A 139640-nucleotide genomic window follows, 5' to 3' on the forward strand; every position below is an offset into this window, starting at 1 on the left:
ATAAATGAAGTCAAACTCAAGACTCAACAATTAGTTAGTGTGTGAACTTCAAACTTGAAGAGCCAAACTCAAGTGGATCAAGTGCACTTAAAATGTATGTAGACGTGTAAATTTTTTTTTTTGGTATCTGAGGTTCATCCGGGCCAGCTTGTGCGTACCTTTATTACATCCTCAGGGGGATGCTTGTCATCCACAAGGATCGAACCCATGACCTCTCCACTGTAGATGTGTAAAATTTCATACACTCATGTATCATGTTCATTCTACCATTAGATAGACTTATGACATTTTAAATAGGGTCAAATTTTGACTTAGGGTTGGCTAGGAAGACAAATATCCCTAAGAAAAATCAAGCCCCTACTAGTTGTACAAAACAGGTTCCCATTTGGTAATTGACAAGTCGTTTAAGCAATGCTAGCTAAAAGAAAAGGCAAGTCATTTCTCACATAAAAAAAGCAAGCCATCTTTAAAAGGCCAATCGTCTGGTACAAATGGCAAGCCATTTGAGTCCAAAGACTATATTCCAATGGTTGTATTGCTCAAAACGCAAGCCATTTGTCATAAAAGACAAATTGTTTAAGCAAAAATATTGACTGTTATATATAGATCCATCAGGACATAAACCTTGGTTATAACTCCCATTATATATAAACCCTCACTTTAAGAGTTAGAACCCCTCCTTTGGCCTACATTGTACATCAATACAAGTGATTAAAAAGTTCAAAATTCTTACCTATAAATACATTCATGTTTCTCATTTTCTTCCAATGAATCAACCCTCCTGTCAAGATTTATTAAGGCTATTGGGAGCCTAGTCAATCTCAAAGTGGTGCAATCATTTCATTTGTACATTCAACTCTATATTACATTACATATCTTGCTCAAGGGGTAAAGTGCCACACCCTTCAATAGGAAGCATTTGTCATTGTATTTATTTTGTTTTAATTATAGTTCGATGTTGAATTAGAATTGTGAACGGTACGCTTGCCCCATGAAACAAAGATTTGCAAGTTATTTGATTATCTACTTATTGTATTGAAAAAGCATCAATAGTGGCATACTCTCTTAAGGCTAAGAGAGAATAACGTAACTTGCATTGCGAACACTAAAAATTATGTGTTGTGAATGTTTTAAATTTGCTCAACTTGTCCAATCAATTTTTAAATTGCAATTATTGTTAGTTTTGGACAAATTCATTTGTGGTGACTTATTCACTCCCCCTCTAGGCTACATTTACATTTGCCTTGCAATAATTATCTTTGTGCCCCTCGACAACCTTCATATTCACGAACTACCAATGTATGGTTATAATGATTCATTGTCCTCCTCTACCGGTAAACATTGGAGTTTTGTAATGAAAATAAGATAATGAACTCTGATTTAGGTTGTTTTGAACCAAAAGGGAGACGAGATGGAGAGGTGAAAATGAGAAAGCAACCGGTGGTGGTAATGGTGAGCCTGATGTTGCTAGAGTGGAAGAGGGAAAAAGTGGAGGGAACTAGGATTACATGGAAGAGAGCAAAAACACTTTAGTTAAGAGTTTGGGAGATGGATGATCTTGCATTTAAAAGCTAATGTCATGATCCAAGTTAATTGATAAATAAATTGTTGAATTCAAGAAAGTTTCGATCAATCATGTCTATAGAGAATGCCAATACTGTAGCCTATTGGATGTCAATGGGATCTTTGGTGTTCTTTGTTGATCCTCCTCTAGTGTTGGAGGAGATTCTCCAAACAAATTCCTCTGGCTATTCCTTGGGGGGGGGTGGGGTTTCCCCTTTTGGGGGGGTTGTTGTTGTGGGGGGTGTAGGAGAAAAAGGGTAATATTTTTGTATTTTTTTTTTTTTTTTTTTTAAGGTGTGGGTTTTTTTTTTATTTTTGTGGGGGTGGGGGGGGGGGGGGGGGGGGGGGGGGGGGGGGGGGGGTGTTGTTTTTTTTTTTTTTTTTTTTTTTTTTTGTTTGGGGGGGGGGGTTTGTGGTTTGGTTTTTTTTTTATACAAAGGGTTTATTTTTTATTTTTTTTTTTTTTTTTTTTTTTTTTTTTTTTTTTTGTTTTTTTTTTGTTTGGTGGGATAGGGGTGGGGTTTGTTTTTTGTTTGTTTTTGGTTGGTTTTTTTTTGTTTTTTTTTTTTTTTTTTTTTTTTTTTTTTTTTTTTTTTTTTGGTAAATAGTACTTTATTCAGAAACCTGAAGAGTGGCCGAGCAGAGCTCTAATAACCACTGACTGGAAATAGGCCATTCAACCCGGTTTGTAAGGTTAAATGCCTTCCTGGATAGGAGATCCGCAATTACATTGGATTTCCTAGGAATGTGTCTTGCACTGAATTGCAAAAATTTGGAAGCTATATACTGTATATCTTGGACAACAGGGAGAATATATGGGGGGGGAGTAGATCCATTCACAACGAACTTGAGTAGCTCCTTGCAATCTGAATGAACTTCCACATAATCATGACCATCTCCCAATGCTTCCAATAATCCAGCTCGCATAGCCAAAGCTTCTCCTTCTAAGGGAGACCCAAATTTCTGAGGAGAGGAGACTGCTAGACATGGCTGCCCATCATTTCTCCTAATTAGGATTCCTAGACCACCTACGCCTTCTTTTGGTCTCCAAGAAGCATCCGTATTGAGCACTATAGAAAGTGGATGCATAGGAAGCCTTTGAACTCCAGTTGCAGCTGTAGCAATACCATCTTCTCTGCTGAAAATGGTTTTGTTCTTATGTGTCCAAAATTCTCCATGGGCACTTAAAGCTTGTTGAATAACTTGCTCTGCTGACCATGATTGACCTCCAGCCACCCTTGCATTTCTTGCCTTCCAGACATGCCACACCATGAAAGCACTAAGACTTTTTAGTTTCCTAGCCTCCTGCTTACCCAGTACTTCAAATCTCTTCCATGCTTTGATCCAATGCTCCATGGATGATCCTCCTTCCTCCTCAATGCGCCATGTTAGAGGGCAACCATACCATACTTGACGAGCTAAGTGACAGTGGAATAAAACATGATCAATTGATTCTTCTCCCTCTCCACATGCCCCACATAAAGTATCTAGTTGCATACCTCTTTCTTGGAGACCTTGGGCTGTTGCGAGTCCTTCATTTGCTGCTCTCCACATAAAGTTTTTCACCTTTGGTAGAGTATCACAGGTCCATATTTCTTGCCAAATAGATTCATCAAGGTTTTCCCATTTTTTGAGGCTAGACGAAGAAGGTGCTGCTGCTCCTTCTAATTCTAACTCTTGTTCTTGTAATCTATATGCCGCCTTAACAGAGAATGTCCCATCCTTGCTGCCTCCCCAGATTAATGAATCTGCTGTAGGGAAGAGGGATAGTTTCATCTTCAAAATCGCTGCTGCCTCGGTGGGAGAGAACCATTGTTGAATTAGCCCTTCTTTCCATTCTCTTGACTCTTCATCAATGATATCTGCAACCCAATATAGAGGACACTGCTGTTCTCTGTTTGAGGAAACCTTGAAGTTGTGAATCCCAAAAATCCATGGATCTTCCCACACTTTAATGTTCTTGCCATCTCCAATCTTCCATATCAGCCCTTTTTTCAGCACCTCTCTACCTTCCAATATACTTCTCCAAGCCCAAGATGGATTAGCCCCCTTCTTTGCGTCAAGGAATGTACTCTTTGGATAGTAGATTTGTTTTAAAAATTTTGCCCAATCAGCCTCTGGATTCGAGTATAATTTCCAAGCCACTTTACATAACATTGCTTTGTTATGTAATAGTGGTTCCTTAATGCCTAGGCCACCTTTACTCTTGTGCTTCACCAACCGTTTCCAGGATAGCCAATGAATGGGTGCTTTCCCGTCCTTACCTCCCCAAAAAAACTTAGCAGCTTTTGATCTTATTTGTTGATGGATCGTTTTTGGTATCTTGAAGTGAGCAGCAATGTAGTTTGAATTCTGTAAAGCCACTGATTTCAGCATCACCTCTCTACCGGCATGGTTCAACAGCCTACTTGCCCACCCCTCACATTTTGTTGCTAGTTTTTCGCTGATTGAGTGGAAGATATCGACCTTAGACACCCCAAAATCCGTTGGCAGTCCCAAATATTGAGTTGGACCATCACTACATTTGACTTTCATAATCTTTGAAAACCACCTTCTGATTCTTGGAATTGTATTAGGGCTGAAGCTGATTGTTGACTTCTTTTCATTTATTGCTTGGCCAGATACTTTGCAATATTCTACCATACAATCCTTGAGCCCATATATACTTCGAAGGCGAACTGCAGAGAAAAGTAGGATGTCATCTGCAAACATGAGACTAGTAAGAGGTTGAGTTCTTCCTTTGATGCTGATTCCCTGAATTGTTCCTTCCCTCTCCCTTTTTGCAATTAAGTGAGATAAGCCTTGCACACAGATCACAAATAAAGCCGGTGATAGTGGATCTCCCTGCCTGATACCTCTTTCCGGTACTATGGAAAATCTCTCTGCTCCATTAATTAGAAATGAATATCTAACTGAAGATAATACATTCATAATTAAATCCACTAACCTCACATTGAAACCCAGTTTTGACATTATAGCAGCAATGTATTTCCATTCAAGCCGATCATAAGCCCGCTTCATGTCCACTTTCATAGCTAGAATAGCTTTCTTACCTTTCTTCTTTTTCTTCAGGTAATGGAAAGCCTCATGTGCCTTAAAGATGTTGTCTGAAATTTCTCTGCCCTTCACAAAGGCTGATTGCTCCTGAGGTATGAGTGATGGAAGCAGCTGGTGCAGTCTTGTGGCCAATACCTTGGTAGCTACCTTAATTGCCACGGGACATAAGCTGATTGGTCGAAAGTCTTCAACATGTTCGGGACTTTCCTTCTTTGGTATGAGACACACCAATGTATCATTAGAACCTTCTGGGAAAAAACCTGTTTCAAAAAAATTTACAACAAAGCGATGCAAATCCTCATGAGTCAAGTCCCAAAAGCGTTGATAAAATAATGGTGGGAAGCCATCAATACCAGGGCTTTTTAATGGTCTCATCTCAAAAAGTGCAGCCTTAACTTCCTCCTTGGTGGGAATTGTCAGCAGTGCTTCATTGTCAACAGGGGTAACTTTCAAAATTAAACCATGTAAAGCTTCCTCCAGCTCTGTATCATTGATCTCCATTGATGAAAATAGCTCCTCATAATATGCAAAAAATAGGTTGTAAATGGTACCTTCTTGTGAACACCACATCCCTGCTGAGTTTTTCAGTTTTAGAATACGGCTTCTTCTTCTACGAACCAACGTTGCGGCATGGAAGAAAGCTGTATTTTGATCTCCTTCATTAAGCCACTGCACACGGGATTTTTGTTTCCAGAAGACTTCCTCAGCCTCAAGCAAAGAGCCCAGTTCTGTTGCAATTACATTTTCTCTGTGTTGAGATTGATCTTGAACAGGTAGTCCTTGTAACTCTGTTAATTCCTTCTGAAGCATAGAAATTTGGTATTGCAGATTCCCAAAACATTCTTTGTTCCAGATAGTTAAACTTGTTTGAACATTGGATAACTTTTTAAAGAGAGGTAATGGTGCATTACAAACAGTTACTTGCTTCCAGGCTTTTGTTATCACATCTGCACAACCTGAGTTTTGTAACCACATTGCCTCAAATCGAAAGGGTCGATGTCCAGTAGTTGGCATACCTTCTGTATTCAGGGTAATTGGAGCATGATCAGACATTAAGGCTGTATCTACGAATACCACCGATTCAGGAAAGGAATGGATCCACCCAATTGTTGCCAACGCCCGATCCAAACGTTGTTTCACATTATTTCTTCCCAACCGTTTGTTGCTCCATGTAAAGGCTGCACCCTGATTTCCCAGGTCAGTAAAGCCACATACCTCCACCATGTTTTGAAAGCCTCTGACCTGTTTCCCTCCTTTTCTATTACCTCCACTTTTTTCTTGCCAAGATAATATGGAATTGAAATCCCCAATTGCCAGCCAATTCCCTGTTCTACCTGCTCCTAATTGTTCCAATGCATCCCAGACAGCTTGCCTTTGTGCTTTAACAGGATCTCCATAGACCAGAGTCACATAAGCATCATGTGTGTTTTCAAACCTGAATTTAGCATCAATGAACCTGGAACACGATTGCAACACTTCAATTTGTATGCTGTCCTTCCATAACAGAGCCAAACCTCCCGCTAGACCTTCTGGATTAACTACAAAAGAATTATCCATCTTTAATTGGCGTAAGATCTTCTCAACCTTCTTCTGAGAAATTTTAGTTTCCATTAAAAAGACCACATCCGAATGCCTCATTTTGACGAGATTCTTTAGGCTTCGGAATGTAGAGGGGCTCGCAAGACCTCTACAATTCCAACTTGTGATGATCATTGCTGCCCGTGGGGCTGGATTTCCCCAGCCTCCACGGGGTTCTGCATTAAAAAATGCATCTGTGAATCGACCTCCTTGCTCACTTCATCTGAGTCCCTGGCAGCTTCCGAGCTTCTGCGTTTTTTTGAGTTTTTTTTCCCTCCCTGTTCAACCGTTTCATGGTGGGACTCACTTGTTTCAGGTGATTGGGTGTATAAGGTCATTTGAGAGGATGGGTTCAGGCGGACTGGGCTTGGTAAGGTGGTTTGTGATGATGGTAGGATTAATGTTTCAGAGGGTAACTGGGAATGGGCTTGATGTATAATAGGAGAATGGGCCTGGGTAGGTGAGGTTAAGTGGTGTAATGGTATTGGGCTTGGGCTTTGAGGATCCATGGGATTAACCACGGTTGGGTTATTGGTTAAGGGAGGTTGAACCATGGTTGTGGTTTGGTTTAACAGATTAGGGTTTAATAAAGAGAAGTTCTCAAGGCTTGGTAGGAGAGAGAAAAGGAGGCGTTGAATATCTGCAGATGGAGAAGGCGATGGGGAGGTGGTGGCCTGAAGATGCGGGTAATGTTGCAGAAGAGTTGTCAGATGGGAAGAGGAGTTGAAGGGTGTCGTATTCAAACTGTGAGTGAGCAGCTCGGCCTGCAACGACTGATCTGACAGAGGATTTCCCTGAAAAAGGTGATTTCCTGACAAAAGGTTCGGTGAGGTGGGTTGGGTCGCAGGTACAGTTGAGGCGGGCTGAAGCTGTTGGTGCAGGTGCTGGAAGACATGGGAGGTCGGAATCATAGAGTTCGTCGGAATTCCTTCAGTTGCCGGGATTTCTCCTTCCTGAGTTCGGACGGTTGCAGGTTCTTGCAGGTTGCGCCGCTTCTTGAAGTGATCGGAGTCGCTATAGTGCAGATTGGGGGCATTATAAAGCAATCGAGCATCTGGGAGTCCTCCTCTGATCTGCGGTCCCAGTCGGATTCGTCTCCCTTGGCGAACAGCTTCAGCGAAGAGATTGGGGCAGCGTTGTTCTTCGTGCCCTAAAATCCCACACGTATAACAGAATATTGGTAATTTTTCGAACTTTATGATGGCTTCAGATTGGGCACCGGATCGTCGCCGCAAGTTTACCCTATGTTTCAGTGGTTTACGGCAATCCATGGTAATCCTGCAACGAAAATAATTAACTCTTTCTCCCATTTGCATACCTCTCACAATCATTCCTCTTCCAGGTTCGCCCAGCAAGGTTGCGAGTTGAAAGCCAAATTCCATATTCAGAAGTTCCATCGGAATTCCATGAAACTGGCACCAGAAATCCGCATGGGTAAACGCCCAGTTTCCTTCCTCTTTCCAGGGCTCCAACAACAGCATGTTACCAGACATCGACCAAGGTGACTCTTCGATCACATTAAACATATCCTGTGGATGGCTAAATTGAAACATGTAGTGATCGATCTCCATTTCTGTGATTTCCACTGGTTGTACAAGATTCCAAGCTCTCGGAAGTGCCTCATATATGACCTGTTTCCGGTATGGTTTCCCATTTAGAACCTTACCCACCAGCGTATTAAGCTTGGTAATAGCAGCCCTATCTTCTATTACATCATCGACATCAATGCCTTCATCATCAGAGAGAATCACTCCAGAACTCTCTGCATTGTAGTCGTCTCTCCAAGTTTCCCGTTGGGGAGGATGCCTACCTCTGCCTCTACCCATCATCGGAGGTCGTAAGGGAGCCATCAAGAGGTTAGCAAACGAATTCCGGCAATCTTAGGAAGAACACTCACTAGGAGGAAGAAGAACACTCACTGAGGAGGAAAGATAGCTAGGAGGAGGAAGAACACTCACTTAAACCCCAAAACGTAGAGGTTGTACATTCGGTGAGATGCAAAACAGATCACAAATCCGATCGCCACAAAAGCACAAGAAAATCCGAGCAGATGCAGTTGAATCACCAGAAAAGATTGACCAAAAACCAATAATCAGAATTTCAGAAAATTCAAGAACCACAAGACGAAAAACAGAGCTGGAAGAGAGACGCCGCACAAATTAGGCAAGGAACCACCAACGAATGACAAAGACGAGCAGAAGCATAGAAACAGGCCACTGATTTGCAGGAGAAGCATACAGTTTGATGTAGCTGAATGATGCTAATTGTAGGACAAGGCTAGTTAGTTCAAAGTTTGAAACTTGAAGGGAATTGGACAAGATAAACAAGTGGAAAAATTTTCAAACTGCTAATAATTCACTTTTTTTAAAATTCCAAATTACACACGGCTAACTTTCTTGTTAACTTTGAGATTAAAATGGCCATTTTGCCCATGAGGTGGAGGGAAATATAAGTTTGTATTTGTAAAAGTTCATTTAATTTTTTTTCAAATTTACAAGAAAATTCCCTAGTTCACTCGGTTTGCCACCACCCCACTTCCCCTACCAACAATGAACAAATGAGCTTGATTTTCATTTCCATAGTTTTTGGGCTCGCCATTCATTCATCTATTGACCATTCATCTCATGTATCCCTACCATAAAAAACTGTAGGGATTTTTCGATGCTGGTGGAAACAGAGTGAAATTGCTTGTGAGGTTAAAGCTCCCAATAAGCGTTGGAGGAACAATCAACACTAAACCACCATCACTTGAGAATTTGCTTAGTTGTTCGATAGCCTTGCACAAGGCATGGTGTTTGACGTTTTCCCATCTCCATGCCTCCAAATCTATGATAGATGCGATGTGTTTTCTGCAAGTCATGGCTTCGTCGCTGAAGCCGGAATTCGTATGCAAAACTTTGTTGCATTCGGCTTCCCTTAAACCCACCAATCAAAGCAATACTATTGTTATAAACATTATGGTTTAAACCCTTGGACTTGAATAGATCACGTGAACTAGTACGTTTGGCTTAGTCCCGATTCACTCCAGGGTTCATAAGGCACTTCTATGCAGGACACTTCTCGATAGAACACTTGTTGAGAAGAGTGCTTCATGGTGACAGCCAACTGTAATGATGGACTTCTTGAATGACTTTTCATTAAGCGCCTGACAAGTTATATTACGGCTAAAGTAACAGTTGCAAGAGGATTCTGAGTATCTTCCTCCACATGTCAATCAACGCATTAATTTAAGCATTGAATGCACTCAGATTCATTAAATTCTCAATGCCTGAAAGAAAGCTTCTCATTCGCTTAGCACTTCCTCGAGTGTTGCACTCTTACGTTTTGTCTGTCAAAGTGAGGGATTCTGTTACATCCACATCAACGTGAACTTGACCACCTGATCTTGAGGGATTATGTACAAGCTGTCTTGAAGCGTCTTCAAGAAGTTTGGGCTCTTGGCTTGCTGATCAAGCCACCCATCAAAAGTAACCTCAACCCTTCATTTGGAACAAAGGATCTAAGGGCTACGATGTTTCTTAGCCACCTCAGAGGTATGAACTCAATATATATCCCGATACTCTACATGAGTTAGGGTAAGTCCAAGAACATCTACTCTGATCATTTACTCTCCTACAACTATCCAAAAAGACATTCATTCTTTGTATTCTTTGAGCATTTATTCTTCTCTACAAGGAATTGTGTTTTCCAGATTCTAACTTAATTACTGGAGGTGGTTTCCTATCCTCAGAGGAGGCCTACCTCACTTTCTTTGTTTTTGAAGAATCAGGCTTGGTCTTATAACTCACCAGTTAGCCCACACTCAGATTTTGGGGGCAACAATTATCACAACAGTTGTCTCAGTTATCTGTGAAGAAGCATGAATCGTAAGATATTACACCCAAATCAAATTCAACAGAAAAACAAAATACCAAAAACAGAAAATAATGAGCTGATGATCGTCTTGCTTTTGCTCACATCCTACCGTTTAAACAAATCGTAAGGCCAATGACCAGATAGAATGGTTAATCTCATTGGCTCACGTGTCAGGCATGAAATCAACCGAGCCGTTCCTTCTTGGTTCCCCATGCCTAAGAGAAGTTTGGAGAAATATGTTAGCCACGAAGCTCGAGAATTGAGAGTGACAGGTAGGAAGAGCAGAGGATTCGACGAAAATGGGAGACGAGAAGGTGAAAGATGAAGCGCTGAAGATCCTTGGTGTCTTCCAAGTTCTTCCTCGTTTAGTCGTCTTTGATCTCGATTACACCTTATGGCCGTTCTACTGGTAAGTTTTCTCTTCAATAGCTTTTCCGGTTAGTCTGAACTTGTAATTTCATACCTTTGTGACAACAGAGAAGAATTACGAAATTTTGCAAACATTCTGGAAGCAAAATTTTTAAGCTATCTCTGATTTTGCCTCCGTTTGTTCGATGTAAAGTTTCACCTCGCTAGTCCGTTGTCTTAAATTGGATTGAATTTCAAATGGGATTAGGGTTTCATTTATCCGTTGGTTAACTTATGGGAGGTTTTTTCATGTTGATTTTGTCTTCTTCTTCTATTTATTCTGTTGGTTTATTACCTATGAATGGCTCTCTTTTAGGTGAGTTCCTGGAAATCAATCGAAAATAGATGCCTATTCGTTTCCTCATCTTCAAATGAGGTCCTGATGTTGAAATAATTTGGATTTTCAATTATTGGAATGTTTTGGTCAATTCAGCTCAACTCTACTAAGGGCAATTGCAACAATTTGTTTTCAGCTACCATAATCAATGTAGGATCATGTTTTCCGTCCAAATCAGAAGCAATAATTCTTTCACTGTCTGTCTTCCTCATCTTCATTTGACACCTTCAGGATCGGTTTTTACTGAACAACACACCATTGGGCTGCGGCCCTTTGCTTAATCATTACTAGAACTTATAGAACTTTGATTCTAGTCACTTGTCTTATATCTGAGTTAGCCATCAAAGTCCAGTTGCTTGCATCTTTTCACATATTGACTTCGTTCTATCAAAACCATTTTATTGTTTTCATCACAACGGTTGTAATTTTCATGTCTCATGGTGTTCGTCCATTAGGATATCTACTTCTACGTCACACCTACTTTATATGGGTCTTTATTTCCTGATTGCCTACATTTTTCTCCATTGAACATTACTTGTCTTTCAGCTGTTAAAATGGAAGCGTTCTTCAAAAAACTGTTATCTGACAATGTCGCTGTACTCCAAAGGCACATATCAGCTTCATTTATCATTCTCTAATCCCCTTATGCAAAACCCTCTCCAATGAATGATCAGTTGTCAGACCAACAGAATACTTGTTAACTGGCTGTGGTACCTCTTGTTCATCCACCTTGCTCTGCTTTTCTTTTTCCTTGAAAATAAATGGCATCTCCTATGATGTACTAGTTTTACTCTCAACTATGTCCAAAAGAAGAGGGTTTTACTCTCAAGTCCCCTCACTGACTGTATCCAAGTATTTGTAGGCCTTTGCAAATCAAATTCTGCCATCTCACGTTAGTGGGGGCAATATTAGCTATTGGCTTTTTTGATCTAATCTGTTGTCAATTTATTTAAAGTGTTTTAGTTCTAGAGAATCCCTACATAATTCTAACCTTGCATTTATCTCCCTCTGATATCATGAATTGGGATTAATTTTTCTGTTCACTGTCAACTATTTCATAGCAAATGCAAATATATACTAAATCAGCATCAACTCCTGTGCAGCGTTACACTCACTGATCTCTTTCACAGTTTCTGAATGTGTTATATGAGATGCTATCTAGGTTAGAGTACTTCTTGAGACACTTATATTTTATTGGGGGCACAATACTGAATTCCTTTTTTGCTTTATAATTTTATGGGTGAAGGTTTTTCTTTTCATTTTGATCTAATAATTTATGATTAGAAATAAATGCCAATGAAACATTCTGACTGTAAACTATAAACCACTGTGTTGAACTGAAAATTGTGCGCTTCACCACGCAATTTACACCAAGGGTTGAAGTGGAACCAGAAACAGTTTGACCTTCCATGCTACCAATGGGTCTCTTGATATCCAATTTACACTATTCATTCTTTTATCTCTTCTCATTAAATTATGCATTTTTTGGTCAAAACAAGGAAGAGGGCTTCTGATATTGCAAAATTTGGAATACATACGCAAGGCATGTGTTTTAACATAGCAGGCGTTGGTTGTGGCACTTATGTTCCTTCTCTCTCTCTCTGTCTCACCACAGTGTTGCTTCATCTCTGTTCGCTCCAATTAGTCGATTAAAAGAGCATCTTGCTCTATAATCAAACATTTTGGTATTAATGGGACTAGGACAATGCTTGATGTCTTGGGTTTGCTTCCTCTTAATAGCTACCTCAATTCCTTTAGTTTCTTTGTTCAATAGTGATAAAAGATGGTGGTTTCAAGACTTTTGGCTCAACTTTTTTTTTTTTTTTTTTTTTGGGGGGGGCGGGGGGAAGGTTTTGGATGTGGATACTGTTAGATTAAAAAAATGTATTTCAGTTATACCTTTCATATCTGATATGATGCTCTTTCTCAGTGAATGCCGCTCCAAACGCGAGATGCCATCTCTCTATCCACATGCAAAAGGTATAATGTATGCACTCAAGGATAAAGGAGTTGACATTGCGATTGCTTCTAGATCACCAACACCTGATATAGCAAAGACATTTCTTGACAAATTGGGGATACAGTCCATGTTTGTGGCCCAGGTGAGCCAAAGGAACTTAATATTTCCTTTACTAAGATGTGCTTGCTACACTTTTGCAGGATTGGAGCCATTTAGATGCATGCTTATCAACATATATAATTTGAATGGATTCCACTTCCCCCCCCCCCCTCTTTTTGGGGCCATTGTCGTTGTTATGTTGTATCATCATTTACTTATTTTCTTAGTTGTGGACAGGTCTGTCTCACCTGTAGTGTTGAGTAATTGTTTTTTCCATTCCTTCATGTTTCAGGAGATCTTCTCTAGCTGGACCCACAAGACGGAACATTTTCAAAGAATCCATAGGAGGACGGGGGTGCCATTCAACTCAATGGTGTTTTTTGATGATGAGGATAGGAACATTGACACAGTAATAACCACCTTCTGTTTCATTAATTTCCTCAAATTTCCATGCACTTTTCAGATATTAAATTAAATCTGGTGGTGGTGCTTGTAGGTTTCAAAAATGGGAGTTACGAGCATTTTGGTTGGTAATGGAGTAAACCTTGGAGCTTTGAGGCAGGGGCTTACAATGTTCACACAAAATGAATCATCATCTGACAAGAAGAGCCGACAGTGATTCTCATTGAGAGGGAGAAGAATTAAGGTGTGGAGTACTTATTCAATGATGCACCAGTTACTAGCTAAAATACATATGGTAGTAGTAGTAGTAAAACTTAACTAATCATATGAATCATCTATTATCTGGTCAGTAAATCATTGGACATAATATTTTGTCTTAGACAAGTTGGGCTTAATTTTGTTGTGCAAGTGGTTTTTGTGATCTCTTGAATGTGTTGGGTGAGCATAATTTCCTTAGACTCCATTTTACAACCTCCACTCCGGCCCCTTGTGTCTCCACTTTTTCTCTGATGAAATTCTTGAAATCCATCCAAAAGCCTAGGGTAGATATTTTCAAACAAGACAACAAAAAATACATGCAACTGGATTTGTTCCAAAGATTTTTTCTTCTGCATCATACAAACCTAGCACTCTTTTGCTGTTTTTATTGTAGTTGCCATATACTTGCTGCTCCGGATCAATGGCATGATTTTAGTGCCATAGAATGGTAGGTTTTACTACCAATGGTCCCTATGACAGGAAGACTGAACTCATTACTATCCAACTTTTGCAACCTTGTGGGAATGGTTGTGGACCATTCATGGACATGAGGGAATCCATTTAGCTTTTCAAACAAGGGAGAGGTGGTGCCCCCTGTTTTCAATAGAAATGCATGTCATGGCAATCAAACCATCAAGTGTGATCTCTGAGGTCAATTTCAGACAGAAGAAACGGACCCATTGTGAAAAATGTTCACATTGGGATTTTAATTTGCAAATCATAAAGCCATTAACTAGAGATTTTGGTCCGAGATGAATGAAAGAATCATTCAACTAATGGTGTATTCAGGGAAATTTTGTTGGTCGGAAACTCTAGCCTTCAGAAGGGAGTTAGTTGTAGTGATCTCTCTCTGGAATTCCAATAGGAAATGTAAGAGTTTGAAATTCTATAGGCCTATTTAAGAGGGGCAATTCTGCAATCTGAGAAAAAAAACCGTGATAAAGAGGAATGGATGGTGCTCAACATATAAAAAAAGGAAATGTTATTCTTTCGTACTTCCACAGAATGAAGAAGAACGAACGAAAGATGGAAACGTTGTTCTTTCGCACTTTGGCAGAATGAAGAACGAATAAACAGACCCGTTTACTTATCTGCAGTCATCAAACAAACCATTAAGAATCAATAAAACCAACACAGAGCTGTTCTAGTATGAAACCAGACATCTCTTACGGAAAAAAACAACCAAAAAAATCAATAAACATTCCTAATATATTAATAAAAAAAAAAAAGAAGCGCCTTTGTACCCAAAAAAAAAAAATTCAATAAACATCAATCAACAACACAATAAGGATTGGTAAGGATAAGAGGATATCACCTTAAAGTAGTGAACATTATCCAAATCACTATAAGGACTTGCAAAATCAGGGAAAACAAAAATTGATTTTGAACAATACAACTCGATTAAATTAAAATTTTAAAAAGTAAATCATTTCCCTCACATTTATGGAGAAACGAACTAACAGAAGGAAGGCTAATTAAATGGTTGAATTTTGAGATTATGGACACCCAGAAGCCAAGCAGCCATGTTCTCTTTTACCCATCTTCCTTTTCTGTTTCTCTTATTTGAAAATTACAAAAACTTGGAAGATTATAGAGGATAAGGTATAAGACTGAAACCGCTATTTTATTTTTATTTCATTATATCTAATTATCCTAACTAAGAATCCATACATGGTGATAGGGTGGAATTTAGTAAATTCTTCGATTTTTCCCAAAAAGCTGCACCCTAGAATTCTCTAAGTCTTCACCAAAAAAAAAAAAAAAAAATTCTCTAAGTCATCACCACCATCATGAACATCATTTTCTTGATGACGATCATCCTTGGTTGAAAATATTTTTTAATTTAAACCCACATTATCGTAATCATCCTAGTAACTAAAATACTAAATTATCATCAATTAAAATAATTATTAAAATTCAAAATAACATACTTAAAACCAAAATTATCTTTAATTATATTAAAACCCCAACATACCATTTTTTTTTATCAAACAATTAAAAAGAAACACGTAGTGCTTGATATCAAAATGCAATTTCAATTGAGAAGATGAAGCATTGATTCTCTCTCTTTCTTTTCTTTTCTTTTTTTTACATTTAAATTAAAGAATCGAAGTTATTTAAAGGTATTTTGGGTCATAAAAATAACATCTTGAGGGTGTTTTGGGCTAAGATGTCTCAATTTAAATTGCATTTTGATATCATGTAGTACATTTTTTTTTAATGGGATAATTACTATTGCCCCCTTATACTTTGGTTTTATAACTAATCAAACCCCCTTCTTTGTGAAATTACTATTGCCCCCCTCACTTCTAAAAGTGTTAAGTGGCTATTAACATCAAATATGAAATGTCTATTTTGCCCTTAAAATTAAGAAGTAAAAAATATGGCATTACCCTCATTTATAGAAACTATATTGCATATCAATTATATCATTAAAATCTTATATTTTAGAATTAGTTTTGAATTTGGTGGGACCACATACTTATGATTGTTGAAACTTTCACATTCCACTTAAATTTTTCATAATCACCATGATGAAAGTTTTACAAACAAATTAGCATATAAGATCTAATTGATAGAAAATTTGGTAACATACATAATGGTCAACATATATTAGGTGATTTTCAATTTTCAACTTTGAATTAAATTTGATATTTCTTAATATTTTAGTTTCTATTTAATTACATCTTTCCTTTATTTGTTGATTTAATTTTAGAGAAAAACAAAATCACATCTTTCCTTTATTTGGTGGTTTCTTTTTAAAAAGAAAAGTAAAATTAAAGTTAATTTTTTTTTCTATTAAGGGTAGTATTATAACTTGAAGAAAGAGCAAATAAGTAAAAAGATAATTGAAGGGTTATTTTTGGGATTTTGAAACAAAAAAAAGATGCCACATCATCAAGAAACTAACGGAGCTTAACGGTGGGGGGCATTAGTAATTGTTGACAAAGTTAGAGGTTCAAATAGTAATTTTAAAAAGTATAGTAGATAAAGTAATAATAAAATCAAAGTACAAGGGGTAACAGTAATTATCCCTTTTTTAATTGTTTGATAAAATAAAAAAAAAGGTATGTTGGGGTTTTAATAATTAAAGATAATTTGAGTTTTAAATATGGTGTTTTGGTTTTTAACAATTATTTAATTGAATGTAAGTTAGTATTTTAAGGTAATTATGATAATTTAGGGTTTTAATTAAAAATATATTTTTAACCAAGGAATAGTTTGGGGTTTCAGAAAAACATTTAACGGTAAAAATTAAATTTAACCGATAAAGTTAACAGGAAGGGAGGTGTTTGATATATTTGCTAGATAAGAGGGGAGGTAAGTGATATTATCCAACTAAGAGGAGGGTGTAAGTGCTATTTGGCTAGCTAAGATGGAGGTAAGTGATATTTACCCTTTTACTAATTAATAAAAGAATAAATATATCTTAATCCATGATATCAAAACTCATAATTTCTCACAGTTTTTTCATGAAAAATAGTAACAACTATACTCTTAGAAAATGCAAGCTAAGTGTCACTAAAGCAACAATTATAAGACATTTTAATTATGAATAATAGTCATGTATCATGCATTATTGATTAGAATATTATTATAAATACAAAGTGAGTTTAATATAGCCTCCCTAGACATTTTTTTTTTATTCATTTGATTCAAATTCTTATTTTAAATATAAATTTGAGAATGATATGAAAAAGAATTATAGTAATATACTTTCTACTGCAAAGATTGAGATATTGGAGAAAACTAATTTGGTAAGTATATGTTGATAATAAAACTTTTAAATTGGCTTTCATTTTCAAATCAAATTATATTAATCATAGACCCGTTTAGGTTATTTTTTGTTCAAATTGTATAATATTTTTAACTATATTAAGTTTGACAAATGAAAAACATAGATATGTATTTCTCAAAAATGGCATACAATTAAATTTTTTTTAATGCTTCAGATATTTATTGACTAAGGGAATAGATATATCATTAGTTTTCTAGAATCAATTACAATACAAATGCTACTTTACAAGTTAAGTAAACCCACTTAAGGAATTTTGATTGCACATGAAGCAGCCTACTCCATCTCATAATCTACTTCAGAGTAATCATAGGTCTCATACAATCCTTAATCCATCCGAAAACAATCTCGTAATTACAATTACAAGAAGGATATGATACTTTTACATGTAAGAATTTAAGTAGACCCTATTATGTGTAGTGTATATATCATATCATATTATCATATCATATCATACTATCATACTATCATACTACTATTATAAAAGCACGAACTAAGGGAGGATGGCTACATTTCACTTCCCAAAACATCCCTATCTCCTAAAACTATCATACTATCATACTACTATTATAAAAGCACGAACTAAGGGAGGATGGCTACATTTCACTTCCCAAAACATCCCTATCTCCTAAAACTGACTTTTAAGTCATACAAAAAGAATATCCAAAAATGTAATTTGTCAAATAACCTTCTGTATTATATGAATTAAGTTAATAAAGTGCAATTAATACCAACATTAACTAAATCGTGTGCTGATAACCCTAAATCGTGGTGCTAACTGCAGCATCGCTACATTTCTCGTTCCCCAACGGCAAGGGAGGAAGACAACAATTGAGTGACGCAATGGTGTCGTTAAAGTTGCAGAAGAGGCTTTCTACCAATGTTCTCTAGTGTGAAAGACGGAAAATCTGGCTCAATCCTAGTGAAATCATAGAAATCTCCATGGCCAATTCAAGTAGGTTCATCCTTTTGCCTCTGTATCTCACGCCTTTGTTTTTTTCCTTTTTGTTGGTTACCTGCCTAGGCGACTTTGGAACAGATTTTATCTTCAATTTTTCTCTTTGATCTATTCAATTCGTGTTGATAAGTTTCTGATAGATCGAGGCACAGGGATGCTCTTCGATTTTCTTCTCGCTTTTATTTGTTAACAAGTTATGACTAAATCTGCTGCTTTTTTTTTTTTTTTTTTTTTTTGCCAGTTCTATTTCAGGATTTGACATGCGGAGCCGCTTTATTTGCAGTTCTTTTTTGGAGACATGCTATAAGCAAAGTTTGTGGTAGTTGATAAATTCGTACAATTCGATGATGTTGAAACATTTTAATTTCAAGCACTGCTAGAATTGTTTTGATGGTTTTTCTAATTCGGTGACATGCGTACTTCTTTCTTTCGAAGAGGATGATCCTGTTGTAAGGAATTTCTTGTTTGTGTTTCAAGTTGTAGCTTATTATGGTAAATGACCGCTAGAGAGAATATTCACACCCATCTCGTGTCCATGGAAAATAAAATCCTAATGGATAGATCTCAAATCTATTTCCATGGTTCTCCGATTTATTTGGGTTTTCCTCTATTATTCTGATGATCTATTCTTGCATTCTGAGGTTTACCCACTTTGTATATGTGCCTGAGATACAGGCATTTATTGGCGAGGCCTGGGAAAGCCTTTTACTCTCCTCATCATAATATGAGCGATTGATGCTCCTGCCCTTTGCTGCCTCAAAGGAGCAAGCTCACAAGCGAAAATTATGGGCGACAAAATGTCTGGACCTCTCAAGCGTTCCTTGGGCCTGGGAAGAAATTTGATTGGTATATTTATTCTGTTTCTTCTTTTCATTTACTTTGAACCATCTAATCTAATGATGTAATGAGCCTTCTGAAACTAAGAAATGGTTGTGTGCACACTCTTTTTTCCTTTGAAATTGAAAACTGCTTAAATACCATGGTATAAAATGATTAAAATGTAAACTATTGTTTTTATCATTTAGGATTTTAGACTCGCAGAATACGTATAATACATAGTTTTCAGAAATCCTAATGATAGAAAACGCATTCTCCCTGATCTAAATTGGGTTCTACAATATGTTCCTCCTCCTGTTTGAATGGCAGGCATCATTGTTGCTATTCGAGGAAGACTAGGATTGGGTCTCTGAAAAAGAAAGCCTTCCACATGAATAAGACTTGACCAAGAAGAGTTATGATTTCCAATATTTGGTTCCCTTTGCTAGCGTTATGATTCAATCCCTTAGAAAATGTTTGGGATCAAAAGAAATCATGGTTATTTGGGTTTGTTCCTTTCAACTAATAAATTAGAGTAGAAAATCCAACATGGTTCCTTAGGAAATGGTGCTTACCCCAAACATCCCAACTTCCCTCTACAAAGGCTTTCTAATTCTGTTTTGTCTCACCATTTTGATTGTTGACTTTCCTCTTACACAAAAATCCATTTCAACTTTACAGGATTGTGAATTCATGATAAACCAGGAAGAAAGCCCATTGAGTTGCCTGGGAAGAAACACCTTCCTTAGTTGTGAACTCCTATCTTGTTGCTGACATGATATATTGTGTCTATAATGCTGTTAGGTTGTATAGCTATATGCCTTATTCTTTGCTTTTAAAAGGAAACATTCTTCATGTATAGCTGCATTATAAGTTCATTTATTGAATAATTAGATCCTTTCAGGTTTTTATTTGTCTTCTTAAAGTTATGTCCGAACAAAACTTGCTCCTTCAATGATTAATGTAGATTGATTGCTGTAAATAGGTGTTATGTAGTTCCTGCATCCATGATGGGAAACCAACCACTGAATATTATCGCAAATGGCTTTTCATACAGTGTTTAGTTTATCTTAATGTCCAAAGATAAACATTTGGAAGATATTATTATATTAGAGGCATTCCTTTATTCTTCATTAGGACTTAAGGTTTGCACATTGTTATTTTGGGATTGGATTACTTCTGTTTCGGTGTCCAATACATCCTATGGTTACGAATTAGCCTTATAGTCAAGTTTTATTACATTTGCGGTTTACTGTTGTTCTGGTCCTTCTGACTATATGTCTGCATACTTGATCTTTATTTTGCAGTGGTTGTTGTTTTTTACTTTGCATTTTGATTATTAGTGTTTGCTCAAAAAATTTACCACCAGTTGCATTTTTGAAGGATGAGTTGCTTGGGTTGGCTGGCTGGGATCCCAATGCAGATCCAGCCTTCTAAAACTATGGATTCGTGCTGACCGGTTGGAAGGTGACGACATTTTCAACATAATGGAAATAAAGAAGAAGACTATATGGCACAACCAAAAGTCTATGACACTATGGAGAGAACTGATTAGACTGCATAGGAGATATTCCCTTTGGACAAGGAGCTGCATAGGAGGAAGTGACTCAACTTGCAGATGAAGAAGAAAATTTGTTTTTCTTAAGGCTGCATATGAGATATTTCTTTGGACAAGGAGCTGCATACGCATTCCATTTGTAACTTTAGGAATATAATTTTTTATGTTTTTAATAAGAGTTAAAATTGTAAGTGTTACAACGTACTGGCCACCAGATGAATGCTGTCAATGATACAAATATTAGGAAAAGAACAAAATAAATAATCAAAGAAAAGAAGTGCTACTTTACTTGGGGTGGAACATACCAAAGCTATAGAAATAATCTCAAATAATTTCAACAAATTTTAACTAACTTAGTTACCAACAAAATACAGCCAATCCCATTTACAAAAAATCTGCAAGATGGTGATCAACAAAATCTGTGCTAATCCCTATTGCTTCAAATAAGTTCATCTAATTTGGAGAAAAACTCTCGAGCATATGTACTTATAACTACTAGAAGAATGCTTCTATGTGCAAACATTCCCAAATTTCTTCAGACAAGATATTTAATGATGATGAGCTTGCACCATGCTCACACCTTTCAAAATCTAAAGTTGAGACCCATTCATCAACATTTCTAGATGGGATTATTAAAAAATAAACTTAAATAGAAGATTAAAATACAAAGCTATGCATGAACACAATTTTATTAAATAACTACAAAGGCATGCAGCAGAGATTTAACCCATTTTCTAGTGTGAACAGTTTATCATAACTGGTCTATCTTGCCACAAGAGCAAAGAAGAGAAGTCTGAATCCAATAACAAGTAACTCACCTCTTGATCTTCCCAGCATGTCCATCCAAGGAAAATAGTTGTCCCAGTGAGAATTCGATCTGTAGCAGAAAAAAGTTCTAACACTGGCTAACACTAAAATCATTGAAGAACCTGATCAAATTTATTTTATATGGAGTTTGCAAGGAATCCAGGAATTGTTGGTGAACGGCTCTTGTTAATATTTTGGCTTTACAATGGATAATGTCACCGATACTTGAACTCCTAGGTAGAACAAGTGCAAAAGTTTGACTGTACATCCTAGATTTCTTATTCAGGGAACCATTCCGACATCTAAAATATCTAATAGAAGAAAGAATCCATCTGGTGGAATTTCTCCCTTTTCTTTTTTTAATTAAAAACCAGGAGCATTACAAATACATAAAAATAAATTATCATAACTGTTCGCTTCCTGAAATAACTTGATACAGGAATCTCTAGTGCACTACAAACTCAAATGAATAAAATGAATAATTTTCAGTGACCCTGCTTGGATAATATAATTATGCATGCAGGGGTGTATAGTGTACAAGCTAAGATCGATTTTTGTCCTAACACATACGGGTATTGAACTCTTTCAACGGCAACCTTCCATCAGTGCCCACTTCAACTCTTTTTGCTGTAGATGCAAAAGTGGCACCAACATTCTCTTGGTTTGGATCATAGATCTCATCATCCAGAGGCAAATCCTTCCCTACCTCAGTCTGTTGGTCAAAACTTTGTACTATCATTTCTAACCTTCCCATCAGTTCTGCATCTCCTTTAGAGAATTGATTGATCCGGTCCCAAAGCACTCCAATAAGAGCCTTCAATTCTTCTTTCTCAGATGATAATCTCATGATGTCACTAACAAAAAGGCTCTTTTCAGATTTGAGCTCCTCTATCAGGCCCTCTGAAGTTTTGACCTTGAGGAGTTGACCCATCAGTGTCTCTGTTTCTGATTGTTTTTCTTGCAATGCAGCTTCAAGCTGTTCCAAAACTTGCTTTGAATTAGACAAATATTTCTCTTGTGATTCCAGTTTCTGCAGTAGGTTACTAATTTGCCCTTCCAGTTCAACAATCAACAGATTCTTCTCTTGAATCTCTACTTCAACTAGAAGCTTTGAAGCAGTGATCTTCTCCCAAGCTTCACGAAGTATGTCTACCTCAGCTTCTTTCTCTGCAAGTCCTGATACAAAGGAGGCTTCAAGTCTATCAGAATCATTTTTCATTGATGTAATCAATTGTTGGAGATTATCTAAATTCTTCTCTTTCTCTTTTGCAGCATGGAGAAGCGTGTCTCTCTCTTCCTCAAACGCTTTCTCTGCTTCTATGTGGGCAAGAATGGTACCTTCCAGTTCTCTTTCCAGGAACTCTTGTACCAGGCAAGCAATCTCTGTCTTCAGATTGCCTATGCTCTTTTCCTTTTCCTCTACAACTTGAAAAAGGTTCTCTTTCTCCAGCAAGGCTTTCTCTGTCTCTATTCTTGCCATAGTGGAAGTTTCTGCTTCTTTTATCACAACTTGTTCTCTGAGGGAAACAATTTGTTGATCAAGAGCGTCTAGCTTTTTGTCCTTTTCTTCTACAATTCGGAGAAGGTTCTCTTTTTCCAATTTGAGGGCTTGCTCAATTTCTACTTGAGCGAGAAGGGAATGTTCCATTTCTCTGCGGATTTCCTGGTTTTCATCAACACAACTTTTCAGGCGTCCAGCAAGATCTTTCCACCTCTCCAATTCAAACTCAATTTCACTGCTTTGATGGATTTTTTCTGCCAGTTCAGAATTTGTTGTGTCAAAGGCTTCAGAAACTTTTCTTAGGTCCTCTGTTAGAGCATTTTGCATCTGCAAAGCTTCTTCTTTCAAGCGAAGCTGACAGCCAACCGATTCTTCCAACATTTCTTTGCACCTCTGAAGCTCATTCTGCATAACTAATTTCTGCTGCTCAAAAAGATCCAAGGGCTCGATTCCCGTCGCTAATGATGCTTCCTTCTTACTTTCTTTTTCAACTTTGGCATGGGCTTCAACCAACATGTTCTTCTTCTCTGACTGCTCCGTCAGATGGGCATTCAAGGATCCATTTCCCATCATTAAAGATGCTTCTTTCTTGCATTCATTTTCAATCTTGGCATGAGCTTCAACCAACATGTTCTTCTTCTCTGACTGCTCCGTCAGATGCGCAATCTGTTCTGTATTTTCAGGCAATTCCATTTCAACTGTCACATTTCCAAGCTTTATACAAGCCTCTGAAATACCCGAATGTAACAAGGTAACCATCACTGACAATTCTTCATTGTGCAACATTAACTGCAACATTGAAGAATTGCAATCTTCCAGTTCCACGTGGAGTTCCTCTATCCGTGCATTCTTAGAATTTAACTCAGTTCTAATATCATTCATCTCTTTGTTCATTTTGTCCATTTGAGAATTCCATTCAGCTTCCCTGGTTTTGAGATTTTTGGAACACTGTTTGTGCAGTTGCTCCAAATTTTTAAATTTGTTTCGCAGCTTTGTCATTGAAGAGGCAGCACCTGTTTTGATCTGATCTTCCCGCAGTTCTTTGAGATATCTTTGCAACTCCTGATTATCTTGTTCTAGATGACTAGTTTTGAATTCCATTTCTTTGAGGAATGACTCTTTCTTGCCTAGAGCATTTCTCAGGGCTGCAACCTCTTTATCCCTTTGAATTGCCAAGTCTTCAATTTTCGATTTTGCTTCCTGATGTTCCATTAAAACATTGTCATAGCATGTTTTCGACTCAGACAATTGAACTTCCAAAATCTTTCTCCGGCTTTCTTCATGAGCTAAAGCTTGGTTGCACATCTGTAATCGGGATTGAAGGTCTTGGGAGATTCTAGTCTGAGAATCCAAGCTTGTCTGCAATGAGGAGATCTCATCAAGCATCATAGATTTCTCTTGTTCCCACTCCCTTTTACTTTTTCGGTACTCATCTTTCAGCTTCCTGTGAGCTTCTTCAAGATGTTGAAACTGTTCTTTCTTCCACTTAAGCTGTTCTTCAAATCTCCTGCTTTTGTCATCTAGGTCCTGTAAAAGATCATCCCTCTGTCTCAATTCTTTAGACACTTGGGCTTTTTTATCTGCTTCATGATGCTTCTTTTCTGAAACAGACAGAAGTCCCTGCAGACAATCAATCTCCTGCCTGTACACAAGGATCTTTTCCTCATGGTCTTTGCTTTTAATGTTTGCTTCATCTAAAGCAGATAATAGTTCTCTGTTCTCTCCTTCCAACTTATGCAACGTTTCAGCAGAATTTGCTCGAATTTTATCATTTGCCAATTTCAGATGCAAAATAACTGATTCTTTTTCCCTCAAAGAGATATTGAGATCATCATACATTTGCCTTGCCAGAGATATCTCGTCTGCTTTTGCATTTAAAACTTGAGCCTGCTTCTCTATCTCTGATTTTGCTTCTTGTAATTTGATGAGTTGCTCATTGTGGGCTCTCCTCAAGCTGTCACACAGGTCAGTTTTGATTCTGTAATCTTCCTTGATCTTTTCCATTTCAGTTTTCAGTTCATCCAGTTCTTTATGAACATCATCCATTTTCAAATACTTCTCCTGTTGATTTTCAGATCTCTGTTCACAGAAGAGCAAAAGATGGAGAGTTATAAATGTAAAACTTGATGGGAGAAACACAGAAGCACTGAAGAAGTGCTATGCAATTAGCTAAAAGCAAGCACATCTCAAAATGAAATAACACCAATTAGAATACCGGAACCTGCAACTTAATCAATTTAGAAACAGCTTCCTATTATTGGCTGAACAAACTTTACCAGTGCCAGAGAATTACATAGAAAATCATATGAAATCCTTCTTATTAGACTCAATTATTTTGTTAATTTTTTCTTAAGATATCCAGATACAAAAATGTATCCCCAAAAGCAGACAGACGAATGAGGTTTTCCCCTCAAGGCAGCCTCTAATTTGGTAATGTTAAAAAGCGTAGAGAGTGTTGTAGAAAAACCCATATACTACTATCCAAAGTGGGATCCGATCCCATCCATGCAAAGAAAACTACTGCTAGCTAACACGCCTCATGCAACCTAGCATTTTGGGCTGGGGTGTATTCTATTTACTTTAGTGGAAAAATTCAAATAACCTTTCTTCCTGAGATATGACTGAGACACTCATATGGAAGATTATGAATATTAAAAATCTATCCTTCTTATGTTAAAAATAGATTAAGCTCATCAACAGTGAATATTTGATGTTGAAACACAGAGGAGGATCCAAAACATCGATAAAAGTACACATGCACTGGACAGAAATACAGAAAGAAACCCTAAGAACACGAACCCCAGGCCCGTGAAAAAGGGGGGAAATACAGTAGGTATAAGAAAGAACACATTTCGTGGCAACATTGGAAATCTAGGGGATGAATACAGCAGATTATAGCACAAACCACACAAAAATGTAATGCTAGAAACAAATCTGTAACTTCAGTAAGCTTGTAATTGGAGAATCGAAGATCTGTACCTGGAATCTTGGTGAAGAGAGCCCGGAAAGTATCGAAAAACCTGACAGATCAAAGATCTAACCCTGTTGGAAACCGTGAGAGCTTTCCGTTTGATTTTCGTCTGAAAGTGGAAAATGAAAGCGAGTTTGAACTTCGAAAGAGGAGGGAGAAAAAGAACAGGGCGTGCACTTTTTGTTTTTCAAAACCATTAAAAGATCCGTTAAGAGGCAGTTAGCCGTTTAGGTTTAAAATCTATGTGACGGAAGGTTAACGGCTCATTTGTTGCGAAGCTTGTGGCCCGTTAACGGCGTTAACGTTGTTATCCATTGCAACGGGCGCCGCATTGATACTGTGAAGATTCCAATCCAAAGGTTTGAAGTGTCCAACGGCTGCTTCTTAACTAATTTGGAGTTCTTTCGAAAATGTTTTTCCACCATTCAACTATGCTGATCCTGATTCCAGACTCTTCCCTTGTCACGCCATCTTCTCTTTCTTCCCCCCACCGTTCCTCTTCTATCTCCCATGAAATCAAAACTTGTAGAAACATGAGGGATTTAAAACAGCTTCATTCCTTGAAGATCAAAACTGGTCGAATTCACGATCCTTTTGTTGCTGCCGAAATTCTTCGGTTTTGCGCGTTTGCTTATAATGGTAACCTCGAATATGCTCGTCTTGTTTTCGAGCGGATGGAAGAGCCCAATTGTTTTTCTTGGAACACCATCGTTAGAGCTTTTTCCGATAGTGATGACCCATTAGAGGCCTTGATCATTTTCTGTAGAATGCTTCTTGATGAATTTGTTGAACCCAATCGCTTTACCTTCCCTTCTGTGTTAAAAGCATGTACCAAGATGGCCAAAATTGAAGAAGGAATGCAAATACATGGTCAGGTAGTGAAGCGTGGGTTAGAATCTGATGACTTTATTGCTAGTAACCTTGTAAGGTTGTACGTGGTTTGTGGCCTCATGAAGGAGGCTTTTTTATTGTTCAACAAGAGCCTTGAATGTGATGATTCATTAAAAGATTCAAATATTAATGTTGATGGGTTTGGTGGTAATTTTCTTAGCAACTCAATGACGGAAAAGAGGAAGCGAGACGGGATTGTAGTTTTGTATAATGTGATGATCGACGGGTGTATGAGACATGAGGATTTTGAAGCTGCTCGGAAACTGTTTGATGAGATGCCCCAAAGAAGTGTAGTTTCTTTTAATGGAATTTTAGCTGGGTATGCACGAAATGGATTCTTCAAGGAGGCCTTGGAGATCTTCCGGGAGATGCAGCTGACCAATGTAAACCCAAATTATGTTACTCTAGTTAGTGTTCTTCCGGCAATCTCTCGATTGGGGGCTCTTGATATGGGTATATGGGTTCATGTTTACTCAATAAAGAACGAAATCAACATGGATGATGTGCTTGGTTCTGCTTTGATTGATATGTATTCGAAGTGTGGGAGCATAGAGCTAGCACTTGAGGTATTTGAGAGGCTGCCTAGAAGGAGTGCTGTTACTTGGAATGCTATCATTGTGGGACTCGCAATGCATGGTCAGCCTAAAGATGCTCTACATTATTTCTCCAAGATGGAACAATCTGGAATAGTCCCTACTGATATTACTTACATAGGTGTGTTGACTGCATGTAGCCATGCGGGGTTAGTGGATGAGGGTCGATTCTACTTTGATCGCATGGTTGAAATCCACAGAATAACACCCAAGATTGAACATTATGGATGCATTGTTGATCTTTTGGGGCGTGCTGGCTACCTTGATGAAGCTGAGGAATATATACTCAATATGCCAGTCAAACCCGATGATGTCATATGGAAAGCGTTGCTTGGTGCTTGTAGAATTCATTGCAATATTGAGATGGGTGAACGTGCTGCTAAACGTCTCATGGAATTGGCTCCTCATGACAGTGGAAGCTACGTTGCCCTATCAAATATGTATGCCTCTGTGGGAAACTGGGATGCTGTTACTGAGGTGAGACTAATGATGAAGGAGTTTGAAATAAGAAAGGATCCTGGATGCAGTTGGATTGAGCTAGATGGGATGATTCATGAATTTCTTGTTGAAGATGACTCTCATCCAAGAGCTAGAGAGATCCATTTGATGTTAGAAGAGATGGCAGAGAAGTTGAAAGTTGCTGGCTACAAACCAGACACTACCCAAGTGTTGCTTAACATGGAAGAGGAAGAGAGAGAAAGTGCCCTGTATTATCATAGCGAGAAGATTGCTATTGCTTTTGGCTTAATTACCACTTACCCAAGATCCCCATTGCGAATTGTCAAGAACCTTCGTATCTGTGGTGATTGTCACTCCTCAATAAAACTAATATCAAAACTATATAATCGCAGGATAATTGTAAGAGATAGAAACCGTTTCCACCATTTTGAGGATGGATCATGTTCATGCATGGACTTCTGGTGATTTTTGGAATTAGCTGTGCTTCTTCATTTTCAGACCTGTCAAAGGTCTATCAATCTGATTTGCTGCCTAGCAAATGGCTATGGAGTGATGAAGGTCAAGGGTTAGCTACAGCTGCTGCTTCTTTTAGTTTAGCAACTTTTAACAGAGTTGGGTTTTCCATGGTCGTTGACAAAATTTAGGTTTTTAGATTGAAGCATCATTATCTAACCAGGATAACTACCCAAAAAAATCCATTTTTATCTTCACATACTTGCATACTTGCATGTTGATGATAGTCTAAATCGCTTGGCAGTTGTCTTGGAAGCATACAAGAATATAAACAGTCACAGTTACTAGACAATTGGAGTTGAGACTCCTTGTCCTCTTTAGAAAAGATTATCACCATTTCCATAGGCTTGGTACTCTAAATCAAGCAAGGAAAGAGATTTGGAGGTATTCTTCTTCATATACTGTATTGCAGTTACTCCACAGTTGAATGTTTGGCAGTGAAATAGTATTCACCAACCTGATCTAACTCATTGTACTCAAGTTCTAACGATCTATGATTTAATTACACCTAGACACATTACTAAAAGATGACACTGATGGAAGTTGGATGTGGACAGACTCATGATCTCCTCTTTTGAACTTGCGATAGTCTCTCGAGCTCCAGAACTGCTGGCTACTTCTACTGCTTATGCTTACAAGATGATAGAATTTGTGTTGTGATGCCCCTCTCAAATTAATGTGTCTTTAACCCTCTTTTACTGCTTTTGATTAAGAAGTCAATTAATTTTCTGTTCTGGCATGTAAGTTCATGGCCATTTATTGTTGGAGTTACACGAGAACTGATTTCTATTGATGTTTAAATGCAAACTTTGAAGCATTCTTTGCATTTATCTCAAGAGTCGAATCACAGGGAATCCAATGTACCTTTTTATCCAATCCAATTTATGGTTGAAAACATGTTGATGTTGAGCTTCTAGGGGGGAAGGAAAAGGCAGCAGAGGCAATTGATTATTGGTGCAACTGAGGTTTCCTTTGTTTTATTATTATTGTTTTTTCTTTTTTCTTTTTCTGGTTGATCTCTTTTCAAAAGCAGATTCAAATTTTCTATTTACAACTCTTCACTGTTTATCACTTTCAATTTGCTTGGCGGGTATTAATTTTAAATTTTAATATCTTTACCTTTAACTTAAAAAAAAGGCAAATTCAAAGTTCTGAGTCCAACGGATAGTTGCTTACTAAAATGTTAGTAGTTGCTACTGAAAGATCTAAACCGAAGCCATCCTGTGGCTAGCAAGAGCAGGATAAAGAAAACCGGTTTGCAGTTGACTCCAACTAAATTGTGAGTCCTGCAAGTAGAAGACTATGATCTCCTCACACTTGTTTACTATGGATTCAAATCGTATCAGTGCCCAAGAGGGTGCCTATTCATCAACAAACTACCAATGAAGTCTACATGTCCCTTATGGGTTCAAAACCGTTGCATTTGCCAATAAAGTGGCCATCCATTGGCCAGCTACCAATAACTGCTATGTGCCTCTATAAATTTCCAACCTTGGATTATGATATTTTTAAACCGGCGTTGATTCATCAATCAAACCAAATTTTGAATAATCAATGGTTAGGAATTCATAGGGATGGTAGAATTCAATAGTAGTTGATTGATGGATATCCGTTCTCTTGGGCATTGCAGACACTTTGAACCCTTTGTTATGTTGTATTATATGAAAAAATTTTAATATAATAAAATAATATATGTTTAATATTATTGGATTTATAAGTGCAGAAGACTTTCCTTTTGTTTATTTTAGGAAAGTGTCTTTTATATAGTCCCACATTGGAAACCGAGATGTCGGAATCCAAGTTAATTAATAGGTACTGCCTATTAATTTTGATTTATAACAATGAGACACGTCATTGCGTGTGCAATGTACAAGTGAGGATTCACCGTCCGAGCACACGCTCACGCTTGGCGTGGGCAGTGGGCAAATATACAAAAAATCCCGAAGTCTTCTCTGTTCTTGAGTTTTGCGAGTGCTTAGCAAAACTTGAGAGATTCAACTAATCTCGAAGGGCTTCTTTGTATCCTGGGAGACGGTTTGCGGCCTTATAGCCTTGATGTGAAGCGACTTAAGGAAAGCGACGTTGTAACGTGCCTAAAAGTTCCTACTCCATTCTGTGATCTCAGACTTTTTTACATTTACATGTTATACATTTAAAGAAGGGAACCTACTTTTAAGCATTGAGAAAGTGGACTAGATGAGCCTCTTCATAAACATATGATGAAGGGATGTGATGGAGCATTGTTCTCAATCCTTGTGGATAAAGGATCCCAACTATTGTCTACACTATCTATTGGCAAGGTAGATTTGCATTGAAAGTTATAGTTGGTTGTGTAAGGGTATGATTGAAACAAAATTTGAAACATTTAAGGACTTTCATAATAAAAAGAAAAAGTTGAAGAATTTAAATAAAGAAGAAAAAGCAAATGCCCCTGGCTAGGGTCTTGTTTGGGTCTTGCGCATTAAATGCGCAAGACCATCAAGCCACAAATTTTGCAACGTCAGATCGAAATTTTGGTCAAAATTTCGAACTCGACTGTTGAAATTCAATGGCCGAAATCTCTCCTTGACGGTCATGCACATTAAATGCACATAACCCGAGCAATTTTGATCTTACTAGTCCAAAAGAATTTAAGGGCCATTATAAAAGTATGCTGGACCAGGGGATACATGTGTAATTTAAAAGAAAGGCAAAGGCCATTTTGTCTACACACGTGCGAACACAAGAGATCATCACAATCACACGAGTCATCATTTGTTATTCATCTAAATGTTTTTGAATTGGGAACCCGGGCGCCTTTTCTTTATACGAATCAAATTTAGTTCCTCATCTGTCGCTGGCTTTCGTCTCCACACCGTTGGTCTATTATACCTTGTATTCCTCACGGTGTTCCTCACTTTTCTCCGAACTCGGAAGGTCTTTCTGCAACTCTTTGTTCCGTTCGTTCATTCACTACCATCTAGCGAAGGCAATTCAGATATACATTTTACAATTTCTTTTCAATCTGCGAAAGGTATGCATCTTCTATTTTCAACTACCATTTTTGATTTTCCCTTTCTTCTGGTCATCGACATTTCCGTCTTCTCTCTTAATTGCCTATGATCAAAGATTATTAGCGGCCAAATTTCCATTTTTAGGTTGATCTCTTGTTTTCGATTTTCGAAATAGGAATTTTGAACTCATTTCTGCCCTTGAGCTTGTAAGAGGAGCTTGAGATGGAGACTTCAGAGGGGAAGACAGTTGCAGGTGGAACCTCTCATGATAAGGACTCGTCACAGTGCGTTAAAGTAGCTGTTAACATCAGGCCTCTAATTGCATCTGAGCTGATTGTTGGATGTACGGACTGCGTTACTGTTGTACCTGGAGAACCTCAGGTTCGTTTTATATTTCTTGTGCCACTAGATTAGTCAATGGCCTTGGAGCTTGCAATATGTATTCGAGCTCATTATAATACTCACTTTGTGTCGGAGAAAGATACTATAGTGGTGGGGCTAGTAAAAATATTTGCTTGATCTCAATTTTGAAAGGTAAAGGGTTATCAAGATGTTTACTTGATTTTGTCACTATTTATTTGGTGGTTGCTATATCCTATGTACAGCTGCAAATTGGATCTCATGCATTCACGTTCGATCATGTCTATGGGAGCATGTGTTCGTCTTCCTCCGCAATTTTTGATGAATGTGTTGCACCACTGGTAGATGCATTCTTTCATGGCTATAATGCCACGGTTCTTGCCTATGGTCAGGTGCATATTGCCATTGTTTTGCTTTCACACTTATTCCATCCATCTTTATTTTTTCATTGGTTATCTAATTTGATCTTTTTATAATGTCTTTTTCTTTACCGGTCAATGCAGACTGGTTCAGGGAAGACTTACACAATGGGCACCAATTATTCAGGGGAAGCAACTAGTGGTGGGATCATACCAAAAGTAATGGAAACTATATTTGCCAGGGTAGAGGCATTAAAAGAAACTATGGAGTTTCTAATTAGAGTGTCATTTATTGAGGTATTAGATAACATCCACCTTCTGATTAGGTTGGGAGGGTGCCAACATTCTCTCAGACACTTAATTGCAATGATGTTGATATGCAGATTTTCAAAGAAGAAGTATTTGATTTGCTTGATCAAAGTTCACTATTACATTCAAAAGGTGAAGGGGCTTCTCTAGTGAAGCCTGCACCTGCAAGACTCCCCATTCAAATTAGAGAGACTCCAAATGGGGGGATAACACTTTCTGGTGTTATTGAAGCAGAAGTGAGAACGAAAGAAGAAATGGCGTCACATCTTTACCGTGGTTCTCTGTCACGTGCAACAGGAAGTACAAATATGAACAGCCAGTCAAGGTTGGTTTGTATATGCTACTGAATTATATTGGTGACTTACAACTTCTTCTTTTCTATCTATTTTTTTGGGTCATTGTTCATTATCCCCTTTTCATTCCATTTGATCCTTAAAATTTTTCCTTCTAGATTTTGATGCAAATATAGAGCAACTTAGGTATTTTGGAATGCGTTTCTTTTGTAACATATGACATTGATGGGTGCTGGTTTCACAATGTGTTTGACAATCTTGTATTACTGATTTAAGTTAAAAGAACTACCAAATTCATAACCAACAACAACTCATCAGCCTTAATCACAATTAGCTAAAGGAAAATTAAATATGGTATACTCTGATCATACGTATGTGCAATTAACTGTTTACAAGGTTCTGGAAATATTACATTGCATTAAAATTAAACCCAAGAAAGGAAAAAAGGAGTATTGGACACTAGAGTCAACTCTAGAGTACCTATAGAAAAGTTCTGTGGAACAAAGTGAAATTGAGAAAACTGAGACACTACTTGAAGTTCGAAGCTTGCTTGATAGAATTAAAGGTACAGCAGGAAAAAGATAAAGTAATTGATTTCTGTAACTAAACACCATTAGCAGGACAAACAATTTGTTCCCAATAAAAATATTTACTCTCCCGTAATAAGAATAACCTAAAAAGGGGCAGTTTTTCTAACAAATAAAGAAAACTGTAATATTAAAATAAGTACATGATAGAAATTGAAACATCTCAATTACAGGTAATGGAAGATCAAATATTTATGGGTTGCTTGAAGAAGTATGCGTTAATTCAAAATGATTAAATAGAGTTATAAATTTCTTTTCTTACATAAATTGGTATATAAACATAAAAAGTTGCTCCTGAAATTCTTTTATTCTACTAACAGAGATGGAATTATAAGTGGTTTTTTTTTTGGGGTTGGGGGGGTGGGGTGGGGGGACTTCTGAAAAATCTAGGTTTCTGAAAGGAAGCTTCAAACCAATTGGGAAAAGTGAAGACTTGACAAAGAGTTTCCAATGAATGAGGCTGGATTTTGAGGAGTAAAACTAAAGACTCAACAATTAAAAGAAATAAAAAGATATCCCATATCAGGGTTTCAGTTTCCTAAATATCTATAGAACACTTAGCTCCATGCTTCTGTTATGTACTTGTTAGCTTTATGATACTATTCCTATCACAAATAAAGATATATGTTTTAGTTTGACTCCTATGTAATGTCTCATTCTTTTTGGCTTTGGGAATGAAATAAAAGAGGGGGATTGTGGTAGCCAGATGACTATTCATTTCCATTTTGCTTTGTTCTTTCTGTCATTAGCTTGCAACTCATGCTGTTTGTTCACTATTTCCTGATGAACCATTACTTAAGTATTCTTGATATTTCCAGTAAAAATTCATTAATACATGTCATTGCAAACTAATCGGTTTTTTCTTAGTCGTTCACACGCAATATTTACAATAAGCATGGAGCAAAAGAAGAAAACTCAATGCACTGGTACGTCAGTAATTGATAATGATGCTAGTGACGATATCTTATGTGCAAAGCTCCATTTAGTGGATCTTGCTGGGTCTGAGCGTGCAAAACGAACAGGAGCAGATGGGTTGCGTCTCAAAGAAGGTTTTCTTAAATTACAGTAGATCATTTTATAAATCAATATCTTATCTGGTTAATAGTGTTGCTTATGGATAGCACTTGACGTTTGGAATTCAGGGATCCACATTAACAAAGGTTTGTTGTCTCTGGGCAACGTAATAAGTGCACTGGGTGATGAAAAAAAGAGAAAGGAGGGAGGACATGTTCCCTACCGTGATAGCAAGTTAACACGCTTGTTGCAGGTAAGGAAACTCATTCTGTTTGAAAGAAAGAAGAATTTTTTTCTTCATATATTATCTTTGTATTTATCAACTTAGATTAGTTGCATACAGTAACCTTCAGGCTCAAGTTGGTGTCTCTTGGGGTCAAAGTACAGAAGCTTGTTTTGCTTTGCAGTTTCTGTCAGACTGTGATGAGTAAAATGCCAATATGTTGCTCCAAAAGAGTTTTTTCCCCCTTGAGTTATGCTTTGGCCATCTAGGTTTTTTTTTTTTTTTTGGTTGGGGTCGGGGTGGGGGGGTGGGGGGAGGATTGGATGAAATGTGCAAAGATAGTGAAGCATCAAAATAACATAACTGAGATGATTGAAAATTTGACGAAACAGTGCATCTTTTGGATCAAAACACCTGAAATACTATGGAAAATGACTAGCAACAGAGAAATTCTTTCTTTTTTTTTTTTTTTGGGGGGGGGGGGGGGATTCTGTTCCATCTTGGACAATTCGAAACTACCAAAATACTTGAAAGTTTTCCATTCTTTTAGTTTTGGAGGAGATTCAAATTCTTTCCCTAGCTTATTTTTCTTTGGTGGAATTCTTTTCCTAGTTTTTATCATTGTCAATTTGTGACAATTTGACAATGATAAGAAGTTGAAAAATTACTAATTCATTTGAATCAGATTGTTCTAGTAGGAACTAAATTTTCTTTGTAGGAACTAAATTTTCTTTTGGATGAATGTTAGGAAATCATTTGAGTGATGAAGATGGAAACAATTTTTCAACATTGAAGAATGTGGACCTGTTTTTAGTGATTGCTGCATTCAAGATTAGTGGCATGATAGACAATAAATTAGGAACTAATTGTTATGCCAGTCCTCGATCTTTTATTAGATACCAATAAGGAAACAGTTATTCCCCACTATAATCTTCTGATTGGAAGTTCAAATTTAAATAAATTAGGCAGAGCATCAAGCCTTCAAAAACCGTTTTGCTGATTGCTTTATTATTTTCACTGTCTTGAGTGAAGAAACATACCCTGCCAATCTCTATTCATCCCCCCCCCCCCCCCAAAGAAAACGCTGCCAATTAATTTTTAGCAGAAACTTGTTTTCCTTGAGATAAATATACAACTTTGGAAATGAACTAATTGATTGTTCTATAATCTGTGTTTTTTCCTTCTTCTTTTTCTCTGAATTGTTGGAACCTCTAACTTAATGGTTGTGTGGGAACTTGATTGCTATGCTGGTTGTGATTGATGTACTTTGAATTAGTTTGCAATTGATTTTCCATCAGTTATTTGAAATTCATATGTTGAGTATTTCCAATGTGGAATTTGATATGGGAAATTTTAAGGTAATTTGACTTACAGATTTATATTGGAGTAGTTTGGGTATTGACAGATAGCCTTTGATGTTGTAGGACTCTCTTGGTGGAAACAGCAAAACAGTTATGATTGGTTAGTTGCTTCTAATGATAAATACTCTTTATTTTTTTTCTTATAATCATCCTTTTTTGAAAATTTCTCCCAGTTTTCTTAGTTGTTTTCTTTCATTTCAATTATAGCTTGCATCAGTCCTGCTGACACAAATGCTGAGGAAACATTAAACACACTTAAATATGCCAATCGGGCTCGCAATATTCAGAACAAAGCAATTGTGAGTTTGCTTTTCAATTGAAATTTGCTCATCTACTTTATTTACTATGTCGTCCTAATTGCTCTGATTTATGCAGATAAATCGTGATCCAGTGGCAGCTCAGATGCAGAGCATGCGGAGCCAAATTGAACAGTTACAATCTGAGCTTCTTTGTTATCGTGGTGAAGGTGGTGCACCTTTTGAGGAACTTCAGGTACAAAACTTATCGTTGGAAGTTTTGATAAGGAGTATGTATCATTCCATGTATATTAATCATAGTCAGGTGTCACACTCAAACTCTCCTGCTTGTCAGATTCTTAGGCAAAAAATCTCACTACTTGAAGCAAGCAATGCAGATTTACAGAGAGAGCTTCAAGAAAGGCAAGTCACTTGTGATCGTCTTGCACAACGCTCTATTGATGCTCAGGTTGGTTTCTTTATCTCAAGGACTGATCAAATCTTTCTTAAGATTCATGAACAACAAGATTTCATTTAGTTTCCATTATTCAGCATCTCCAGTTTACCTAGGTACCATTAAGGTGGCAAAGGATTAATAATGGTTGGTTGCTTGACAAGAAAGATAAATTTGATTTCTTCTACAAGTGATTTGCCAAGAAAAGACGTGAATCCCAGGTTGACACTGTTTGGGGGGGGGTGAATTAGTGTATTTTAAATTTCTTTTTAACTATGGCAATGCTTCTTTAATTTGAAGGCAGATTGGCTTGGGATCCCGTATTATCAACCAAACACAAACATGTCGACCACACACCACAATATGGCTGGGTCTACTAGGCATTGTCCCACCACTGACCACTCTGCAATCCATCATTTCAATATATGCAATGAAAAGTTAACCAACACAAGGCTTTAAATTTACGTAGTTTAGCCAACCTGCCTACGTCCACTAAGTAGTACCCTACCTAAAATTTCGTATACTACTCAATATGCTACTCAATGTTTTTGACTACAACAATGGTCCGTGAACTCTAATTCCTGCTTCAATTTTGAGATGTCACAGACTAGGGAGACAACCCCCAACTCCCGAGACAAGCCCCAGCTTGCTAGGTTTACAATATAAAAATTAGAAATATTAATCAAATTCCCCCAATCACATCAATGGTCTAGGTTCTTCACCATTAAATACAACCTAGAAAAACAAACTAGGATTTCAAGAATTATATTACCTCTCAATGAGTATTCCTGGAAACCATAGTGCCTCTGGTTAATGGATTCCATGCCTCTCTACACTCTACTGCTCAGACAAAATTCAATCAAGAGTCATCAAGAATCAAAAGCGATTTCATTGACTTCTCGACCTCATATATGGCTTTACAAGTGGTTTTAATGGCTTCCTCTTGCCAAAAAAAAAAAAAAGATACTCAATTTCAAAAGAAAGTTCGTCCAAAAAGCCTTTGAAACGAGTTAGTTATAGCCAATTGAAGTTTGACTATCAAAACCCTCACTGCCGGGGTGTTTCATAAATTTGCTTCGGAAGTTCGGGGGTTTTCCATACTTATGAAATTGTCTGATTTTTTGGACAACAGAAAACCGAAACTTTATATAAAGGAAAGGATCCATGGAGTAAGTTCATGAATACAAGAAACCAGGGGAAATAAGGAAAACAGCAGAAATGGCTTCCTCTTGAAAAAAGAAAAGAAAAAAAAAAAACTCAATTTCAAAAAAAAATTCGTCCAAAAAGCTTTTAAATGAGTTAGTTACAGCAATTGAAGTTTGACTATCCAAACCCTCATTGGGGGATGTTTTATAAATTTGCTGTGGAAGTTTGGGGCCTTTCCATAATTACCGACATTGTCTGATTTTTTGGTTAACAGAAAATTGAAACTTTTATCTCAAGGAAAGCCTCCATGGAGTAACAGGGGAAACAAGGAAATTTGATTGTCTAACCCACCAAACCTTAGACAACGTAAGCTTCAAACAACTTGTAGCAAGAAAGTGTGCATGATGGTTTAAAGACCTATTAATCCATCTGAAACAACTTGAAGAAAAATGATAAAGAGAGGGTTTTGATATCCTCAAGGATATCAAGAATTGCCCAGTTGATGGAGGCTGGAGCACTGTTGAGGGCTGCAATCACAGCTGAACTGTCTGAGAAGATGCACTTATCAAGCTGGAGTCTGATGCCAAGTATGAGAGCATCTCTAATAGTTTCAGCCCCAACAGCAGCTACAGAGAGACCTGAAGCAAACGTACCCTTGGCAACAATGAAGTTTCACCTAGGATCTCATATTATGCGCCCTCTTCTTCTGAAACCAGTCCCACTAGACCTTGCACCATCCGTGAAGATCTTGCAATGGTTGCTGTCCTCTGGGTGCATTATATCAAGAGGGGGTTGGATAGTGGCTGGGTAGAAGCTGTGAAAAGCTTAGATTCAGCAAGTGAAGACTGAAAAGCAGCCATGGTGCTTTCAAATGAGGGAATGGAGCCAACAAAGGATAGTTTTCTGCATTTCCATACATGCCAAAGAAAATTAGAAAGGATGTTACTAATTTCATCACATCTGTCTGAATGTTTATAAATGTCTAACACAAAACAAATAAAGTCTTGAATAGAATGTCCATGAAAAATATATTGCAAAGGTGAAAAAGGTGAAGCTTTCCAGCAAGCTTTTGCATTAGAACATTGAACCGAAGCACAGACAGCAGATTCCACTTCTCCACAGCAAGAGCATAGAGGAGATGGACTCAGATTTTTATGAAACAATGCTTTGTTTGTAGCAAGGATGTCTTGTCAACAACACCAAAGAAATGTCTTTAATTTTGGGAAGATGGCCATACTCCAAAATTTCAAATGAGGTTCCAATACTTGTCTGGAGAAGATGAAGATACCAAATAGGCTAGTTCACCATTGAAGCCTATGCTGGTCTTGTAGGCTTACTTTACAAAGAAAGTACCACTGAAGTCTGGACCCCCTATCTAGCTATCTCTGTTGTAGACATCACGAATGGGCAGATTCAGAAGAGCTTGTGCCACTTCAGGTCTAAAGAGGGACTGTAGAAGCTCAGTATTCCATCTTCTCCATCTGCGGTCAATCAATCCATGGGCTAAAGGGGGAAGGTTTCCAAGATTTAATGAGCTAAACACTCAGTCAGTCGAAAAAGTATACACCCAAGGGTCTTAGAGTCCTTGTATTGAGACCATTACCAACCCTCCTCCTGATTCCTTTCTGTGATAAGGTTCCTCCAGCCTAGGGAAGCATTCCTTGGTGTTCAGGCCTCCAAGAAGGATGAGCTGGGGAAGTACTTTGATTTTAGAAGTTGTGCACACAAGCTGTCTTGATTATATAGCAACCTCCAACCCTCTTTAGCAAGTAAAGCTCTGTTGAAAGGACTTAAGTCCTTAAAGCCAAGCGCATCAAATTTCTTTGGAATGCAAACCTTTGACCATATCATCCAATAGTTGGTGTAGTGACAGTGCACTGAGAACTCACGCACTCGGCCAATACGATCCTTCGATGGAATCTTTTCCTCTCAATCCATTACTTCATTCGTGCTTTCACCAGATCTGTTGAAATGGATTCATTTATCTAGGCCGTCCATTATACCAGATTTTATTCTTCAAGCCAATCAGAACTCCCCAAACATAAGCATTCTCTTAAAACCTTCATTTTATCCCAAATTGACCCAAACAAATCTCATACTAGAACTAGAGCAATTAGAATCAAAAGCATTCTGTAGAGAACAAAAAACATTGCAAAAACACTTAAGCCTCTCCCATTTTGCTAAGTTTTAGTGGAGCCATATGAAATTTTTTAACTACTTTGTCTTGTACCCAAGACATGAACAAGTTGCTTTAGAACCACAAGTCAACCAAGACATGAACAAGTTGCTTTAGAACCACAAGTCAACCAAGACATGAACAAGTTGCTTTAGAACCACAAGTCAACGATCTACAATTTCAGTGCAAGTATTTCACCCAGATCTATCAATAAGGCCTCCGAAAATGGCTTTAGATACATTGCCTGTGCACGAACCTGTCTTTGTCCAAGTTCTGATGCATGAAGCCTGCACCTGCTGCTTCAGCCTCTACCAGACACTGTATAAAGACCTAATAAGGGCCTCAAGTTGAGAACTTGTAACTCTGTAAAATGACCAAACTACCTTTGTCACCCTATAGTTGACTGTTTGACCATTCCAACTCTTCTAACTCATCACAATCCACTGCCACATCCTTGATATAATTAAATGTTGCCAACAATGATAACACAACTTGATAGCGCTGTAAGTGCCCAACAAAGTGATTATTGTGTTTATCTATTGTAATAGCATCTACTTCTCAGTTTTCTGGATTTGTGAGATAGTCATGACCCATTGGAAATGTCTATGTTATTATGTGGTTGTTGCTATTGATTTAGTAATTCTATATCAATTGTTCATTTAGGTTGAAAAAGATGAATTGCTTCTAAAGATTGAATTGGCACGCAATGGAAAATCATGGGACGATATTGAGTCTGGTTATCCAAATAAGGTTTGTTATTTGAAATTGTCCTTTCTTTGTATCCACTTCTGTAACTTCCTGTTTGCAAAGTTGACGATCTTCTTTGCAGGAGCTTGGTTTAGTAAAGACATATGTGTCAAGAATTCAAGAGTTGGAAGGAGAACTTATGCGGTTGCAAAGCCTGAGCAACTCCAATCGCGAGAGCTTCATTGATTCCCTTGATCTGGAGGATGATGCAGTACACTCCAAAAGTCCTTACATTAATGACTTACCGTCTATTTGTAACAGCAAAGCCATTGGCATTTCTGGTAACTGCAGCTTCTGTATTACTTTCATTATGGTTTAAATCTCAGTTTCAGAATGACATGGAACCTTAATGCTCTGCCACTTTTTCCTTGTTTCAATTAGATTTGACAGGTTTCTGTCATATGTCTGTCATATGTCTGTTAGTTTGCAAGTTTTCACCTGTCCATATATATGTATTTATCCCTGTAGATACTTGACAAAACATAGGAGTTTCGACCTGAACCTGGTTAAACCACCATATTTATGCTAAATGTCAATTAAGTAATTGTTTTTCTTTTACCTGAGATATTATGTTTACATATGCAAATATCCCCCTGTTATCTTCACTCAACATAGTTAGACAATCAAATAGATGAAAAGACAACCCAGTTTGAGGTCAAAAAAAGAAAGGAAAAAAAGAAAAAGAAAACAACACTTGATTTCCAGCAGTAGGTGAAAGTTTTAACTTTCTAGTTTTTGGGTTTTTCTCAAATTTCAAAGTTCCATAAAATCTTATTGTGACAAAGCATTACTGGAAAGCAAAAGACAGCTAAAATTATCTTTTTCCTTTATGGGTAAATTCCCCCCCCCTTCATAACGAGTTTGATAGTGTCTACAGGCATCATAAAAGGTTTGACAGAGATATAACTCCAATAATAATCGGTGTAAGAATTTTAGATCATTTGAAAGAAAGATGAAAAATTGAATTACTGCCAAAATGCCAATTTTTATTCTTGAATTGGGGGTTGACTCTTTTTTTTTTTTTTGAATTTGATTTTCCAAGTATTTTTATTGGATTCAAACAAAATTAGGGATGTACCTAGTGCATGAAGATCCCACCTATGCAAGGTCAGGGAAGGGTTATGACTTGTGCAACTTTATTTACATTTTTTTTTGCAAAGAGGTTGTCCAAAATTGAACCAATGATTTAGAAAAACATCTTTGGCCGCGCTTCTCGGGTCGGGCCTTCAGGACGGACTTTTAATAGTCGTAGCTTGACCATTGTCACAATAAAGCAACCTTACCATGGCAACCAAGCCCATCCTTTTTTATTGGATTCAAATGTTAATGAATTGGGAAAACTCGCTGATACCTCCAAAACCTTTGCGTAGTGACAGACACACCATGAACTTCCGATATATCACAGGCACCCTGTGAAACGTATATTACACCTTGACCACTCCATCAAGTATTTTCAGTTAAGTGGTGATGTCAGTGTGTTTAACTCTAAGTCCCAGAGTAACTTATTCTTCATCTTTTTCTTCAACAAAAGCATGGTGGTGTCGCACCTTGCCTGCAACTCCTCCCTCCTCTAACCCATCCCATTGCTTCCCTAATACCCATCTCTCTTCTTCTTCTTCTTCAATGAACACAATGGTGTTCCCATTTAGTCTAAACACTTCTCCCTTTTCCATGATACTAAGTCATGAGTCTTAAGCAAAGTTTCAATTATCCAAAGAAGTTTAGATTCAATTGGTATGCGCTTTCTCTTCTCGCTTGCCCAAATTTTGACTTTGAACAATTTCAGGAGTCTAGAACTTGTTTGAGCTTCCTTATCAAAGATTTCAGTTCATGAGAGCAGAACTGAGTTACAGTACTGGTTCTATTCTGTGATTCATAAAATTGGAATCACTACATGAAGATTAACAATGGAAACAAAATCTCTTCAAACTAAATGTGAATCTTTGCTGGATATTTTCTACTTCTGGGTCTTTTGAAAATCCAAAGGATTCAATTTTTTTTTAATTAAATTTCTTTGGTGGCTATTATTTTTTGTGCCATACTGATCATTTGTGGCTGCAACAACAGACTGGATTTTGAAATTTAGACTCTGTAGGGTTTTGTTTCCATATTCTTTGTCTGAGAGATTTTCTCATTCTAGGACATCTGGCATCTGATCTTTGGGGTGGGGGGCAATGGTGGTTAAGATGATTAAATGGCTGGCCATGGGTGCCTGTATTATTGAAACCAAACCCCTAGGTTGATCATTTTTTTTTCTTCTAGTTTCTTCCAGCAATCATGTTTGGCAGTTCAAGGAAATCTTTATCGTCATATAATAATATGTATTCTGTTTCGCTCCTTCCATTATTCTTTTCTTTGGTTCTATTTTGTGTGATTTTGTAAAGAAGAGTCAGTCTGCATACTCCTGAAATAGAAGATCCGCAACTACTACTGTGGTTGTTGCCAACGGGGATCCCCCATTCCGAAAGGTTACACTTTCATTTCAGTTTCTTTTTGTAGATAGAAAGAATTATTGAGGAGGGTGAGGTAAAATTGATTGTTGGATGTGAGTAATAGATGTTAAAATGGACATTTCAGCTTCTAAATGAACATTGTTAGCAGTCATGAGGAAGGTTGTTAAAGTTGCTGGGATGTCAGCGTTAGGCAAAGACATATATAGACTATGGAATGCCTGAAATTTTCCCTTATGAATACTATCTGAGGTTCTTCAACTACGTTATAAGGGGTGGTTGTGGCTTGATGCCATTTCCAAGAACAATAGACACTATCAAACTTAGTCAAAAACACAAGTACTATTTTTGGTTGTTCTTTATGTGAGACTAATGCATGGACTGGATTCAAATATCATAAATGTGTGACACATCTAGACTCAGCAGAAAACAACTACCTTTAAAGGATGTTTCATTTCCTCAAATGAATGTTTCAATTGCTTGGAGGATTGCCAGATGTAAAATTACCATGTTTTGACCAAGATATGGTTGAAACCTATCATACATTGGTCTCATGGCTGGTCAATACTGGCCTTGAAACCAAGACAGAACATTGCTTCTTTACTTTCCTGGAGAATGATGGACTACATGGATCATAGTAGATCGCCTGTAAATAGGAATATAGAAGTTTGATTTTAGTTTATTTAATCATAGATTAAAAGTTGAAAGTTTTTATGCCCTTTCATGTTTAATGTAATGAATGCAATGTGTGTCTTGGTTTGGTTGTATTATGTAGGTGAGATGGAAGAAGTTGAAAAGGAACTTGAACATTGTTCTCTTCAGGATAAATTGGATAAGGAGCTGAAGGAACTTGACAGACGGCTTGAACAGAAGGAGGTAAATGTTGATATTTACCTTATAACACACTCGTTTATATATATATTCTTTCAAAAAGAAAGTGCTACTTAGGTTGACTTACATGCTTATTTTATTGAAGGGTCCCTTCTTCATTGGGTGTGGCCTGCTGTAAATTGTGATATATTAATGGGGCTACAAGTAAGGGGCTCATTTATCATCCCCATAGGGATGTTGATTTGATAGGGTTCCCTGATGCTGGTTGTGCTGGTGCTGACTGTGATAAATCTAGCACTGATCATTGCACTTTGAGGGTGGTAGTTCGTTAATTGGAGAAGCAAGAAACAAACTATTGTGGCTAGGTCTTAGTGCTGAGGCTAAATATTGAGCTATGGCTCATAAGATAGCTTAGTTAATGTGGTTAAAAACTATTTCTTTAGGGTTGGGATTTTTCCAGTTTACCTGTAAGGTGGTCTTGTGATAATCAAGATGCTATTTATATTGCAAAGGATCCAGTGTTTCATTGGAGGACCAAGCACATCAATGTTAATTATAATTTTGCTAGAAATTCTGCTATAATAAAGTTAATTAATTCTCTGTCGTAATGTTTGCCAAACCACTGTTTGGTCGTACTTCCAGAAGAGGTTATTCCAAACTGGGCAAGGGTGATTTTTGCACACAAACTTAGGAAGTGTTAATTATTGTACTGTGGGCTACAATATCTAGTAACCGGGGGGGGGGGGGGGGAGTTTCCCATCTATCATGAGATGGTGCTTTAGTTTCCTGGTGTGTAATGTGTATAGTATTGTCTAGTTTTAGTCGCAGTCCTTAGGTTATTATAGTATTTTATCTCTGATTCTTTCAAAGGAGTTCTGTATTTTTTAATTACTAATTATAATAAAGCCACTATGTTCTTTTTTTTTGGGGTGGGGGGGGGTTGTTTTTTACAGTAGCTATAAATTGAGGCTTAGAACATGATTTGTTGTATTCATCAGAAAATTACATATCAATGCATAAAAGATTCATTTTACATCTTTATAGAAGAACTTTGAGCTCTAAACAAAATGCTTTAGGATGCAAAATCTAATCACTATCATAATTGCAATTGGAAATTAATTGGCTGTGTAACATGCTTGTAATGTGACTGCTCAGAATATCTAGAGTTTTGGTGGCAGGAAGAATGCTCATTAAGTGCTATTTACTGTATGCATAGATGGATACTTTCTTGAGCTTCTCAACATTGCAGTCTTCATTCAGATCTGATTGTTTCTCGTTACCAAGATATGTGTTAATGACTTTGTTATATACAAAAGGGAGCCTGAGGCCTTGAGCTTTCTCGTCATCATGAGCAGCAGCCAATGTTATTGAAAAGTACCATCAACATATGAACAGAAGCTTGCCTTTTTGTGCAAAATTTTATTTTCTTTAATATATTTAAGCAGTGGAAAAAACAGTTGAATCTAGATGATTTTTGGTTCCCTGCTTACTGTTGGGCGTTTTCTGTCATTAGGGTTCTCTTGCATATGCTAATTTGTTCATTTATTGAAGGCTGAAATGAAACAATTTGGGATGGTTGATACATCAGTGCTTAAGCATCATTATGAGAAGAAAGTTCAGGAGTTAGAGCAAGAAAAGAGAGCTTTGCTGGTAATTTCTTCTGAAGCTTATTGCTGCATTTGAGTCACTCTTGGAAGTTTTTGTTTCCAAACCTTGTTTACTGTTTGCTAGAATGAGATTGAGGAGCTACGGTCCAAATTTGCGAATATATCTTCTGCTTCTGATGATGGAGCTCAAAAGTTGAAGGGAGAATATCTTCAAAAATTAAACATCCTTGAAACTCAGGTTAGTAGCCTATTCTGGTGTTTTTTCTACCTTGCTTCCTATGTGCTAGAAGTGAAGTTTTCCCCCCGTAGGTATCAGCATTGAAGAAGAAGCAAGATGCACAGGCTCAACTTTTGAGGCAAAAGCAGAAAAGTGATGAAGCAGCAAAACGGTTACAGGACGAAATTCAGAGAATTAAGTCCCAAAAAGTATCTTCTCTGTCATATAGTACATGTGCTAATGGAGAAAATATCTATTTCTTTCTTTTAAACACTCCCTATATGCACTATTCAGGTTCAATTGCAGCAAAAAGTAAAGCAGGAATCTGAACAATTTAGGGCATGGAAGGTATCACGGGAAAAGGAAGTTCTTCAGGTATCTTTTGGTCATAAAATTTTTGCGTCCTTTTATGTTTAAATCATGTAATTTAGACTATTTTGTTACATTTAGGAGTTCATTTACCTTTTCATCTTTTGGTGTCCTTGTTATTACTTCAAATCGGATATCATGAGCCATGTTAATCTAGGCATATCTGAGTAATAAAGGCTTCTTCTGTCCCACTGTTTGGGTTTTATTTTATTTTTCATATTTTTCTATGGCTGTACGAACTCACTGTGTAAGTTTCCATGTGGTGGCAAAGGGTGAACATTACTCTGGGTTCACAACAGAACATCTACTCCCTAGAATCAAAAGTGCCAACCTACTACATTTCTTAAAAACTAATGATGATATTACCAAGATAAGTGTATCCATCACTCACCTCCCTACAATCAACTTCACGGAATCTTTCAAGTTACTGCAACTCTTAAATTAAATCAAAATTGCATAACTAAGTGGAAGATTAAAATAACTAAATGACATTGAGGGCATAGTTCTAACTTCATTGATAAAAGAAAAATTATTGTGCTTCATAACAGGCACACTTTTTTGTTTTGGCAAATATGTCTGACTAAACAGGCTTGGGTAAGTCTTATTCTTGAATTAGCTTTAGTTAGGCAAAATAAGTAGTTGCTGTGTATTCCTAAAGGCTTTTGGACATGGCTAGAATTCCAAATTTTCTCGTTGGAGGATCTGGGTGCATGTACATATAAGGACCAGTTAGATTTCTTAATAGAATGGAGCATCCAATCATATTTGAGATGAGAAAGATGAATGAAGATGTGTTATATGTCTCCAAGTTTGTTGTGATTTCAAGTCTGTCTAGATAATTGAAGCCACCATATAGGTCTCTGTATATGGCTAAAGTGCTTAACTACTAAAAGTTTCTCATGATGCTGCTTAGATTAGGCTCTCAAAGACCAGAATACAGATTTCAGAATAAAAATGGTGTGAGTTTTAGATGTTTTGCTGTTATTTATTTATTTATTATTATTATTTTTAATATTTGTTGAAGAGTGGGATTTAATTATTTTTACCTTTTGTTCACTATGATTGTAAAGACTCATTTTCTATTTTCCATTATTCCATTTTCTAATACGTTAGGTTGTCTCCCCCACCCTTTCTTCACATGGTTGGATTATACCTTTGGAAGAATCTCATGTTTACTTCAGTTTGTAATGCACTATTCAAATATTTGTCCTGAGTTTAGTTTTAAGCTTGACTAGCTTTCTTGATCTGAGGTTTGGTGGGTGACGGAAAACGGATTAAAATTTTGCCTATACCAGAAAATAAGTGTTGATGTAACCTAGGTTTTAGGGTTTTGAGAAATGCAATTATCTCCCTAAATCTAGGGTTATTCCAGTAGCAAATAAAGAACTAAGGTTTGGAAATGTGGGTATCATCCAAACCAAGATGAGATAACAATTGGGCATTTAGGGTTTTAACAAATCTAGATGGGATGGTCTAATGGTGAAATTTTGGAAAGTTACGTTTTTGGGAAAGGTTTGGCTAACAAAACCTAGATGGGTTAGAAGAAATTGGGAAAAAGGTAAAATTAGGGTTTTAACAAAGAAATACGGGCTGAGTTAGAGATACACAGACTTACCCTAGGATGGAAAGGGAAGCCTGCGGTTGAGCCTAGGGAGGGTTAGGGTTGGATTGAGAAAAGACTTGGGCTGTTATAGGGTTTTGGGTTGATCTTTGTTAGGTTTCTTTGAGGACCTTGGGCTTTTTCTCAGTTCTTGATCTTTCTTTTTTCTTTTCCATTCTAAAATTTTCAGAACTACACGAAGATCAGGAAAGGGGAAAAATAGGGGTTGAAGGGAGAGAAAAAGATGTGGAGGGTTTTTGGGGATGCCGCAAGGTTTGGGAAGGGTGGGGGAGGGGTCTTGGGAATGCCACAGGATTTTGGAAGGGTGTGGGGAGGGAGCTGTGGGCTAGGGGAAGGGAGAGGAGAGATGGGATGGGGCGGGGAGGGGCCTGGGATTGCTGTAACTTACTTGGAGATGATTGGTTCCTGCTGGACTTGCTGAAATAATGCTGGAAATTGAGAATAAAGGGCTGTACTTGAAGAAGAAGATCTCTCAAATCCGCCGTCCTCCCAAGAAGACCACGACCTTACTTGCCTCCAAGCTCAGAATTTTATTCATCAATGTCAACTAGTTTGATTGCAAAGAGTTGGGGGCTTTAAATAGCCTTACACTTGGAGGGAAATGACTTGGACTTAAACATGGAAACCAAACTACACTCAACTAGGAAATTCTTCATAGACTAGGATCCCCTTTACAACTCAATAAATAAAGAATCACTAAAAAGGATCTTCAAGAAAATAAATTGCAAAGTTAACAACTAATTATACAAAAGTAATTTCACTTTAAAGTTGATTCCACTGGGGACTCCACCTTTGACTAGGACTCTCAATACTATCTCAATTAAAAATAAAATTAGATACGGACTCACAAAAATATAAAGAAAGTTATTGGACTGATTTCATGTCCAAAAGAAGTGTAAAGGCCAAATTACCCCCCGGTAGGGTTCGGCCATCACACTTTGTGCTCCGATGGGCTTGGTTCTTAGGCCTAGTTCGTTGGTTTGGGAAGGGGAGTGGGTAGGCCTGCTTACATCATGTTGCCATCTGTTAAAGCACGTACCACGACACAGGCCCTATGGTTGTTCCATGGAACAATACATCATGGGATAATTGTTTTTGATGGATCAATTTTTAAATTTCAAAATGGAAATGTAGGAGATGGAACCCGAGAACCTCTTGCTATGCGAAACTACCGCTTACCATTCGAGCTATGTCCCCATCTTAGATCATGAGATAATGTTAAATTGTTGAGTTATTACCTTGTATGCTCGTAAGTCACTTCCTATAGTAATTAGTCTTATGTAGTAATTGCTTTCTATATAACTAGATTTATACTCTTAGTAGGTTTTGTTGTAGGGTAATATAAATGTAACTAGTCCACAACATGGTTATTTACTTCATCATATTCTAGCCCACCTAAGCCTTGGTTTCAACTATCTTCTCTTGTTCTTGTTTCTCCTATTTGTCTTCACAGGTTGATGTATCCTAGTTTGGACCCCCCCTGAAAAATGGGCCCAAGCCCAACTGTGAAGCAGGGAGGCTGAATTCATCCCAGGGGTAGAATGGTCAATTCCTACCCCAGGATCGAGCTATAATGAAGACCAAAATCCAGTAATTTAGTTTATTTTGAAGTCTTGAGAGTCAAATCATTTGTTTGAAGTTGCAATTGAAAAGAGTCATAGAGTTGTGTTAATTTAAGAAAGCATTGTTTCCTTTTTTAAGAAGTCCTACCACTTTTTTTTTGGATGAATGAATGATTATATTAAGGATAGGAAAAAGAAAAAAGACAAATACAAGGTCTTTAAGAGGAAGACCGAAAGGAGGAGTTGAGACCCCAGGAGACAACAATGAATCTGTTCCTTGGGGTATCATCAACAGGGGGTGGGGGAGAGCTAACAATCTAGAAGAAATATCAAAATAGATGGCATTCCAAATCATGTCTGTAGAGCAGGATTTGGAAGTCCATCTCCGAAGATTGCGCTCCCACCAAAGATGATGAACGGAGGCACAAAAAACTAACTTACCAATCCGAATGCAAATGGAAGAGCCTGAAAAATTTCGCACAACCCAAGACCAATCACGAGCAAACCCAAAATAACGCCTCGAACGGGGCCAAATGGAAGCTAGGGCTTTTCTCTAGATAGACCTGGAGAAGGGACAAGAGAAGAAGAGGTGCTCAAGGTTCTCTGGGCTGTTCCAGCAAAGGGTGCAGTTGGGATTAATTGGGATATGATGGCTAATAAGGAAGGATTGGGTGGGGAGGGCAAGGTTGAGGGCCCTCCAAAGGGTAAGGGAATGGCACGGGATGAAAACTTTGAACCAGACCAAGGGGACCCAGGGGGGCTTAGGGTTATGGGCTCGAAGGAGGTTCCAGGCTGAGAGGTGGAGAAGGTTTTGGTGGGAGAAGGGAGCCAAATTGGGAGATCATTAGAGGAACTAGCAAGATGGGGGAGGGATTCCCAAACCTGAGTGAGAAGGGGGAGGGGGGAAGGGATCCAGGAACCATTGGAGATGAATGCAGACACGGGGGTGCTTTTAGGAAGACTTATTTCCCTTTTGGGTCCAGTTTGTTTGTAAGTTATCTAATTAGCATTAGGTGACTTAAGTGATATCTCAGATCTAAGAGCTGAGATCGCATAGTAATTAGATACATTTTTCAGAGTTCAAGTTAAGTTGTGATGGGAACCTAACAATCAATCTAGTATGAGTCAAAGTCTTGTTTCAGGCTATAAATAGACTTTCTAGTGCAAGTTATTTTCAGATTGAATTGATTGAATCAAATAGAGTTTGAATACTGACTTGGGAAGTCGTGGGGATCCTTGGAGGAGACCCTACAGCTGGCTTGGTGTTTTGTTTCTTCAATTTTCAAGACATTCACTCACCGTTTACAGCAATCAACTGAAGTTCCTACAGTTCATCATCGACCAAGTAAGTACTAAGCCCCTCCCGTAGCCCTTGCAGTTCTCTCTTCAGTCTGCAGCCTTTGCCAACCCCTCCCTTTAGTTTCAGACCTTAGGTGCAGCCCTAATCCCACAAATACCCTCTCACCCCTCCCCTTTAGTTCTCTGCAAATTCAGCCCTTCCCTAAGCCCTAGAAGCCATCTCCCATCCTCTTCTTCTTCCCCACGTTTACAATCCTAACCCTAATAGGAAAACCATATTCCAGCCACAATTGACCCCCTTTTCATTCCCTTTTGGTTGCCTTTAGCCTAGAACCTAGTCCTAATCTAAAAACCCCCAAGGCAGACCTAAGCCTGGTGTTCAGAATTTCTGCACCTCATCTTCTTCCTTGAGAAGAGTTGCAGAATTTTTTTGAAGTTTTCAAGAAAACCCTAACCTTTCCAAACTTAATCCCCTTTCTCTGAAACAGTTTCTAACTTACAGATCAGTAGTATTACTAATTTTGAATTACAGAAACAGCAACTCTAGCCATTCCCAACCCTAGCCGAAACCCTGAATTTCAAAATTCAAATTTGAAACTTGAAATACACCAAACTTCAGTTCTCTTTGCCCATTCCAGTAGGGTTTTAGACCTCTAGACCCATCAACCGAAGCCTCCAGAGACCTCAGTTAAGCGCCTGAATTTAATTAAAAGATCCTGAAGTTAACCCGAAACCTGGGTGTTACAAGTAGGGTTTTTTTCATCCCTCCAGTCAGATATGTTTTTTTGATCTAGGGATCAGCTCTGGCTGATGCTTGCTGCAAGCGAAACTGATGTGCATGCTGAACGTGATTGCTTACTCAATTTACCACTTAATATGATTAAACGTTGGTCAGAGACAGTTTGAAAGCTAAATATTTTATATCAGCAAGCAGTCAATGATTGTCATATTGGATGAGGTTATAATTCTGAATCAAGATGACATATATAATAAGTTCAGTTGATTATAAAATAGGGGCAGGCCTTGGCACAACCGTTGGTGGACCACAGTTGTAGCCTGAGGAGAAGGTATTGAAACAGCCTCTCAGCAAAAATTGTGGGGGCTGTGTAGGTAAATCCCCCCCCCCCCCAAAAAAAAAAAAAAAAAAAAACCTTTGCTGTCCAGAAGCCTTAGCAGGGTTCGCCCTTCCTTTACCCTAAAATGTCATTTTCCCCAGATTTTCTCAATGTTTGAACTCTGCTAATTTTTTTTATGTGTAGTTAAATCTAATTAACTTTCTGACTGTGTTTTGTTTCTCCAGTTTTCTAACTACACAAGAATACAGAATATATTTAAACTAAATATGCGTAACTTCTACTAGTCCAGTACTGTTCTTTCTTGGCTAGAAGTCTCACTTAAAGCTTTCCTTGTCGGCAGCTGAAGAAGGAGGGGAGAAGAAATGAGTATGAGATGCACAAACTATTGGCTTTGAATCAAAGGCAAAAGATGGTATATGCATATCCTTTTTAGTTGCTTAGTTGGGAAAAAAAGGAAGAAAAGAAGAGAATGGAATTCAATGGACATAGTGATTGCAGTATTATGTAAACTTGCTTTACACTTGTTCATGTTAGGTTGTGCAAAGGAAGACAGAAGAAGCTGCAATGGCTACAAAACGATTAAAAGAGTTATTGGAATCTCGGAAAGCTTCTTCACGTGAAACATCAAGTAAGGTCATCTGTGGTGTGCAATAATAGTCCATTTGTAGTTTTTGTGATTAAAAGCTCAGACGTTCACTATTTTCTTCTAGGTGTTGGAAATGGGAATGGATCTGGAATTCAGGTACAACAACTGAACAGAGATTCCTATAGCATTATATGTTTTAGAGGTTTATTTTGTCTGGCTGCCTATTGGCGGGTTTTTCTTGTGCCTGTCGGTTGCTAGATGGATTCGGGAGTACATTCTGTGGTGTAATGGACATATGTGCTCATTGAATGTGTATCCATACCTTTCTTAGTTCTTACTAACATATATGATGTTTGAATGGAAAGGCACTAATGCAAGCAATTGAACATGAACTTGAAGTAACTGTACGTGTGCATGAAGTTCGTGTGGAATATGAACGTCAAAAAGAAGTGTAAGTCCTCTTTTATTTCAGAAAAGAAATTTTCAAGGTTCTTCTCAAGATAGATATGCTGGTATGCTTTCTCTTGTATTTATAACTTGAGAACAATTTTAAATACTTCTTGAACCAAGGCCTTCTTTGTTTGGTATGTTAACATTATTTGCCAAAAAGATAAAACTCTCAGTTATTTGGTCCTAGGTTGCTAGGTCAACATAATTTATTTGTTAAAAGTTTCTTTGTGGTTAGTGTGAACCTTTATTGTAAACCATGGTTTGAGAACTCGCGGGATCTCAGCAAGATCTTGCGAGATATCTTGCTCTTTTAGCCTAGCAAGATGAGACGAGTGGGGTGATGAAAACATTACCAAATCTCATTGAGATCTCTCTAGTATCTTGAATGTCTGGGCTAGCTTGGATATATGTCAATCAGATCTCGGTGAAATGTCGCCAATGTCTTGGATATCTTTGTGAGATCTTGGTTTATCTCAGATTTATTTATTTATTTATTTTGTTTTGTAATGTTATGCCCATTGTGTCATGTCAACTTTGTGATATGAACATTGCTGACAGACAAGTGATGTATAATATAGTATAGTTTTTGAGTTTTGGACATCAATGTATTCATTAATATTAAGTATATGATGTTCATTCACCCCCCCCCCCCCCCAAAAAAAAAAAGAAGAAGAAGAAGAAGTGTACAATAGGTTTTATAGGTGTGCTTCTTCAGGTTTAAACATGGGGTTGAAAGGGAACTCACACATGCACTTATTTCTTCATCAATTTAAGGCCATACTGTGTTTAAAAGGCCCAAAATAGGCTGAACAAAAAGTCTTAGCCCAAAAAGACCCTTATAATTACCAAGTCTGGCTATCGAGTTGGGAGGAAAAAATTCCCCCAACTGCCAAGATCTTGGTTTTTGGTCCAAAGAGATTGCTGGCAAGAGCAAGTTCTGGAACCATGGCGTAAGTCAGTCATAATAACATACCATGGTTTTCCAGTTTCTCCAAATCTGATTCACCCAAGATGTCTGACTATCCTTAATTTGGCTTTGAAGAGAAAATTAATCGGTATTCAATTACAAAATGTGTACAGGCAGCATATTTTATTTTTCAGTGTTTGCTTCCGAACAATCGAGTGAATGCCCTGTGTATTGTTTTAAGGTCCTGCTTGAAGTGCCAATTATCTGGGTGTTTTGGAAGGGTAAAGCTCTATATAATACCCCTCAAAAGGATTGACATTGATGAGGTTGTAAACATTGTAGTAAGTAGTAGTTCTTTACTTGTGTTTTCAATTAGATCTCAAAATTTTCATGGTGGAGAATGTGAATAAATAGGCATATGCACATCTCATGATTTATCTTCCCCTAAATGTTTGGAAAATAAGTGGTTGGACGTATTCAATTTTTAATAGTAGTCATTTTCAACTCACTAATCACAGGTCTTAACTTCCTACATACATTTTCAAGCTCTTAGCCACATTTTTTAAAAGGTCTCCCCTAAGCCTAACCTTGAATCTTCAGAATGGGTAAGAAGACATGCATTTGCATGATATTTAACGACATTACCCTCACCATGGTTACAAAGGTGCTGTGTAGCTGACTAGCTGTTGCCTTGTCACCTTGACCATATTTTTTTTATCCAGGTAGGTTCCATTTCAGATTTTAGTATGTAAGTATGCTTAAGTAAGGTCAAATTTTGAAAAGCAATTGGAATACAAGGTGGAATTGGAAGAATGAAAATAACTAAGCCCTAAAAATTTTTGTAATTGGAAGAAAATATATTCCTTAATCATTTTTATTGCTTGCTTTGGTGAGTTCATCAATTGCATGAAGCATGATGAATGCTTATTGCGTCCTCATTTGCACCTTTGGCCACTAAGGCGTTGCTAAGCCACCTAGGCTCCTTATCAAGCCATATTCTCTCTCTCTGATACAGAAAGGATTCTTGTATAGTTGGTGCTTAGGTATATACAAGCTAGTAGAAGGTGCCGGTGTTGAGTTGCCTATGGTTGTGGGAACTTGGGATCCTTTGATATCTGGAGTTTTGAAAAGACACTCACACACACAAACACATTCTCGTGCACACACACATAAAGAAAATAATTAGGGAAAAGATGACTTCAAAAATCTTAAAGTGAGAAGTTGAAGCCTCTTTGAATTGTTTTTTGAGATGTTCACTATATATCATACCTTTTATCTTTTAGGATCATCTCATTAGCAGGTTCCCAATTACTTTTGAAGATGCGTTCATTACTTCCTTTAATCTCTGTAAGTTTCAAGATTCTGGAGTGAATCTCCAAAAAAAAAATGTTTTTAGTGAATAAATTATGAATACCAAAAATGCCAAAGGGAAAAGAAAGAATATAGAAGGGCGAAGAGAGGGGGAGGAGCCCTTAAACAAGAGGCTGAAGAGAAGAGGAAAGACCCCAAGTAAAAACAATAAGCCTGTTCCTTGGGGTGTTAGCTACTAGGGGTTGGGGCTATTGTAGTAGAGTAGAGACATTAAAGTAGATGGCATTCTGAATTGCATCTATAGATCTGGAGTTGGAAGTCCATCTCCTAAGGTTGCCCTCCCACCAAATGTGGTGAACTACAATTCGAAAGGCTAACTTACCAGTAGTACACAAATATAGGAGCTAGGAAAGGATCGCAAGATCCACAACCAATCCCGAGCAAAACCATAAGATAGCCGAGGGCTGGCCAAATGGAGGACAAAATATTCCTCCAAAAGGAGCTGGAGAAAGGGCAAGATAAGAAGAAGTGGTCCGCATCTTCAGTACCATTCCAATAAAGGTGCAGTTTTGGTTGGTGGGGATGTGCTGGTGGATAAGGAAAGCCTGAGTCGGGAGATATATCTTAAGGGATCTCTAGAGGGTAAGTAAGCATTGGGGGGATGTGGCCCTTGAACCAAACCAAATGGTCCTATTATGGGGAAGGGGATGGAGGTCGAAAGAGGGAGGGGGGAGAGGACCATATTTGTGTGAGACTTGGGGTGGGGGTGCAGGTGCTATTAGAGATGAAGGTGGAGAGCAGGGTCGACCTAGGGATGTGGGAGTCCTAATCGGGGGCCAAACTGGTTGTAGAGGATTTCCAAAGGATGCCAAGGGTCAAGCAAAAAGGAAACTAAGGAGTTGTTCAAGATGAGAGAAGAGAATGTTGGAAGAGCAAGGGGTTTGAGTTAAAGAAGTTTCCTCCAAACCTAAGAAGGGTTGGAGGGGAGGGAAGCTGTCCAGATGGAGATGATATTAGGAGGTGGGAGTGGACCCAATTCACCCATATAGAATCATGCTTGAAGGCAGTCTTCTGGATGAGCTTCATTAGGCTGGTGGTATTGATGTCCCTGATGTGATGAATCCCCAGACTCCCCTAAGATATAGGTTGGTAGATTGCCGACCAGCTGATTGGGTGGAGAAAGGAGCAGAAGAAGGCCTCAATGGCTCTGGTGGTGCCTTAAGGAATAGAGAATATGCCATACCAGTAGAGGTAGGAGGACTGGAGGACCCCGATTGACAAGTATCACACTGTCCTCAAAGGCTAGGAGTTTACCTGTGAAGAATTTCCATAATCTGTTGGTTTTGCTTCAAACTACTCAACCAACCGTTGAGAGAAGAAAGCATAGACCAACTGACATTCAATTCCCCCACTATTTCATATCATAACTAGTGGGCTGAAAGTGATGAAACCTTAAATGGTTAACAAATCTTACAGTGAAAATGGAAAAAGTACAAATATTTGGAAGACATCACTGATTGACTGTCCAATCAAGTGTTCTTCATGTGAAGGGTTTCCTTTAATCCATTTGGCTGTTAAAGGAATAATCAGAGGCTGCCTTTTCATAAATTACTTGAAATATGATATGACAATAAAAGAGTACAAGCTTGTTGAAATCTTGAGAGAATCCTGAATTATGTACTGTGTGACATAGTAGGGCTTTATTTATAATAATAGTTATGAATGAGCAAGTACAATGTTCCCCGATGTGGGACTAAAAAACATAAACAATAAAGATTCTCTAATAGATCAAACTCCCAACTGGACTCAAACTCCTAACTGAACTCAACTTATGACTTACAACACTCCCCCTCAAGTTGGTGCATATATATCTATCATGCCCAACTTGCTAACAATACTACTAAATAAATAGACATTCAAACTTTTTGTGAATATTTCAGCATGTTGGTTGTCAGAGGTAACAAAAGAAATCTGAACCAGACTAGACTCAACCTTTTCTTTAATAAAGTGTCTATCAACTTCCACATGTTTGGTCCTATCATGCTTATCTAGATTATGGGTGATGCTGGTGGCTGATTTGCTGTCAAAATATAGCCTTATAGGTCCTTTTAGATCTGTTCCAAGTTCTTGAAGAAGACCTGATATGCCCCTGATTACACAAGTGTATAAACGTAAGAAGAGACAGAGAAAAACAGCAGAAGCATTGGCTGGAACAGGGCAGAACATAGATGAAACAGGGGAGATGTGGTAGCTACACCAGCAGCGGGTGTAGAGGGAGGCCAAGTGGCAACCCATTAGTGGGCAAACACCACCATTTCTGTTATGAGCTAAAGGACAGAATTGTCAGGCCAGGTGGCAGCAGGACAGTGGTTAAGAGAGCCAAGTTTGTTAGAGTTGCCAGGGGAATGGAAGAAGGGATATAAGGGGGATAGCAGAGGAAGTAAGGGGGAGGAGAAAAGGGAATAGCCTTCTGGTGTTATTTGCAGCTTTATCTTGTTTTTGTTTTATCATTCCAAGAATTAGTTAGCAGATGAATAGAATCAGTTGTAGTGATTCAAGTTGGATTGTTATCGTAATACATATGCAATGATAACCAGTTCTCCTGCTTTGTTAGTGTTCTTTATTTATTAATCTGAGTAATCTCTGCTGCTGTTTATTAAGTCTGAAAGGAAGATAGGTTAGGCTCGTAAGGGGTCCTAACAAGACCCTTCAATGATAACACTTCACAAATACCTTGAGCTAAGGCTCTAAACTCTGCTTCAACATTTGACTGAACCACTACAACCTGTTTTTTGCTCCTCTAGGACACCAAGTTCCTCCCACATAAGTACAATTCTCAGAGGTAGACCTCCTGTCATCCAGACATCTAGCCCAATTTGCATCAATGTATGCTTCAACTCTAAGATGTCCTTGAGAAGAGATTAAAATACCTTTCCCTGGAGACACCTTTAAATACCTTAAGATACGATATACTGGATTAAGATATGAAGAATAAGGATCATGCATGTACTAACTTACAGAGCTGACTGCAAAGGTGATATCTGGCTTAGTATGTGACAAATAAATCAACTTCCCAACTAATATTTGGTAGCTGGTTTTGTCAATTGGTTCTCCTACATTAGCTTTCAAGTGCTGATTAGGCTCCAGCAGGTCTACACCCTAGCAATCCAGTCTCTTCTAATAGGTTCAAGATGTACTTTCTCTGAGAGAGTGAGACACCATTAGCAGATTAGGCCAACTTTAACCCGAGAAAGTACTTGAGTCTGCCCATATCTTTTATCTCAAACTCTGTCCCTAAGAATGTTTTCAAGGCTGTAATTTCCTCTTCACTGTTTTTGTGATGACAATATTGTCCAAATATACAAGGAGTACTGTAGTATGACATTTATCCCGCTTGATTAACAGGGTATGGTTTGCATTACTTTGCCTGTAGCCATAGGAGGTCATTGCCTTATGAAATCTTCCAAACCATGCCCTAGGAGATTGCTTTAGATCATATAGAGCTCTCTTTAATTTGCACACCTTCCCATGGGTCTCTGAATTGGGATAACTAGGGGGCACATCCATATATACTTCTTCCTTCAGCTCTCCATGTAGGAAAGCATTCTTCACATTTAATTATTGAAGACTCCACCCTTGGTTTACAACACATGAGAGAACAGACCGGACAATATTCATCTTAGCAACAGGAGCAAATGTCGCTTGGTTGTCAAACCATAGGTTTGAGTAAAGCCCTTGGCTACCAGTCTTGCTTTATATCTCTCAATGGTCCCATTTGCTTTGTGTTTTACTACAAACACCCATTTGCATCCAACAGTCTTTTTCCTCGCGGAAAGGATACCAAATGCTATGTCATATTTTTTCCCAGGGTTTGCATTTCCTCATCTATAGCTTTCTTTCAGTTTGAGTGAGATACTGCCTATTGCCATGAATTACGGATAGTGGTGGCAGACAAAGAGGAAATAAAGCTTTGAAATTCTAGGGATAAGGAATGATATGATAAATGATTAGAAATAGGGTGTTTGGTGCAAGTGTGTGGCTGTTTTCTTAATGCAATGGGTGAATCAAGATCAGAGATAGACTCACTAGGAGGAATGGTTGCTTCAGGACTAGGATCTAATGCTTCCAATTGCCGTGGCTCAGAGGAGGGCTTCTGCTTCCTTGGGTAGGTCTTTAAAGGAGGTCTAGGCTCCCCCTGCACATCATCCACCAACTATTCCTGTCCAGTCACTCCATCTTCCAATAGGAAATATGCCAAAGGAGACTTAACAGTAAGAATTTTAGGAGGAATCTCAAGGAACATCGGAGCTTCTTCACTAAGACTCTCCCCCTGAAAAAGAGGAGAAAAAAGGGAGTTTGTTCCTGAAAAACAACATCCATATACACAAAAAATCTACGAGATCGAGGATGATAACATTTATACCTTTTTGCGTAAGGGGATAGCCTAAGAATATACACCGTAACCCTTTGGGATCAAGCTTACCATGACTATAATGGTTGTGAACAAATACAACACATCAAAAAACCACAGGGGGTACAATAAATTTGGTTGTACCTAGGAGAACTTCAAGAGGACAACGCTGATCTAAGATACATGAAGGCATCCTATGAATGAGATAGGTTGCAGTTTGAACCGCATCACCCCAGAATTGAGGTGACATATATATAGTAAACATAAGGGACCATGCCACTTCCAAGAGATGCCTATTTCTGCATTCTACAACCCCATTTTGAGGAGGTGTATCAAGACAACTGGTTTGATGGATAATCCCATGATCAAAATGGTAAGGGGGAAAACTGCCACCCGAATATTCAGTCCTATTATCTGTCCTAAGGATTTTTATTACAGCCCCAAACTGGGTCTTAACCATATTGTGGAAATTTTGGTAATAGGAGAACACATCACTTTTTTTTTTTGTACAGAGATAAACTCAAGTAGTGCAGGTGCAACAATCAATGAATGTAACAAACCAACGATGGCCAAATATAGACAGTCCGAGAAGGACCCCATCCATCTGAGTGAATAACAGAAAAAGTAACTTTACTTCTATTATTTGAAATGAGATAAGTATGTCTTGTTTGCTTGGCCAAAATACAAGCATCACAGCGAAAATCATTCAAATGACACTTTTTAACCAAATCATGAAAGAGTCTAGACAAAACGAATAAAGGAATGTGGCAATACGATTATGCCGTTGTAATAAAGACACTAGTGTAGGAGAGAATGATAGAGAAACTATAGAAAGAGCTGATGGAGAATCAGAACCATTCAATAAGTAGAGCCCCTCCTTCTGTTTACCACTGCCAATCGTACACCCCCGTCTCCGGGTCCTGAAAAACATAGTGAGATGGAAAGAATGTTATTTTGCAATTCATATCACAGGTTAGGTTGCTAATGGATAATAATTTAGCTGAAAATTTAGGAACATGCAAAATATAGAAAAGGGTGAGGTTAGGTGAATAGATGATGGACCCCTTTCCAGAAATAAGGGACAGAGATTCTTCAGTTGTTTGAACGTTTTGAACAGGTGGAATAGAAAAATAAGTGTGGAATAAAGAAGATGAGCCTATCATGTGGTCAGCTGCCCCAAAATCAATTATCCAAGAGGGATTACTAAAATTGACACTGTGACAACCGAAAATACCTATAAGAAGCTCGGAACTAGAGGTAAAGGTAGTGACAGATGCAACACTCACACTGCGAGTCAAACCGGAAGAGGATCCATCAAGACTAGTTATCAGCAGACAAAAAAGATTATAGATCTCGTCTTCGGAAGTAGGTGTTGGAGTACTCTGTATGTTTGGAATAACTTGATTTGCAGATACTTGATTCTGCCCCTACTGCCACTCTTTCCTCCTCTTGAGAATTGGTTGGATGTCCATGTATTTTCCAACATATATTCTTTGTATGGTGTTCCTTCCCACAATACTCACGCTTCACAGGAGGTTGAGAGTTACCAAAACTAGGCTTAGGATTACCAGAACCAGCAGCTAACGCAGACCTATTAGGAGTCTGTGTGTGTACCATAGCCATCCGTTGAATGTCCTCTGTATCTACCATGGCATAGGCTTGAGCCAGAGAAGGGAAAGGCTCTTTAGAAAGGATCTATGTGCAAATTTGATCATATTCTATATTCAATCCTGCTAAAAAATCATAACTTTTCTGTTTGTCTTCCCACTATTGATAGGCAATAGCATCTTCAACATTCTTCGGCGTAAACTTCCCATAGAAATCTAAAGTCTGGTAATATCCCTGACGAGTGTTATGGTAGTGAGAAAGAGTAAGGTCCTTCTGCTGCAATTGATTGATTTTCCTTGCAATCTCATAAAACGTTACTTGAACATACGATGTACCCAGAACCACTCTTAAGAATCTTTGAAGGCTCTAGAGACATTTGGAGGCTTGCCAAGCACTATCAGAGGGCTGAATCTACAAATAGAGGATGGTTTTTCTTTGGGAGTTTATATCATCCTAGGATTTTTTGGAGAGGACAACAATAAGGGATGGCCCTAGAAGAGTCACAAAGATGCAACAACCCTTCTAGGAGCAATCATTGGGTTTAAAGAGGGCTGTGGGAAGTTCGATTGGGGCTGGAGGGCTGTAATAGAGTTAAGTAATGGCCCTAGAAGAGTAAAAAATGCAGTGACTCTTCTAGGCTCTATCGTTGGGATGAAAAGAGGCTTCGATCAGGTCTAGATGTGGACTGGGATGGTGGTTGTGTTTATGATGAAGGTGATGGGGACTGGGATGGTGGCTAGGGTTTAGAATAATAGAGGCGATGGGGACTAGGAGTTTAACCTCGCTTTGATACCATGTTGAAATCTTGAGAGAATCCTGACTTATGTCCTGTGTGACATAGCAGGGCTTTATGTATACTAATAGTTATGAATGAGCAAGTACAATGTTCCCCGAAGTGGGACTAAAAACAGAAACAATAAAGACTCTCGAATAGACCAAACTCTCAACTGGACTCAAACTCCTAACTGAACTCAACTTATGACTTACAACAAAGCTCCATTCTCATCCACAAAGAGAAATTTTTGTCTGTTAAATTATCTGATATGGCTGGGAGCTGGTTCATTGAATTTATTTGCATATCTAGTTTAATAGAGTTGACTATTGTATGGCCTACAAATCTTTATAATTTGTCTTGGTTGTTCTATTAGGAGGGCTGCCATGGCAAATGAGGTGTCAAAATTGAAAGAACAGGCTGAAATGTCTAAAAGGAATAATTCAAGGTCAGTTATTTATTTTCAGTATGCTAGTCTTCTATTTCTACTGCTGTTTCTTTCCTAATGGCACTGGCATCCTTGCTATTTACATTGGTATTAATTTATGAAGTACAATCCACTGCAGTGACTCTCTCCAAACAATGTCTCCTGGTGCAAGAAATTCAAGGATTCTGGCACTGGAAAATATGTTGGCCACTTCATCAAGCACCCTTGTATCTATGGCTTCACAATTGTCGGAAGCGGAGGAGCGTGAACGCATCTTCAGTGGTAGGGGCCGCTGGAATCAAGTCCGGTCCGTTGCTGATGCAAAGAGTGTGATGAATTATTTGTTCAACTTAGCATCCTCATCAAGGTAGCAAAGTTATTTTAAACCATTAGTTCTTTTTGCTAATGCATGGTAACTCTATCCACTTATCACTATGTTACTGTATCAAGAGATCCACAGTTCACTGGGGTATATGGTCCCCTTCCCACCACATGAACTTTCTGTACCTTCACCTAGAGATCAGGTTGAAGTAGAAGCAAATGAAAGCTTGGCTTGAGTGAGCAGAAAGAGTGGATTGTGAAGTTAGCTTGTGCACTAACCATGCAACCTACAGTTTTTGTGTGCATCTTCATGCTCTCTCTTGCTTGGCTTTCTAGTGGGCGAGAAAGCCAGTTTGCTCTGTAGATACTATATTATACCGTAGCCTCAACTTCCTTCATTCAAGATTCCTTATACTAGTTTTAAGCAACTGTTAGTTGACCTCATCATGTATGGCATCCAAGGTGTCATATTTTGTTGGAATTGTTTCACTTCATTTCTGTGATTTACAAAATATTTAAATCTATATATGATGCCTAGAAGGCATCTAATTGTGGGATTGGCCCTGAATGATCCATAATACTTGATTGATGAACATGATATATTTACTGGGGGTACTTGTAAGAAATCAAGAATTTCTGCAAAGTCCCCAACTGTTCCACCCGTTCTCTCAGTCTCAGATGCAAGGGTGACTTCCTTCAAAAGAAATGCACAAAAAAATTAAATGATGAAAGTAGACTTAGTATCTGCAAGCATGTAGATTTTATTGAAAAACATCCTGCATAGATGAAACTTCACAACCAATAATGAAGTAGAGTTCAGTCTAAGAAAAGGAATGTTCTCATTTATTGAAAAGGTGCGAAAAAATTGTCTTAGATCTTCATGACATAAAGATAGTGGAGCTACCAACAAAGAAGCACTGATACTCAACGAAACCTGCCAATTGGGGTGAATTTGTGGAGCTGTATAATTGGTCTGAGTGGAGAATTCTTCCACATCAGTAAATCGGCACCTTAAAGAAAGGGCCAATACACATGGGGTATCTCTGCACGTTGAGCTTAAGTTTTCAATTAGGAAACTAGAACATGGTAGCTCAGCACCATCACTTGGACCTCACATTGCAGTAACTGCATTGCAATTGACCAACAAAAGAGAGAAGAATTAAGAATACATGAGGTGGAGTTTGGAGAATAGTCCCACATTATAAGTTGAGACCTTGGAGTTGGGCTTGTACGCATAGAAGGTATACCCACCAATGAACTTAAGGTTTTAAGAAGGAAGCTTTAACACTCTGTACATGCTAGAACCCAAAACTAGGAAATTGCACATGTTGGAAATACTTAGAGCAGAGCTTTGAAACTGAAAGGATTTTAAGGATGGCATGGCAAATAGTGTAAGAACTGTTGGTTGGGGGGGGGGGTTTCAAGGTAGTGAATTTTCAATTACAATTTGGTTACACCAAGGGTCAACATTAAACCCATTTTTTTGTGCCTATCATGGATGAGTTGACCAGAGACATGCAAGATGAAGTTCCATTGTGCATGCTTTTTGCTGATAATACTATTCTAGTGGATGAGACAAAGGCAAAAAACTAGAGACTAATGCCTAGTTGGAATAATAAATATCTACCTTGGAATCAAAAGGTCTTAAACAGAACCAACATTAAGTAAATGGAGTGTTATTTTAGCATGCTGCCAGTTAATGAGGTGGGAAAAACTGAGTAAGGAGATCCCACAAAGTGATTATTTTAGCTATTTGGGCTAAAAAAATACAGGTTATATAAAGGAGGATCTTTCCCAGGGGATTAAAATAGGACGGGTGAAGGGCAAGATGAATCTTGAGTGCTGTGTAACTAGCATATTCCTTTCAAGCTTAAAGGAATTTTTATAGGGCTCTCATATGACCTGCAATGAATAAATTTAGTCTGTTGTGATAGGATGTTGAGATTGATGTTTGGTGAAACTTTTAAGGGTAAAATAAGGAATGATCATATTTGAGCTGATTTGGGAGTGTTGCCTCAAGTCAAAATAAGCTTTGAGAGTGTAATTTGAGCTGGCAAGGTCACATTAAATGAAGCCCCATCAAATGCTATATTTTGGAGGAGTGATTTAATTTTAGATTAAGGCCTTAAAAGATCTAGGTGAAGGCTTAAAATGACACTGGGAGAAGTGACAAGAAAAGAAATGTTTGGCCTAGGTTTGTCGATCTTGAAAGTGAACAAAGCAAATTGAGGACAAGAATCCATGTAACTGGTAGTCTGGTACTACTTAGGGTTATGCCAAGTTGTGTCACTATTTCTATTACTCTTTCTTTTTACATTTATCAATGTTTTATTGTTGCTAGGATCTGTGAGCCAACCTCATTTGTTTGAGATAAGGCTAAATTGCCTTTGTTGTTTAATCATTTAGGATCCCTGATCAACAGATGTACACTCTGTATCTGAACTTAAACAGAGATCAGGAATGCACAGCTTGGTCTTTTATGATGCTCTCCCACCTTAAAACCAGCACAAGCCTGCAAACTTTTCTGCTTTCCAGATTGCTATGGACTTGTAAATCATTTGCAAATGAAAATCAGATGTGCTAGTAGATGAATGGAGTTCGCTTTTCAGATGCCTAAACTAGTATAGTGTTAAACAGCCATGCATAAAATCAATAGGCAACTATGCTCTAGATACAATGAAACACCCTTCTGCCTCTGGTTTCTCCACCAAAGATTTCTGCAAGCTGCTTGGCTGCAACTGAACTCAAGGTTTGAAAGAAAATTCATTTCACCACTATGAAAATGGAAGCAAAGATTTAACTATAGAAAACTAGTTTGTAGTTTTATGAGGAAGAAATAAACTACGATTTATGCATGAATTCATTAGCATAGCTTCGTTAAGTGCTAAATAGCAAAACACCTTCTAAAATACCACTCATCAACAATCTTTCAATTGAAGAATACAAAATACAAAAGATTTAAAATGCACTAATTGCTTGACCTTATGCAGTTATTGGCTAGTTTAGGACTCCAAGTTGGTCCTTGTTCATAACTTATTAAATACCCTTGGAATAAATTGCCAGAATACCCTCAGGCCTTTCAGTATTTAATGATTTTAACTCATCCAACTGAACATGAGACAGCTTGTGCTCACATCTTATGATCATGGACTGTGAACTGCCTCCCGTACATGTTGAATCCTATTGGGATCTTCACTAGAAGAGAAATGGGCTTGGAAAATTGATAGGGCCCTAGGATCACGATATTATGCTACATTGAGGAGAGAGAGGGAAGCAGAGAGAGAATTAGGGCTGATTAGGGGTTATAAATAGGGGTAAGATGTTAGGAGTAGTTAGGGATTAATTTATGTGAATGTTTGGGCAGCTGTAGGCTGAGGGGCAACAACGTACTGTGGGGGTGACTAGCACTATTGTAACCAAATTATCTTGCTTATTCTTCTTGTTTATTCATTTCAATATGTTATTAGTTTTCATGTTCTATTCACGGGTTTCTAACAAAGACTTGATAACCTTGCATCAAATTTACTTCAATGTGATGGGTTGGTGTAGACTGTGTAGTCTTAAATATTAGCTTCTATTATAGATGAATCTTTAATCAGTTGAAGTGTTAAACAATCACATGTCTTGGACTTGTGGCAAACAACAAATTTTTTTACATTTCTGTGCAAGAACTGGCAATTAAAGTTACATATGTCTTAATATTATGATCTAAATAGTGTTACTAAACCCTTTGTCATGCAAAATGTTTGTGTTGTGTTTTATAGTTTCAAAAGGGCCACAATATACACTTTCAAAAGGAAATTAGAAAAAGAAAAATAGTAGTGGAGCCTCTTTTGGTTGGACTTCTAGTCCAATTTTATAAACTATAGTGATTTTACCCTTGTTTGAAGATTTTCTTTTCAACCATGACATAATCCTAACTTCATAATGTTATGGCCTCCATCCAACCTTTTTTTTGTCGTACTTCTAGTATAGTTTTATAAAACTATAGTGTTTCTAACCCTTGCTCGAAGATTTTCTTTTTAAACCGTGATATAATCCCATAACTCTCTTTCAAATTTCATAGCCTACATCCAATACTTTGAGTCCCTCGTCGGCTTGCTTATCAATCCTCTCAAGGCCAAACCTTTTCTCCCTGGTGTCTCTAACTCTCTATCCCCCTCCCTCTTTTTCCTCACTGGCTTCTTTCTTGGCTTCCTCCTTGTCAAATACCTCGAGCTCCCCTTTATCCCCCTTTGTCTTTGTGCCCATCACTGTACCACTCTCGTTGACCATACTTGTAAGAAGCTTCAGCTTTGGAAGGCAGACTCCTACCTTATGCGGATAGAGTGGTTCTTATCAAATTTGTCCTCCAATCCTCATACATTTGCTAGTGTTTTGCCCTTCCCAAATCCACCATCCATGCGATGGAATCTCTCTTTTGTGGCTTCCTTTGGAAAATGCCAAGAATCTTCCAAATTCCTTCGACGTACTAGTTGGGCATCCATCTGTAGCTTGTAGCCCAAGTTTGGAGGAAGTCTTAGCATCAAGAGAATTAGAGATTACAATCTTGTTGGCCTCCTCAAATTCATCTGCAATATCTCCTTTAAGGAAGACTCCATTTGAGTCATTTGGGTCCACTCCTACTTCCTTAAGGACATCATTTGGACTACCTCAGTTTCCCCCAACTCCTCTGGGACTTGGGGAGCTCTCCTCTCCCTTCGCCAGCTAGCCCTTTCGACCACCCTTTCGGCCATTTCCTTCTCCATTGCCAATGGCTTTAGGATCTCCTTCTAGTTGGATCTCTGACAACCTCTTGGCATTCTCTTCATTGTTGTTGGAGCCTTTTGGAATTCCGAAAGACCCCCACTCTCCTCCTTCGTCTCCAATGGAGTCTAGAGCTTCCCTTCTCCTCACCCCTTGGAGCTTGACCAGATTTGGAACCTCCTTCCTCCTTTCCCTCTTAGGAATACCCCTCTCTGGGTCTCCTCCAAGAAAAGCCTCCTTCTCGACAGCCCCTGCTTGGAATCTCACTCGCTCCTCCCCTCAGATTTCTTGGCATAATTTTGTCTGGTTCAAAGGCCATATCCCCCCCCCCCCCCCCCCAAGCCTTCACCCTCTGAAGAACCTTTTCCTGTTGCCTCCCCATTCAATTTCTCCTTATCAGCCACTCCTTCTAAGATTCCTCTTCCAGTATATTATACCTTGGTTCGGAAGGTCAAGACCACATTTTCTTTGGTTGCTCTATTTGTAAACCATTTGGTATCAAGCCCTTGCTTCCATCTGCCCCATTGCAGACACCCTCACCCTTTTGAGAAGGATTGTAGTTGGCTCACCTCTTCGTTTGGAGGATTGACTCTTGTAGGGAAGCTTATCTTTGGCGCATACACCTCCCATATCTGAATGAAGTGGAAGTTTCGCAGATGGTCTTCCAATTCTATTTGGAAAGCCATCTGTAGGGATTTTAGCTCCAAGACCTCTCTTCTTGTGCATAAACCTCTTTTAGACTCCCCAAGGAACAGGCATATTGTTGTTACCTAGGGACTAGATCCTTCTTTCTTTTGTTCCCCCTCCCCCTGGGTCCTCCCCAAACAAGATCTCTCTACCTTGTGTTTTCTCCATTTTGGGCTTTTCATAATATGTTTCATTTACGCTGCTCATTCAGGAGAAGAATGAATGCAATTCCTTTCTGGTGAATAAATAATTAATTACCAAAAATCTCAAAAGGAAACAGGAAAAAAAGGGTATTTTTGGGGGGGGGGGGGGGAGAGAAGCTACACAAAGACTCCAGCCTCACAAACTCCAAAGGAATGGGGTAGGAGACTGAATGAAAGAAAACATCTAAGCCCCAGGGGAAATGATATGCCTATTCCTGGGGGAGTCTAAGAGGGAACTATGGTGAAGCAACTGATTAGGCAATTGAGCAAACTATGAGGATGAAGCCCTAAGTGACTGTGATATTCTAATATCAAATTCAAGCATCTTTGTTTCAGCAAAATAAATGTACATTTTCTTTACCCCCATACTTTAGTGGTTTCAACCTATTATGATCATGTTTTAATTTAACGATTAGTAGAGGACACCTTTTGTTTCAGAGATTAATGATCTTCTTTCATGTCACTTTGTTTGACTTTAGGATCTCACTTTCTCATACATATAAAGTAATTTATCCTGAATGCTATGTCCCTCTTCCTTTTTTTTTTTTTTGGGGGGGGGGGGGGGGGGTGGGAAGGACAGTATCAAATTGATAAAAAAAATAACACTTCATTGAGGATCATTCTTAGGTAAAACTGTAAACGTTACAGAAATGTGCGGAGTCATTTGTAATTAAGTTTTTGCCAACAGTTCTTCAATCATCTGCCCTTCCTTTATGGCTTCACCAGGTGTCTATTGCAAGACAAAGAAGTGGACTGTAAAGAGAAGGATGCAGTAATACGGGAGCTAAAGGAAAGAGTCGTCAGACTCACCAGTCTGGTCAAACAGATGGAAGCACAAGAGGCAGAACTTCTCCGTCAGCAAGAGTTGCAGGTTTGTAGACTTTATTGTTATGCACAGTTGAGTTGCGAGTTTGCGGACTTTTTTTATTATACCTATTTTGCTTTTTATGATATTTTACATGTATCGGAGTAGCATACTCTTTTACTTTGATACCTACAAAGTGATTTTCCAAGAGAGGAAACAATATTTATGCTATAGAAATATTTGAAACTGTATTTTTACTTTCAATTTATCATTTTCAAGCTTTGGTCTTATCTATTTGAACTTCGTTCATAATTTGTCTGGGTCAAGTTAATTCGAATCCCTTGGTTCCCTTCTTGCAGAAACTTTAAATTCAATTTACCGCATAGGGCTGCCCTGCTGTACTCTGGTCAAAGTTTGATATTTCAATTGAAATAAAAATTCCAGCAAAAAACTGAACAGTTTTGCTGCAAGTTTCGACGTGGGGTTTAGTGGTCGAAATGGTCAAATTAGTCTTGAAGCTTCTAGGAACAATCTTACTTTAGGCACTCTAATATAGTGGATCCTTTAAATTTAAAAATGCACACTCAAAATTATAGTCCGACTGTGGAGTTCACTCTGATGGTATATGTTGCATGCTGCTATATACATTCTCTAACATTGCTTATTCCACACGAAGCTCAGTAATAGAATACACTAATTCAATTAAAACAGCTTAAAAGTACCTGTTGATTTTTGGAAACCACAACGTTGTTGATGCCACTATATCAAAAGAGCTGGCAATGTTATGGTATGACGGAATAAGTGCTTGTAGTCCATAACAGCCCTGTGCATATAATTGTTAAACATACTAGAGTAGTCTGACCTAGGTTGCAGATCTTTGAACCATGATGGACTTGATGGACAGCCATTTCTATTGGATGTTGGTTGTGTAACCAGCACAAGCATGTAAAATTGAGGTGCTGGCAATACAAACATGTTGTCCATGAACGATTACTTAGCATGCATTTGATAATAATGGTGAAGAGCTCGCCTTCCTGATGTGAACCAGGATGTAGGGTCTGACTGAATGATGTAATGCCCTAGATTGAGGTTCACTCCAAGATCCTCTTCGATAGAATTGGCACTCAACTAGGGTTTAGATATACCCTTTGATAGCAAAAAACTGGCTGGTTTTAGTGGTTATAGGGTTTAGAAAAGGTTAAGGTTAGGTTTGGCCAGGCTTAAGGGTCTAGGGTTTGAAGAATAAAGTTTGAAACCTTGCTTTTTTATTAATTTCAGAATTGGAATATTTGAGTAATGCTTGGGGAGTCTAGGGTTTTATGGGAATTAGGGTTTCTAGGGCTTGGATCAAACTAGGGCTAAGGTTGAGAGTTAATTGGGTGTTAGGAGAGCTAAACCTAAAAGGATCTAGGTTTGGATTAAATATGAGAGAGATCTAGGGTTTCCTAGTGAAGAAGATGAAGTGCAGAATAGGGTTTAGAGGGAGGGAATGGGTTGAATCCTAGCATCGAAAATAGGTGACTGAAGGGGATTCTAATATCCTACTAGGGTTAGGTCTTGGGCAGGGGAAGTCTAGGTTTTAGGTTAGGATTTCTGGTTTTTCTAAGCTGCTGCAGGTCAGAAGTTGAAGAAGAAAAAGAGAAAGTGAGGAGAGAGGGGCTAGAATTACTAACCTAGGGTTGGGGAAGGAAGGGGTTAATGGAGTAGGGGTGGAAGGGTCCCAGGATTTCTGTTGCAAGGATTAGGAGGGGCTGGGATTTGTATGCAATGTGGGGAAAGGGGCTGGGATTTCAGAATTAGGGTCCAAGGGGAAAGGGGAAGACTGGGAGAGATTAGGGGGAGAAAGAAATGGGGTTGGGGTTGAGGGCTTGCACTTACTCGGGGTTGAAGAAGAATGTTGTATCTCAGAAATTCTACAGAAAACAACTCACTTGAAGTAGTCGGATGTCCCATCTAGGGAACCCACGGCCTCTCTAGCTTGCCTCCAAACTCTATCAATATTTTATTCATTAAATCAATCTGCTGTTTATAAATTTTGAAGGCTTATTTATGCCTACTGAAAGAATTCAAAATTGGACTCTACTTTAGATAAGGGATCAAAGTTGGACCCCACTTGTAATCCAAATCAAACTAAAACTCCTAAGATTAACTCACAAAGGAACCTTTGGAACTAACTCTAGAGAGTTTCAATTTGAGTTCTAACTTCTAAGAGTAGATGTTGGTTCCTTGCAAGGATTAGGACAACCCTACTGGATTCCTTCATAAACTAGGAACCCAATCCCAACAAGGACTCTTTCAATAACTTACAAAATAATAACTCAAACTAAAAAATCAAAGAAGATCTAATGTCCTTCAACCATACTGGACCTAATGAAACCCTAAGTTGACTAAACTGAAAAAATGCAAAATTACCAAAAAACCGCTGGTTTTGGCTGAAATTCTCTGGGTTGCTGGTAGGACAGTGGTAAGCCCTTCGGGCCCTCATTAGGTGGTCTTGGATTTGGTTTACATCACTTCCCATACCCACCTTAGTTGAAACCAGTACTCTCTATGGTACATGATGGTGCACGCCGTTGCCCATGGACATTACTCTCCCCTAGACTCTAGCCTTATCAAATGCCATTCAAGTTTGTAATGTTGATGTCCATGGATTCCTGGTATCATATTCCTTTGCAAGTGGGTGACAGTGTGGGCCTCTCAACTCTCAAGTGTCTTGAATTTGTGGGAGTGCATGCACCATTGTCAGCTTCTTGTGTAACATGATCATAGTGACTCTCTCATATGAAGCCAATTAGCTCAGATTCCATGTGGTTTTACTGCTTTGCAGATCTCTGCAGATTTATACTATCACCACCAATTCCACCATCACCATCACACTCCAACAATCAGATGGAGAAGGTGCCAATGTATGCCACTAGAATGTGACTAATTGATGCCCTCATTATCATCTCTGTTAGGTTGAGATTCAAAAGCTAAGGGAGTAAGGGTGTTTGTGAATGAACATGGTCCTCTCAAGATGCCATAAACTCATTGGCTTTGATACCCTTCGGACTAGCTATCTTGGGGTTAGGCCTGTGCTCTGGCCAATCCATGATAGGTTCTTCTCAGTCACTTACACATCATTATAGGGGATCCTCCTCCTCATCTAAATCCATCTTAAAAATGTTGGTAAGCTTGACTGATCTTTGTCACAAACCAACAATCTTCCTCTCAAAGATCCTCAATGTGATATAGTTAGTGATAAATCAAGTTATGTGAGAGTTCACCCAATCTTGAATATTTTTGGTGGTCTAAATTGACTGCTGGAGATATGATGATAAAAACATGGATTACAGCTAAAATCAAGAATAAAACTAATTGTGAAATTATAAACTCATTATGTCAGTATAATTTTTAATCTTTTACATAAAATGTATCATATAATCATTACATAGGTAGGTTCAGATGGCAATATGATTAGAGACACATGGATTATGGTTGCCAACAAGGAAAAAAGTAAATATGACACTCTAAATGCATTAATCATTATGCATGTATGGTTTTTGATTATATAAAACGTATCATATATCACAATATCAATAGGTCCAGGTGGTGTGTTGTATACAGTCTGACCCTTCACAGTTTTGATCAACAGGGCTTGACAAGTAGATGGTTAGGAGGATTGATAAATCCCTTTTATTGACCCATTGATTAGTCTACAAGTTCAACCTCTTATTCCAAGATGGTGTCCAGAATACTCACGGCCAAAGATTAGAAAGCTAAGAAGCACTGACATCCACAAAAGCATATCAGTTTACTCTAACTTTTAAGGAAACCTCTAATGTTGTTAATTACTGTTCTTTTGCTGCTGACATGCAAGTTCATTGTTGTCATTTGTCAATATACCTTCACTTGTCTCTTTCTCCCCCTACCCCCTCAATAAACCCTCATTCCCTGCACAGCCCCCAAACTCCCCCCACCCCCCCACCCCACCACCCAAAAAAAAAAAGCGCCTTGCAAGTGCAGGTTTTTTTAACCCAAAAAAAGGTTCATCTTTTGCTATTTATCTTCTATTTTCTTCAATTCAAAAAAACAATCTGCTTCATATTTCTCCAAAAGCAACGCCATTTGCAAGTGCAGCTTTTTAACCACTCTAACTTTGTCCATGTTTCTTGTGATTATACTGATTGCTTTCTAAGCTGAGTTAGCTGACTGGTACTTCGGTTTGCATGATAACCTGAAACAGAAGTTGACTTTGAAACAAAACCCCACGGAGATGACAAATTTCCCAAGCACTAGAGATGGACGTGTATATGACTTGCGCCAGGTGCCATGCCTCTTAATTATTTTTTGAGCTATGTGGATCATTTATGATATTATTTTCATATCATCTAGGTGGTTTTATATAACATCAATCAGAGTCAGAATCTGTTGAATTGGCCAGTTCAACCTGATGATTCATATTAAACTGGATTCTATGCATCCTAAGTCTGACTGGATTGGATAGAGTAAAAGCAAGTATGACGAGTTCTGACTTATGCATTCGCAGCTGATTTTTGGACAATTTGAGTTGGAACCATGTCAAAATTGACAGAGACCAATCAGACATCCAGCCCAATGTTTCAAAACCTTGGATATCTGCACCACTACGTAGTCCATCTATAATAACATAATAGTATAAAAAAAGAGAGTGGAATTACTGTAGTTGGTTTTGGTGACAGAAATTTATTTATTCTATTTGATTTCTTCTTCTCATTATGGTTATGACCTTTTAATGAGCTCAATACTCAATCATTTACTTAGCTCAAGGGTCCTGGAACTCCCACAACTTTAGCTGCAGGAGAAAAAGTAGAATTACTTTAGCTGGCTACTGCTGACTAAATTTTATTTGTTCTATTTGGCTTGTTATTCTTATTATGGTTATGATCATTTCTATGAGCTGAATATTCCATCATTTTCTTAAGGGACCCCACAATTCCGGTGCCTTTAGCTTGAGCAGAAACAACAATGAATCACTGGAGGACATGGACACATCTGAGTCAGAAGGCTCTGAATCTGAGGCCGTTGATGATGAGTGGGTGAACTCTGCAATAAGACCAGTTAAGAGGAGGGCATCTAAAGTTCAAGCTTGTTCATTAGTAACACCCCATCCCATAGATGCCAGAGCCCCAGAAAACTCGAGCTTAGAGTCCTCGAGTGTGGAAACCAATTGTATAGCTGTGAAAACTGCATCAAGCATATGTTGCACCTGTTCTAAAAGATCTTTATGTAAAACTCCCAAATGTGAATGTCGGGCTGCTAACGGCACATGTGGTGAATCATGTGGGTGTGAGCCAATTAGATGCTCAAATAGAGAAGCTGAACTGATAAACAAAGAACTGGGTGCTCAAGCTCTGATTGAAAGGGCTGAAGGTGACATAAGTGGTAATGGCACCAATGAAACTGAGAGGACTAAGGTTCTTGCATCCCAAGGAGCAATGCTTCTTCAGAATGCATTATCTGATAAGCCTGTTGAGGTAAATGAAGATCATGCACCACAGAGGAAAGCACTGTCTGACATCGGGAATTCACTGGTATGGCCTCCAACCTTTAAGGTGGCATAATATTTTACTGTAAGCAAAACATTTCATTATCAGAAAATTTTCCATGATAGACACCACATTGATGCTGGACATAGATTCCAATACCATGTTATCATATAGTTCTTGAAAATTGACATTGACAACAATATTAGTGTGTTTTGGACAAGATCTTCAGAGTTGAAGAGAAGTTTTTTGGCTCATCAATGTGCTCATAGGATGTTACGCACCACATTAAAATTAGAGATGTGTGGAGGACTAGATTTTTCAAAAGAAAGCTCTTGATTGTCTGTGCAGAATGTTTTCTTTCTTCTAGTTCATACTTCATATGTGCTAAGCAATAAATTCCAAAAGTCTCGTTATATATAATTCTATATGCTCGTGAGTTCTGGGCTGTCCTTTTGCCTTATTATGCTGACATATATGAAGTGGTGGTTAAAACTTTGCCATGCAAAAGAAATAATAATAAAAGGTTAAATGATTATTTACATTGCAGGATAGATCTTGTTTACATGCTGAGCTCTACGTTATTGCATTGCATTTAGAATACCTAGTGGAAGCGATCGATCCACTTTTCACTGACCATTGTTTGGTTATCCTGATTTTTTGGTGTACTTTTGATTACACATGCAGGTCAAGCCAAATGCACCAAAGCCTAGCCAGAGGAAAAAATGGCGCAAATCTGTCATTCAGCTTGTTCCAGAGACTCCACCTTCCAACCTCCCAGAGACCACTGAAGCCCCAGTGAAGCCAGAGAAAAGCTCCGTGGAGCCAGAAGTTCCTCTAAAGTTGCCACGGGCAATGAGGTCCACAGTGGTGAATAATAATCCTTTGAGGGAAAGGAACTTCAGTCAATCGGATGAATCCATAGCTAATAAGGAGGTGGGAATAGTTGCACCAAGAAGTCCTGCTCGACAGGCAAGGAAATCAGAAGTCAAGGAGAACCATGAAAACTGACTCACATTATCATCTGTTCATATTGTTAACACGCATCATTCTTCTATCAATTGTACCTCTGACAAGATTTCTAGTGTACCCAGAGGAAGCAGTTGTGGAATTGGAACTTGTAAGTTAATGGATCCATTACGGATTGATCAATCCTCTTCATCAGGTTTATTGGTTTTGGAATGGAAAAGATCATGGATCAATTTAGTGTCTTCTTGCGTTCCCCCCCTCTTGCTGCTTTATTTGAGATGATTTGATTCCCTTTACGTACTAATATGTATTAAGGAATGGAGACAGAAAGCAAAAGGATGAATATAAGTCTTGGTTTACTTCATAAATAAATGTTAGCAAAACTGAAAAGATGAACTGTAGTAAGCCACATAAAGGAAAATTAGTTGCATTTATCAAGAGGAATAACTGTAGTAAGCTACATCCAGTTCATTGGGTTCTACTGAACCATGATGCCAATCTTACTGGATCGTGTTCATAAACAAGCAACAGCCATGGAACTCACCTATTCCAGCTGCTCAGACCACAAGATCTTTTTCATCTGAAAACTGTTAAAACAACAAAGACATTAGCAAGAAATTACCATGAATAAATGCTACAGCCTGCCTTTTTTCTCAGTGGCAGGTTTTAAGTGCCTTTTATTATCATTTGCTTCTGATCCTCTCACATACATCCCCTCATCCAGAAAAGCAACAAATTGTGCAGGTCCAAAGTTTTGAGGTCTCAGGTTTTAATGAGTGATCTCCCCTACTGAACCCAAGCCAATGCCTGGTATCTAGGAGGCAATGTGGCACACAATGTGAAAACAGTTGAACAGAGTTGAGGGTTAGGGATAGGTTACAGAGTACACCTCAAGCCCATGTCCAATTTGCAGGTTGTTGGTGTTTTGAGGGGGAAACGAGTGCATTGGACAGTCTGGGTAAAAGATTCAAGAACTTCTCGATCTTTTCTTACTGATAGATTGCTCATTGAACACCAGATCATACAATAGCATATCAGTCCTATGGGCCAAAGTCATTCAGTGGAGGTTCTAGTGGTCTTGAAGTCTGAAGTTAAGTTGAAGACGTGTCTGTAAAGAAGTCACTAAACAAGAAAAGGAAAACTCAAGCAAACCTGGGTACCTATCCAGAAAATGGAGTTTTTATATTAGGCATGCTTAAAGCCCTCAGCGTGAGCCCTTGGCAATAGAAAGAAGACCTATCTTCCTTGCTCAATACAACTAAACTAAGTAGATTTGCACTCCAATCCCATTATAAAAATGTTTCCAGAGTTCCAGTTTCAGGAGACTCCATTTCTGGTGTGAAGATGGGGCTTAACATCATCGAGAAAACCAAAATAACGCATAAATTAGGGTTTCTCATGGATGTAATCAAATCTCTCCTGATGGTTTCCTCCAACCTTGGTTACCATTATCAGGAACAGAGGCTTCTCCCAAAAGAAATTTCTATTGTCTTCGAAAGTATCAAGTTCAAGGTTTTTGGCCACCAGACTCAGGCTTACGTTCCCAGACCCACCCCTCCCCATCCACTTGTAGCGGGGGGCTTCCCCAACCAACAGAAAAATATAAGAAAGATCTTTTTTTCCTCTCATGGCATGCTTTTTTCTATTCATCCAGTCCCCCCACCAACACCTCCCCCCACCCAAAAAAAAAAATAATAATAATAAAAAAAAAAGAAGGAAATAAAAAAGACAAGAAAAAATGATTTTTTTACCCTCATGGCATGATTTTTTCTATTCATCGAGATGACTTGACTGATGACCCCTCTCTCTCTCTCACACACACATACAAACACACCATGTATTCAGCACGCACATATACACAAATGTGGCCAAACCATTTTATTATATGGTAACTGATATTTCTTAGATACATTCAATAATCACTTCCGTTTTGTACAAGCATCTCATACACAATACGTGGCCAAATATTAGCAATTTTACTGTTACATGAGTATCTATCCAACGTTCGCAAACGGAGGGGTCTTACAAGGTTTCCAAATTCTCCAAAAGAACGAATGTGTAAGTTCATGAGATACCAAAATACACAGCAGCAATCATACAACAATGTACTTGTGCAGGGTCTAGAGGACAGCTTCCTCACCATTTGGTTGAGCTGGGCAAGTTTGGGAGTCCTTGATTTTTGAACTCCAGCATATAATAAGTTGTCTCAACACTCAAACTCTTTCCCGGACCAGCAATGCTTCAAGCTCCTCTCTTCGTCGCTCCAATTCCTGTATTGCTCATGGATAAATTTTACGCCCAAAACCATAAAACAAATATTCTCAAACAAATTCCTATACTAGAGGTTATAACACATGCATAAAATGATATTCAAAAATAAGGGCAGTATTCATGGGTAGTAATTGTAAATGGAATCTCTGGGAGAGGGGGAAAAAGTCACATGCTTGGCCACACCTATAAACAGATGTACAGCTTCTCCTTGGAAAGGGATTCCAATTTATCTACCTCGATTACGTTTCAAACCACTAAGATTCCCAGCTAAATTTGGGTCAAAGCCTCGTCAACGAGTTCACTGTCAGGCTGATTGAGTGCAAGTCCCCTGAACGTACTCTGTGCCTTTACGGAAGGCAGCATAGCTTGCACCTGGTTATGCTTCTTCTCTTCCCCACTTCTCCCTTCAAATCTTCTACTCATTCTTTTCGATTACTTGGGATCCTTCCTGGTAGAATCCCTACTTTTTCTTTAGCCTAAATATTTCTAGAATCCTATGCTCTAGCAATCCATGTGCAGACATTTTATTGGTGCATAACAACTGGGTAGAGCTCAACAAGATGACTTTTAATATCGACCTGCATAGACAAAATTGGAAATTGACTCCTGATGTCAAGAGCAGTCCCTCTTCCAGGGTACAATTTTTTTGGAGCTTCCCTCCTGACTCTTTGAAACTGTAACATTGATGGGTGCACCATTAGGAATCCAGGGCCAGCTAGAGTTGGTGGTGCTCTGGGATGGGGTTTGTGAAATGAAAGTAGTCTTCTGAGGGTAAATGACAGAAGCTGAACCCCTCAATTGCTTGATTGTGGAAGATTGTGAGATAACCACTGTCCAAGAACCTTGGAGGCTCACTCATTCCATACTGAGTTCCAGATCCTTGCCTCATCTATAAACATCTTGCAGCAGAGGCCAAGATTTATAGTGCATTATAAGTGGCTCTGGCCTTGATAGGCAGAAAAAGATCAACAGTCTAGCATCCATTTTCAAGTTGAAAAGTACAATAGACCGGTCAAGTCTGGATTTCAAGCCTTATTTTTAGATCCTAGTATTCCTTCTGGACATCTTTTCCATCTGATTTTGATTACCACATCAAATAAGAACACTTCCATGAAGGTAAGTTTTTTACAAAATATGCAGGACCATGCTATACTCACAACCTACTTGTACTTCTATAACAATTGGAACCTAAGGTAAATAAAATGTCAGTAAATGGTTCACAATCCAAATGAAACCAAAATCACATCTGATCCAAGAGTGGAATTTTCAAATCCTTTTATCTTCTTTATACCTATATTTGAAATGAGATCCAATTTTGTTTAAATTATCAATCTCACATACGGCTTCTCAAACCATGGCCTAACTGAAATACAACTTAAGTTACACCCCCACAAAAAAGGTTAAAATAAAATAAGGAAAAGAAAGAAAGTTAACCTCTAGATCTTTAGCTGCTTGCTCTCTTGTAATTTCTTCATTCTGGCGAGCACGTTTGAGAAAACCAATGCAAAGGATACCCTGTGGTCAGCACTCAGGAGTCAAAGTCGAGCAACAATTGATGCTATCTTCATCTAGTCATTTTACAGATGGCAACTCAACTTAAAACAGAAGATTTACATAAATCAAGAGAATTTTCATAAGGACACACACACGTAGAGAAAGAGAGGAAGTGAGCAGATGAGAGATTAGCAAACAAATTTGCAAGTCTCTACATAAATATTAGGGATATGATAAAATGTAGGAGCCTTGTGCTAGTTCATCACACATTAGATAGAACAGAATAGTGGAGCAAGATTTGTGCCACTAACTAATCCCTAGACTTTGACTGTTCAGATAATTTGGTGGAGAGTCATTGAGGGAGGGAGACAAAGAATAACCTTACCAAAATAAAATATACTGCACCACAAGCAAGGAGCAGATAGCTTGCTATATTTTGAAGCAGCACTAGAACTTCCTTCTCTCCACTAGTATCCGGGAAAGCTCTTGTCATAACAGCTACACTGAGATAGAATCATCAAACAATGCTTTAAAAGCACAATACAATAGCTTCACAAGATTTCCAGTTTTTCACACATTTTAACTTTAATTGTGGGTTTTTCTGCTTCTTTTCTCTCTTTTCTTTTCTTTCTTTCTTTCTTTCTCTCTCTCTCTCTCTATTTTTTTTTTTTTTTTTTTTTTTTTTTTTGGGGGGGGGGGGGGGGGTTGACCAGTTACTGTATATATAAACTAAAAAGATAGAACGGAAATGGTGCTGTCTCAAGATACATACAATATCTGCAGCATGCCCCTACCGGCCCAATACTCCAATATCTGCGAAGTTACAGCTAGTTTTAGTACAAGAAATATAAGGGGAAATGCAAACAAGGTATGTTCAGAAATGAAAACAAGACGCAAACCCGACAAAATATCAGAGGTATGACAAACATAATTATCTGTGGTTAAAGATGAAGTTTGTCAGAAACTTAAAAACCAACCATTTTTTACTGTAATGTACGTGACAACCAAATGAGGGACAAAGCACTAGGTGCCAAGGTGAACAGAATGCAAAGGGTCTGACCAAATTCCATCGACTGATAGATGCAAGAGGGTAATCAACAACACTTTCCAAATATATGTTCAAGGTATGATTGCATCCATAGCATTGAACCAAATCCCCAAATATCATTAAATCTCTAAGGCAAAGGAAAAACGACCGTAGCTGCCCTATTGGAGGCTTAAGCCAATAGGATCTTCAAACAGCCTTTCTCTTGAGCAAAGGCATGAACCATCAACTAAAACTTGGATAAGACAGATGATGGTGGTCATGTGAAGACATCAGTCTAGGGACAGCTGGTATGACAGTTTTACACTTTCAATCTACAGATTATGAAACTGCAAAGTAGCCCATGTTCAACTAAAACAGATAGCACCGTTCTTGGTCCCCTTAGATGCCGTTGGAAAGCCTGAGTTGGTCACTTGCCATCTTGATAAATATGCCAGCTCCCCTTTTCTGATACCAGGCAGAATTGATTTTCCTGATTTCTGGGAGTAGGATTGGCATTGGTAACAGCATTTCAGCAACAATTCCGAAACAGAAAAGTATTAGAATCAGAATTCTTTATGCACCTGAGGAATCAATTCTGTTACTACTCTATATGACCATGAAATACCATTGTATAAATCTAAATCCATTCTCCTATTTTATACCATCCAAGTAGTTACCAAATTGTCACTGACCATTCTGGTGATATTCATGAGAATGTCTTTATCAACTTCTCTGGACAAAATTTCTTATGGTTTCCTTGATATAACCTACAAGGAGAAAAAAAACACCCAGATTCCAAGCTTCCTAGTTTGCACCCATCAACTATTGTACTAAATCATCTGAATTGCTCTATAGATAATCCACCTTTAGAAATGACCATGAAAAGATCTCCCTAAATCTAATTAGCAACCATCCAACTCTAATTAAGTCTCTTTAGTTGCATCAGAGGAGAGAGCTATTTTGAATTTCTTCCGTACACTTAGAAAATAAGGTGGAAACTTCTTCACTGTTTTGATCATTCTGACGCTTCCTTCAACTTCTGAATTTTTCACCAGTTCTTCAACCAAATGCCTCACTGACCTGAAATCTGGAATCTTATCTTTACTTACACTCTCCTTGTAAACCTTGAAAACCCCGTCAAAATCCCATTTAACATAGATAATAGATCTAAGTTCTAGAAGCTGCAATACTAGGAGCACAGCTCTTATCCTTATGGTTATCATAAATCTTCCTAGCTTCCTCAATCAAAACATGCTTATGGTAACAAGTCTGAAGGTAACTAAAACTGAGGGTATGCACTATGCAGTTTAAACCCACCAAAGCTTGTCTCTTCACTCAGCGCCAACATATTTTCTGGCTTCCCGTAGTGAGCCTTCATTATCTTCACACTATAGGCACAAACATTGGGAGAACCTTTTCAAACATTTCCTCCCAGAATTTCTTAGCTTCATCAATCTTGCTACCATTCTTATACAAGGACCAATGTTGTAGCATGTAACTATAGTAACCTCTACGTTTTTTTTCTTTCATTCTTCTAAAATTATAAGAGCCAGTATGAGAAATTCTATCATAGAAACATTATAATTTAAACGAATTTCATCAACTAGAGTAGGTAGCTAATTAAACTTTTTTCAGTGGTTAAAAACAAGGGCAAATTAGATATAGACCCCCTAGATCTACAATCAATTACATCTACTATCCCTTAAAAAAATCAATTACAAATACCCCCTTAGTGTTAACTAATAAAGCTGAATGGTGATAATAACAATAAGGGGATATTTGTAATTGATTTCTTTTCAGGGGTTGTAGATGTAATTGATTGCAAATCCAAGGGTCTATATGTAATTGATTTATCAGGGAAGAACTGTTGGAAGAAAAGAGCGGGTTCTCAATTACATTAATTGGGGGTACTTGGTGGAGTATTAGTGTAATACTCAAAGCAAGCAGGTAGCTTCATATTTTAGGTTTTTAAGTAATTGATGTAAGGTCAAGCAGACACAAATAAAGGGCAGAAGAATGTAGCATTAGATAGTTCTCTTACATCCAACAAGAAAGCTGGCAGGCATAGCAACAAAATGCACATACAAGCAGAAAAATGGAACAAAGATCGCGGATGGAAAGATCAGAGAGCATTAAACTCACTTTCGAGAATTTAATTATGAACCCCCATTCCGTTTCCGCAAGAACAACAAAAAACGCAATAATAACAGCATAGCAGCGAAAAATCCCATCGAAAACCTGCAACATGTAAGATACCATAAAGATAAAATCAACTAAGATATCATCTAGGAGTACTGACAAGCTAGCTTACATCGGATCCATTCTTGAAAGATCTGACGGCAGAAAGAACATTAACAACAATACAGAGAATGGCAGTTAAGGAAACAATGACGCTGAAGCCTCTGCAAACGATCAAGAAAGGGTCCCGTCTTGACCTAACTCTCGTAGAAGCTCTCTGTGAGGGAGTTGCTTCATTTCCGTCGATTTCGTTCGTCTCCATTCAAAACAATGAGGATTCCCCTGGTTCAAGATTCTCGTCACAGATCACAAACCCTAGAATGGTGAGTAACTAGAGATAAGCTTCTGGAATTCCACTTCGATTCCGACCTACCTTGAGCTCCAAGTCCCAACTGTATTCTTCGCTGTTCGCTTGTGTGGGAAGTGGGAACCTTTTGATGTTTTGCTTCCGAACACTTTCGACTCGACTTCTTTTTCACTCTCGACTCTCGAGTCTCCATAGCGGAAGTGACACGTAATCTTTTGCCCGCCTCTTTTAAGATATCGTTAGGTTGACACGTGACACATTATCGTGGAAACACGTGGACACTGATGAACTTCTTTGGAAAAAAAATATATTTTTAAGTATTTCGAATAGATCATCATTTTTTCTTGCGAATGGATGACATGTGTCATAATATTTCATTAACGAGTTATATCGAAGAGTTGTGTTTAAATTAAAAAAGTAAAACATTAGAGTAAATTGCACTGACACCCCCAAAATGAAGGCTTTAAAACACTGACACCTCTAAAATGAAGGCTTTTAAACACTGACACCCCACTTTATGTTTTAAAAACCTCATTTATTAAACACACTAGTCCATTCTGTTAGTAAAACCATTAACCCACTGTTCATTTTTTCTTTAATTCCAAAAATGCCCTTACCCTATCTTATCTCTCCTCATTCGGATCTCCTCTGCTTCACCCTGTCCACCTTCACCTTCGGTAGCACCAGCAACACCGCCAAGAAAGAAAGATCAGCAGCAAAGGAGAGGCCAAAGAAGACTCGATCACAAAGTCTCCGCTCACTGGGGAAAAGAATTCGAAGAACAACATTGGCAGCCTTGATCCAACGGTGAATATCATCTTCGAGTTCCATCCATTCCATTCTTTGAACCTCGTCGATGCTCAGATTTTGCAACCCTAACCTAGAAATACTTTCTTCCAAAAACAACGGTCGAACGAGCAAGATCAAAAGCTTCGCCACTCCGTTCAATGAGCAATCGGAACTCGTCTTCAAGACGAGCCATCGACATCTGCAGAAGGCCATCAATAAACTCTTGACTTGGAATTCGCTAAGTTTTCAGAAGCGGCCTGAAGAATCTGTCTTCGGCTGAGTAATGCGTCGTGACTGAAGCGTAATTGGGGTGGTTTAGAGACCCTAGCATCGTAAGCCCTCCTAATGCTATCTCCCATGAAATGAGTTTCTGCACCTAACACCTATAAAATGTACAAACACAGATAAAGAATGAAAGATCGAGCAAAGAAGGCTTTAATACCTTATAGAAATTGATGGGAAGTGAAACATATCGCTCTGGTGCTGCAGTTGGAGGAATGACTGAAGAAGTGGAATGCTGTCGATCAAGGGTTTCAAAGGAAGAAGAAGAGGGTAAGAACTGGAAGTCGCCAAGAAGGCGTTCTACCCATTTGTGTTTGCGGCGTAGAATGTGGTGACAGAGTCATCAGTTTGAACACCACCATTACTACTTACTCTGATGAGCTTGAATTTTCTAAGGTTTCTCCTTTTCTTTGCTTCTGTCTTGGGGTAACAGCATATCCCAAATCCAAAGTGATTCAGCGCTTCCATTGAAAGCTCGTTTCTCTAATCTATTTGTACAAATTTTGTCTAATTGGGATATTCCTATACACAATTAACAACATCTCCTCTGCTGCTGATCTTTCTTTCTTGGCGGCGTTGCTGGTGCTACCGGAGGTGAAGGTGGACAAGGTGAAGCAAAGGAGATCCGAGTGAGGAGAGAGAATAGCTAGGGTAAGGGCATTTTTGGAATTAAAGAAAAATGAACAATGGGTTAATGGTTTTACTAACAGAATGGACTAGTGTGTTTAATGAATGGGGTGTCTGTGTTTTTAAAATATAAAGTGGGGTGTCAGTGTTTTAAAGTCTTCATTTTGGGGTGTCAGTGCAATTTGCTCAAAAAATTAATGTGACTTGTTAAAATTAAAAAAATTGATGTGATGTTAAGATACATGTCACTCATCCATTCATTTCCTTGTTAAAAATGGATTGGATAAAATTCTAACAATACATGCTAATCCAAAAGCTTGGATAAGTACTGGTTAAATTTGTTAGAGGGGTCGTGTTGGCATAATAATGGATTCTCAATCTAGTTCTAATTAATTTCTAATGATTTGACCACCTCTCCTCTTGGATTACTATGTGAGTGCCACGGCCAAGGTCGAACTAGGGTTGTGCATCTGCTATTATGGTGTCTAGAGGTTGGATGAACATCATGTAGATTCCGATAAATCTTGGTTGCCCAAAAAATACGTGTAGATTATATTAAGGGAAATACACCAATTTTTATTTGATCCGATAGAATCATTCTTTTGTGCAATTAAGATTTAATGGAGTCTAGTGATATTTGTCCAACACTAGAGATTAGAGAACCACAATCACCACAATGTTAGTTTTGAGTTTGGATTCACCTCTCAGTACCGATGTTGGAGTACTGATAAAATAAATTAATTTAAAATAAAATTTTGTGAGTTTTATATGAGCCTTGCAAGTGCTCACTTTAAGATACCCAAGAGCATCCATGCTGACCTGAAAAGAAACTCAACTAAATTTTATTGGGGAAATTATGGAAACAAAAAGAAAACCCACTGGATTAGTTGGAACAGAATTTGTATGTCAAAAGAGTCAAAGGGAATTGGTATTCGGGATAACTAGAGGCAAAATCTTGCTCTGCTTACAAAGGTCGCGTATAGACTTTGGAGTGAACTAGGGTCACTGTGGGCTTGATTTACAAAGGCCATATATTTCCATAACAGAGATTTCCTGCAAGCATCTCTAGGGCAGAGCCCAAGTTGGGCTTGGCGCAGCATCATGGAAGGCAAGAAAATCTTAGAAGAACAACTGAGATGGAAGATCGGCTTGGGTAATAACATTAAGATCTGGGTAGATTGTTGGTTGCCAAATTCCCTTGATGGTAAAGTAAAGTCTCCAAAACCAGGCGAGTGCACAACTACATGGGTGGTAGATCTCATTGATACGGACACAAGAAGATGGAACATCGAGCTGATCAATTCAACTTTTCATCCTACCGAAGCTGGTGCGATAAGGTGTATTCAACTCAGTCTTTTTCCTACTGAAGACGAGCTGATCTGGGGAGCGGAGAAAAAAGGAAACTTTTCAGTAAAATCGGCTTATCATGCCTTGACAAACAAAAAGCTTGTTGACGAACAACATCAATCATCTACCTCTCATCAACCAAGATGGAAAAGCATACCATGTGAGAGATGGAAGATGATTTGGAAGGCTTATACACTCCCCAAAATTTGTCATTTACTTTGGCACATCTGTGCTGAAGGAGTCCAGACTGGTGAGAACCTTAGGAGAAGACAAATTAGAGCTGATTACACATGTCCAAGGGGCTGCGACATAGAAGAATCTGCAGATCACCTCTTCCTTGATTGCGATTTCGCTAGAAGAGTATGGTTCCTTTTTCCTCTTGCATTTCGACCACCGGTTTATGATCAATCTCAACTTGCAAACTGGCTGAAAGGCATTAAACAGAGTATGCCCACCGATAAATGGGAAGGCCGAAAATTCGTCAGCCTCAACTGCTTCATAATCTGGGAACTGTGGCTTGCACGAAATGATACCTTGTTTAAGATAGGTAACAGATCTCCAAATGGAGGTTGCTACTCGAACTACTGCGCACCACAAAGAGTTCTAGAAAGCAAACAAATTTGAGGACAAGGCCTATGCACATCTCGAGAATCTCAAATCTCAAAGAAATCGGATGGTGTCTATTCCAGCTGACTGACATCTCGTAAGGTGCGACGCTGCCTTAGGTCCTAAATCAAATCAAATAGGCTTGGGTTACGCGGTATATAACGCTGATGGGCTACTCATCAAGGCAGTTTCAAAACATGAATACTTTGGGTCTGCACTCGTTGGAGGGCCTTAGCCCTAAGAACTGCCATGTTGGATGCTTTGGGAAATTCCTCGAGAAGGCAATATTCCAATTAGATTGTGCCGCTCTGATCAGTCATCTCCAACAGACGACCTCAGCCGTTAATTTCGATCTGGATCCAATCCTATTGGACATCAACACTTTAAAATCCTATTTTTTGGATTATAAATTTGATGTAATTCCTAGGTCAAGCAATGTCATTGCTCATGTCCTAGCCCGGAAGGCATTGTCCATTATGGGCTCGACAATTTGGCCCCTCTCCTCTCCTTGGTTGAGTTCTTCTGCCTTGTCTTTAGCTCGTATTTAATGAAGCTTTTTAGTCAAAAAAAAAAAGAGGGTAATTTTCATCTGGACCCCTTGAGATTTGATCCATGTCACTTTTAGACCAATTTAAGTTTCTTTTTGCATATGGCTCCCCTGTGGTTTTAAGAAATGATTAAATAAGGACAATCTTAACAAAAACAGTTAGTTTAATAAATTTGTGACGAAAATACCCTTGTGTCCTTTGGATTTTTTTTAATTTTAATTTTAATCTATTAAATAGATAAAATAAATAAATCCAAAGCTTTATCAAACTATTACAGTAGAGTTTAAAAACGAAATGGAATACGAACAGTGCTTCGTTCACAACCGAAGGAAGAAGACCAACAGTCTGCTCTTCATTTAGTTACAGAACTGAACTTCGATAACTTCTTTTCTCAGAAGAAATGAACGCAAACATGAACCTGAAATGATTCATCGAACAAACATACAAAATTCTCCAACTTCTTGCCTTGAAAAGATCTATGAAGATTCGTTCTCTTGCATAAAAAAGAAAAATCCTTCCCAGAATTTCTCCTTCGAAATCTTCACTTTTGATGTCTTCAAAGTTTCTTGAATCTTCAAGGCTAGGAATACAGTTTTAAGGAGAAAGAGCGTGAAAGGAAAAGATGCAGTTAGCGCTGCGGAACTTGAAGATCAAGATTGAATTTCAAGTTGTGAATCTGAATCCGAATCCGAATCCGCAGCCATTAATTCAATTTCAATCTGTCTATGACGTACTATTAGATACAATTGATCGAAATGAAGAAATCGCTTCTATAAATATATCATTTGCTTCTGTTACGATTTTGAAGAGAGACTAATTAAGCTAGTAGTAACCAAGAAGAGTCACATCGACATTGAAGCAGACTGTTGGTCTTCTTCCTTCGATTGTAAACTTGTAGAAGCAATTGTTCCTATTCCTTTATTTTAAAACTTTGATTTTTTTTTTTGTAGAAAACTCTGATGTTTTTGCAAGGAAAGGCTTTTCATTATTTATTTTAGTATCTATTTAGTAGATTAAAATTAAAACAAATAAAAAAGTCAAATGACACAAGGATATTTTCGTCACAAAATTTATTAAACCAATGATTTCTGTTAAGATTGTCCTTATTTAATCATTTTTTTAAACCTCAGGAGAGCCATATGCAAAAGAAAATTTAAATTAGACTAAAAGTGACATGAACCAAATTTAAGGGACATGACCAAATTTAAGGGGATTCAAATGAAAATTACCAAAAAAAAAAAAAAAAATAGCCTCCATCCCTGTTCTGTTGCAGAATAAGCGTATTTGCTCCAGACGAGAAAGTGATACGATGTTTACCAAAAAACAAAAAGTGATACGATATCGTCAGCGGCACAGCCTAGCAAGATCCGGCCAAGTGGACGAGTTAGAAAACGCCAAAGTGGAGCTACCGTCTACCGTGACCCATGCCAACGATGAAACGATGCGATGCATTGAATCCTTCTCAAAATCCAATCACGAGCCGTGGAACTCTTTGCTGACAGAGAGTTAGATATCTATCTACCTGGCTGGAACCATATATAGATTCTAAGCAAATCGTCTGGAAATTTTGGCATCATTTCCCTGAGAGAGCATGGACACCACATCAGCAGCTGCAGCTCTAAATGGAGAAGTGAAAGAGGAAGAGAAGAAGAACCTCAACGATGCCTCCCTTTGTGGCTTTGACTCTCTCCATCGTCTCTTAAGTTCCTCCCTTGAGCCCCATGTCTTCCAGGTATACACTCTTCTTCTTTTTTTACTGAATTAATTTTTTGACTATTTTGATGGATTTCAATTGGGTTTTCTTTTTCGGGGGTTCTTGTTCAAGAATTAGGGTTTTCTGGGGGAGTTGATTCTGTGCTACTGAATCTCCTGGATTTTATTCGGGGAAAAAACCCAAATATAGTGTGTTGATCATTGGTAAATTATTGTGCAGGAAGTTACCCGCTTGCTTCAAGGACTGAACTGTGCCAAACCTCTTAAGACTCTTACTCTTCCAGATCCTGTTGTTGATCTTTCTTCAAAACATGATTTTGATTTGCAGGTAGATCATGGGACTAATCTTTTATCTATTGCACTTTAATTTTTCCAGTTTTATAATACCTCCTCCCATCCCAAGATTTAAAGGAAAAAGGAAAAGTAAAAAAATGATGATTCGTTGTCATATGCTATCTGGAATTCTGTTTGGACTTTCTGAAACATCTGATATGATATAATCATCTAGTTCTTGTGTAGTTTAGGATCTGGAATCTACTTAGGATTATAGGATGATTGTGCCAATCTCTTTCAGGTGGAGTGCCTGCATCAGGACAATTTGATATAAGCTTTTTATTTGAGATTTTAATGTTCGCATCTTATTAGTTATTTTCCTCGATTCCTGAACTAATTCTCTAAATACAGTTAAAGGGAAGCATGAACTGAAAGTACGGAAGATTCAGAACAGCCACATGCTAGCATGCGGATTCCTTCTTGCATGAAAAGCAAGAATATCTCTTTTGGCTATACTAGATTTTTGTGATTGTATCTCTGTCTTGCTTTGCAAGATTGCAACTATTGATGTTTTTCTCCAGTAGTATACTGATATGCATGTTCAACTTTGTGTCCAATCAGGCTTACTGCTTTAGTGCTGACAAAGAGTCATTGCGAGAACCTCGAATAGTACGTGTTGGAATTATCCAGAACTCCATAGCTCTTCCAACAACTGCACCCTTTTTGGACCAAAAGAAGGCTATCTTGCAGAAATTGAAGCCGGTCATTGATGCTGCAGGTGCTTCTGGGGTTAATATATTATGTCTGCAAGTAAGATGGCAAAAAGATAATGATAGTAATTTTATGGATGGATTGCACAAACAAGTTTGATAGTATTTAATACTTTATTTTTCGAGTTGCAGGAAGCATGGACAATGCCATTTGGATTTTGTACCAGAGAGAAGAGCTGGTGTGAGTTTGCCGAGCCCATTGATGGGGTATCAACCCAATTCATTCAGGAGTTTGCACGAAAATATAACATGGTCATAGTCAGTCCAATTCTTGAGAGGGATATCAACCATGGGGAGACTGTCTGGAATACTGCTGTTATAGTTGGAAATCATGGTAACATAATTGGCAAGCATCGGAAGGTACGTTTGCCATCATGATTCTTTCTGCCTTTGCACTGTTTCATATTATCTCAACTGTTTTCTGTGAAACATGCAATGACACTGCTCTTATTCCTATCAGAATCATATACCTAGAGTTGGGGATTTCAATGAGAGCACATACTACATGGAAGGGAACACAGGTCATCCTGTATTTGAAACAGCTTTTGGGAAAATTTCTGTTAACATCTGTTATGGAAGGCACCATCCTCTGAATTGGTTGGCATTTGGTCTGAACGGTGCTGAGATTGTCTTTAATCCCTCTGCTACTGTTGGAGAACTCAGTGAACCAATGTGGCCTATTGAGGTTTGTGTTTTCTTTCTAAACTACTTTCTGTTTCAGGCCACATTGGCTACACTTATTGAATATTTATTGTGCTTACCATTGAAGAGGACTTCGATGGAGCTCTGGTCACGTTTGGAGCAATTACATGCTCCATAGTTGTCTTTGTGTTAATATGAGATATCCGAAAACATTCTGGGCAATAAGTTGATGTTTCAAGTATTTTTCAAATGGATTTGATAGAATGATTACTTTGACCAGTTTTGCAATCAATATTTTTTTGGGGTGTACAATATTACATGGTTATTAACTTTTGATTTGGTTTTTCAGGCTCGTAATGCTGCAATAGCAAACAGTTACTTTGTCGGATCTATCAATCGTGTTGGAACCGAGATCTTCCCCAATCCATTCACTTCAGGTGATGGGAAGCCTCAGCATTCAGATTTCGGACATTTCTATGGTTCAAGCCATTTTTCAGCTCCAGATGCATCTTGCACACCATCTCTATCACGCTGCAGGGATGGATTGATGATATCAGACATGGACCTCAATCTCTGTAGGCAACTGAAAGACAAATGGGGATTTCGAATGACTGGCCGGTATGACTTGTATGCAGATATGCTTGCTCGGTATGTGAAGCATGACTTTGAGCCCCAAGTAGTTGTTGATCCCCTATTCAAGAAGTCTTCCTAGTGATGCTGTTGAAGATAAGACTAATAACTAAAACTGCAAGGTGATTCAAAAAATATCCATTGTTGATGTAAACTCTTTGTAAAGATGAAGGAAATAAGATGGATATTTGATTTTTGGGTCAATGCAAAAACTCATCACTCTATTGAAGTCCAGACGTAACCAAAAGTAACTTGGACATTTTCCAACTTGTTAGTTAGCAAACTTGACTATCTTAGGCCATTGTATCATATAAAAGCTACTGCCTTGTACATGAAGAAATGAAGGCCAACAAGTTGCATAGGGGCTTATTTGGTTGGATAAAGCCACAGATTTCAATTCCGTGGAAACATGTGTAAAATACTAATAATACAATAACAACAAACGTGAGTCTTCTCCCAACTAAATAGCAACTAAATAGGGTTGGTTACATGGATTCTTGTTTTTGAGTAGAATCACTTATCCGAACAAGGGAATTTATAGACTACCATTAAACAGGTGGACTGTTTTTTACAGTGATTTGAGTTGGATTCATGGAATGAATCAACTAGATTCACCATTGTAGCTGTGGAAGTGCATCAGAGGGGATTTAACCTATTGAGGTAAAATCCTGATCGAGTCACTCATTTAGCCTTTGATGTATAGAGAAAAGACTTGCCCAAATTCGGTTTTACTGCGCATAAACACGGTCTTATGCTTCCACCATCTCTTAGGATCTGCAAATCCTAATGGAGAACTAGAATGAATCTCAATTGGTTTGCCATTACCATCTTCTGTTGCAAACATTCCCATGGATCTATCATTAGATGAATAATAATCTTATACATTTTTGTAGGGTTAGAAAGGAATTGGATAAAATCTCACTTTAAAGTTGGGAATACCCAACTTTCTTAGTAGCTTGAGTTGTCAAAGCTAGCTATGCCAAACCCAAGAAGTGTTCTGGATTGGTTTCTTTCCTTGAAACTGAAGCCTTTTCATGGAATGGGAGTTGTTCAAATAGGGGGAGTTGAAAAACTATTTGTTCTATTATCGGTTGGTGAATGGTAGAGAGCAGTTGGTATTATTTACAAAAACTTGTTGCAGGGGCTGGATGGTGGTGGCTTTGCAAGAGTCTGCACTGTGCAGCAAGGCCAGTGTGGTGGGGTGGGGTGGGGTGTGCGAGTGCGGCAGAAGGGCCAGTGTGGAAGGGGAGTTGGCTCTGGTAGTCTGGCTATAGACTCAAATCAGATATAATCCATGGTTCATATGAAGCTTTTGCACAACTTGGGTGATTTCTAGCTTAGAATCGACTAATTTGTGTCAGTTCTTAGTATCTTCAGTGAGAAGCATTCCATTTAATATTGGCAGCAATAATATTATACTATTCTTGTTGGCTTTGCAAGTTAGGTACATGTATTAAAATCTCTGAAGGGTTCATATTACTATTCATTACGTTTCAATTTGACATAGCATCTTTCGTTGATCAGGTCAAAATATTTGAAAATATTGTTTCTAGCATAGTGGTAGAAACAAAGTTCATTCTGTTTATAACAAGATTTTATATTTAAGTTATTCTTTCTTCTTATTCTTTCTTCTCCACTGTTTTTCAGTTGTAAAATAACATGAAAAATGGTGGAGGTAAGTATTTTGAAGGAGTCCTGGACAGAATGCAAGAGGCATGCTACATTGCCCAATCAAGACTTGGCTTTGTTGAATCTTGGCTTTCCCCCAAATTTTCTTTATGGTATTTTAAAAAGGAAAAAAGAAAGCGATGTGTGTTTATGTCATATATATTCAAAAATATATAAGACACGTGGTTAGCTTTGAAGTGTATAATCACGGGTTGATACATGTAGATGATGAGAACACCTTACGAGAATCAAAATACGTTAAATAAGGAGATTTCTCATTTCAATGAGGGCATAAAGCCATGCATGGTGCATGGCTAGTCCAAATTGCAAGAAAAGGGCATTATTGATAGTATAAAGTCAAAGGTTCGAATCTCTTAAGACAAGGGCGAAACCCTGCTGATATTTAAATTATATAAAAAAGCTACTATACCCGAAAAAACCAAAAAAAAAAATTCATTACTAATAGTTTACTTTCAAACGGGAACATTTTAGTACAAAATGTAGAATATGTCATCATGAGGGGTAATATTTATACAACTAGTACTTCAAGAAAACATTCTGCTATTTCTCACTGAAGCTTGTAAACCAGAATAGAACACATGAGCATGAAATTCTGCTCCAGAGAGTTAGTTAATCTTGGTGTCTCATCATCACTTGCAACCAACAAGCTTTGTTAAGTCGGAAGTGATCTGCTGCTCATGTAACTAAAAAGAGCATCCAATTCCCAGATGCCGGGAGAACCTGTGCCCTGTTAAAATTATCATTACATGCTCATTGCACTCTGGAAATTTCAGCATTTACTTTTTATTCACCCTTGCAGCTTGTGTCTTGTACAGCTTAAACTAAGATTACAACTTTCGATAAGAACATTTATGTTACATTGGTCTCATTTCTACAAAGAATTCGGAACTGAACAGAGAAAAGGATTTCCTATTCAGGTTTCTGTAAAAAATTACAAGCATATTGACATTACAAAAAGAGGAACTTTCTTTTATTACATTTGGTATCAATTCTATAAAGAATTTCAAGCATATTGACACTGTTTCTGTGGATCAGGAGATGCAGTAGATGTTGGTCAATCTGCTTCTTTCGTATGGCCAGAATATCAACATAACCAAATGAAAGGAAAGAACAGTTGAACTAGATGAAACCAAAGCTGAAATGACATATCAACTGGCCAATTATAGCAAACGATTTAAGCAGAAAAGGTGTTGTCTCAACCTCAGGAAATTAGCAGAGCTCTGTAAGATGTCCCTGTTAAGCAGGCTTCACTTCTTTCAGTCTGCCTCTCGGAAACCTGTGTATCTCCAAGACTCATGCTACCTCTTACGGACGCCTTGTTTTGACCTGGAGACTCAATTATTTTTATCAGCTTGTTTCATCATGTTCTCTTCGGTGCCACCAACTCCTTTATCGGATGGGAGATCCTGAGATGCATCTCTCCAAGTTGGACGCTTTGCAGGCGCATTGTCCAAAGGAGAATCAATTACCCATCTATGAGAAATATTAACTAATGTCAGATGAAATAGAAAATGACTGGAGAAGCAATGATATATAGAGTATAACAACAGCAAACATGATAACTACATGCAGTTAAATGATATGATAAAAGTGGCTAAACATCTAGGTAATTGAAAATATGATATGGGAAATTACAACACCAATTGAACTGCTTTCCTAGTAGCCATTAGGGTGCAACTTGGGTGTGATAAATTCATTGTTGAATTGGATGGCCTTTTTCATTCCTGAGGTTCAGTAACTTCTGTTTAAATAGTGGTGAGGCACCATGTGTTAAAGAAGATATGACCTAGGTACAACTCTCATAATGTAGCATTGATAAAAATATTTAATTTAAGAACAATGCTTACCTATGTAAACTTCCTGGCATCAAATAGGTGCACCTAAGGTTGGAGCTCAGGCATCATTAGGTTAGTGTGGGGTTTTTCTGGCTCTTTGGCTTGAGTATCCTTTTCTTTTCAATAATTAATGCTTTTAGCTTGATTTGCACCTCCAACCAGCAATAACAACATCATGAAGGATAATGTATTATGGTAAGTTTTCTTCTTAATATGGTATACTGTAATGTCTCCCTCATCTACCTCTCTTCTCATCTTCCTTGTGGAATTAAATCCCCCTTCCCAGAAACTGAATATTCATTTTGAAAATTCCTCTTACAAAAGAATGTATAATATATTATCTTAAAACTAATGATATATTTCATTTTCTTACTATCAACAATTTCTTCATAGTGAAAAACATTTTCAGATTAAAAATTAGTAGAACTATCTTGGCAACAATGCATTTTTTCCCCCCACTTCTGAAATTGCTTCTATGGTATTGAAGTCACATGATTGAAATACATAGCTGGACTAGTATAGGCGAAGGAATGAATTTGCCAAGGAGGCAAAACTCACTAACCTCTAGAACAGTAAGATATAAATCCTTGGTTCTGCAGAGTAGTCATAGCATTGTTGCAATTTGAGAAGTTATTGACCCAATCAACTATAAATAAGAGTAAGGATGTCAGATGGACTGGTCAAGGTTCTATATATTGCCTCTGGTAGCTCAGATGGACAAACATATCCAGTTTCTTATCAATGAGTGTTGATCTCAAGACTTTTAAGGTAACTGCCAATCTTTGAGGTTGAAAGTTTCCAATATCCTCCTCTATGAACAACCCAACAAAAAGGAAATTGCTTGAAACTCACGTTCTTTGACAATCAAGGCACTCTGACTTTTTCATAAAATTGAGTCACAAAAATACAAGAAAATGAAAACCAAGATTAATCTAGCTTCCTGTATATGACAGGCACATAAACAATCAACAAAACAAGGAGCAAAAAGACTTAACAAGTCATTCATTGATAAGGAAAGCATCACCCAATCCAAACGAATATAAAGGGCTTAGGATCAATTAAGAAGACAAATAGAGAATCTGAGTCTTACCCAGCAGGGAACTTGCCATCCGCACGAGCTTCAACTCTAAGCCACCACAGCAGAACTTTGCGCCCACAAGAACCCAAAGGCTCCACGACAGAAGCATTCTTCAAAAGTGACAGAGGACTCTCAAGGTCACCTCCATCTCTTTCCAGTGTATCTAAATCCTTAACCCAATCTGGCTTACCTTCTGCTTCCTTCCAAACCAATCTGGAATTCAGAACAAACCCAGCCCACTCTAGCTTCCTAGGCGGCTCTGTGGCGCTGTCACCAGTGTTAGTGGTACTTTTCTCACCATAAGGTAGGGGACTGAATGTGTGCCAGCCAACCAAATTTCCAGATGAATCACAAGCAGGCCCTTGAACAGGCAAAGGAGAGTTCTCATCATTGTGCTCCAAAGACTCATCTGGGTATCCTGAATGAGCAAGAATTCCAACTGAAACAGCACCAATCCATTTTACAGATTGAATTTCATCGAACAATTCCTTGCTATGCATGTTACTATCGTCACCAAACAAGATAATCCCATCTAAGCTCTGCTCTCTGACAACACTGTTCACCAAAATACCGAAAAACCCATGAAGTCAAATTGAATTCTAAGAAAAACTTACAAATGAACAGGGGTCATGAACAGAAAAGAAAAAAAATTACCTCAGAGCACGAAGCCTCATTCGAGCTTCCATCCGATTGCGGTCTTCCCAGGAAATTGGCATCCGTTCATCAAAACCTATGTGGATTGTTCGATAACCAGACTTGGCAAGAAGAGAAGCGGTCTCAGTAGTAGGTCCTCCAGCTTCGACGACGATCCAGGTGATATTATAAGGAGCCAGCATCAGCGAATGCATTAAGCCTGTGAGGTGAAGGGTTTGGAAGGTGCGAACGTATGTTGGTGTGATAACAATCAAGGGTTTTGGGTCCTTGATACCATACTGAAGCCTCTGTCCATTCTGAACTCTCTCCAAGATACGATGAGCTTTCATGAGCTCAACAGGATCTGGGTGAGGCCAAGGACGGATTAGAATCCCATGACGACCAACAACGATGTGGCTTCCGGTGTTATCTTGGGCTGAAGCATTGATGGTTGTGTCAATATTATGAACAGTTGATGGGTCTTGTGAGGTAAAGGCATCGGCGACATTGGTTATGGTGGGGTTGAAGTTGGTAAGAATCGGTGAAGCTGTTGCGTTATATGGCTGTTCGGTAATGGAGGAGATATTATTGTTGGTAGGAGAGAAGATGAGAAAGATGATAAGACGAGAAAACCTGAAACCCATTACAAGACTGAAGAGACAGAAAAGACCATGGAGGACCAACCAGAAGATAGCCCCAGGAGTTCTAGTGGCGCAGTCAACTCCAGAATCTAGAAGACCCATTGCTCTGAAGTTGTTTCTGCGGCTGTTCCAGTTCTGCTGCAGCACCCAGAGCTTCATCTTTCCTCCTCTTCACTGTTCACCTCTCTCTGTCTCTGTTTCTTTCTCTCTTAAATGGGTTCCTCTATAAAGTAGAAACAGAGAGAGATGAAGAGACAGAGGAGGGAGAGAAGATGGGTAAAATGAGATCTATGGGCGAAGGTCAAGAAGGTTTTGGGGTGAGAATTTGGGAAGTTGAGGAAGTTGAGGTGTCTTTATTCATGAGATGGAGTAAAGAAAGACGCCATTAGCTTTAGCTGATCAATGAAAGCGATGTTGGGTAGGGAAGTTCGGTGGTGGGGCAATTAGCTGGTGACTGATTCTTCTTCTTCTCTGTTTATTTTTTCTATCTTTAATCAAATCTTTTTCAAGATTTAAAGAATGACACTCAAGAGGGTCTCAATGAAACTCAAGACCATCCCTTGTTCCAGTTCCATGATGGCAAACAGAATGAAGAGGAGCAAGTGCAGCAAGATGAAAATCGAATAAAAGACGTTGAGAAAGAGAAGATAAAACATCGTGCAGTTGGAAATCGAGGAAGCTAGCTACTGGGGCCGGAACTCGAAATTGAATTTAAAAATCCTTGCTTTCAAAACATTCTTTTGCCACCACGTTTTCCATTGCAATTCACACAACTCTGTTCTTGGAGTTTCTTCAGGATTGGTTGGAACTCGGAAGTTTAAATCTTGTTTTTCCCAAATTTAACCCTTCACGAGAGGGCAAAACCGTCTACAAAAATGGGTACCGTTTCGGGGTTGAATGGGTTAAACCAAATATAATTTTTTTTACAATTCAAAATTGAAATGATTTGTTGTTCGAATCTAATCTACGAATCAACAATTCAGCCCAAAATCACCGGATTTTCGAGTTCATAAGAGAAATTGAACCAAACATCATTACCAAAAAAAAAAACCAAATATCTATTTTCGGGCTTATTTATATTTTAATTTTTTTATTAAAAATCTATTTTTTTACTTTTAATGCTGGTGGGCTGTCAAATACTCACAACTCATAATGAAATAGTTTGAGTATGATTCTACCTAAAAAAAAGAAATAGTTTGAGTATGAGGGGATGCGACAGCCCAACGGTTGAATACTACAATTGCAAGGAAGGTTTTTTATATTTTATTTTTTGTAATTTTTATTTTCTGTATTTATTATAAAATCCAAGAAAGAGAATTTAAATAGGGAAATATACATGTAGAGACAAGGCTATTAGAGAAGAGATTCCATGCCTTTAGCTCTCTTCCCTTCTTTTAAAATAGAGGAATTCAAATGAAATTTTCGTTGACCTTTTAAGGTTTTTCATGAGTAAAGCATGCAATTTTCAATCCTTCACAAACATATTTAATGAGGAAATCGTGTCAGCAAGTGAGGGAGGATAGAATGTCGGAGTCCCCAATTGTAAATCAATTTTATTATGATCTCTTTCACATCTCACTCTTACGATTCATTTTTTTTTTTTTTGGTAAACAAGACTTCATTCAGATAACTAAAGAAAGTACAGACAGATGCATGAACATACAAGGTTCGAAACGAACCAAGGAGTGGAAAGTGACCAAACTGTCGTACATACAATAGACAGGATCATCCAGGCTAAGGGCAGGGTCGAGTCCAAAAAGAATCACGCCCAAAGAACCCTTAGAACAAATACTGTAACAACTACAGCAGCAAAGAAAAACAACACGCCTCAAGGGCGGACATACAACACCCTCATAGGGGTACATACAACACGCCTTAAGGGCGGATACAAAACTCATACGGTTGTGGCAATGGTAGCAGCAAAAGTGCGGAGAAGGTTCAGACCTGCCATCCGGCTCTGCCTTAGAGGCGTACCTGTCAAGTTCGCCGCAGAAGAACTTGTGCCCAGATCTGGAGTTGTTCTGCGGTGTGCACCAAATAAACGCTGCAACCAGAGAATTGAGATATTATTTAAAAAAAAAGACTACAACCAGAACTACCGAAAGAACAAGCAGATCTAAGGGGAAACCCTAGATCTGGTTATTGAATCAAAGAGGAAAGAGAGGGAAGCGGAGACGGGAACGAGGGAGAAGCCAGGAAATCAGATCAAAGGAGAAGAGAGGGAAGACGGAAGCAGGGAAAAAAGCGGGAAGCAGAGATGAGAAACAGGGAAGCAAAGATGAGGGGAGGCAGAGATGAGCAGGGAGAGAAGAAGAAAGCAGGTAAGAAGGCGGGAGAAGGAATCAAAGATGAGCAGGAAGGTGGAGATCGAGCAAGGAAGGCGGAGATGGAGCAGGGAAGATGGGAGAGGGGAGCAGGGAGGAGGGAGGCGGAGAAGAAGCAGGGAGGTAAGAAGATCGGAGAGGGGAGCAGGGGAGGCGGAGAGCCGCAGAGGTAAGGCTCTCCGCCTCAAACGAGGGAAAGCTGGACGGCGCTCAGAGGGAGAGGAGAGAGAGAGAGATCGTCGGGCTCTGCCAGACTTAACTCTATAATTTCATTGTGCTAATTTCATGATGTCTATCTCTCCTTCTTCTTCCCTTTTTCTTTTTTTCTTTTCAGATGCATGGAAACACAAGTTTCGAATAGAAACATTCGAAACCAAGGAGAAGAATTCGACCACACTGTCATACAAGCAATAGACAAGGTCGTACAGGCATAGGTATGAGTCAATCCCAATAAAAACTTAGAAATAAAGTTGTAAATACAATAGCAACCAATAAGCTAAAAAAATACGAAATACGCATCATTCATTACAAACGCCAAAATAGGTAAAAACACACCATAAAGGCAGAGACTGACACACCATAGGAGCGGAGAGATAACAAGCCACAGAAGTGGAGTAGCTACAGCTTGAACAACTACTGGATCGAGTTGGAAGTTGGACGTGTAGAGAAGTTCCGCCGCTTGACTTCGTGCTTCAACAATGGTGACTTTTCCTTCGCCATATATATGGCAGAATGATGTTGCGACAGGGGCTCTGGTTGATGAAGTTGCAGGGGCTGCGATGGTGGCGACAAGCAACAGTACAAAGGCTACAGCATGGGCATGCAGCATCATAAACTTTTAGATCCAAGGGAGTTGCTTCCAAATCTAGCACCCACGAGAAATAGGGGAAAAGAAAAGGAAAACAGTGGAGAAAGAAAAAAGAGGAAGAAGGGGAAAGGAGAAAGGTTTATTCTCAATGAAGAGGAGATACGAGAAAGGAGAAAGAGGAGGAAGAAGAAGAGGCGGAGACCGTCGGGTTCTCTCTGCCTCAAGATGAGACCTACGATTTAGGGTTTTTCAGAGCAGCGCTAAAGAGAGAAAGCACTGTTTACATCCATGATGTATATCTCTAATCTTATAGATGGGATCACCCTCTCTTTGCATTTGATTTGTTTTTCATTCATGAATGTGAATGTTTAGATTTGTCTCAACTTCAAGGGGTTGGCTTAGCTTATAAAGATCAATGTCTTATACAAGTCAAGAGTTCAAACTTTTTTGGGATCAGAGGCAAAACCTTATCATTATTTAAATTAGGGAATTTTTCAGCGTTACCCCCCCCCCAACATTAATACCATCCCTTGAGTATCTCATTTATCAATTAGATCCCCTATTATTAACACTGTTAGGCTCAACTAATTTTTATTTATTCATTTTCAATACTACTCTCACATTCTAAGGGAAGAAGATGGTAAAAGAGACGAAAACATAAAAAATATTCATGCGAGAATAAAAATCATAAAGATGCAAGAACAAGAGAACGGGAATGGTTGTCGATGGTAGAGGAAGACAAAGACGAGTTGAGTGAGGAGTTTTCTATTCAAGGGTATTCTTGTATTTTTGAAAAGTTTAACTTGCTTACATCAACACTTAACTTTGATTTTTAATAACAAGAGCTGTCACAGATATATTGTCCCTATAGGAGGAGGTCTAATTGACAAATTAGGTAACTCAGGGGTGGCATTAATTTCAGGGGATAATTCATGGGGTGGCATTAATTTCAGGGAATAATTCATGGGGTGGCACTAGTAATTTTCCATTTAATTTCTATATAAATTTATACCCTTTAATATGTAGTTGTTGTCTTTTTTTGCCCAAAAGAAGAATGCATTAAATTAAGTCACCCTTGAAAATGTAGTTGAGGTGTATATAAACTGATCCTAATGAACCTTAGTTCCAAAAAGAAATGTCTAGAGCTATCCCCATTGCTACTCATTTGGATGGTTGATCATTACTAATCATGGAAGGGAAGTAGAACGAAGGAATGCGAAAGGAGAAGCATGAACATGCAAAGGAAGTAGTCGAGAGCTTGTAGTGATTTAAGGAGTGGGGCTGAAACATTGCTTAGATTGAATAGTGAGATGCACATATATTTCTAGTAGACATTGGGGGAAATTATTTAATGGCCAGTAACATGGAGGCAATCTCCAATAATATAGAGGCAATCTCCTATATAGAGGTAGTAAAACCAAGTTGGTTTTAGGTTCGAACCTCAATTCCTTCACAGTTTCTCCTCCCACCCTTTAACTCTTGAAATTATGGGTCCCCCGTCCTTGTAAACTGGTTTGTTGATGATTAAAGAGAGAGAGAGAGAAGAACAAAAAGTGGGGGAATGGGAGATTCCATCCATTCCAACCAACATAGAGAGCCTTTTTTCTTTTTCATATTTTGTGTATAGATATGTGCATTTTCCTATCAGTACTCCTTTAAAATGACTCTTACCCATTAGAGGGAGAAAAGACCTAAGTGTGTTAGGCTATTAATATTATTAAATTTTTTTTTTTGGGAGGGGGGGGGGTTTACCTTTAGGCAGTTAGCTATAGCAGTGACATACAATCATGGTAAAACATATCGCTAAAATTTGCCAAATTTCGACCATTTCAGCTATCAACGATATTTTATGTGGACCGAAACCGAAACAGCCCACCTTTTGGTGAGATATCGGCAATATCTCGCAAAAATGGCTAATTTTCCGCCGAACCAAACAAAATCGCAGATTTTTCGACGAATCAGCTAGAATTGCCAAAACCTTGTTGGTGGCAACATCTTTAGTGGTGAACTTCCCCTTGCGACAATGGATCCAATAACTTTCTCCCTAGTGATATGCTCTACATGAATGACCCACTTGCAACTAAAGACATGAATCACCTTACCTTCTCTAACTTTGTAAGTTCCCCTCATTACCTACACCTTGTCGTCCTTCTTCATGAGAATGGACCTAACGTTATACTTGTTCCTTAGGTCCAATGAGAGAGGAATGCTTATCAGCGGCCGGCAGATGCTAGAAGGGGCAGTGAAGTGTGCCTTTTGGCACTTGCACTTGGAGCATTCAATGGAAGGAAAAAATGAAAAGTGAAACAATTGAAATAATAAAAGCATAAAACCCTATTCCTTGATTGAACCCAAGAACTCCCCCACACATGTGACACACCCTCATCCACAATATGAAAAGTAAGTGGAGCAATCCTTACAAATGCCCAAACTTTTCAATTTTATTTTGAAATTGCCACTACTACCTACCCAATAAGAAACTTGAATGTGGATTCTGACTCCCGATGAATATACAAAAGAAATATATACTCCTTGATGTTTATTATATCATGGATGTCATCAACAACATATATTGACGTTCAGCGAAATACCAGCAAACTTTGCCAAACTTTCATACCTTGCATACAATATATTGTTAGCACGCTTTGTCTTTTCCCATAAATCAAAATATTATTTTTTTTCAAAAAAAAAAAAAGAAAAGAAATTTCATTAAGTGAAAAAAGTCCAAGGACAAAGGCCTAGAAGCCAACAAAGAGGGGAAACAATAAAAAAAGGTGGGCTAACCCACCAATGCCTAAAGAACTTGAAATAGTTTGCTACCTTTGCCAAAAAAATCAGCAAACACATTCCTGGACCTGTAAATATTAGTAAATCTAACAACATTGAAATTTATATCTAAATGAAAAATCTCTGAAATCAGACTTATACACATCCAGTCTAGAGAGGTCTGAACTCCATGAAGAGCGTGTATTGGAGGCTTAAAATCTGGATTAACTTGCAAATCAGAAACCCCTAAAGATTTTGCAAAAAACAAGCCATCTCATATGACTTCTAGATCCATCACTATTGTTGAAGCTCATTCAATCCCTATGCATTGGGCCACTATAAAAGTCTCGTGTGAGTCCAATAAAATATATCATCTGCCACCATAGCCCGACCTTAAGTCGCAAGATCCATCGATAAACAATTGAAACAAGTCAATCTCATCATTCATACACTCCACTCGAATAGTTGGTCTTTCATCCCTGTGAGAAACAATTTCACAATATTCTTGAATCTCTACACAAAAGGCATTGAAAGTGGTAAGAGTACGCATAATAGAATGGTTTAGTCCCCTAAGTAGAATTGAGTTCCTGGTTTTCCATATGCACCACATCGTGGAACTCCAAATTTGATTCAATTTATCCATAATCATAAAATCTAAAAGATACAAAGCTTATCCAATCATGAAGAGAGGTACCATAAAAATCATAAATATCAATTCTTAAAGGGGACTTCTTCTTCTTTTTTTTTTTTTTTTTTTTTTTTTTTTGCCTGCATGCCAAATATTCTCAACATCCATACCATATATAACGCAAAAAATGGTTTGAGAACTTCTTTGGAATAAAGAATTTCCAATTGGAAGAGCCTCATAAGATGTTTTCCATAAGAAATGCTTCACATTATGGTAGGGATATTCAAGATTCTTTTCTAGCAAAAAGGAGTGGAAGATAAATAGAAATTATCTTACGAGTCAGCCATGGCCATACATTGATAATAAGCATATTTGACTTTGAAAGTCCCCTGCTTTGATTTACACCACACTAAGAAACGAATGTACTGGGAGAGAGTATTGGAATAATCATAATTTCATTATCTCTCTTTGATTGTTTGACTTCTATTACGCTAGCTAGTATCGTTCAACAACAACAACATTCTCGAGGGGTGGGATTCTTCGATTTGCACACAAGATACGGAGATAACAAAGGAAATGATGAATATGGAGATTGAAGCTAATAATACAGGTAACGACGCATTCGTGAATCTCCTTCTTGATAGTCTTTGATATTTTCTCTCGACTTCCCATAGAATTTGTTCTAAGATGCATGAATGTATGTAAACTTTGGTCTACTTTTGTACAACATTCTTATTACATTGACCTTCACCAGCATCGTTCATCACCCCATCTTATTGTTACACCATAGCTACCCTATTTTGACATGACTAGTGTTCTTATGTTGAATGCTGCAAGAAAGAGTGATTGGAAAGCCACAAGTATTGGACATTATAATATGAAAGGGCATAACATTGTGGGTTCTTGCAATAGTTGTCTTTGCTTAGCAAAACATAAAGGTTTGGATCCTATCAGCCTCTATAATCCCATCTCAAGAGAGAATATTATGTTGCTCGAATCAAATCTGGATTTGCCTAGTTCTAGTTGTTCGATTAATGTTGGTTTTGGATTCGATAAGTTAAGCAATAAATACAAAGTGGTCCGAGTTTATGAAATTGTTGGAATTGGGTTTGATGAAGAAGATAATAGGAGTTTTTTCATTCTGAGATAATTACAGTGGGTGAAAGTTCATGGAGAACGATAGATTTCCCAACATTAGTAGAAGAAAGATATCATTTTGGAAGTTTTAATCTATATATTGCCTTTGGACATGTTGTATGGGCCGAAGGGGCAACCTTGCATGATCGGGGGCCAGGGAAAGATAACATTAGAGAGGGAACCATTAATCTTGATTTGAAAAGTAACTATTGAAACGCATTACATAGCCCACTGCACCCACTGATCAGCAAATCTCAGATGTCTCAATGTATCCTCAATAAATAACTACTCTAATTTGTTATAAGCCATAGATAAATATAGTTTCAAATCTATATAACCAGTCTTGGATTATGACTTCTTAAGAAAAATGAAGATACTCAAGGGCCAAATAAATTTTATCCAAAATTGCTCGACTAGGGACAAAGGTACTTTATATCTGACTAATAATGAACCTCAAGATGGATTTTAACAGATTAACCAAACATTTTCCTATGAATTTGTAAGGAGTCGTACAAAGATTTCTAAATCTAAAATGGGAGACATCCTCGGGGTTGGTTTTCTTTGGGATATGGGAGATAATGATTTTATTCAAGTTTTTCAACATATGTCCCCCTCAAAAGAAATGTTGCACCCATGCACCAAATCAGTCCCTATAGTATCCCGCCTTTTGAAGAATTTAGCCGGCATGCCATCAATCATAGGGGCCTTAGTCCTCTTTATTTGGAAAAGGATATTCTTAATCTCCGTTTGGGAGAAAGGGGCACACAGAGCCTAATTATGTTATCTAAAGCTCTAATGCATGGAGAAGTGTTTAAAAGAAAATTCTAAGGGTCATGTGTGAATTTCAGTGATTTGGGCTTCCTCTTTTAATCAATTACCCAAACTATATTTCAGTTTGTGGATGGTGTTTTTTTGTCTCTTTTGTACTGTACATGCGTGCAAAAAATTGGGTATTTCTATCCCCTTCAGTCAGCCAAAGAACCCTAGATCTCTGGCACAAAAAATTTTCCCTAACCAACAATTGTTGTTTTGATATTTTCTTTATTTTTTTAAGTCCACCTCCTTCTAGGTTGATAAGTTTGAAGGAGATTATGTTGACAAATTTCAAGGAGTTGTAGCCGGGTAATTTCTTTGTATGCATCTTTAAAGGTGGTCATACTCCATAGTTTAAGAGATTTGGTGCAATTCATAAATTTTTGGCGAAGTTAATAAGATGGTGAATCCAGCCTAGGGGCATTCCAACTCAGGAAAGCCTGATTTGCTAAACCCTAGTGGCCTTCCCACTTTGTCACATAGTGAAATCTCATTGGTCGACGTTTAGTTGGGTATAAGGATACCTCAAGTGGGTTGTGGTCCAAACCAACCATGGCATACCTATGTCCATGAATACTCCCAAATATATTCAGATATTTTTATGTTGATTAAAACCCTGTCTAGACATTCCTTCATCAAGTCAGTTCCTTGCCTTTTATTTGATTGTGAGTATTTTGCCCCTATATTTCACTTTAGAAAAATGACAATTCTCTATTGCATTCCTAAACTTATCCATCTGGGCTTGGGGTTTTGGTTGCCCCTCTAATTTCTCATCATTAGTGAAAATTTTAATTAAAATCAGCAAAAGCTAATCAAGGAGAACTTACAGATGTACCCAAAATGAGACGACACCTCCCAAATTCTATCCTGCTATTCCACTTGAGGGTGTCCATATACTAATGTCAATCTAAACTTTGCACCAAAAAGCATTAACAAAAATTAGTATATCAACTATATTAGCAAAGGAAGAAATAATTGTAATAGAGATGTTACCATTCCACATGACACCGACACCCCCTAACTTGCCAATGGCTTCCACACTAAAGTGCATGTCATGCCTTAAATTTCTTGATACCCTATGTACATCAGCATCCAAATGTTTGTTTTAAGAAGCATAGCCATGTTGGGCCCATTTTTCCTACAAAGATTTTGTAGGTATTGCTAAGTTAGGGAAGGGCCATTCCCCTGACAGTTCTAGATTGGTAGCTTCATGGGGAACGTAGAAGTTAATTTAAGTCAGCGGCCCTCACCCTTTGAGAATATGGAAGCATCCTTCCTCAATGTGACATTATAGCTAAAGTGATCAGCAGATCTATTCCCCCCCCCCCCCTTGAGCCATACCATTTATCCTATGAAACTTAAGGCCACCAATCTCATAGTCTCCATAGTACTCTAGTTCCTCCAATCTAAGTCTCTTGAAAAGCAAAGTGACTTGTTCCGACTCATCATTTTTCCTTTCGAAAGATCTTTGGATTTTAAAATTATTCATTGTTTCATAAGGAATTTCCTCAATATGCACCTGTGAATGTTTACTAAAAGGAGAGGGAGAAGCTATCTGAATGATTATTGGAGTTGCTCTGGTGATGGTGATGGTGATGGTTGTGCTTGTATTCTCCACACTCTACTATTAAACACTCCCTTGACCGGCAGAAGTATAACCGATCTTTCAAAGTTTATCAAGATTTAATCAGAATCCCTTTTGGGCATATGGTCTTGGTTACCATAAATTTCAGAAATTATATTCTCAAAAGAAGATGCTTATCACTCCCATTGATTGATCTCCAGTTGGGCCATGAGCTAAGAATTGCTTGATATGGGCATTTGCTCATAAGAAGATATTAAGTGGGAGATTTGTAACATACTCGACCCATTTTGGACATTTAAAGTAGTAATATCAGCCCATCCACTTGTTGACTTGAATACAAACCAATATTGGGCACTTAATGCATTAGATTGGATGGAGCTTGGGGTCTATGTCATTATCATGAATGGCAAGTTGGTAATTTCTTTGCCTTTGGGGGATTACGGGGACCCTATAGATATAGTTTCCCCATCCTCTATTTGCTCCAGCGCCGATAAAAGTAGTATAACAATGAATTTGCGGTTGTGGTGGCAGAGGTGCTACTCCAATCAACTCCTTCACAAATTAAAGGATAGAAGGGAGTAAAACTTGGAGGTAGTGGAGATTATTTTCGATCAATATGATTTTGACTAATGATTTCCTCGTTTCCTCTCTTAACAGACAAGGAGAAGTGTTTCGTGCCTTTGTCCAATCTTTGAACATGGTTCCACACAAATCGCCGCATTCAATGTCACTAATCTCTCCATATATGGAAATCCCTCCTTGTTCAAGTTTGAGGTTCCAGTTGGAAGAACATACCTCATGCCCAAAGAATCCGCAAAAGTAATAGACCGAAGGTAGTTTGGTGTATTGAAGATCAACCCAAATCTCTTCATTATGTTCCTAAAGATTCTCAAACCCAACTTCATAATGGTGTGTGTATGGAACGAGTAACCCAAATTGCCACTGGTCTACCAAAATCTCGTAGACGATTGTGAGGCTTCACCTCTAATTTCTCTATGAATGTCCCCAATTTTTCCCCAATCAAAGATGCTATTTTTGGGTTTTGTAAAACTGGTGGAATCATGTTGATTAAAAACAACTTGAGAATGAGCAAGTGATTTGGATTAGCCACGGACCTTGGTTAAGGACAAAGTTCATCTCCTCCAAGTTCACCAACTATATTAGATATACATGAGCTCCCACTTGACGTACTTCCAGTTCTCTAGGGGTATTCCAAGCATAAGCAAGTGACAGAGAGACCATAGGTGCATTAATCCTCTTTGTAGTGATGCTTTTTCCTAATGACAACAAAGTCATGTTGAAGCTTGTTGAGGAATCTGCACAAATACTTGAATTTGTTGAGGAATCTGCACAAATATTTGAACGGTTGTTGTAATCACAATACTTCTTCAGAGCTGAAATGTAACAGAGGTACTTTCTTTAAGGTATTTAGACATCCCAAATTGTGCAATACGGGTTCCAATTGTGTCTTCACCCCAAGATCAATCAACCCAAACCTTGAAGGTTGCGCCCCAGAAAGGTTACTTAAGATGTAATCAGGTTATGTTTCCCGCTTAACAGAATAACAACAGGGAGAGAGAGAAAGAAAGAGGAGGAGGAAATTAGGTGTCAATAATGAACTCGAAAATAGGTTTATATAGAGCCCCAAAGGTTGTGGGTGAAAGGGTAAGGTCACATCTCTTTGTGAGGCACCTATTCAGCTCAACTCTCTATTGGAAGGTACCTATTCAGCTGACTTCCCTAAAGGAAAGTGCCTCTCTAATGGCATCTCCACGTTTTCACCCAGCAGTGGGCTTTCCGGATTAGGTCTTATGACAAAATGGGCCTTCCGGATCAAAGCCTATAGCCCTTATTATTAATATTATTTAATATATATCTATATAACCGTGCCTAGGTCACAATAGGGTATAGGCTTGGTTCGCGCCACACAAGGTTTGATCCTTAACCCCAAAGTAATATTACATAGATTCTTACTATATATAAACGAGATAATCAGCTCCTCTCAGCCCATCGTGGGACTAAATTTCCGTTATAAAAACCATAAGATAAAAGACACGATTAAAACATATATTTATTAAAATAATATTAATTAAGTTTTAAACATATTTACAAGAAGTCCCAATCAAATTCCTTATTCTAAAGTTGTAGTGTTGTGTCATGATTTTCTTCATTCTAGATAAAAAAAAATAAAAAAAAAATTGAAACAAGAGGTGCCTGTATCTGGTGGCATCACCATCTGGAGACAGAAACAAAAAAAACAAATTATTCATAGAGTCAAAAGGAAATAAAGAACAAGCTACAAGCTAAGACCCATTAATACATTATCTCAAGAACCTTATTCCAATGAATATTAAATTCAAGGGAGAAGGAAATAAAGGGAAGAGAGCAGACGCAATAAAGGCTAGATTTGAGTTTTCTTGCAACTTTTATGTTCCTCACATCATGGCAAGAAATGAGAAAATTTTGTCTAAATCCTAAAAAATAAAAATAGATGAAATTGAATAAAAATTTGACGAGAATCCTTGAGTTTTATGCAAGAAACCGTGCCAAAACGATAAATTTCATTTCTTTTCAATATTGGGTTGTGATTCTCTATCTATAGTGGTAGAGCATTGTATTTTTCTCATATCCTTCCACCACACATTTAAGAAGGAAATTCACCTAAAGGAATTTTTAAAGCTAAACATTAGTAAAATATCAAATTTTAAGCTAATGATATATTGTTTTGTTATATGGGCTCTAGGTTTTATTTTTTTTTTAACCAAAAAGAAATATGGGCTTTAGGTTTTAATTCAAATCTTGGGCCTCATTAAATTTGTGAGATGGATTTTATTCAAGCATATGGATTTTAGATATTAAAGTTTTTTTGTGGGTCTGATTGAACTTCAGTGAGTAAAGGATTAACATTGAAACACTACAATGGACCTCAAAAAATTCAATGTCTTGGGCTGGTTCATGGGTGGGTTTGTTTATCATATCACTTTGAGATATTACAAGAGTATTGTTTTTTGTTTGCATTGAAAGATAAACTAATACATATCAAATTTATTATAAAAGAAACACTTGAATGAATCTCATGTGTCTAGTGTGGCTTTAATGCTTAGACAAAGAAACCAACCTTAAAAATGATCGTCTTAGGTTAATGATAAGGTTGAAATTTCATGTAGACAAGAAAAGCATATGGCTCTAGTTCTATTAGAATAGTTAATAGTACAGTTTTAAAAATCATTATACCTTATTTAAAAGACCTCATTTGCTAGGGAATGACCCAACTATCCTCATGAAATTTTAATGATCACAAACACATATGAACAATATCTTCTACTTCTATATTTAAAATGAACAAAATGTTATGAACAGTGAAACAGGAAAGCGGAGAGTGTACATTGCGTTGAAGTAGTCGAAGTTATATGAGAAGATCAAACTTAAGAACTGAAAGTATGGAGAACCATGCATATGGATTAGGAAAGTGATACATATAATTGCATGCATTTTTCAAGTTAAGAGTTCTATAAAACTAATAATATGGGCAAAAAGGATTATTGAGTTAGTCACTAAGACTATAAACAACAGGGATTTAAAACTATTTCTTTTTAAAAACCCTAAAAAGCCCACGAACTGTCTCTTTGTTGACCATGCATTTTTCTAGAAGGCTCATGGTACGTACCGTTAGAACCTCTTGGTTGACCCAATCCCCACCAACCCATAGTTGACGATCCCTGTTGACCGTCGATCGACTGTGAAGCCAGTTGGCTTCTAACGGCTAGAATGAACTAGTCAATCGTGAGTTCAAAAATTTAGCCTCTTAGCCTCCCTAATAACTAAATCTTTTAAGATTCATTCCCTTTTCTTGGAGAAAATAGAAGTGTTGATCTTAAGGTAGAGCTTGAAGAGTTGATGCTGGTCATTCTTTGCTTTTATCTCATAAAAAATGGAGTATCACCCCTCAAGTATTTGTAGTGTTTGTAATTTTGTTTAATTTAAATTCATTGTTTACCATTGGGTGCTCTTACCTTAAATCAAAGATGGTATAAATGGTGTTCTTCCTTGTCAACGCAGAGCTGTTCTAGTGGTTGAAACCAACACCTCTTAGTGAGGCAATTAATATCGAATCCGGTCTCCCCCGAGCCGGTGCCCAGGTTTTTGGCCACTCTGAAAATATAAATAAATAAATAAATAAATAACCCTCTCATCACCACCCCTGCTAAAGCCCCTTTGTACAACAAAAAAAAAAAAATGTTCTTACCTTGATCAAGAAAAATTGTAATAGATATGTGCCAATAGAGAGGTGTCATGACTTCACCCACTCTACAAAAAGGGGCATATTAGTTAAAGCCTCATAGGCATCTAGAAGGAAGTAGATATAGATTCATTGAAATTGAACCACTATAAATTTAGTGCCTCATCTTATTGCTTTATTTATTTGTTTTAAAATTCTATTTGTCAATTAGTTGAAAACCAAACTTATATGACTAATTCAACCTATGTACACCCATTTTAGGTTGACTTTCATCATGTACACTTTTCCATTAGACTTATTCTCTAACAACTCTTTTCAATTTCATTCTCAAAATAAATCTCTTACACTTCCTTTATTTTTCATAAGATATTTGGAGAATCTCATATAATTCAATGAGAAATTTTTTATTTAAAACAAAATAATGATGGTTTAAGAGCATTTAGTAACAAATCAGACTGATGTGTCTAATGAAAATTCAATTTTAGAATACCTATGCTTTACAAAGATAAAGTAGGGCGACAGTGTTTATAAGCTCCAGTTTTAAGCGGTCAAAATAAACCTGCTCTACATATTATTATTTTACCGTCTTAAACATAAATCTAATTCAAAAACTAACCGCCTCTGCCCATTTCGACATGAATTGACAAATCTAATACTGATTACTAAAACCATGGGCACACAAGGTTTTTTTCTATTAAGTTTAAGGTTTTTATTTTATTTATTATTATTTTTTTAAATATTTTTTTGAATAGGTTTAAGTGGAAATGCTGATAGCTAAATTATAACTAAGTTCTTTCCTCAGTCAACTAATGAAACATTTTTCCGAAGTAATTGGTCACCAATAACTGAACCAAGAATAATTCAGCTTCTAATCATGATTAAAACTTAAGCATTTGAAAAATTAATGACTTTTGGTTGTTAAGTCAAATACCAAAAACTCATAAAAAAATTAAAAAAAAAAAAAAAAAAGAAGGTCAAATACCATAAACAAATCCAAGACAGCTTCTCTCCTCTCTGTAGTGCTTCCACCTATTTTTGACTTTTCACTGGTCCCAAGTTTCCAGTTTCAACTTTTAATGATTATATAAATTCAATTAAAGTAAAAATTAGTTTTCATAATCAATATTATAATGGAGATATTGGATCTAATAAAGTAAAAGAGCACAAACACATTAGGTTCTCTTAACCTAACTTAGGATTCCTAATAGCACTAAACTTAAATTTTTCAATCTTAATTTTTTCTTTTCTTCTTCAGGTGGGTCTACCTCTCTTTAGAACAATTTAGATGAACAACTTTATCAATTATATCTCCTTCATGCATCATGATCCACATTATTACATTTAAAAATGTATGAAATGTCAACATTATTGAATTTTTTAAATAGTATTTAAAGTCAAACCAATCACACATAAGCATGATTATAACATAAAATATCGGATCGAATATAAGTTAGTATCTTAACTACAAATCAAAGAATCAGACGGGATCAACTAGTCTTAAACTACCGATATCCTCTAATTTTGAACCAATTAATACGAGATTAATTAGGTATCGATTTGAATGCAGTGTTGTGCACAGCAGAGGATGTTTTTCCATTTGAATCGCATTAAAATTATACAAATAATATAAGCGATTTGATACCATTACCAATAACAAATATCATAAATGGAATTAATTTAAATAACATATCAATCATCCAAAGGTCAAGTTGGCCTCAAGTGGTAGATAATGCCTTCTAGTATTCCATTTGTATGTGGGTGTTATTTTAAGGCTATGGTTGCTATCTCATTACTTTAATATATTCATGTTAAGTCAAAATAAAAGAGATTTTCATAAGAATAGTATAATAATGAGAATCAATGAATGGTAGCCTTTCGTTTTAGAAAAGTTTAATTAATAAAATGAGAAAATGATCATGGGCCTAACACCATTATCATGCTATAATGCTACAATTAGTGGTTCTAGATATTATGAACCTCATATTGAAGTGTCTTGTTACATCTCAAACAAAAGAAATAACATTTCCAGTGCATCTCGGGGTTTATTTGAATCTGAAATATCGTAAATGCTCTCAAACTCCTGAGTCATGGCTCCCTGTAAAATCCAAAACTATTCGTAAAAGAGAAAGAAAGTCACTTGATTGGTTGACAAGACTGTTCAGAAGATGGTTATCAGTGGACTGAGATAGATCAGACGACCCTGTCGTTGTTGACACCGTTTGATAGTCGATCTACTGGCCACCTTTGCCTTTCCGAAGAGTTATCTCTTGGTCCACTTGATCTCAATACCAAGTTTTAAAATATTGACTTATGATAAACTATTTGTGTTGCATCATTCATGCTTAGGATCTAGAGTTGACCATCATAATATAAGTTTAATTAATGTTAATTATATGAGTAAAACTTGCACTAAACCAATTGGTTTCCCGGATTCTCGCACATGGTTTGTGGATATCCACGGATTAAAAGAAAAAAATACCCGACCAGACAATAAAAGAAAAAAATACCCGACAAGACAATCCGATCCGTTACGGTACACAAAAAATCCAAACACATTCACATGCGTTACACGTGTCTTAAATATATAATGTCTGAATATTGATTGATTAAATCCAAACGCAATGATGGGAAAATTCCAATATAACGGAGCATCCGATGCCACCCAACGTCGAGCTCCAGAGTTGTAACCTAGGAAAACTCGTTTAGTCCGTAGGTTTGGGATCTGGAATTTATGATACCGATCGTAAGGCAGTTTGAGGACGGTTAGATTGTCAAGGAGAATGGGGCCCACTAATACGTGTAGAGGAATATTTTTTCAAAGTTGGAATAAGTTTGTCCAAGTTTGTTCGTCGAGAAAAGAATCCCATGTGATGTGACTTATGGTTGACACTGGAGACGAGTACAGGAAGGAGTGGGGCCCACATTTCCGAATAAAGCGCGAAATAAAAACAGAAAAATGCTTGCCTTAATGGTGATCTAGGTCAACTCTGACCTCGCTGGCACCAACTGAGCCCCTACGATTAAAAGATCGTGGATCGGAGGGTCATGATTCGGTGTTTGACCTGAATTGGTAAAACCAATTTGGTTTGACCGGCTTTAGCCCGTAAAAGAAACGGTCACTCGGTCACTACCACCTTCAAAACCTTCAATCGATAAAAAGAGTAAAAGAGGTGGTCAGGTCAATGTCGTGACATTTTCTTTTTTGGACTATTAGAAAAGAAAGAAAACCCTAGAAGGTGAAGCCACGTGGAGAGATATGATTTGTGGACAGGTCAGTCATCTAGATGCCTTTCATTGCGTAAGGGGCAAAAGCGGAATTTCATGCCTAAAAGCAGTTTGACTCAGAAGCTTTCTTTTATTATTTAACTTTTGCTCTTCTCAACCTGCCTTTTACTTTTTTTCTTCTTCTCTCTCTTTTCCTCATCTATTTCTTCTCGTTTCCTCTCCTCCATTTCTCTGCAACAAGAGTGAGAAACAGAGCGAGAAGTCTTCTCTGTTGTTGATTCTTGGTCTTTTTTCTTTCTTCTCTTCTAGTTGATGTTATTGTGAAGAGATGGCGGTAGAGCTTATGGGTTACAGGAGTGATTCGTTTGCTGCAATCAGAACAGAGGAGATTGCAGTGGAAGAAGCTGCTTCAGCGGGGTTACAGAGCGTTGAGAAGCTAATCAAGTTGTTGTCTCAGAGACAACAGCAGCAGCAGCAACAACAAGAGCAGTATCAGATCTCATCAAACCCTAAGGCGGCCATGGAGATTGATACGGATTATAGGGAGGTTGCAGATGTTGCTGTTACAAAGTTCAAGAAAGTGATTTCGTTACTGGATCGGACCAGAACAGGTCATGCTCGCTTCAGAAGAGCTCCCATGGCTTCTGCTCTTCTAAATAACCTTATCACCGACGAGCATCAACAGCCGAAGCCTCAACAGCAACAGCAGCAAGAGGATGAGAGAGAGAAACAGTCATCTGCGACCAAGATTTATTGTCCAACGCCGATCCAGCGTTTACCTCCTCTTCCTCATCATCAAAATCAACATCACAACTTCTTCCAACCATCCAACAACCCTAACCTGCAAACAACCAAAACTGGTGTTATCGAGAGGAAGGAATCGGCGACGACTATTAGTTTCAGTGCTTCTCCGGCTATATCCGCCGCTACTTCCTTTATGTCTTCGTTGACAGGAGATACAGATAGCAAACAGCCTTCCTCATCGTCGGCTTTTCAGATTACGAATCTGTCTCAGGTTTCCTCTGCAGGACGGCCTCCTCTGTCTTCTTCCTCATTGAAGAGGAAGTGCAACTCGGAAGATGCCGCTGCTAAATGTGGAACCTCTTCTACCGGCTGCCATTGCTCGAAGCGAAGGTTTGTTTTCTTCTTTGTTTCATGCGATTCTTTTGTGATTCTCATCTGGGTTTCCGTTAAAAAGTATAAAACTATATGAGGAATACTTTCTAAATCTATCTCTGTTACAATTTGATCAAACAGGAAATCAAGGGTGAAGAGGATAGTGAGAGTCCCTGCAATTAGCTTAAAAATGGCAGATATTCCCACTGACGATTTCTCCTGGAGGAAGTATGGGCAAAAACCAATTAAAGGATCGCCACATCCAAGGTATGCATAAATTTCCTGTTCAAATCACTCTTCCTCTTTTTTCTTTTCTGTTTTCAATTCCCTTCTGTTGTTGAGTTGTTGACCGGTTAAAGCTTAGATCAGTAGTTTACTGTGATTAGTAATCTGTTCTGTTCTGTTCTGTTCATCTTCCTATTTTGGGTTTTCCACTCTACTATCCAGTCTTGGGTCTTGACTTTGAACTTACGTCAAACAGATTGCGTGCAACTTTGGATTTGCCAATTAAAGTCCCTATATTAGGGTTTTCTGGTTTCCTAATTCTGATTTCTTTTGGATATCTTCAGGGGTTACTACAAGTGCAGCAGCGTCAGAGGTTGCCCTGCACGCAAACACGTAGAGAGAGCTGTGGATGATTCATCGATGCTGATCGTCACCTATGAAGGCGAGCACAATCATGGGCACCCTGTTTCAGAGCCTAACAGTCTCATTCTTGAATCTTCTTAAAGTAATTTTCATCATCCAACACAGATAAAGAAAAGAAACCCAGCTGGTTAAAGAGAAAGAAAACTGAAAACAGAGAGATAGAAGGAAGAAAATCCTAATTTGAGCAATCAAAGCAGAGAAAGAAAGAAAAGGTCAAAGGGGAGGGCCATGGAGCAAAGCCCAAGAAGGAAAGGGTAGAGGGTCCAAAGCTCAAAGTCTATGGAGACCAAGATGACTTGTTCTTTCCTGTAAAATACGGGATTCCTTGTTTTTTCTCTTTTTCTTTTTTATAAACTTTTTTTTTATTCATATTTTGGTGTTCAAGGTTCAAACTTGAGACTTTTAAAGGAAGGAAAGAAAATGATAACAAAGTGGAGCAAGTTGCAATTTGTGGATTTGGTGAAAAAGTTGAAACTTGAAACTGAAAAGTGGGGTGGTTCTTGTGAGCTTTAAAATATCAATAGAGAGCAAAAAGTCGTATCACCTTATATCGAATATTGTATTGTTTTGATCGGTACATTGTAGTGCAATCTGATACTTGTTCTTCGAGAAAAAAATTGATTTGATATATTTTAATGCAATCTAATACTTGTTCTTCGAGAAAAAAAATTGATTGGATATATTTTAGTGCAATCTAATACTTGCCTACTTGCCTTGTGATAAAAAAAAAGAAGATGAAATGTAACAATATATATTGCATTGTATATGGAAATATCTTTAATATTGATATTAATAGTGTTGATTTCCTAATCTTCTTTGCTATACTTTGCTTTTTCTTACGTGATAATTTATTGATTAGATTTTTACAATTAATATAATAAGAAAAGAAGGGTAGAGAAGAGGCTTAAAGTCAACGAATTGAAATCCAAAACCAAGGTGATTTGAAGATTTTTGATGAAGATTTGGTTTCATGGTGGGAAGGTGAGGGGGAAAGGGAAGAAGGAAATTTATTTAGTTATGTTTTCTTTGTGAATGAATGAAAAGTTTGTATAGTGGGGTTAGATCAAACGTGCCTACTAATTTATTAGTGGTGGGTGAAGGGTTTGTGCTTGATGGGACAACCTCTTAGAAGCTTAATTGGGGAAGAAAAGTATATTAGAGATTAAAAGACATTATAGAGGAAAATTATGGGGATTTTGTTTTAATTTTAAATTTGGTTCAAGTTTGGATTTGTTCTTATAAATGGTTAGGGGTTTAAATTGGGGTCTTGAGAACCTTGACCTACCTAGAATTAGAACGAGTCATGAGCTAGGTTTTCAACCCTGAGGGAATATTGGGGTCGAAAGCTATAAGTCATGAATTTACACTGGCTGGGTTGGGATATGATGGAGTCCTCAGGTCCAACAAGTGCTCAATCTAGCGTAGCCTCGTTTAGATGTTGAACACGAGTCTGATCCAAACACAAAATCTACTGTCTTATGAAAATTTCAATAAGAATTCAAATATTCGATCTTTTTTTTTTTTTTTGAAAAAAAAAGAGATTGTTTGTTTAGCTCGTGTAAAAAATCTGACATTGTGGATTGAAATTTTTTCTTTCTATGTGTGGAAATTTTTTCTCTCCATATAAGTAGAGGATCAGACCTATGTCAATCTTACCCGCTCTTTCCTTTATAATGTTGAAATCATCAAGGTACCAATTATGACGATGACAACCATACACCAACTCTAGCTTGCCACCTGACAATCTTCTTTTATGCATGTCATATATTATCATCTAATCCCAAACCCCATTTACATTTATAATAAAAATTAAAGAACAAAAAAGAAAAAGAAACACTAACAATCTAGAAAAAGGGGTATGAATAACTCTAGGAACTCTTTTTGACCAAAGAGTATAAAGATAAGGAATGAGACTCCTTGGAGGAAGTTAAAAGACCATAGAAATGGTGTTTGTTTGCTTTTCTTTTCACAAAGATGAGAGGAATGATCATGATTATTTGCTAGTGCTAGGCAGCTAGGGTAACCATTATTGAAACATCAAAACGAATTTGGTTGCTAAAGGGCTCTCTTTTCACTTGAATTTGTCAACCAAAAGTCAACAATGGTTGCTTTAGAATTTAGCATACAATAAGTTGGAGGGCACTGGAAGGCATGCAGAACTGTCAAATTATATAAAATTGCTTGAAATGGGTGAGGTTTATTATTACTTTTCTTTTTTGTTATCATGAAACCAATTACAAAAATTGAAATCAGGTGTGGAAGATTTGAAATTTGGCTTAATTATTGGAGGTAGCTTTCTAGACCAGTTTTCGTACACCTCGATTACATTCTCGGGGGGAGCTTTGTCGTCCACAACGATCGAATCGATGACCTCTCCATTGAAAAGTATGAATTTTACCATTCTACCAACCCTGATTGACAAAGATTCTATGTTATTATTGCATATAATAAACCCGTATATATTAAACCAAATACGTGCTTATCCTATTTGTTTCAATACTCCAGCCAAACCTTCTGCTATATAATCACTATCACATTGATTTTGAGGTCATCTTCGAATAACCCAATAACCTTAATAATCCATCAACTATGGTCCTCAATTTGTGGATTTGATGAAAAGTTGTGGATTCAGATGAAAAGGTACTTGAAGACTTCAAAAATTAGATTCATCTAGACCAAACCAGGTCAGGTCGTAAATCGTGGTTAGTTGAATTTTATGAAATCTAGATTTATCCAAAAATATATTATTGAATAGGTCAAATCTAACGCTGTAGTATGGGTGAAATCTCCGGATTCACCCATACAAAGTTCACGTTTTTAGTGTAAAAAGGTCTCGTTTCTGAATCTGGGTCACACAACCAAACGAAATCCCCATTTGTGAATCCGAGATTTGAAATCCGGATTCGCTTGACCCCCCTAAAATATCAAGATGAAGCAAAGATTCGTATATTGTCTCATATCAAATATTGTATTGTATTGGTCAAGTATAACTCTTGACTCGTTCAAGTTCTAATATTTGTCCTTCAAGAAAAAAAAATGGTTTGATATACTTTAGTCCAATCTAATACTTGTCCTCTAATGAAGAAAAAAAAAAGGGACAGATTGATATATATTGTGTAAGTTGTATCTATTATGGATATATATTAATTAGTATTACATTGTACTGTGAAATACTTTAAACTTTGTCTGTGGATGTGCTTCTAGCACGGTCAACTTCCTATGTAGAGGTAGTAAGTCTAAAAAGATCATATATTTTCTCCCGTCTCTGAGCCTGTGGACCTCAATCCCTATGACTACTTTTTTTTTTTTGGTAAACCGAAATTTATTTCAAAGAGCAAGCGTCATACAATGTGTCAGAGTTACACAAATCTAACAACCAAGAAGAGGAATTTGGTTAGATAGTCTTCTTTGTCGAGGTAACAACCTTCCCAGCTAGGAAATGAGCAACAATATTGCATCCCCTAGGAACAAAAGAAAAATTACATGAAATAAGATAGGAAGCCCTATGACTACTTGTAGTTGATGATAAGTGGAAGAAAAAAAAAGTATAGAATATTAGATAGTGCTTGCTTGTTAGTCTTCTTTGCTTTATTTTGCTTTTGCTTGGGTGATAATTTGTTGATTAGATTTATAATATTAATATAATAAGAAGAAAAAAAAAAGGTAGAGAAGAGGTTTAAAGTCAACGAATTGAGTGTAAGGGGGTTGATCACGATGTAACGTGATTTTTAATTTATTACAAGTGGGTGAAGGGTTTGTGCCTAGTGGGGACACCCTCTTAGAAGCTTAATTAGAGAAGAAAAGTTTATTAGAGATTAAAGACATTATAGAGGAGGAGAATTATGGGGATTTTGTTTTAGTTTTTAATTTGGTTCAAGCTTGGATTTGATCTTATAATTTGGATTAGGGGTTTAATTGGGCCTTGAAAACCTTAATCTACCTAGAACTAGAACGAGTCAACGAGCTCGATTTTCAACCCTGAGGGCAGATTGGGGTTGAAAGCTAAACGTTATGAGTTTACACAAGGTTGGGTTGGGATAAGATCGAAGCTTTGGGTCCAACAAGTGCTCAATCCAGCCTAGTCTTGTTTAGCTCGAGTTAGGTTAGGTGAACAAGGTAAGAGGTTAGTCTGGGTTAGCTTATGTGCATCTTGACTACATCTTCAGGGATAACATTTTATATATAATTTACACATAAGAAAAGAGTGCAAGATTTTGCCCTTGATTCCGAGGGGATTCGAAGCCTTCGCTTGACCTCATAGTTATGATGCATTGGTGGACTTTGGATCCTCTACTTACATGAAAACGAAAATTTTCAATTCATATGATTAGTAGAAATCTAAATATTGAAAATTTTGTGTTTAAATCAATCCGGTCTCAAGAACCAAACAACATTTATTGGAATTTTACGCAACCCAAACCCCATTTACATTTATAATAAAATTAAAATAGAATAACACTAAGCATAAAATAAATAAAATCTGAAAAGGGTATGGATAATTCTTAGCATCTCTTTTTGACTAAGATTATGAAGAGAAAGAATCAGACTCCTTGGAGGAAGTTAAAGATCATAGAAATCGTGTTTGTTTGCTTTTCTTTTCACAAAGATGAAATGAATCATCATGGTTATAGATTATTGGCTAGTGGTAGACAGAAAAGGAAACCGTTATGAGAACATAAAAACGAATTTGGTTGCTAAAGGGTTGTCTCCTCATCAAATTTGTCAATCAAAATTCAACAATGGTTGCTTTGGAACTTAGCATATAAGGTGGAGGCACCATGGTACGAATGTCGATATTTAGTCGTATCAAAAGGTACTTACACGAAAACAACGCTGGATATGAGATATGCCAAAAGTTGACGATATATTACTGAGAAATTGGTGATATATCGTCAAAATGTTGATTTTCGAGACTTCAGCAATATATCATCAATTTTTCACAATATCACGAGAAATTCGGTGACATATTCAGAATTTCGGCAAATTTTTTGCCACTTTTTCATTCTAATTTTGCCTATTTTTGAACAATTATCCAGTATCAAATGGGATGGAATGAATATGTAATTTGATTGGGGAAGAGGATGCTTTTCACTATAGGTTTGACATCAGAGAGTCAGGGGATGGATCCACCTAGGCACAATACTTAGTATTGAGATTTGGGGATGATTGAATGACTATATGTATTTTCCTACACTGGTGTACTTGTGTAGTTCTATTGTATCTTGCATCCGTAAGATTGACTTCACTAATTGTATACTTGTATAATGAATTATAGACTTAATACTTCTCTTCTCTAATTATGTACTTGTATTCTCTTTGCATGTTTACATTAGTTTATACTTTATATAAAATTTACAGACTTTCAGTTTCATCCCCATATAGCTTGACATGTGCTGATCAGAAACATTAGTTTAGATGATGTTTTAGGCCAAAATAATGCTTTCAATATGTTTATTGGCCTTAAATTAGACTAAACAACAAAATTCATGCCAAAATTACCCTAAATACCCCTCGAGATTGGGGGCAATTTTTCACCAAAACCCTGTCAAATGTTTGCAAAATTGCACACCTTGGGAGGCATTGGAAGGCGTGTAGAATTGTCAAATTATATGTATAAGTGGTTGAAATGGGTGAGTTTTTTTTTCTTCTTTCTTCATCATTTTTCACATTCAATTTCTATAATTGGAACTTACTTTTTATTTTCTTAGTATTATTTTTTTCTGTTATCATGAAAACAATTACAAGGATTGTAGTTCAAGGCCCTAGTGTGTCGGGGTGAGGATGGGGGGAGGGATTTAAACCCAAGACCTTCTTAGTCTTATTACCTCTATAAAAAGTTATCACCGATGTATTAAAGCAAATTCATTATGATTCGAGTTACTGTGCAAAAAGGCTCATCTAAATAAGCAAACAATCTCAACTCATTGTTTGTTTAATTGTTGGTATCAAAATTCAAACCTAGTGTGTTGTTTCTTTAGAGAAGTTAAGTCGGTTAGGTTAGATCCTCAAAGGTTGTGTAAGGTTTGGGGCTTCTCTAGCATGCTTCTCTCCCTCCACTCATGGTCATGCTGGTGGTCGTTGTTATCTTGCATTCTTAGGATACTTGTTTGTGTGTGGATATAATCTGGCTATCATCTTGGTGTTTCCATGTGTTAATCACTTCTCTGTCAATGCAATGGATCTAGTTTTTTGTGTATATGAGCTCTACCCCCTCAGTTCAATCACAATAATGGATAACTGTAAGTCAGTTGGGATCCTTTGTTGATTTTCCTGAGGAGATTGGAATGCTTATCTTCACAGTCATGATAATTAAACATGGTCATTTGCCATTAAGGTTGCAAGGTGTACAGAAATTTCAAATCTTTTGCCAATGATTTCAGTTTAACTTCATTTCAAGCATTTGGGCAGCATTTCATTGGAGTAATGAATGAAAAGGTAGGAACAACGTTGAAGACTTGAAGGAAAGCTTGGTAGGATCATTGTGCAATACAGTTTGGAGACAATTATTCCCAGATTTTAATGTGGCTTCACTTTTGAATACTGAATTTCTACATAGTTTTCAACTCATCAGACCCTTCTGCAGGTTTGAGAGATTCTGGATTTTGGAAGACGCATATAGAGAACTTACTGCTCAGATTGGCAACTCGAAATGGCAAGCCCTCCTTATAATGGGTCACACTCAGTCTCTTTTATACACAACACTTTCTCTGTCTCTCTTCAGTTATTTTGACTATGTTGGATTAATTGAAACTCATAGATCTCCTCTGGCATAAAAGCCCTTTTTCAAAATTTTAGTTTTCTAGTGTCTTTGTGGGGCTTTGGTGAAGACAACTCTCGAGTGCACAGCTACGTTATCGGCCACTCTTGGATGAAAGGTTTGAAGGCTCAGGTAGCTAGCTAGGCCAGTGAAAATGCTTTTTGAAGAAGATAAAGAGAGTTCTTGGTGCATGAATCCTTTTGTATTGGAGAACCCCTTTTTGGATCTTGATGGAGATGAGGAGGAAGGATATCTAGAAGAGATTTTTATATGAAACCCGACATGAAAACTTTGATTTTGTTGGCTATTGATGCTGTTCTGTTTGAACAGATGGTATGGTTGATGTATATTGACTACTTCTGCTCTCCTCTAGTCAAGCTCAGCCTTGGGCATATTTTTAGATAGATTTCTAAGCTCAAGATATCTGAAAACAATAATTGAATTGAGTCTTGCTCCAAAATCTGCCACCTTTGATTGAATCAAAAGAATGTAGTGGTTTGGTGATAGCTCGGTCAATGTTTTTTCAAAAGAAAACTAATGAGTGCGGGTTGACACTTAATTAGGTTGGGTAGCCACCTCTGAAGATCAAGTGAAATTCAGAATAAATAGCCCTGAAGAAGGGGATTAATTACCCAAAACGGAAGGGATTGATGAGTTGGCTTTGGGAAGTTAATGAGCATTACTAGACCCTTTGGTGGTTGGGGCTAATAGATCGCAATCCAATGAATAATGGGTTCATAAGAAATGGAAGGTATTCTAGTGGTGGGAATAGTTCAAGGGCTTCTTTTTCCAATAATTTTTTTGTAACTGGTAGTTAGAATTTCGTTTGAGAGAGATTTCTTCCACACTCAGATTAGTGAGTGGGAGATGTATATTAATATTATGTAAATTACAACTCAAATATTTGAGTTTGAACTACAACTTGTTGATACTTTAATTATAATTCAAACTCTTTATTGATCGGTTGGAGATAAGATCAATCGAGGATATAGCTAGTTACGTTGGATTTGAATTCATAGACTTATCCTTTATACTGGCGATGTTTTTCTTGTCGGATGATTTTTGGCATTGGAGGGGGTTCAACAAGGGAGAATGTGGGGGGTGGTGGTGGCCAATAAGGAGAGGAAGTGTGTAGAAAGAAAATGAGTGAATAGAGAATCCCTTTACCCACTCAAAAATTTAATATGGAATAAGATACAAGGGTAGTTTAATAAATTAATATTACAAAGGTTTTTTTTTTTTGGTAAACTATTACAAAGGTATTTTGTTCATTTCATTTTGAAATTTAACTAACGGTGTTATGAGTAGGGGTCATACTGATATTTGGATGATGTCATCAGGGGTCCTCCGGATATTTTGGATGATTCGGGGATGACATCAATTTAACGGTACCCCTGGGGTGGCACTGAAAATTTTCCAAATGTTTTTTTTTTTTTTTAAGAAAAATTTCCCAAATGTTGAACGCTTGAATTACCAAAATCGTTCTTGAAGCTTGGCGAAACCGAATCCCTAGCTACTCTGCTGACTGCTCCCTTCAACCGGCGGCAAGTAGCGGCGAAACTGATTCTCTGTTTTGTATGCAGTGACAGATCATGAGCGGAAGCCTCGGAAGACTAGGGAGCTCCAGTATTTGCAGAACGAGCAGACACAGTTTAATTGTCTGCTCTTCTTCCTACTCTACTTTTGCTGGTGGTGGTGGCGGCGGTCGAGGCCGAGGTGGTGGCCGGGGCTCTGGTTCAGGAGGCGCTTTTGGCCCTCCTGACTCGTCCCCATTTGCAGCTCCGACACCTGGTAAACCTGACACTGATGCTGAAGCTGAAGCTGATGATTCGTTCATTCCTTCAGGAGTTGGCCATGGAAGAGGTAAACCCCTCCCTTCCTCCTCAAATCTTCCTTCATTCTCTTCATTTAAATCTTCGGCAAGTTACCCTGCTGGTCGTGGAACTGGCGGAACTACCCAACCACTCCCCAATCCACCCCCTTCTGAATCTGAAGGCTTTCTCCCCAAGAAACCTATTTTCTTCAGCCGGCAAGATCCCCAAAAAACACAATTGAATGATTCACCTCTAAAGGTGGATGAGGATATCCTTCGATCAAGTCTCTTGCCAGCTTTGCCTGGTGCCGGACGTGGACAAACACCTAAACCATCACCAAGCGTCAGTGACAGAACTGGCACTGAAGAAAACCGACACCTTCAATCAAGAAGAGGAGGTGCTGTCAGAATGCAGGATCGAAGTTCTCCGAGCTCACCAAGGTTGAGTAGGGAAGATGCGGTTAAACAGGCAGTTGGGATTTTGTCTCAACGTAGAGGAGGAGATGGGATGGGGGATGGTGGGAGGGGAAGAGGTTTAAGAGGACGAGGTGGGAGGGGACGCGGACGCGGACGGGGAGGGTCAGGTTGGAGGGGAAGAGGTGAAAGAAGATCTGGTCCTTTCGATGATGAAGACGAGGACGATGATAGTGGTCTTTACTTGGGTAACAATGCTGATGGAGAGAAACTGGCTCAGAGAATTGGGCCAGGGATTATGGATAAGTTGGTCGAATCATTTGAACATATGAGTTATGATGTGCTGCCTACACCAGTGGATGATGCTTATCTGGATGCTGTCCACACTAATAATATGGTAAGTATGCTATATTAATCAGTTGCATTTGAATGAGCTCAATGATTGAGCTTGGTTGTTATTTACAGGCCTTTACTGTGATTTCCCTGGCTTGCAGATAGAGTTTGAGCCTGAATATCTGATGGGGGATTTTGAATCAAACCCTGATATAGATGAAAAGCCTCCAATTCCTCTTCGAGATGCACTTGAAAAGGTGAAGCCATTCTTGATGGCTTATGAGGGAATTCAAAGTCAAGAAGAGTGGGAGGTAATTATCAGTTTATTTATTTTATTTAGCAGTAACTATTTTAACTTTGAAAGCCAAACACAAAAGAAACATAGAAGGATATCAAGGACTGTACAAAACCCAAAAGAAATTTACAGAAGCACAGAGAGCAGAACAGTTGCTTACATATGCTCTACCCTGTCTGCAAGATAATCCACCATGTTGCATGGTATTTGTTTTCTGTCAAACAAGATGTTCAGAGACAGGATGTTCTGAAACCCTTAGTGGAGTCTCCCAAGTCCCAACTTGTAGCATTTATAGAAGACATGTGCTCCAGTTTAGCTCCTTGCCCAGTTTCCAACCTAATATGGGGGTACCAGAGTCCCAGTATTGTTGGCATGACATATGATCAAATCATGATGAGTAGCATAACCACTGTTACATCAATAAAGTGACAGAAGGTCCACACTCCTGGCCTTCTTTTGCACATACCTATCATAAAGCATGGTTCCACCTTCATTTGCACAGCATATGTGCTTTATGAAACATTACCGTTCAAGGAGATGGCAGTAATGCCTTTGGTTAAATCCCGTCGCTGTAATGTTTCATTCAAATTTCTCTTCTAGACTCTTTAATTGGTCAAGCCTGATGAGAGACAGATAATAGGAACATTTTATAGGCTGCTGACATGTGGATGTGACAAAATAATGAATATATTTTCAATGTTTTTCCATTCTTTTCACCCATTGCAGATCTGAAAAAAGAGCCTGTAAGGACATCCTAGAATGTCTTTTAGCCTTCTTGCTAAAGGGGCCGAGTTACTGGGTGTACTTGTCATAGTTATCAAAATCGTCTAGGTGACAAGGCGTTTTATGGGCAACAGGGTGGCGGTCCACCTTTTGTAACTGCAAGAAAATCCACCGTTTATTCTCTGGGCGCCTTTTATGCCATATTTGACGCTTTATGGGCTTGATAGTCACAACTTTTGACATTTTGTACTTAGATTTATTATTTTATTTTTTTAAAGATTTTTATTAACTAATCAAAATTTATTCCGTAACATTGAATAATATTGGTTGTATACTTTGTTACCTAGTAACAAGAAGCATGGGATCATTTTAAGCTTAAAGGATAAAAAATAAAATATAAACCTAATCGTAGAAGAGACCAAATCAATTGGGACTTAATAGAAATCAGATTAGTAGGGGAAAAAAAAAAAAGAAGAAAAGAAACCCCATACCATACACACCATCAAAATCATTACTAGTTTGACTTTACTGAGGTAAGTCTTGCATTTTCGTATTTCTATAAATCATAATCATATGCTATGTTGCTATGTTGCTATGTTGCTATGTTGCTTTTGTATCATGTTGATATGAACTTATATTTGTATTTTTTTAATTTTTTGTGATGTGATAGTCTTACATTATTATAACTCTTTAATATAAGTTAAACTTATAACTAGAATTGTACAAGTTTTAGTGTGCTATTGTACTACATAAGGTGGTTGTATTAAAATAAAAATAAAAATGAGTACTAAGATGCTTTGTTCACCAAGGTGTTTAAGAAGGCCCTCAAACGCCTTGGTTGCCTTGCCACCTTGCCACCTTGATAAATATGTTACTTGGACAAGTAAGAAATTGGTTACTATTCACGAAAGCATATATTTCCCTTCTTCGAATTGCTGTAAGTGTAACTATTTATTTTTTCCGGATGGATGCAGTCATCATTCAAAGTTTGGTTGAAATGGACCAAAATTTTGATTTTGGGAAAAAATGAGAAAAATGAGATGGAACTTTGTGTGCAAAATAATTGTACCATATCTTGGTCCATCTCGGTAGAAATTTCACCAAGATGCACTGTCTCGACCGTATTGAACCATTTCATCCATTTTACTCATTAAAATGCCAAGTTTCAACAAGATCTGCAGGAATCACAGTCTCGTCTTGATCTGCCTCTGCATGTTTCATCTTTTTGGGCCATTTTTTTTTGCTTTTTGCGCTTCTTGATTCTCATTTCTCCTCAAATCAGAGTATTCCTTTGTCAACATAGTATGTATAGATGACATTAAGTTTATTATAGGTGAGACACCATCACTTGGTCTATGCTGTGATAGTGTCGAATTTATTTTTCTGTTTCTATTTATTTATTTAATTTTTTTGAAAACTATTAAAATTTGATGTAATCTTTTAAAAATTAAAAAAATATCGGGAGATTTTCAAAGCCACCCCCTGAGTTGTCCAAATAATTAGTTAGAACCCTTATTACTAACACCCTTAGTCTTAATTTTTATTTATTCATTTTCAACTTTATCCCTACTTTCTAAGTTTAAAAACACTACACATGTCTCCTAAATTGTGTGAGGACTTATAATTGGGAGAGGGCTGCAGCCTGCGGAGAAAAAAAAATGAAGGGATAAAGCTTTTGAAGGCAAGCTGATTTCTTCAACTCCACTTCCTTTTTTCCTTGCTGTATTTGAGAACATGAAGCAGCAAGCTTCAAGGGTATTATTGTCATTTAAAAAGGTTGAACTTGCACTTTACTGTGATTTCCTAAGGGTGTAGGGTGTCATTGATATATTTTCACCCTATAAGGGATTTGACTGATAATAACTCAGGGGCTGAGGCTGAAAATTTCCCAAAAATACCAATTATTTTCTGTTTTATAATTAAAAGTAGTGGAATATTAATCATTCAGTTTGTGGCTATCATGTTGTTTAACATTCCATTTGATTGTATGAAACAATTAGGGTACTTTTGTTTCAATCTACAACTCGTTGTATTTGTTGGAAGTTGGAATGATGCGTCTCTCAGTGGTTGGATACAAATGAGTACTTCTCATTGGTTTTTTTAATTAATGCAAAGTGCCTTTCCGATTATGTTATTTATGCTTTAAACTTTGAAGTAAGATACCTCTCAAAATAGGGTCGAAACTAGCCACCAAAATTTTTTGGAAAGGTGCTAGGTTTTGGCGGATATGGCCTAAACTTCGCCACCATCTTGGTTTTGAGGCTGGCTGAAACCGGCCTTAAACCGAAATTTTGAACCTTGGGTCCAATGTAGGATTGGAGATCAATAATAACAGGGTAAGACACCTTGCTACGAAGGTGCTAACGGCCCAGCCCTCAAGAAAATGCTTGGATGCCTAGGCGACGAGTTGATAACTATGTGATAGTGGTGAGAATTGTGATAGATTGTGTGAATGGGATTTATTGATTCTCTGCTTTACTTATTAGACAAATGGATGGCTATGGGACCCATTCCATGAATGTAATAGGCCATGATATCATGCGAGTGTTCTTATGGTTGAGTGGACAAATCAAGTACTACAACCATACCAACAGGGGTTTGGGTGTTTGATAAATCTATATAGGTAGAGTTGATGAGATAATGCCAAGCTATTTGGCTCATATATGATGTTGAGTATTTCCTGAGGAAGGTGATCCTGTTGTGAGTCATCAGTTGAGGACAATGGACCAATGGTTATATTGGGTTTCTGGGGTGTTCGCGGTTGGTGGCTTCTGAAGGCAACTAGGGTATGCATGTCTGGGTCTCATACGTGTGAACATGCTGAGATGGTATGCATCTTTGGGCCCTCTTGAATGTGGAGATAAGATCTACCATGTCTATTGCAAATATTACTTAAAAAAGTTGAGGCTTAGTGGTGGATTGCTAACATTGTTTATTTTTTAATAAATCGCTAATCATGCACTTAGCATGGACCATATGGTTTTATTTTGATTGTTTGCTTGCATGTTTGTTCTCTTTAATCGCATGATTTTATCTTTGATAGGATTAGACTTGCGTCGCATTTGCATTCTCCCCTCACTAAGTTTGTGGATGGAAAGCTTACCTCTAAGGGAATATTTCTTGTTAGATATAGGCATAGGTAGTCTGCAGTGTGCACTAGCCCTAGAGGAGTACAATTGATATGTTCAGGAGCCTGAGGCACATGACTTTGGATGCCTGTGCAGTGACTGTGCATTTAGAGTTCATTGACTATACTTTGTTTTCCTAAACTTAGACTTTTAAGTTAAATTATGGGCTATATTTTATGGTAGGATTTTGATGTAATAGATTTAGTTGGAATTGTTGCTGCTTTGATGGATTTTAATGTTGGGAAAACATTAGTCCCTTAAAACTGTTTTAGTTAAATAGTTCTTTTTTCCACTGCTATGATTGTTGATATCTCTTTGTGAATTAATATTGGCATCTAATGGTCTGGATGTGAGATTTGGCCGTTAAATTATATATTCATAAATTCTGTGGTGTGTTTGTTTACCAGTTTTTCCTTGGGCTTAATATGTTCAGATGGGTGGGACACTATTTCTTTTCCTACTCCTTACATTTACTATTTATGTGTTCGTGCATAGATTTTTATTTTTTTCTTTTCGGTTTTTGAGATATGTATCTTATTTTGCTTCAAATAAGGATGTTTTCCCTTTTTGTTTGGATATTCTGATACCTTCTTTCTGGGGCATAGCTATTAGCTGTTGACAGTTTAGGGGGATCTAAAAGAGCATTGTAGGGTTAAATTGTAAATTTGTCATTTGCCAAGCATAGATACGGGACCTTGATCAAATGTGAAGGTTGCTTCATTGTGACCAAGAGGCCATGGAGTCGAGTTTTTGGAAACAGCCTCTCCATTAAGGAGGGGTAAGGGTGTGCACATTATGACACTCCCTACCTTGTGGGGGTGGTTGTTTAAGTCTTGTGCACTAGGTAGAGCCTTCTTTTGGGTTGTGTTCCAAGCATCTTGGTAGTATCTAGTAGCATGCTACTAAAAGTTCTCAAACCATTGAAAGCAATTCATATCTAAATGAAGTAGTATGTTTTGTTCCCTTTTATCAATGAAAATAAGTTGACATAGGGGTTTTTACGGTCCTTCCCTTCTCAGTGTGCCAAAAGGAGGAGTGGGAGGGGAATGAGGCTGCTCTAGGTCTTTTACAAGATTGTGGGTTGTTTATGTGTTAGGAACTAGGATCTATAGGATCATACTAAGGCTTATATTTCTTTTCATTTCTGGGACGGAGGTGGGAAATTTTGAAGGGTACCTGTGGTTGGGGAGTGGATGTTCCCTGAATCTCTTGTACAAATTTTCTTCTTTGATAAGTCATTAGCAATGAAGAAAACGAGATATTTTTGAGTGGTTCTCTCACATGGATTAGTGACTGTCAAACATTGAAACTCAGGTTAGTAATCAGCCTAAACCTGGATCTCATACATATAAGATCTTTGGATTTTGGGGACTATTCAATCAATCAAAATTGGAGCAACCAATTTAGCCATTCTAATATAGTTAATGCATGTATAATTCTGGTGGATTACTTATCTGAATAATTGCATCGTTTTTCATCCAACAGGAAATAATAGAAGAAACAATGGAGAAGGTACCACATATGAAAGAGTTGATTGATATGTACAGTGGACCTGATAGAGTAACTGCAAAGCAACAACAAGGGGAGCTGGAAAGAGTTGCAAAGACCCTTCCTGATAATTTACCTTCAAGTGTAAAGCGATTCACTGATCGTGCTGTTCTTTCACTTCAGGTTTACCCTCTTCCTCTTTCTTGAATTTCCTTAATGGTGCTGTTCTTTCACTTGCTGTTGGAGGCCTACATCATTCAATGTATACGACTTTTCTTTTTGGATGAATCCAATATATGTTTCTTGATTGACACAGTAGGGAAATAAGAAGCAATCAAATTAATATAATACCTATAACTTCCTTTGACTAGAAACACTAAATTTTCTATACTAGCAGGGCACAGTGGGCCCCAGCACATTCCATGTCAGCATTTATATGTTAGCTGCCACAATCCATGATGTCTAAAATGGATAACAAGTTTCAGGAGAAGTCGGAAGAATGAATATGGGAGGATAAAGTCAATCTGGCAACAGATTAAAGAATGATTGAATAGGAAGTGACACTAGAACTAGGGAATTGGGTTGAACTTACCTCAGACAGAAATTCAAAATCTATATGTAGCAGGAAATGACATTAGGAAAACATATTTTAGAAGAAAGAGAGAACAGAGCAGTGTGTAGCGGGGTTGCCTGCAGTGTGGTTTCTAAAACAAGAAGACCCCCATGACTTAAACAATGAACTAGTTAAAAAACTTTTGACCTTACAAAGGTATCCTACTGAAAGAACCCCCCATGACTTAAAACAATGAACTAATTTAAACAACTACTGAAATTACAATTGTATCCTACTTGAAGAACTTGATGATTACTAGCATGGACAACTATAGGAGGTTCTGAACAATTGCCTTTTTAGGCTGTGTGTTTCTTGGGGTTGTCTTCTGTAGCGGTCATAAGAATTGAACCATGATAGCTCCTGCATTATCATCCTTACCAGTACCCTTATTAGTGTGCTTACAATCCTGATTATATGAAACTTCACTAATTTTTGGATCTTGCATTAGTGGGCCTCAAAATACACCTAATTGTGTTAAAATTGAGGAAAGTAGATAGAGGAGAAACCATATGAGAATCAGAGTCGTAGGGGGGAGAGAGATTAATTGCGTTAAGGAAAAAAGAGGGGGTGGGGGTTGAAACTGCATACATACACACACATAGACAAAAGCTCAAGCTTCCATTCATGCTTTTACATTCCATGCCCAGTACATTGAGCTGGTTTCCCGAATGGGTTTAGGTCCAAGGCTGTGCTGTTCAGTACCTTTCTACCATGATAAAATTTGTTGAAATACTAGCATCTACTTGCAATAAGCAGTAATCTTGTGTCTGGCTGTTGAAGCAAATTTATTATGTTATCCACTTCAGTCTTGTGAGTTTCTCAAAAGCAGCGTGCAGCTGGATTCATTTAATGCTGTCAGAACAATTTTATATTTTCTTATGTTTTGCATACGAAGCGAGGATGTCTACCTATCTGTAGGTGGTATCCTTGTCTTCCATCAAGTATTCCCAGGCCCTACTGCAAACATCGCATGAACTATCAACAGATTTGTAACATTGGCTTGGGCCTAGGAACTGTATTGTGCAACTGGCTAAGAATTGATCTTTCATTTGTATCTCCTTGCTCATTTTTTGAATTTGTTATGCAGAGCAACCCAGGGTGGGGCTTTGACAAGAAATGTCAATTCATGGATAAAGTTGTGTGGGAAGTTTCTCAGCAGTACAAGTAGAAAGGCAAGATTCAATGAATTTTCAGATCCGCTCCCCTTCCCCCTTCTCTGCGGACTCCTCGGGGTTTTTTGTTTTGAGGGTTTTCTTGGACCGGGTATCCTTTTTTCCTTTTTGCAAGGGCATTGAGGTGGTGGGTGGTTGAAGGAAGTTACTGATCTAAATTCTGGTGTTTTTGTTTTCTTAATTATTTGAGGGCATGTTCTGTGGAAGATTAGCCAGTTGACACTCAGTTATGAGTCCTTCTGTTGGAGCTTGCTATCACGAACTCATGTTTTTCAACCGAGCAGAGCAGCATTCGAGTTTGCTGGGCCCATTTTATTGTCAGGAGGAACTCTTCATTTACTCATCCAAATAATTTAAGATTTTGTTATTCAAGAATGCCTACAATGTTTCTTCAAGTTCTCTGTAAGTTAAACCATTATGACCTCCCAAAAATAAGTGTTCGTTACCATCAGAAGTTTGTGTTTTGACCAGCAATGAGAGTGGGAGAAGTTCTTTGAGATGAGGTTCTACTATTCTATAATTCCTAGGAACCCTTTTTGTCTAAAATTATTAAAAGAAGGAATCAGACTCCTTGGAGGAAGTTAAAAAGACCAGAGGAACAGTGCTTGTTTGCTTTTCTTTTGATAAAGATGAGAGGGAATTTGATTGCTACAAGATTCTCTTGTCACTCAAACTTGTAAACCAAAAATCAATAATGGTTGCTTTAGAATTTAGCATACACACTGGAGAAACTGAAAGGCATCCAAAACTACCAAATTATTCATGGAAGTGGTTGAAATGCTTTTCATATTTTATTCTGATAAAGTTTTTTGAACATTCAATTCTTGTAATCAGAGTTTAATTTTTTTAAGGTTATCACCAAATCCATCAGAAAAAGGACAGAGTTTAAATTCAATATTTCTTGGTTTTACTATCTCTACTTACAAACTATCACCATTATACCATAAACATATCCACTTATAATTAGAGATAATGTGCAAGACAACCCATTAAAGTATCTAAGTAAACAAACTAATAATAATAATAATAATAAATAAAAAAAGGAATCGAATGACCTAGAAATAGTTTGTCTAAGGAGGTTTTATGTTCTAACGTCCCTCTACCCTTTTCCATCCCCTAAGCATATAGACCCCTAGTCCTTGTGACCAATTTGATGATAACTAAAATAAAATTTAGTACTTAATTCAATAAAAGCGTGTAGAATGCAAACTAATCAAATATGCGTCTTTTGTCTAGATAGAGAGATGGAAGAAAACACACTTAAATGGTGACATCTCAAGCTGATATGCTCTGGAACATGTCTTTGCCCTTAAGTTTTTAAATAGCACACCTATTGACTATTTAAGTATCTATAACGGAATGATAAAAATCTTTATCATAACGTTATAATTCTACCAAAAAAACCAAAAAATTATAACATAAAAGTATTCTATATCTAACATTTTAGAGACATTTGATAATCCAAATATGTTTTAATTGACAACAAACCTCTATTAAAAAAAAAAAATTGAATGTCAAACCAATTTCAATCTAATTCTAGTAAAAATCAAATGTTGTCAATTATTATAAGTTTTTAATCCTTGTTTACTCTATTAACCATGTGAAATTTTCCTATTTGATTTACCTTTTAGTTTTAACTTTGTTTTATTTTATAAGATATACAAGGTGTCGTGGTGTAGTTGGTTATCATGTCAGTCTAACACACTGAAGGTCTCCGGTTCAAGTCCGGGCGACGCCAATTTTTTATTTTTTTATGGGAATTACATTTTTTTGTGCCTATTTTAGTATTTTACTCCACACAAACCCTAAATTTGATGCACTTATCTTTGATAGATAACTTGGGTACTTGTTGGAATATTTCTCTTAACAATGGCATATTTGTTATTCTTTGTTCTAGTGGTTTACTTGTAGTTTGCTGTCATTTAGAAGGACATTTATGTCCTTTCTATTGCTATATGTATAAACCTCTTTTTGGGTTTAGGGTTTCATAACTCTCTATAATTTGTGTTGGATTATCTCTCTATCTCTCTAAGGTGCGATTCTTTTCTATCTCTCTTGTTCTCTGGTTTGAAGCTTGGTAGTCGATTCTCTCTGTGATTTGAAGGTGCTTTAGCTTTCGCTTGAGGTTCGTGCCGTTCATGGATGTGTTGTTGCTGTGCGTTTTCCAGATGAGATCGTTCTATAGTGTTCAGTGTAGTGATGCCATGAGTTATTGGTTGATTTCTTGAGGGTTCCTTCTTAGAGAAGTTGTATATATCTTGGGTTCTCTAGACTCATCCTTGGATGTAGGCATGGAAGGACATTTCGGCAAATTTCAGGTGAAATTTGTCAAAAGTCACTCGGTTGGAATATTTCTCGTTAACAATGACATATTCAAATGTCGGCCTATTCTTTGTTCTAGTGCGTGTAACCCTTGTAGTCGTTTGTCAACCATTTAGATAGGACATTTATGTCCTTATCTATTGCTATATGTATAAACCTCTTTTTGGGTTTAGGGTTTCATAACTCTCTATAATTTGTGTTGGATTATCTCTCTATCTCTCTAAGGTGCGATTCTTTTCTATCTCTCTTGTTCTCTGGTTTGAAGCTTGGTAGTCAATTCTCGACTTTGTTATTGAATGGTGCTAATTATAAACACTTAGGGGTGCGTCTTGTGTGATTTCGTATTTGCCGTTCATGGATGTGTTGTATATTCCGTCCTCGTTCTCACTTTTCTAGATGAGATCGTTCCATAGTGTTAGGCAGATGTAGTGATGCCATGAGTTATTGGTTGATTTCTTGAGGGTTCCTTCTTAGAGAAGTTGTATATATCTTGGGTTCTCTAGACTCATCCTTGGATGTAGGCATGGAAGGACATTTCGCAAATTTCAGGTGAAATTTGTCAAAAGTCACTCGGTTCGCTGAATACGAAATTTTATCGGCACTGAAAACGAAAAATTCAAAGGTTGGCCATATTTCACCAAACTATCGCGATAAATCACTTGACAGTCGATTTATCAACCATTCAGCTATTTTGTTGCAAAATATCGCCAAATTATCGAAAATTGGCTGAAAAAATCAAATTTTCGACGAATTATCAACTCAATTTTTATGTATTGTCTCTCTCTTCTCTAGATTTTCTCTCTCCTACTTTCATTTTTGCCGAATTCTTTCAAGCTTCGACATATGTCGGTAGATCTTGCTTCATTCTTACTAAGATTAAAGCTATCAATAGCACACAATCGAACAAAAATAGAAAGAAAAGAGACATATTTTATCTTGGTTCACCTTAATGTGAGGCTACGTTCAACATTAGGTTTTTCACTATATTCTTCTCAAATGTTATGTTATAAGATCTTGCTATTCACAAGCCCAAGCTCAAAGTGATGCCCCCACACCCATGTCCGTTGGCAACAAAATGTGAAGCATGAGCCATACTCAACAATTCTTGATGGGTATAACACTATTTGTGATGATCAAGCGAAATTTCACAAAGATCTGGGAGTTATAGTTTTGTCTGTATGTAGTCGAGTATGTGTTGATCAAGACACCAATTTAGGTGATATTTTAGGCCAAATTAATAATTTTAGTATGTTTATTGGCATCAAATTTAGGCCCAAAATGACCTAAAATACCCCCCCAAATTTGGTTGAAACTTCGGTGAATTTTGTTGTTTCACACCTTGGATGTAGGTCATTTGACCAAACCAAGTAAATCCCTATCTCTTGTCTCTATTTTTGCTTGATCTAATGTGCATATAAGAGGCTTTTCCCTAATAGTACTTGATGTATGTACGCCCAAAATCTCTACTTCATTTACTTTTTTTTTTTTTTTTTACGAAATTGAAGAACTTCATTCATGAACTTGAAAGGAAATACAGACACATATCAAAGAAAATAAAGAAATACAAAAGATAAATGCATGAAAACACAAGGTTTGGTCCAAACCAGGAATAGAAATTGACCAAATGTCATACATGCAATAGACAAGGTCATCCAGGCTAAGGAATGGGTCGAGGCCAATAATCCCTTAGAATAGTGGTTGTAACAAACACAACAACAATTAAGCAGAAGGAATATGACATATATATCCTCCATCACAAACACCCAAAGAGGCAATATGCCACAAAGGCAGACATAGACACGAGTCACATGACACAAAGATGAAAATACATGCCACAAGGGTGGAGAGACAACAAGTCACAAGGGCGGAAACGATAGCCACGGCGAAGAAACACTGACGGCGACCAGCAACATGAGACTTTCACAGTAGCAAAGCTTCCAGATCCACGGGAGACACTTCCAGCTCCGGCGTAAAACTTTCAGATCTGCGGAATGCACTACTGGATCTCGCATTTATTTGGGTTTTTTTTTCTTCTTTCTTTTTCTAATAACCTGAACCTTCCACTGGTTGGGGAAAAGAGAGAAACAGAGAGAAATGGAGAAAATGAGAAATTGATAAACGATTTTTTTTCCTAATCGGAACTTCACGGGTTAGGGATGTAACAAGCCCCGTATTTCTAACTCGGAATCCGTATTTCAGGTCCGATAACCCAAAGATCAAGCAGGAATAAGTTGTGGAGTATCCGGATTGAAGTCCATAATCCATATCTTGAGTCCATGGATCTGGATTCTCTTAATGAAGAACCTACTTTCCTGGGAAGGTGGAGTTCCATTCAGAGTTAAGAGGTGTTTGAAGATGTCTAGATTGAAGGTAAGACCTCCCTCACATGTTGTTTAGGGTTAGGTTTGAGTTGAGGATCAACCCCTTGAGCAAAGCACCCAAGTACTGAAAAGTACTAGGGGTGGTTGCTTAAGGCGGTTGATTGGCCAATCAACTGCCCAAGTGATCGCCATGGTCTGCTTGTGGGATTTTGCCCTAATTTTTCCATGTTCTCTATAAATAGCAAACCTCGATTCTTTAGCTTATTATTATATTCGGGATTGCTGTTGTGGATGGTTAGGAGGCAGAGAACACGTAATGGAAGGTGAGAGAAGCGTGGATTCCGAAGTGGAACCTTTCCCCATTTGTTTTGCAAATCTTGAAGAGGTAAGTGATCTCCATGTAGTCCATTCTCTTCCCTCAACTTTTGGAATGGTGTAGATCCATCTCCTTTGTGTTGGTAGTAACCAAATTGTGTTGGTTCTTTTCATTATCAATGATTATGAGAAGATCATGTCCGAAAACGAATCTTTGCATTAGAAAAAAGGATGGAACTAATCAAGGGAGATAAATTGAATTATGAATCTTTATAATTTTAGGTTGCTAATTCGCACATTTGTTATAGACTTCTTAAGAATGAAATTTTGACTAAAATCATCCCAAAATCGGATTGAAATTGGATGGTTGAAAGTCAAAATTTCGGACTTACAAACTGTCTATAACAGGGGATATCGCTTGACCCAAGCGACCGGCTAAGTCATAGTAGCCATGGGAGGTTTGTCTTTGCTCTGATTTGACTCATGTCTTTAATGTATTCTTGTAACCTTATGTTTATGTATTCTTTGAGTTTGCTGGAACTATTGAAAGATTGAGGTTTAATTGCATTCTAGTAAGCTTTTACGCATTTACAGGTAAGGACATACTTTTTGATTTATATGTAATGACATGCTATATGATGAATGCTATATTTTTTACATTCTCCATTGATCATATGACTTGCTGTAGTTGTATAAATCATTGTATTATTGTTAAAAGTATGTTGTATATGATGTTTCTATATACTTTATCACTTTATGATATTGAATGAATAGTTATGATATAATGTTGGATGATGTGATGTAGTTGTGATAAAAGGGTATCCAATTGGGAATCCATTGCTTGAGATATCAGGACGCTGTGGTATGGGACAAATGCTCACTGATGCCTCTAGCACTATCATGATTGCTGGATGACATACCTAGGAAGTCTAGAATGCCATGGCTAGAAACCCTTACATGTTACTACCCTTTTGGTAGGGAAATTGAAACCGAATGCCCCATGATAATGGTGATGTGACTCTGTTTCATTTTACAACGGTAACTAGTCCATGCAGAGACTCAGTGGTCCATTGTTGATCATACAATGATAGGGTGTGGGTTCATGGACATCCAAGGAGCGGCTAGGGAGTTGTGAGGGGTCATGAGAGCATCCGCCCCAACAATATGTGGATGACCATAGGGTTAGGGAATGGAGTTCAACAACGGTAACCAGTCCTTGTGGGTTCTCATTCCTAGGTAGAGAAGGAAATTGAACCAAGTTGGTTGGTGCATAGGGGAAGTATTTGAACTTCATGTAGTATGTTACTGTATGACCTTGCATTGGATTAGAAACCCCGACATGCGCCAATACTCATGCCAATGGTCGTGGTAAGAGAGTGTTAACTTAAACCCAAGCCATGGATGACTGATGATGACTTAACCCCTTTACCCGGGATCCCAACAAAGGTAACCAATCCGTGAGGGATCAGAGTGACTAGACCTAACCAAAGGAGGGTTGGTGTTATATCTTAAAGCATGTCAACTGTCTAGAGACTTGCATAGTTAGACCTTAGTAGCATTCATAATTTTGCATATCATTCATTTCATATATGCATTGTTGGATATATCGACATATGTATGAGAAATGTGTGATCCTTACTGAGTTCGTTAGAACTCATTTCTTTCTTTGTATGTTATATTATATTGTACAGATGGTAGTACGTCGGAAACCGGAGATGTACCGCGTGAGTGTAGTTATATATATGAAGAGGATGTGGCACCATCAGTGGGAGATGGAGATGTGGTCCACGAAGCCTCCTGTGGATGCTTGGAGTGGCTTTATAGCACCCATTGATGGCC

At 37.8% G+C, this 139640-nt stretch overlaps 9 protein-coding genes, 1 long non-coding RNA gene and 1 other non-coding gene across 12 annotated transcripts; 8 read left to right on the forward strand and 3 right to left on the reverse strand.

Annotated features, from left to right (window-relative positions):
- The first annotated feature begins 10223 nt into the window (after window positions 1–10223).
- LOC149016209 (uncharacterized) lies at window positions 10224–14652 on the forward strand. The gene is made up of 4 exons (XM_089157336.1): window positions 10224–10462; window positions 12729–12900; window positions 13150–13266; window positions 13354–14652. Exons 1-4 carry the CDS (start codon window positions 10353–10355, stop codon window positions 13474–13476), a joined length of 522 nt encoding a protein of 173 aa, XP_089013462.1. The 5' UTR covers window positions 10224–10352; the 3' UTR covers window positions 13477–14652.
- Window positions 14653–17941: 3289 nt separating this feature from the next.
- On the forward strand, window positions 17942–21495 carry LOC149016210 (uncharacterized). Its single transcript, XR_016173683.1, has 3 exons — window positions 17942–18268; window positions 18947–19117; window positions 20471–21495. It is a non-coding gene; the product is annotated as an uncharacterized LOC149016210 (long non-coding RNA).
- Window positions 21496–21606: 111 nt separating this feature from the next.
- Window positions 21607–26101, reverse strand: LOC149016211 (basic helix loop helix (bHLH) DNA-binding superfamily protein). The gene is made up of 2 exons (XM_089157337.1): window positions 25933–26101; window positions 21607–25032 (listed from the first exon to the last, which is right to left on the reverse strand). The coding sequence occupies exon 2, from the start codon at window positions 24997–24999 to the stop codon at window positions 22012–22014; it is 2988 nt and encodes a 995-aa protein (XP_089013463.1). The 5' UTR covers window positions 25000–25032; window positions 25933–26101; the 3' UTR covers window positions 21607–22011.
- A 179-nt stretch (window positions 26102–26280) lies between these two features.
- On the forward strand, window positions 26281–28520 carry LPA66 (Pentatricopeptide repeat (PPR) superfamily protein). Its single transcript, XM_089156060.1, has one exon. It carries the CDS (start codon window positions 26335–26337, stop codon window positions 28330–28332), a length of 1998 nt encoding a protein of 665 aa, XP_089012186.1. The 5' UTR covers window positions 26281–26334; the 3' UTR covers window positions 28333–28520.
- Window positions 28521–31159: 2639 nt separating this feature from the next.
- LOC149016213 (kinesin-like protein KIN-4C) lies at window positions 31160–75801 on the forward strand. Of its 2 annotated transcripts, XM_089157338.1 has the most exons (28): window positions 31160–31393; window positions 31549–31754; window positions 31979–32125; window positions 32237–32389; window positions 32476–32726; window positions 34149–34330; window positions 34424–34548; window positions 35943–35979; window positions 36087–36178; window positions 36255–36371; window positions 36471–36584; window positions 40555–40641; window positions 40721–40919; window positions 43864–43964; window positions 45471–45569; window positions 45651–45764; window positions 45836–45952; window positions 46038–46118; window positions 52011–52082; window positions 52205–52298; window positions 52381–52412; window positions 52622–52707; window positions 62092–62163; window positions 62282–62509; window positions 68826–68970; window positions 73130–73210; window positions 73848–74456; window positions 75096–75801. In XM_089157338.1, the coding sequence occupies exons 2-28, from the start codon at window positions 31596–31598 to the stop codon at window positions 75417–75419; spliced, it is 3918 nt and encodes a 1305-aa protein (XP_089013464.1). In that variant the 5' UTR covers window positions 31160–31393; window positions 31549–31595; the 3' UTR covers window positions 75420–75801. The 2 variants fall into 2 exon arrangements, with proteins under 2 accessions (XP_089013464.1, XP_089013465.1); XM_089157339.1 differs by lacking the exon at window positions 73130–73210.
- A 1385-nt stretch (window positions 75802–77186) lies between these two features.
- Window positions 77187–82899, reverse strand: LOC149016214 (uncharacterized). Its single transcript, XM_089157340.1, has 6 exons — window positions 82481–82899; window positions 82312–82407; window positions 79915–79955; window positions 79528–79645; window positions 79083–79163; window positions 77187–77647 (listed from the first exon to the last, which is right to left on the reverse strand). Exons 1-6 carry the CDS (start codon window positions 82667–82669, stop codon window positions 77591–77593), a joined length of 582 nt encoding a protein of 193 aa, XP_089013466.1. The 5' UTR covers window positions 82670–82899; the 3' UTR covers window positions 77187–77590.
- Window positions 82900–88375: 5476 nt separating this feature from the next.
- Window positions 88376–91375, forward strand: BETA-UP (beta-ureidopropionase). Its single transcript, XM_089157341.1, has 6 exons — window positions 88376–88645; window positions 88847–88954; window positions 89521–89709; window positions 89802–90029; window positions 90130–90354; window positions 90661–91375. The coding sequence occupies exons 1-6, from the start codon at window positions 88505–88507 to the stop codon at window positions 91021–91023; spliced, it is 1254 nt and encodes a 417-aa protein (XP_089013467.1). The 5' UTR covers window positions 88376–88504; the 3' UTR covers window positions 91024–91375.
- Window positions 91376–93077: 1702 nt separating this feature from the next.
- On the reverse strand, window positions 93078–97374 carry LOC149016216 (putative beta-1,4-xylosyltransferase IRX14H). The gene is made up of 3 exons (XM_089157342.1): window positions 96198–97374; window positions 95556–96098; window positions 93078–94103 (listed from the first exon to the last, which is right to left on the reverse strand). Exons 1-3 carry the CDS (start codon window positions 96974–96976, stop codon window positions 93965–93967), a joined length of 1461 nt encoding a protein of 486 aa, XP_089013468.1. The 5' UTR covers window positions 96977–97374; the 3' UTR covers window positions 93078–93964.
- A 17142-nt stretch (window positions 97375–114516) lies between these two features.
- Window positions 114517–116556, forward strand: LOC149016217 (putative WRKY transcription factor 7). The gene is made up of 3 exons (XM_089157343.1): window positions 114517–115477; window positions 115601–115726; window positions 116029–116556. Exons 1-3 carry the CDS (start codon window positions 114672–114674, stop codon window positions 116186–116188), a joined length of 1092 nt encoding a protein of 363 aa, XP_089013469.1. The 5' UTR covers window positions 114517–114671; the 3' UTR covers window positions 116189–116556.
- A 7777-nt stretch (window positions 116557–124333) lies between these two features.
- On the forward strand, window positions 124334–133576 carry LOC149016218 (hydroxyproline-rich glycoprotein family protein). The gene is made up of 4 exons (XM_089157344.1): window positions 124334–125488; window positions 125586–125735; window positions 131056–131241; window positions 132759–133576. Exons 1-4 carry the CDS (start codon window positions 124457–124459, stop codon window positions 132837–132839), a joined length of 1449 nt encoding a protein of 482 aa, XP_089013470.1. The 5' UTR covers window positions 124334–124456; the 3' UTR covers window positions 132840–133576.
- Window positions 133577–134507: 931 nt separating this feature from the next.
- TRNAV-AAC (transfer RNA valine (anticodon AAC)) lies at window positions 134508–134581 on the forward strand. Its single transcript has one exon. It is a non-coding gene; the product is annotated as a tRNA-Val (tRNA).
- Window positions 134582–139640: the final 5059 nt, after the last annotated feature.

This window comes from Hakea prostrata, chromosome 5 (assembly GCF_041222555.1).
Source record: "Hakea prostrata isolate BN-2017 chromosome 5, UWA_Hpros_2, whole genome shotgun sequence".
NCBI classification, from domain to species: domain Eukaryota; kingdom Viridiplantae; phylum Streptophyta; class Magnoliopsida; order Proteales; family Proteaceae; genus Hakea; species Hakea prostrata.

What these genes read in the sequence shown, in the direction of transcription:
- LOC149016209 (XM_089157336.1), top strand. Translation starts at nt 10,353, where the DNA reads ATGGGAGACGAGAAGGTGAAAGATGAAGCGCTGAAGATCCTTGGTGTC. An exon ending in ACCTTATGGCCGTTCTACTG is followed by an intron (nt 10,463 to 12,728) that starts GTAAGTTTTCTC and finishes GCTCTTTCTCAG; the next exon opens with TGAATGCCGCTCCAAACGCG. An exon ending in AGTCCATGTTTGTGGCCCAG is followed by an intron (nt 12,901 to 13,149) that starts GTGAGCCAAAGG and finishes TTCATGTTTCAG; the next exon opens with GAGATCTTCTCTAGCTGGAC.
- LOC149016211 (XM_089157337.1), bottom strand. Translation starts at nt 24,999, where the DNA reads ATGGATGATGTTCATAAAGAACTGGATGAACTGAAAACTGAAATGGAA.
- LPA66 (XM_089156060.1), top strand. Translation starts at nt 26,335, where the DNA reads ATGTTTTTCCACCATTCAACTATGCTGATCCTGATTCCAGACTCTTCC.
- LOC149016213 (XM_089157338.1), top strand. Translation starts at nt 31,596, where the DNA reads ATGGAGACTTCAGAGGGGAAGACAGTTGCAGGTGGAACCTCTCATGAT. An exon ending in AAGAAAAGAGAGCTTTGCTG is followed by an intron (nt 45,570 to 45,650) that starts GTAATTTCTTCT and finishes ACTGTTTGCTAG; the next exon opens with AATGAGATTGAGGAGCTACG. An exon ending in TATGAACGTCAAAAAGAAGT is followed by an intron (nt 52,708 to 62,091) that starts GTAAGTCCTCTT and finishes TTGTTCTATTAG; the next exon opens with GAGGGCTGCCATGGCAAATG.
- LOC149016214 (XM_089157340.1), bottom strand. Translation starts at nt 82,669, where the DNA reads ATGGAGACGAACGAAATCGACGGAAATGAAGCAACTCCCTCACAGAGA. An exon ending in TCATAATTAAATTCTCGAAA is followed by an intron (nt 79,956 to 82,311) that starts GTGAGTTTAATG and finishes GTAACTTCGCAG; the next exon opens with ATATTGGAGTATTGGGCCGG. An exon ending in AAGCAGCTAAAGATCTAGAG is followed by an intron (nt 77,648 to 79,082) that starts GTTAACTTTCTT and finishes TGAGCAATACAG; the next exon opens with GAATTGGAGCGACGAAGAGA.
- BETA-UP (XM_089157341.1), top strand. Translation starts at nt 88,505, where the DNA reads ATGGACACCACATCAGCAGCTGCAGCTCTAAATGGAGAAGTGAAAGAG. An exon ending in TTAATATATTATGTCTGCAA is followed by an intron (nt 89,710 to 89,801) that starts GTAAGATGGCAA and finishes TTCGAGTTGCAG; the next exon opens with GAAGCATGGACAATGCCATT. An exon ending in AACCAATGTGGCCTATTGAG is followed by an intron (nt 90,355 to 90,660) that starts GTTTGTGTTTTC and finishes TTGGTTTTTCAG; the next exon opens with GCTCGTAATGCTGCAATAGC.
- LOC149016216 (XM_089157342.1), bottom strand. Translation starts at nt 96,976, where the DNA reads ATGAAGCTCTGGGTGCTGCAGCAGAACTGGAACAGCCGCAGAAACAAC. An exon ending in ATGAGGCTTCGTGCTCTGAG is followed by an intron (nt 96,099 to 96,197) that starts GTAATTTTTTTT and finishes TTTGGTGAACAG; the next exon opens with TGTTGTCAGAGAGCAGAGCT. An exon ending in GATGGCAAGTTCCCTGCTGG is followed by an intron (nt 94,104 to 95,555) that starts GTAAGACTCAGA and finishes TATTTCTCATAG; the next exon opens with ATGGGTAATTGATTCTCCTT.
- LOC149016217 (XM_089157343.1), top strand. Translation starts at nt 114,672, where the DNA reads ATGGCGGTAGAGCTTATGGGTTACAGGAGTGATTCGTTTGCTGCAATC. An exon ending in TGCCATTGCTCGAAGCGAAG is followed by an intron (nt 115,478 to 115,600) that starts GTTTGTTTTCTT and finishes TTGATCAAACAG; the next exon opens with GAAATCAAGGGTGAAGAGGA. An exon ending in AAAGGATCGCCACATCCAAG is followed by an intron (nt 115,727 to 116,028) that starts GTATGCATAAAT and finishes GGATATCTTCAG; the next exon opens with GGGTTACTACAAGTGCAGCA.
- LOC149016218 (XM_089157344.1), top strand. Translation starts at nt 124,457, where the DNA reads ATGAGCGGAAGCCTCGGAAGACTAGGGAGCTCCAGTATTTGCAGAACG. An exon ending in AAAGTCAAGAAGAGTGGGAG is followed by an intron (nt 125,736 to 131,055) that starts GTAATTATCAGT and finishes TTCATCCAACAG; the next exon opens with GAAATAATAGAAGAAACAAT. An exon ending in GTGCTGTTCTTTCACTTCAG is followed by an intron (nt 131,242 to 132,758) that starts GTTTACCCTCTT and finishes TTTGTTATGCAG; the next exon opens with AGCAACCCAGGGTGGGGCTT.